The sequence below is a fragment of the Orcinus orca genome, chromosome 11, assembly GCF_937001465.1.
Source record: "Orcinus orca chromosome 11, mOrcOrc1.1, whole genome shotgun sequence".
NCBI classification, from domain to species: Eukaryota; Metazoa; Chordata; class Mammalia; order Artiodactyla; family Delphinidae; genus Orcinus; species Orcinus orca.
In genome coordinates this window covers 98,290,079-98,430,728 of record NC_064569.1, presented here as the reverse complement: position 1 = coordinate 98,430,728, position 140,650 = coordinate 98,290,079, and the positions used below count along the sequence as shown (strand labels likewise).

The window sequence follows — 140,650 nt, the reverse complement described above, 5'->3', positions numbered from 1 at the left end:
TGGAGTGACCAACCATTCACCCCCATCACCTCCCTTCCCTCTGGGTCTACGAGGATTAACGATGTACACTGACTGGTCACCACCGTCCCTTCGCTCCCCAGTCCTGGGTGATACAAGAAGATGGGCACCTGCCACTGAGCAAGTGATATGTGACCTGAGCCTTAGAGGTCGGGAGGAGGAGAAAGGAAGAGGGGTGAGTATCGCAGGATATGCTGGGGAGAAGGTGCAGAGATTCAGGGCCCTACACAGGTGGGCTCGTCACCGGGCGGCGTCTAACCTCGCCACGAGGAGGCCAGCAGCAGCTCAGGCAGCGGTCGACCCAGGCCCTTTGCAACCCGAGCAACTGAGCAGCTCCCATGGGTCACAAGAAGGTCTGAAACCCAGAGCCCCACACAGCCAGCTGCCACTCGGTGCAGCCAGGCTGGAATCAACTTGCTTTTTACTGGAATCTTACGCTGAACAAGCATTCCCGGTCCTTTGCTCTCCCTTCTCCTCTCTCTCGGGGAACTGGCAAAGCAGAGGCCCCTGGGGTGTTTTTATTTTCCTGGAAGCTGAGAGAACTAACGTGTGCTATGTGCTTTAGTGTGTGATCTTCATAAAACCCGTAACTGTGTTAATTTAAAACCAATTTCATTTCCTTTTAAATGTGGCAAAGTCGCTGGTCTTAATTCAAGGACTCAGCACCTGAGGTTTGATGTGGTAGGCAGGTCGCAGGGACAGAAAAGAAAGAAAAAATGCCACTTGGATGTACTGAGACCCCCGGGGAGACCCCCGGCGGGGAGAAGCTCTGGGGGATTTGAGGTTTCCTTTCAGGTTAAGGAAATGTTTCTGATGTTTCCCTTTGAGCAGAGACCCTCACTGGACCAGAGCAGCGGGGTGGTCCAAGCAAAGAGACTTGGAGTTCAGTTCCCTGGGATTTGCTCTGAAGCCCCCCAACGCCCTCAAGCCAGGAAATGCTCTCAGGGGCTCTCCTAATACCACATGGGGTCCCCAGGATGGAGTCTGGGTCACAGCCAGGTGTGTACAGTGATCTGGACTTGTAGAATCTTTGAATCTTAGACTCAGGAGGCAGGGACAGTCCTGTCTCTTGCCTGCTTGAAAACCAGCCTCGGGAATTCCCTGGTGGTCCAGTGGTTGGGACTCTGAGCTTTCACTGCCGAGGACCGGGGTTCAATCCCTGGTCAGGGAACAAAGATCCTGCACGCCATGTGCTGCAAGGCCGATAAGATAAGATAAGATAAGATAGGAAACCAGCCCCTTAGCAGGGCCTCTTGTGCTTGCAGGACCTGGAACCAGACTTGCCCCACACCCCAATCCTCTGACGTTCCAAGTGCTTCTCTTCCTGAACGGGCCAAGCGTCTGTCACCTACAATGACTGTCCATAGCTTTTGGACCAGGGCCCAGGCTCTCCTCTCTCCCAGCCCCACCCTGCCAACTCCACACTCCCGCCACCCCCAATGTCTTTCCCTGCTGAACCCCCATTCTCAATTTCACTTTGGAGCCTTTTCTGTTCTTTTGCTCAGAACGTCTCCCCCAGTCATCTTATATTTCAAATATCAATTTAAATGCCACTCCCTTGGGGAAACCCTCTCTGATCCCTGGAATCTATCGAGGGCTGGGGCCGGGGGCTGCAGACACAGTGCCTGGGCTCCAGGGGCCCGCAGCCTGGTGTGGCTGACAGAGCTGCAATGGGGCAATGACAGGGCAGCAGGAGAGGCCCCGACAGGGAGGCACAGGTGTGTCGAGCCCTGAAAAGGACGGACGTCCCCTCCCTGGGAAGCCACGAAGTTGGCCCGAGGAGACGGATAAGGGACTTGGTGCCAGAAGAATGGCCCTGAAAGTGGAGGACCCAGAAATCGGTGAAAGGGACAGAAGCGCCTCCGAACCCCTGGCCCCATCAGCTTGTGCTTGGGGCCGCCCGATCGCCATTCCAGCAGCTCACTTTGCAGCCCAAGCTCAGGGTGCCTGTCACCTCGGGTGCCAGTCGGTGGGAGACACAGGGCTTGCAAACCGTGTACCTCACGGAGCCTTGTCCTGTGTCTGAAACACGCCGATGTCCCAGGAAGAGGAGATGCTGAGCACAGGTGACTTGGGAGGGCGACGCCGGCACTGCGGGAGCACCCACCCCTGGAGGAGAGCAGTGTTTTCTCCTGACGTCTTTCCCCACCGCAGTCCCTCCCTCCTCCTAACCTGCAGGAAACCTCTAAGCTATTTCCCCCTTTGCAAGCGACCCCACCCCTGCACACCCAGGAGCTAGTTCTTTCTAGGTGAACAGAGAACAATGGCACCTAATTAAGAGTAGACGTGCTGTTGCGGTTCTTTGAAACTTATTTCCCTCTGCAAGTTAATAATCCCTACCGATCACCCCTTTCAGGGCAAGTAATTCACCCTGGGAGACAGTGGCAGTGTGCACTGTACCTGATTCACCTTAAATGGTTTTGAACTTTTAAAGTGCCCCCCCTTTAATGGTGGTGTTGAAATAGCTCAGGATTCTTATAATGATTGTAATTACAGCTGCTGTTTAGTTAGTACCAATGATATACTAGACACTTCACTTCCATTCTCTCAGCTTCCCAGAACACCTGTGCAAGTCAGGAATTATGAGAGAGAGAGAGAGAGAGAGAGAGGGAGGGAGGGAGGGAGGGAGGGAGGGAGGGAGAGAGAGAGAGAGATTAGGGAACTTCCCTTGTGGCACAGTGGTAAAGAATCTGCCTGCCATTGCAGGGGACACGGGTTCAATCCCTGGTCCAGGAAGATCCCACATGCCACGGAGCAACTAAGCCCATGCACCACAACTACTGGGCCTGCGCTCTAGAGCCCACGAGCCACAACTACTGAGCCCGCTAGCCACAACAACTGAAGCCCACGTGCCTAGAGCCCGTGCTCCGCAACAAAGAGAAGCCACCGCAGTGAGAAGCCTGCGCATTGCAACGAAGAGTAGCCCCCGTTCTCCGCAACTAGAGAAAGCCTGCGCACAGCAACAAAGACCCAACGCAGCCAAAAATAAATAATTTTTTCTAAAAAAAGAAAAGGTGGAGAGAGATTAGGGGTGGATATCTCAGAGATATCACACGGCTTAAGGTCACACAGCTGGACAGATTTGAACTAAACCTGCCGGCCATGCTTCCTCCATCCCAGAGTGAGTCTCTGATTCAAGCATCTCAGAGCTAGGAAGGACCTTAATCTCATCCCCACCCTGCCGGTTTTACAGGTGAAGGTGCCCACCATCTGGGGGAGATGAGAACAACTGCGGAATTCAGAGTCGTTGGGGAGGGGGGCCCCAGGGGACCATGCTGGATGAATGAGGATTTGGGGATGTCTGTGCTCGCTGAGTGGGGGCTGGGAGGAGGTGGGGTGATAGCCCGCTGGACCTAGGCCAGCAGAGACCTACATGCTGGGGCTGAAAAGGAACAGGAATGTGCCTGGAAGGGGACAGACTGCTGCCAGGTGGGTCTGCAGAAGGAGCAGGCGGGCCAGGGCCACCAGTATCACCCCCGAAGCTCCCGTCACCGCACCGCGCCCCTTCCGGCCACCTGCTGTCTCACTCGCCTTGATGTCACAGGTGTTTACAGCGCTTCCAACGGGCAGGGTCCATTGTAGATTCCTGTACTGTTGGGTTACCCAGATCTCTGTGCTCTGCAACGAAACCACCACTTAGCCAGAAATCAAATAGTAGCAGCAGCAACCAAGCGGGCGGGGAGGAGGGGGAGGGAGGGGAGAGAGTGCAAAGGCCCAGGGGTGACATGAGTGTGAGCTTGGGGAACATGAGGGACTGCTGGTGTTCTGTGTAGCTGGAGTGACCGGTGAGGCCGGGACGGGAGGGCGCCGGCTCTCAGAAGCTCTCCATCTGGGGGCTGATGACTCTGAGCCGGGGAGGGACGTGTTCCCATGTGGTGACTGAGCTGAAAGGAGGCGGGGATGGGGCAGCAGGGCCACAGGAGGTCTCCAGGTGAGAGAAGCATCTGGGTAGTCGTGGGCACGGGAAGAGCCCCTTTGCCGTGGGACGTGGGGCCTCACTGTCTGGCCCAGGCTACTGAACAGCATGGGTGGGGGGCCATTCACCCAGGTCCCAGATGCAGGGGAGGAGGGGGCTTGGGGAGAGGGGGTGTTCTGTTTTAGACACGTTCTGTTTGCTTCTCCGGGGTGACATCCTCACAGACATACCTGGAAAGTGCACGTGAGGGAGGCCACCTGCACAGAGACGGAGATCTGGTAGCAAATGGTCATTTCCCTTCCCCCGGTTCAGACAAAATCCTAACAGCCAAGCATGACAGCACTGAAAGCAATATTAACAATATTAACTTTAATATATATATCAACATGTAAATATTTATACTTATTTATAAATTTTTGTTTATAAGTACTTAAATTTAATATATTGTCTATTATATATTAATACATATTATAAATTTATAAATATTAAATAATCTTTAAAAATTTTAAACTTAGAGCAAGATTTAAAGAAATTCCTGTACACGATTTAGCTCCCTTGCCCGGAGTCTTGAGTTGGCACTACTCTGCTTAACCCCACACTGTTTGTTTAATCCTAGGCTCGAGGCAAACCATTTCCGATTCACTTTAGTTTGTTTTGTTTTGTTTTTTAAATATGTATTTATTTATTGGCTGTATCGGGTCTTAGTTGGAGCTCTCGGGCTCTTCGTGTGTGGACTTCTCTCTAGTTGCGGCGTGTGGCCTCAGTAGCTGCAGCGTGGGCTTAGTTGCCCCGCGGCATGTGGGATCTTAGTTCCCTGACCAGGGATCAAACTGGCGTCCCCTGCCTTGCAAGACGGATTCTTAACCCCTGGACCACCAGGGAAGTCCCCTGATTCCCTTTAAACTGCTCATCTCGTCCTCGCTCCATCTCAAGGGCCCCTCCCGCTTTGACTCCAGAGCCACTAGGACCGGCTTCCTCCAGGTGATGGAGGTTTGCTCTGCCATCCCTCTGGCTCAGCACTTCGTCTGCTTGTCTCCTGACGCGAAGCAAAATGAAATACTCTGGAAAGCAGGGGCCTCCTGGTGATCCCCCGAGCGCTCTTCACATCAGCTTTGGACAGATATCCCAGAGTGTCCTGGGGTAAGTCCCCCTAGCCTAACCCATCCTTATGGCACACCATACAGGCTTGGCTTTCCTTGTTTCCTCCCCGGCTTTGCCACCCATGGTGGGTAGAATGGTGGCCCCCGAAAGATATGCCCACATCCTAACCCCTGCGTCCTATGAAGGTGACTGAAAGTTCTGGGACCGATTCCGACGTGGAGCGGGGTTCCCACCCCTCCAAGCAGTGCCCCAACACCAGCGGGGCATCCTAAAATTCACCTCAGTTCTGACACTATCTACCCGGAGATGGCAACGGAGGTTAAGGCTCCGTTCCCCAAGGCTGCCCCACTTCAGTGCCAATCTCAAGTCCAAGTTCTTACCTGTGCTTCCAAATCAGAGGTTCCCGTGACCCCCTCCTCGGGTTCAATTAATTTGCTAGAGTGGCTCTCAGTACTCAGGAAACCTGCTTACCCGCTAGATTACCAGTGTATCACAGAGGACATTAACAGATACCAGTCAACAGCCGGATGAGGGGATACACAGAGCGAGGTCCCGAGCAAAGGAGCTTCCGTCCTCATGGAGTTTGGGGCCCTGCATCGTGGAAGCCTTCTGGTTCCCCAACCTGGATGTTCTCTGCACGCTCTCCTTCTGGATTTTTATGCTTTATTTTAAGCTTTATTGCTTTGGCACGGTTGATTACATCATGGCATTGGGCGTTGATTCAACCCTCCAGCCCCTCTGCCTGGTCCAGAAATCCTGGATGTGGGGCTTGAAGTTCCAACCCTCTGACCACGCACAGTTGGACCCCCTGGTAACCAGCCTCAGCCCTGGGTTTCCAAAAGGTGCCTCATTAACATGACAAATTATGCCCTTAGCGATTTTGACGAAGGGGTACGTACCGTCAAGCGCACATCCTGGAAGAAGGTTACCGCTATACTCGAGGAACAGATACCTTAGTTAATGGTTTTAGTGCTTTTCTGAGTATGGGAAGATGCAAGAATCCAGGTTCATAAAAAATTTCTCCTGAAAATATCAAACTCTCTGAGGGCCACTTCCGTCAGTTTTCCCAGAGCACAAAGGGCCTCACCCTGATCTTTGCCCTGAATTCCTTTCAGGGTGTATTGTGGCCACTACAGTGCATAATGCCTTGATTCTTGTAGAACTGCAGGGTGGGCAGCATTCTTTAGTTTATAATCCCTTCCCTTTCGATCTTAATCTCAACCAAAGTTTGGGAGACATTTCTCCACCCGTTTGTCCCACTGGCCTAGGAATGCTCATTCCCAGGTCAGGTGAGGATTTCATTGACGGGCCACTCGATGTGCTATTGGCACAAGCCTCTGAACCACCTGTCTTATGAGTCTGTCAAGGAAATGGTTCCCTCTCGTTGCCTCGTCCCATAGCTAGAGTTCCACTATGACAGTCATTGATCTTATAGGACTATATATTTGGTTAATCATTGCAAGTCGCCTGATCATCGTTAATTTTATCTGAGGCTTGGCCACACATCTGGTGATGCAAGAAACAACAACCGTGCATTTGGTGATGCAAAATAGGCAGAATACAAGTAATACAGCTGGTGACATCAATTAGGTCATAAGGAAGTATTGAAGCTACGAACTTCAGTTAGGTGCAGCCCAGTATCTCCCCAGGTCATCTGACCAGTCTGTTCTGCACCCGTCGTTATCTTTAAGGGAAATGTTATGTTGGCGCTGTATGTAAAGGTCCCCAGAGACATCTGCACGTACAAGGTGAGTGGTGGGTCATCGCGACCCCATCGTGATTGAGAAAGGAACGTTATCTCCTAAGGAGTTACATGGCTGGGGCCAGAGGAAGGAAAATGGCTTTTTGTGGTTGAGCAGGTATTTCTGCCGCTGGGGACGTCTGGCTAACGTAGATGCGCGATGCACACTAGAGGACAGGCAGGAGGCCCAAACGGGCCGAGTAAAATGTTATGTTTAAATATTTCTTGTGTTGCCTTAAAGTATGAATTTTTATTTCATCACCTAACACATCGCCTGTCACAGTTAACCTTCAAAAGAGTTCACTTTGGGGGTGAAGAGTGGGATATGTACATTCTCATTCTTTTGGTATATCTTTAGCCAAACAGACCTTAGACATTTTTTATTAGAATTTGAGGAACACCCTCTTGCGAGCTGGCCTTTCAGCAGGACAGGTGCCCAGATTACTTCTGGATCTAGCTGGGATAAACACCTGCAGGAATCTGCATGTCAAGGAATGAAAGTTTATGCAAAGGCAAGAACAGACCTGTGGAAAGAGCACAGAGTTATTATAATCTCTAACTGAATAAAGAAATAGAATGTAACGCATATGAGTTGTTTTGTGGTGGATAAATAGTGAACAGGGTATAACTAAGATCTATATTGATGAATTTTTTAAAAATCCACAGATAAGTTGTCTCACCAAAAACTTTTTTTTGGGACTTCCCTGGTGGCGCAGTGGTTGAGGGTCCGCCTGCTGATGCAGGGGACATGGGTTCGTGCCCCGGTCCGGGAAGATCCTGCATGCCGCGGAGTGGCTGGGCCCGTGAGCCACGGCCGCTGAGCCTGTGCTCCGCAACGGGAGAGGCCACAGCAGTGAGAGGCTCACGTACCACAAAAAAAAAAAAAAAAACAAAACTTTTTTTTAAGAAAAAAGCTTTCTGTTGTAAATAGAAAAGTTTGAAGTCAGGAAACAAGGGACAGAATAATCAAGCAATTCTCTGGAGAAGCCTCCAAGAAGTATGGCTGTAGGAGGACCCTTCCTAGTGATTAACATTTAATCCAGTCTCTGGAAAAACCTGAGTTCCTGTTGCTCTCTCTTCTGGGAATGACCTGCCAAGCCGAGAGGGAGAAACTCAGTCAGCCTCCTAAGGATGCTGCGGGGTGGAGAGCTGGCAGTGGAGCCCCAGGTCCGCAAGCATCACTTCGTGGCTTGAGGGGAAATAACGCCGTCATGCTGATAAAATAATGACGCTGAGCTATCGGTTATGATTCAACAAAGAGCGTCCAGAACAATGGCATGTGGGGTGATGGAATTCTAGAATTGGAAGAACATGCTGACGGTTGGATCTGATCTCTGTTTAACAGAGAGGAAGCTTTGTCCTAGGGAGGTGAACTGACTGGCCCAAGGTCATCGTGTACCGAAGAATTTGGCCTTGGCCAAAGACGGGTCTGGCTTTTGTCCCCGGCAAAACTTTAGATTTCTTCTAAACCCTAGGAATTTCCCGAGAGTAAAATTTTATTTTTATTTTATTTTACTTTAATTCTTTTATTTCCCTAAAGAAATATAAATTTCTTTCTTATTCCTGGAGTTTCCCTCAGACCACACCTTGCAGTTTCTGCTGATAAGGGAAGCTCACGATGGGCTGCAGAACGGAGCCCCAGTGAAAATCCTGGACACTGAAGCTTGGCTGGGCTTCCCAGGGTGACCGTGCTACGTGCGCATCGTCACACGTGGACGCTGGGCCAGCAATGCATCCTGAGGCCGATGGAAGCTTTGAGTTTGGAACTTTCCTGGACTCCACCCCACACATCTCTTCCTTCGGCTGGGGTCAGTCTATATCCTTCCCCTGATAAACCATAACCATGAGTATAACAGCTTCCAGTGAGCTCTGCGAGGCTTCCAGTGAATTATCGAAACTGGTGGTGATTTGGGGAACCCCTGAACTTGCAGTTGGTGTCAGAGGGGAGGGTGGCCTTGTGTAGAAGATTCTCTCATACTCTGTAGTTGACCTTGACTCCCTGAGGTTGGGATCAGCTGTCCTGGGCAGACAGGGCCAACTCCAGGAATTCATGTAGTGAGTTTTGACTGAGCCAGGGCTGGTGTGCAAAGCAGAAGGGCCCTTTAGATGATGCCAAGGCCAGTGGTGGGACGGGGTGGGCAGAGGTGGAGAGCCTTGTGTGCGCAACTGCGTGGAGTTAGAGGACGAGAAAACAGGAGCCCCTCCCAGAAAACAGTTTCCACGTTTGCAATGCAGAGAGGAGCCAGGCCAGCTCCTCGTGAGTAAGGCTCTCCAGGGTGGTCAGAATTCCAGGGAAAGGCAACCTTGGGACTGAAGGGTGTCCACGGTTTGCAAGGGCAGAGGCTGGTGACTGAGAGGTGAGGGGCTGCCCGAGTGACCCTAAAACCAGGAAGGACACACCTAGTCCACATCCAGTCTGGACCCCAGATCTGTGTTTGTCTCCTATTACAAATTATCCAAAACAGTGGCTTAATTAATACAACATTGTAAATCAACTATGCTTCAGTTAAATAGTGGACAAATATAAATAGCTAAAAACATAATCGAGTCATAGGAGTAGAATCATTAGTTAATTAAAAACACAAACGAACAAACAAAAAACCCCACAGTGGCTTAAAACAGCACGAATATATTCTCTTACAGGCCTGGAGGTCACAGGTCTGAAATCAGTTTCATGGGGTAGAGCCGAGGCGTTGACAAGGCTCCGCTCGGACCCCCTCTCATCTCAGTGCCAATGACATTCATCATCGTCACAGTCTAGTGTTGAGAGCGACACACAGTGCCTCCAGGCAGCTCCCGAGCCGCGGCAGGGCTCCCCTCCGTGGGGTCCTGGGAGAAGGCTCGCTCAAACCTCTTCCCTTCCTGGCCAATCGCCGGCCTCGTGGGTGTGTACCCTGGACAGTTACACAGGGGCTGGCACTCAGAAGGAGTCCATGCTGGATTGAATGCTCTGCTGTCGCTGCCTTGAAATTCTTAATCATTTTTGAACAAGGGGCTTGCGTTTCATTTTGTACCGAGCCCTGTATATTATGCCACTGGTTCTTGCCCAGCCCTAACTCCTTACCTCCAGCAAAGACACCTAGAAATGAACGTCATAGTTTTTTGGACACTTGACATAATTTTGGTTAATATTTCATTGCATTTTTCTGACCTAAGCATTCATAAGTGTTATTACTGTCCCTGGGAATAAAGTTTCTGGCAACAAAGGATGTCCTTGTAAGGCGTTCTTTTCATTAAGAGAGGCAATATTGTCAATGAAGATACAAACACAGGCACTATTTGAATTAGGGAGTGATTATTCCCATTAAGAAGACATTCTCATTTTTAGAAAATGATTCCCTATGGAATTCCTTTAACTAGCCCACTTTCCTAATGCACTTTTAATGTGTTTCAACATATTAAAAATTATTTACACGCAGTCCTCCCAGGTCTGTTCATTTAACCAGCGCGCTGACCCCCACTCGGTGTCGGCCCTGCAGTGTTCTGGAAGGACTGTGGCCGGCAAGGCAGGGGAAGAAGGCGGTCCCTCCCAGAGGAGCTCCGCCTGTTGGGAGAGGCCCGCCCTGCGGTGAGCAAGGGGACAGGGGGGCGTGTGAGCCCAGGGAAGGGTGCAACTACCCAGGGAGCCCGGGACGTTTTCCCAAAGCAGGGGAGATGCAGATGGGACCCCATGGGATGCCCTGGAGTTTGCCAGACGGAAGCGGGCAGGAATGCGAATTCCAGGGACAGAGGAGCTTGTCACAGGGGCTGAGGTTTGAAAGTGGGTGGGGACTCTGGGAAGACCCCAGGCCTGTGTGTGGGGAGGAAGGGGGTCGGCTTGGTTGGCTGCAGATCAAGGGTCCTCGTGGTAGTCTGAGGAGGCAGGCATAGGGCAGTGGGGAGAGAGGAGTGTCACCCCCAGAGCTGTGTTCTAGGAAGAGAACTGCCCATGGGAAGGCAGATCAGAGCCTCAGGATCCTGGAACTGCGGGCAGCTGAGAGGCGCTGTAACGGTCATCGGAGAACGGTGGGGCCCGGGCAGGCGGGCGCCCTGGGGGCTGGCACGTAGGAGGCTGGCAAACAAGACCTGTGGATGGCTGACCCTCAGAGGGTCCTGAGGGTAGAACGCATTGAGGGGAGAAAAGACCTTACCTGCTGCCCGCTCCGTCACATCTCAGGAGCGGGGCAGGAGGGACAGGTGTCAAGGGAAAAGGGGTCCAACGGGCCTGGTCCAAGTCAGGTCTCAGGGGGAGAAACTGTGTCCCCGGTGTCACAGAGAGCCTGCTTTGAGGGCCCCAAGCCAGAAGGCCCTATTCAATGGGTCAGGACAGCACTTGTTTCATTTCCCACAGGTGCTCCTCTCTCCTCCAGCCAGAGTTCCGCGTGACCAGAGCCTCTTGCAGACCAGACGGGGTGGGACCCCCGGACGCCATGGGACAAGCAGGGCCATCTCTTCCCCTGGGTAGGGGAGACCCACATGTGGCTACGGCCAGTCCATCGTCAGAGATGCGGAAGTGCTAGAGCATCACTACCCTCCCTGGTCCTGGGGTACAGGCTGATAGGTGGCATCTCTCCCCTTCTGTTTTTCATTCAGAAAGAGCTACTGTGTGTCCGCGCTGGGCCAGCTCAGGGTGTCCCTTGTCTGCTCCCAAGCTCCGTTTCCCTGTCATTGGCCGGGCAGTGAGAGAAATCCAGGCAGGCCTGTGGGGCTGGGGAGAGGGCAGCCCGTGGTTTTGGGGGAGCAGGCTGGTCTGAGAAAATGAGGCAGGGGTGGCTATGGCCAAGGGGAGGGGTAATGCAGCTTCCCTGGTGGTGGCCAGGCCCCTTCCTGTTACAGACGAGGAGCCTGGCTTGGGGAGAACAGCAGAGCATTTCTAAAGTCTCGCAGCAAGGAGGGTACAGGGACCAGAGGGGAGCCCCCGAGCTCGGGGTCCGCCCCCTCGGTCCCCAGCCGTGGCCTGCAGTGGGAGGTACCGTGGCCTCGTGTTGGCGGAAGTTGGAGGTGCTGCCCCCTGCACCTCTTACCTGCAAGGACCTCGGCAAATGCTTTCATCTCTCGAGCCTCAGCGTTCTCACCTGGACCGCAAGGCTCGGAGGCCCCTCCGGCTCCGAACCCTCACAGGGTCACCTGGGGATAAGACCAAACGGGGCGCCTGGGCGGTCCTCCTTGCAAGTACCAGACCAAAGCTGTCCAGGCCTCCCCCAGGGGCCGGCTAGTGCCCTGGGCCACCCGGACAGAATGCGGGGACAGGCCGCTTCCTCTGGTAGAGGCAGCCAAACAAGAGAGGACACAAAGGGCCGGATGCAAACATTTGTTCCCAAGGGAAATGGGTGTTGCTGGCAAACTGGAGTGTTCTCTTCTGTTTTCAAAGCGCACCAGGTCAAGCAGACCCAGGATGAGCCGCCAGGCGAGTTACTGGTGTGACACGCATCTGTGGCCGCCCAGGAAAACAGCATGTAAATATCACCCAAGATCAAGGCCGTTCACTAGAGGGCCCGGAGCAGGGGTCCGCGTGCACCTGCTGAGGAATGTTCTTCGCGCTGGGACAGGCTGTGGGGCCAATGATCTGGTTTCCTTTGCGGAAATTTGCAGAATGTGGATAGAACTGACTTTCCTTCCGTGGGCTGAACAGAAAGAGCTCCTGACCAAGATGTTCCTGTTCCAAGTGTCTCCGCCTTCCCGGGCAGGTGGGAGACTTGGGCCCCCACGTGAGACCCCACCAGGGGTGGGTAAGATAAGGCCTTACAGATGCTGTGAACACAAGTGCCCTGGGCCGGCCTGGCTCCAGCCCCCTGCTCTCGTTCACCCCTTAGCGGCCGTCAGGAAGTGAATTCAGTGTCTACCCCAGACCTCCAACTGCCATGGGGGTCAGCAGCCCCTCCCCCCCCAAAGGGGCACAGAGAGAACATTTTGATGCGTCCCTCTTATGCAGCAGGCCCCCTGCTCACTGATTTCATTTTGCAGAGTGGACACTGGGGCTGAAAGTTCAGGCAGCTTGCCCAGGCGCCCCACTTCATCGGGGAAGGCTGGTGTGGTAGTCCAAGGGGAGGACGGGGTGTGGGCTCAGGGGAGGCCAGACCCCGGCCCAGGTCCACCATCAGCTCACTTCGAGGACATGTCAGCATCCCGGGGTCTCAGTGCCCTTGGATGGTGGGACAGAAGGAACTCATTCCAGACTCCCCACCTCACAGAGTATTGAGAGTTTCTAGCGAAAATAAGGTCACGGCCGCCTCAGGACTTCTTGGTTCCCAAAGCAGTTTTCATTTCAACCCTCGCTGTAGTCTGTGGGTGGGAGGGGGCAGGAATTATCCTCCCCTTCAGAGGTGCCCCAAGCACCCCGCAAGTCCAGAGACCAGTCCAGCTCACCTGATCCCAAGTGTGGGCCCACGTGTGGGTCCACATGACCCACCGGGCACATCACTGCCCCAGGTCCTTGTCCTACGCACAGCTCAGCCTCTGAAGGCGGTGATGTCCCTGCAGCCCCGAGCTGCAGTCCTGACTCCATCTCTCGTAGCTCTGTGACCTTGGACAATGACCTTTCTGAGCTTCAGTTTCATCACCTATAAAGTGAGGATAAGAACTCTGAGCTGGGGACTTCCCTGGTGGGTCCAGTGGATAAGACTCCGCGCTCCCAATGCAGGGGGCCCGGGTTCGATCCCTGGTTGGGGAACTAGATCCCGCGTGCATTCCGCAACTAAACGTGCCGCAGTGAGGATCCCATGGCCCGCAGCTAAGACCCGGCACAGCTTAAATAAATACTCTTTAAAAAACAATGAATATTCTCTTTCTGACTTACTTCACTCTGTATGACAGTCTCTAGGTCCATCCACGTCTCTGCAAATGACCCAATTTCGTTCCTTTTTATGGCTGAGTAATATTCCACTGTATATATGTACCACATCTTTTTCATCCATTTGTCTGTCGATGGGCATAAGTCAGAAAGAGAAAAACAAATATCGTATATTAATGCTTATATGTGACGCCTAAAAAAATGGTACAGATGATCCGGTTTGCAGGGCAGAAACAGAGACACAGATGTAGAGAACAGACGTATGGACACCAAGGGGGGAAAGTGGCAGCAGCGGGGGTGGTGGTGGGATGAACTGGGAGATTGGGATTGACATGTATACACTGATGTGTATAAAACAGATAACTAAGAAGAACCTGCTGTATAAAAAAGAAAAGAAAATTCAAATAAAACAAACAATGAATGTTAAAAAAAAAAAAGAACTCTGAGGTGGCAGGGTGGTTGTAGGGAGGGGTGATGAGTACAGAGGTCCCAGCCCAGGACCTGGCAGACAGTTGGTGCTCATTTAACAGCTGCTTTGGTTGATGTCTGCAAAGATGACACTTGTCATGAACACGGAGGCTTTCTGACAGCGGCTCGGGGCTGCTCAGAGGGTGCTGCTGCCTTTGCGCGCCCTCCCTCCCTCCCTTCTCCCTCCCCCTTTCTCCCTCCCCCCTCCCTCCCCCTTTCTCCCTCCCCCTTTCTCCCTCCCCCCTTTCTCCCTCCCCCCTTTCTCCCTCCCCCCACACACCTCTCTCCACCTGCCCTGCTTCCTCCCTTTCCTCCTTTCACACATGTATTTGGAGTTCTAACTTGCCAACTTGTAAAAAGGAGTCAAGGTGGCCATTAATAAAACAAAACTAGTATAATCACTACAACGGGGGGAAAAAGAGAAGCCAATGTCCCTGGAGAGGGGCAGTGAGTGACACTGCCTTCAAGATCCTGGTGAGGTGTAGCGTCCACTCCTTTACACGGAAAGTGTTTGAACGCGGGGCTGTCTGCATCTTCTCCATGTAGAACCAGGGTTCCTGGGGCAGGTCTGGAGCTGGGAACCTTTTCAGGCCTTCAGGTCCTCCTGTCACCTTCTATTTCCAGGTGGGAAGGCTGAGTCCCACGGTCAGCGTGAGATGGGACCAAATATCACAGCTCTGGACGGTCTGAAGCACCGTGGGCGTTGGCTGTTCCTGGCTTAGCAGGCAAACACCTGAGACAGGAAGGGAGCACGATTTCCCGTGTGACGGGGCAGCTCTGGGGAATCTGCTTTGGTGAGAATTCAAGTTGCAAAGTCTAGAGAACATGACGTGGAGTTGCAGTTAGTGGGGGTTTGCTGCTCTCGGCCACTCTCTGGGCTGGAATTCTCGCGTCATCCAAGCCCCATCTCCCACATCAGCCATTTAGAATCAGACTTTGGGAAAATCACACTGAACCTGAATCTTGGTGGGGTCTTCCCTGTAAAATAGAAATGATACTTCCTCCATCTGCTCACGGGACTCTTTGTGAAGGAAAGGAGAAGGATGTTGAAGTATTTCTTAAAGCACAACACTGCCGCCAAGGGTAGGATGTCACCAGACTCGCTTGCCTTGTCCGGGCTCCCCTACCCCATCCATCTGTCCATCGCTTGTGACTGAGAATGCCTGGAAGTTCTGGTTCCGCCTTGCACCCTTCCACCCTGGAATCCGTTTGTGATTCTTGCCCCAGGTTTCTCTAAGACTTCCTTACGTGCCTCTACTTGGGAGCCTATCAACATGTCATTTCATTTTTTTTTTTTTTTTAGATTTTTTTTTTGATGTGGAACATTTTTAAAGTCTTTATTGGATTTGTTACAGTATTGCTTCTGTTTTATGTTTTGGTCCTTTGGCCACGAGAAATGTGGGATCCTAGCTCCCTGACCAGAGATCGATCCTGCACCCCTTGTGTTGGAAGGCGAAGTCTTAGCCACTGGACCACAAGGGAAGTCCCGACATGTCCACACTGGCTGCTTGACTTGGACTTGTGTAAATGGACTGACTTCTACATTGTGGTTCTTCTCTGGATACGTGCTGTCACACATCCAATATCATACGGAGAATATTAAGCAGAAGAAAGGCTTTAAATAACGTAAGAACTACCAAATCTCTCTGCCCTCATTTCTTTTAATAAACTAAATTCCTTCCCTCCCTCTTAAATATAGTGCCGACTGTATCCACTCCTGTTCACCTGCAGTTAGGGAAAAACAAACCCTTTGATAACAAGCAAACTCCTGTTAAAATTTCCACCCTGTACTTTGGGGCTACTCCCCAGATTCTGAGCTCAAATCTCAGGGTTCTGAGCTCAAATCTCAGGGGAGTTCGGCTCTGTCAAGTTTAGCAATCTTTGCCCACAAGGCAGGAACCGAGCGTCATAAGCCCCACCCCCTGAAAAAGACCTGCCCCGCCCCCGGCCCGGCTTGGAGAGGAGGCCGCTGCGAGGGAGTGGGCCCTTCCTGTTGGCCCTGGGCAAGGGTTTCAACCTGTGTGTACCTTTGGGGTAATGGTTGTATCTGCCTGGTCCAGTTGGTCTCATCAATAAGTGGGGCTCCCATCTTGGCACTCGAATTCCGTTGCAACACCTGAATTCTTGCTCCAGGGATGCACTAGTTTCCCAGGACTGCCTTTAACAAACTTCGTGGCTTAAAACAAGAGAAATTTACTCTGTCACAGTTCTGGAGGCCAGGAGTCTGAAATCAGGGTGTCTGCAGGGGTGCACTCCCTCCGGAGGCTCTAAAGAAGGATGCTTCTTGCTCCTTCCGGCTCCTGGGGCCCCAGGAGTTCCTTGCCTTTTGGCTCCATCAGGCCAACTTCTGCCTCTGTCTTCACGTGGCCTCCTGCCCTGCTCCTTGTCGTGGGGTAACCCAGGATGGTCTCATCTTGAGACCTGTAAGTTAATTGCATCTGCAAAGACCCTTTCTTCCAAATAAGATCACAGTCACAGGTTCCAGGAGTTGTGATGTGGATACCTTTTTTTTTGAGGCTACCGCTCGACCCACTACGGGTACTATGTCCAAATCTCCTCCTATTGACTGCATGGTATCAACCTGGGCTAGTTTCGGCCAGAAACAATTACTTACCAGCTGTGCTTCCTTAGCTAAGTCATTAGATAAGTTGGCCTAAGTTTCCTCATCTGTATAATGGGGTTGCTAACACCTACCTCAAAGGATCATTGTGAAGGATTAAAATGAGACAACACGGAAAGCCCTTAGCATGATGTCTGGCATTTGACATGCACTTCATTCAATAAGCAGCTTATTCTTATGATAACTTTAAAAGCCTTGGCACACGGTGGGTGCTAACAAGGGCTCTCTAATTTGGAACCTGCGTGCGAGATGAGAAGCAGGGAGACAGGGTGGGTGAGACAGGAAGCAAGGCCCTCTTCTCTTCTTCTGCTTTGGCATTCAGCTAACTGAATGGGTAGAGAATAAAAGAGATTTTTTCGAAAGTCCTTGAAAGTTTTTGATGAACTATGGAAAAAAATGTGTGCGGAATATGTGAAGGAATAATTGAACTCGCCTTCTAGGCCTGCATACGTCAGCCACCGAGGGAAGAGGGGGCGGGATTTGAGGACAGCAGAGTATCCAGGCTGAAGATGGGAGAACGCCCTCATCACGACCAGAGGCAGAATGTTAAACCCAACCCTCTGGAGAGTATGGGAAGCACCACCTGACGAAGCCAGGCCGGGTTGACACTGATTAGGAGAATCAGGTCCAGCCTCAACCCTCCAACCAAGGAGATTTAGGACTTTGATCAGGGTGGCTCCGAGAAGGAGGTGGAATTCTCAGGTAGGGTGAGGGGTGAGCCTTGGTTGAGGAAGGAAAGACGGGGAGTGTATTGGTGCCCTGGGGTGGCCATAACGGAGTCCCACAGTGGGCAGCTTTACTTTAATTTATTTTATTTTTTGACTGAGCTGTGCAGCATGTGGGATCTCCTTTCCCTGACTAGGGATCCAACCCGCGCCCCTGCATTGGAAGCGTAGAGTCTTAACCACTGGACCACCAGGGAAGTCCTCCGGTGGGCAGCTTCAAACAGCGGAAATGTATCCTCCGAAGGTTCTGGCGCCCAGAAGTTTGAGATCAAGGCGTTGGCAGGGCCATGCTCTGTCTGAAGGCCCTAGGAAGGAATCTGCTCCGTGCTTCTCCTTTGGCTTCTGTGTTGCCGGCAGTCCTAGGTCTGATGTCACGTGGCGTTCTCCTCGGTGTCTGTCTCCGTGTCTCTCCTCTTCTTGTAAGGACACCAGTCATACTGGACGAAGGGCCCACCCTACCCCAGGACGACCTCATCTTAACTTGATAACATCTGCAAAGACCCTGTTTCCAAATAAGGTCACCTTCTGAGGTTCTGGGAAGGTTGTGAGTTTTTCGGGGACATATCCGACCCCATGCAGGAAGGAACGTGAAGGAGAGAAGGAACAAGCAGGGCTGACCACAAGTCTTGCTCCCCCCGTGCCTGCCCTGCACCAGGACCTGGCCGTGTGTGGTTCACAAAATGTCCCCCAAACAAGCTTGGGGTAGGGTGGGACCATAGCACCCCAACCTTGTCATCTCCCCAGCCTCCCCTTCCCCACTCACCCAAACCCGCTCCACTGTCCCCTCCCCCAGGTCAGAATCCTGAGGCTGCCCTGGACGCCCTCCTCTCTCTCGCTCCCCTCCCCTCCCCTGTCAACCTGTGTCACTTTCACCCTTCCTACCCCATGGGCCCCACTGCTTCACTCCATCCTGGGTCCCCGTCCCAGCCTCCAGGGTCGGGGGCTGAAACCCCTCCATCCAGTGGTGGCCGAGTGACTGCTGATGACCGGGCAGGTCCTCGCCCCAAACCTTCAAGGCCTGTCCTCTTGGCCTCTGATGCCGGGACCTCCTCCAGGTGGCTGCTTCGCAGGGGTGCCATGTGCGCTTTGGGGATCCAGCTGAACCCAGCACTGGCAGTTCAGGGGTGGGGGCCACCTTGCCTCCCGCCCACTGCAGCCCGGGCACTGGTCCATTCCAGCACCCACTGCACAGCTCACCTAGCAGTGTTGCCCGGGAGGAGGAATTCCATTCGCTTACTTAATGTTCCCCCGGCACGCAGTGCGTATCCTGTAACTGTCTGCAAGGGCATGATCCCCATTTTATACGGAGAGATGGACACTCAGAGCAAACAGCTCACATCATTCAGCCAGTGGGTGTGACAGCCAAGCTTCAGACCCCCCAGCCTCAGCCAGCGGAAAAGACACGCGCAGGATCCCAGAGTGACACCGTGGGGCCCCGTCACCTGCCCCCAGGAGGCTGACGTCTGGGCAGATTTGGGGCAGCACATCAGGGACCAAAGAGGGTTACTGAGCTCTTCTCTCGGTGCTCAGACCAAACTTGCAGCCCCTGCTTGGGATCCCACCCAGGTACCCTAACCATCAGAGTCTCCCTTGGCCGCAAACCCTCCCTGACCTGCCTCTCGGCCCATCAACCTGGTTTGTTCGGGGCAAGATCACCGTCCACTTGGGCTCACAGGTCAGACACGCAGGAGTACTGGGGCGTCCCCTCTGTCCCCGCGGTCTTGCCTGAGGTTGGCCTCAGCTCTAAGCACCCCCTCAACCCACCTGCCTCTCCACCTGGGCAGGGCCAGATCTGGCCCGTCCTCCCAGGGCTGCATCCTAACCTGTCGCCCTGACCCACATCCCCTGACACCTGGAATCTGCAGACAGTGACGCTGTCACGGCACTTTACGTGTCAATGGCTCCCCTCACCTACTGACCACCCCAACTGCTTTGGGAAGCGTCTGGCCTCTGCCTCTGTTCCTGGCATACCTCCTATCCTCTCAATAGGGCAGTTGCCACCCTGCCCTGTCCCTCCCGTGCCCCCTGAGGCTTCTGTGATCACCTGGGACTCTCCAGTCTCCCGAGTGGGCGTGGCCTGTGGGTTCAGAATCAACAAGAGAGAAGTAGCTCAGCTCTCTCCCCTTGAGTAGGACAAGTCGGGAACCCTGGGTCCCATCGCGGGAAACTGCTCCTTAAGTCACCTTGCTTGGACTTCCTTCTTAGACCCCACAGGTGCTTCCTGAGATCACCCCCGGGGATCACCTCCCAGCTAAACTCCTTCAATAGAATCCTAGTTCAGGGCCAGCTTCTGGCTTAAATCCTAGCTAAGCCACCACCTCCTTCCTCTCCCGGCATAGCTGTGTCCACACGCACCTGTGCATTTATTCCTCCACGCCAGGGCTCACGGGGCCCCTTGCCCTGCAAGGCCCTGCCCCACAGCTATACTTTGAAAGCAACGGAGCTCAGACTCAAGCCCAAGCCTACAGGATCTCCATCGTCACCGACATCCACCAACTAGGTGACTTGCAAGTAAACTAACCGCCTAGAGCCTCAGTTTCCCCGTGCAGAGTGGAGGTGACGGCAATCACCCCAGGGCGTCGTGAGGGGTTAGGGAGATCATAGAGTATGAGGCTCACCAGTGGAGATGGGGGCTGCCTTCTCAGCGCTCCCCACCCTGTTTATGCCTCTTGCTGGCATCTATCCTGGGCCCTCTTCTGAGGTGCTGGGTTGGCGGTGTCGTCCCCGTCAGCCTGGGAGCCCCTTGAAGGTACCAATGTCCCCATAGCCTCCAGCGCGACACCTGTCACGTGAAGCAAGAGCACTCTGCTCCCTGATAATCGCTCCCCCGGAAGCACTTCGGCTTAGTCCACGGAGAGGAGAAGCAGGCTTGGGGTGAGACAAGTAAAAAAGAACTTCCTCCCTTGCTCTGCAGAAAGGCTCCAGGCTCAGAATCACGGCTGGGTCATAAGTCTGGAAGTAAAACCATCAGCAAATGAGAGAGGAAACCAGAGAACCAATTCCACTCTCGGCTTCGTTCGGTCTCGCACGTGCAAAGGCAAGAGAGACCGAGGGCTTGTCCCCCTTCCCCTCCCCGCCTGCGTGTTCCCTTCCTCCTTATAAGGGTCATCCTCCACGTATGTGCAACACACGGACACGTTCTTGAACAAGAACTGCACAGCTGAATTAGAGCCTCTGATGATGTGGGTGTGAAAGTACTAATTAGGATGGAGCTCTACTAATAGGAGCTTTGGGACAGAGACAGTGTCAGGTGGGACCGAGGCTCGGCCCCCGTGGGGACTGCACTTGCCTTTGCGGTACCCGCAGTGGGGCGGCAGGCCATCGGGGTGCACCCGGGGGGCACCCATCCTTCTCTGGGCGCTTTCTCCCTTGATGCATGCCAGCCACTTTTACCAGGGGAACCACGCCTTGAAAGCAGTTTCTGACTCCCAAGATGGCCAGGTACCACCTTCCCACTCTGTCCTTCCCAGAGAAGTTTGTGCTGGGAGGTGGTGCGGGGATGCTCCGCTGAGGCTGTGGGCATGGCCGCCGCACCTTGCGTACAGCCCCAGTCTCTCCAGTTCCCCGCGCTCCTCCCGGCGGGGGTCCCGGAGCGTCTTCCTTTGGGGCTACCTCCCCTCGAATTACTGAGAGCTGGCATTCGGGGACCTGGCAGACCCGGGTTCAAATATAGGGCTCCCAACACACAGCTGGGTGGCTGGGTTAGTTCACATCGCTGCACCTCAGTTTTCCCATCTGTAAATGGGGCATCATGTTACTATGTCCCAGGGCTATTATGAGGAGACAATCAAATAACATACGTAACAATACCTAGTCAGTGCTGGTGCTTGAACGTCCTCTGTAAGCGCTAATTCTAGTCTCCTCCCCAGCCCAGCCGCCACCTTCCTGGTTCTACTCCTCTACCTCAGCCCAGCCGACATCCGTTTTGGGGGAACAGAGGTGTCCACTGGGGCCGAGGCAGAGGAACAGATTGGAGGTCTGCTGTAGCACCTATCATTGGCAGTGCTGTATGGAATACTTAAAATTCTGCCAACAGGGTAGATCTGGTGTTATGTGCCCTTACCACAAAAGAAAAAAGTAAGTGAAAAACAAGTTTTTAATAAAGGAGGCGGAGGGAAACTTTTGGATGAATAAGTTCATGGTCTCCATTGTGGCGATGGTCTCATGGGTGTATCCCTATCTCCAAAACTCATCAAGTTGTACATAGGAAATATATACAGCTTTTTGTATTCCAGTCATACCTCAATCATGTGGTTTCTCTGGGTTTTAAATTCTGTCTCTGAAAATCATACTGTTGCTTGCAGCGTAGGTAAGAAAATGCATGTGTAATAGGAAAACAGCCACCCCACCTCTGCAAAGCTTTTGATCCTGAACCTGTAATAACTCCAGGAAGGAGACCCAACTAGAAGGGCAGGTGGCCAGAGGTGGTGGAAACGCCCTGGGTTTGGAATCAGACAGCCCTGAGCTGGAATCTTTTTTTTTAAAATAGACTTATTTATTTTTATTGATTTATTTTTGGCTGCATTGGGTCTTTGTTTCTGCTTGCAGGCTTTCTCTAGTTGCGGCGACCGGGGGCTACTCTTCATTGCGGTGCGCGGGCTTCTCATTGCTGTGGCTTCTCTTGTTGCAGAGCACGGGCTCTAGGTGCGCGGGCTTCAGTAGTTGTGGCACGTGGGCTCAGTAGTTGTGGCTCACGGGCTCTAGAGTGCAGGCTCAGTAGTTGTGGAACATGGGCTTAGTTGCGGCACACGGGCTTAGTTGCTCCGCGGCATGTGGGATCTTCCTGGGCCAGGGAAGATCCTGGACCCGAGTCCCTTGTATCGTCAGGCGGATTCTTAACCACTGTGCCACCAGGGAAGTCCCCTGAGTTGGAATCTTGACTCTAGCCCACTCTGGCCAAGACCTGGGACAAGTTATTAGCTTCCCTGGGCTTCTAAAAAGTCCTTTACAAGAAGCGAGTAATTACATCTGCCGCCCGGGTGCGCAGGAGGCATGAGATTTACTTAGATGATGACGTAGCGAAACAGTGTAGTCGGCCTGGCGGGTGGGCACATATGGTGATGGGTAACCCATCCATGCTGGTTTCCTTTCTCATCTCTCCCTCTTTAAATACCCAGGGAGCCTCAGCCCGGCACCCTCAGGACCTCCATCTCAACCCATCAGAACCTCCCCCATCCTGCCCCTCCAGAGCAGTCTTGTGTGTGTGTGAAGCGACTTGGGATCGCAGGAACAACCTGGTCTGGTTGACTGTCAACCTACAATCCACAACACAGAGGACGCGTCCTTCCTTGTCAGCTGACTTATCAAGAGGTGTATAGTGTAGAAATGCGACTGTGGAGCAACGAAGGTTTTTGCAGGGAAAAGCTTTGAGACTTCTTGGAATAAGTGTATTTGAAACAAAACTTTCAAACTGTAGTCAACCAATGTCTGGCTGCTATCCATGAGGGGAACCCAGGAGGCCGGAGCTCCAGTCCGTCTCCCCCCTGACCTTGAACAAGGTCTTTCCACTGAGTGCTGGGGCAGGAAGGGCCCTTACAGGTCAGAGAGGGGAAGCACCACCCAGGGATCCCTGGTCAGGGAACTAAGATCCCCCGTGCCGTGCGGCGGGGCGTGGTCAAAATAAATGGAAAAAAAAAAAAAAAAGCGTGGGGGGGGGGAGTGGGTGGGATTTGGACACAGGGTGGAGGCCACGCCAAGACCTAGGCAGACGTCGGGGTGACGCGTCTACAAGCGAAGGAGCGCCAAAGACGGTCAGAAAACCTTCAGAAGCCAGGGAGAGGCCTGGAACTGTCTCCCTGGGAGCCCTCGGAAGGAACCTGCCCTGTGCACACCTTGATCTCGGATTCCGGCCTCAGACTATGCGAGAGTATGTGTCTGTTGTTTAAGCCTCCCTGTGCGCGGTGCTTTGTTAAGACGGCCCCAGGAAACTTCCACAGGGGCCCCGTAGTAAGTGTTAATTCCTGCTCTGGACCAATCAGCCACACAGAGTTCCTCAAACTCACTTGAGCCAGGCTGCATCCAGGGTGGTTGGATCCCTCTACTGAGAGGCTGCGGGAGGGATTAAGTGAGCACCAGCAGGGGACAGATGCTCAAGGGAAGAACTTCCTTTCTGGAGATCATTTCCTTTTTTTTTTTGGAAAACAGCACTTTTAGGAAAAAATATATCTATAAGTCTGCGTTCAGAGCAGAGGCCTTGAACACTGCAGGGCGAGTGGGTCCTGTCTGGTGCCTGGAGGAGGGGATGGGCAGCCCTCCCTCCAGTGCGTCAGCGAGGGTCCAAGGCGTGGGGACTGTGCTGTGCTGGACGTGTGTCCAGGGCATTCGTGGCGCCCCAGGTCATGTCCCCGTGACCGTGAGCAGGTCCTGGTAGCTCCTCTGTGCCTGCGTTTCCTCACTCGCTGGGGGGTGGCCATCACTCCTGCCCTCCCAGGCCTCTGCAGCTGCTGCGTTGGTGGCGTCAAGCAGACCCTCCGAGGGCCGGGGCGTGGAGTTGACAAGGGATATCGACGCGTTTCTGGCGAGCCGTCCATGTGCACAGCCCCCCGGGGGGGAATTCTGAGGCCCCAAACGTCCTGAGTTTCCTCCACCACCAAGTGTGATGCTTATTTGGCAGGAAACCCTGCCCTGAGCTGACAGGAGGCTCTTCACTGCTCTCATTGCACTTCTGGTGAGTAGAAGTGCATCTGGCTGTGGAAACACCGAGGTTTGATTATTGAGGAATGAGGTGACCCGCTGGAGAGGTCAGGAATGTTTGGTACACGCTTCGGGTGACTATTAAAATCTGAGAAATTTTGGTCAGTGTGTATCAGAACGTACCTGGCCCCATGCTGGGTGCTTGCTAGACCTCGCGCCGTCTTCTAATGAGGAGACGCAGGAGCGAGGGTCCCAGAAGCCGCCCAAGAGGCCAGAGAGCCGCGGGGCAGTGGGACCTGGGGTAGAGCCTGTGCCTGCTCGTTGGAACTAAACTGTGTGTGGGATTCCTGGGGCCACTGTAACAAGGTACCACCGACTGGGGAGGGGGCGCTTAAAACCACAGAAATGTTTTTGTTCACGGTCTGGAGGCCAGAAGTCCTAGATCAAGGCGTCAGCAGGGCTGGTTCCTTTTGGAGGAGAATCCTTCCCAAGTCTCCTCCAGCTTCCTGTGGTTCCGACAGTCCTCGGCGTTCCTCGGCTTACAGACGCCACCCTCTGTCTCCGTCGTCACAGGGTCTTCTCCCCGTGTGTCTCTCTCCGCTCCCCTACTTATAAGGACACCAGTCACGTTGGATTTAGGGCCCGCCCTGATCCAGTGCAACTTCATCTTAACTAATGAGCAGAAGTGTGTGTGATATGGGGCTGGAGAGAGGAGAGGATGCCTCCAGGAACTGATGGGTGGGGCCGATGCCCTGTGGGGCTGCTGAGCTCACACTGGCATGTGTTGCGTGGAGATGCCCAGCAACCTCCGAGGAGATGCACCGGGGCAGCTGGGGCACAGATCCGAGCCCGCCAGCGTCCGGCAGGTGTCTCCCAGGTACGATATCGTGCAGCCTCTGAGCTGGTAGGCAAGTGACTGGACAGGGTCTGGCCACCCACTTTGCAGGAAGCAGAGTGACAGTCTGTCATGCTGCTGTTGGCTCTATGGCTCGACGCGAGTGAGGCCTGAGTCTTCTGCACCAGCGTCCCAGGCTCTAGACAGCACCGTCCCTGACCTCTAGCCACTGCTCTGGACCAAGGGGAACTGTGCCAGGGTAAGATGAAGTGGAGCATTGGGAAGACAGCAGTCCCTGGAGTCACGAAAACTGGAGGGTGAATCCTGTCTCCATCCCTACAGCTGGCGGACCCTGTAATTCATCACCCAAGCAGGGACACATTTGAGAGTAGAAGGGGGCACTGTTAAATATTACCCAGGGCAATAGGCATAAACGGGACAGTCCTAGGCACCTGACATGTGTGGGTACCCCATCTGCAGCTCAGGGAAGTTACTGAACCACTTTGAGCCTCAGTGTGCTTATCTGTAAAGTGGGCATAGCTGGACTCACCTTCATAGGATCCAATGAAATACAGGATGCCTTCTAGAGCGGGCAGAGGACAGGCTCTTAATAAATGGTGCCTACAACAGTAACACTCATGGAAGTCAAATCTGTACCCTCCCTGAGAACTCACTCACATGCCTGTTCAGACACTCAAGCCCCCCCAGACCCTCACTTCCTCTGAGTCTGTGGTAGCCCCAGGAATCTGCACCTGCCTCCCTGAGCTGCTTGTGAAGTCCTTTTTCAACATTCACCTTGGCCTTTTAGGAATCTTTCCCAGGGGGAAGAAACTGAAGACTCATTCTTTAGTCTGAGAATATTCACGAAGATGTTCGGTTCTTTCCGGTGGACTAAGGGCTTTTGTAGACGGGCTTTCATTAACCCTCCCCAGAGCGCTGCGTTATGAGAGCTACAGCTATTTCCCTTCTGAGTCGGGTCCTTCCAAAGCAGAGGGCAAATCGAGCTTAAAGTCTGTTTCTGAGGTGCAATCCCAGGGCAGCAAGAGTAAGGGAAAGAGAAGGAGAGAAGAACCACGGGGACGGATTATTGGGCTGTCTGCCACTTCCCACGAATGACAGCTGTTTGCTGGGTTCTGTGGGACGTTTAACAGGCCTCCTGGTGGGCCCACTGGGCCCCAGAGCATTCTAACCAGCTAGGGACGGAGCGATGTTGATTTGCTGGCTCCTTCCTGAATCCTGTTTCTAGTTGGTCCAAGTTCATATGATGAAGTAACTCGCTCCCCTGGACTTCTGAGTTGTGTTTTTCAACCCATTGGTCGGTCCACCCCAAGGTGTAGAGCTTCACACAGAAGCCAGAACAGGCGGGAGCAGCAGGGCCCCCAAGGGTCCACAGGGTTGGACACGGTGCTGGAGCCACTGCAGCTCCCCCTGTGGCAGGAGCGTGGCCGAGGCTGTGCTCCGGCCCTCACTTCGAGGCCAGTTAAGCTGGGGGTGGGCAGAGACTGTGATTGGGGCTCTCCACTGAGCAAGCAGCCAAGGTCTGGGGCCGGGAGGCACCGAGTGGGTCTGGGGGTAACTGTGGTTGGGTGGATAATTCCCATTTTACATCCGAAGAAATGGAGGCTAGGAGATGTTCAGTAACTTGTCAAGAGGTGGACCCAAGTCTCGAACCCAGATATCCAGGCTCCAGTCCAGGCCCCCATCCACCTGACCACAATGCAAGTAAGAGAAATGTGGACGCTGGGATGAACTGCAGACACGGCTCATGTCTATGGCCATGATTAACAGCTCACCTTTCCAAAAATGGAACATACCTTCCTTTCAGCCTTCATTCATTCATCCCCTCGCTCACTTATCCATCAGGTAAACACCTACTTGACTCCAGGGCCCTGTGCCTTCCGTCAACACCCGTATACTGTGCTCTGCCCACAAGCCAGACCCAGAGTCGGCTCAGGCTCCAGCGGGGAAGCAGTTACCTTTACTCTGGGGCGGAATGTCCCCCTTGCTAAGTAAGCTCTTCACGGCGAGTCTTCAGAGGGAGGAGTGAAGAATTGATGTGTAGAAATTAGAAGAAGTTCCCAGAAAAGGTGGCATTTGAAGTGACTCTTGGGGGATGAAGAGGATTTTAAAAAGCGGGTTCTGAGAGAAAGGGCATTCCAGATGGACAGCATGGGCCAAGGGAGGGTGTCCCGGCGTGCAGGACGCTTTCAGGGAAAAGTGTGTCTGAAGCAGCAGCACAGGACTCCTTGTAGGTTTTGTTTTTGTTTTCTTTTTTCTCCGCATAACCAGTTCCCTCACTGTCAGAGAGCACCCAGCCCTAGGCCTTTGTCACTTGCTCAGGAATTAGGTAACTGAAAACAACAGAGAAGAGGATCATTGACGGAAACTTGCCAACAGCACCATCCCCCCAGTCAGCGTCTGCCTGAGGCTGTGTAGGTCATGGACAGCTTGAATATCCTCTCTGTTGATTTAATTACATACATGGCCAATGAAATGATTATGAAATTTTACTAAAAAGCCAGTGACATTTACAGAGATTACAATAGGAACCCTCTCGCATGCACTCTCCCTCTGGCCCTGGGAACACTGGTCCCTGCGCAGTCCACTTTCCCTGGCTGGCGTCCAGGCCAGCTCAAGTGCTAAGTAGAGAGGACACCATCCAAGTTGGGCTGAACCTGGAGTGGAAGGAGCCAGAGTCAGACTTTTTGTTTTGCATTTGGTGAGCCCTGCTTCTCCCCAGCTGGCGCTAGACGAAACCGATGACAGCACTTAGCACACGCATTAGTTTTTTGAGTTTTTAACAAAGCTCACAAAGTAATCAGTGATTCCTCACTGAGTGTTTCCCAAAGGCTAGGTGCTGGGGGTGGGGAGAAGACCCTGGTGTTTGGGCGGCCCAAGAAATATAGCAAGTCACTTGTGGCAAATGTCCTGAATAGGAGGTCAGAACAACACTGGGGTCCCGACCTGAAAAAAATTCCAACAACTTCTGCTGACAGTAGAAGCAAGGGGCGGCTCGTTGGCACATGCTGAAAGGGGCCATTTGTTAACTGCCTGTGCCTGGGTATTTTTTGTGCTGCAGAGGAATACGAAGCTATAATGATTTATCGGTGTAAACGTTTAACGTTTACTTTGAGTAATACGGTTGCACCATTTCTCCCCAGCATCTCTCAAACATACCAGGATGCTACCGATACGGCACAAAGCTTTCCGACGTTAATTGGTAAAGATGGTAACTCCACGATGCTTATCGACTCGGAGACATTAACCTCCTGGCTGCGGGGCTGGGAGTTTTGAAATGCGATCTCGGCATCTGTAGTTATAATTGTTTAATGTCACATTGACCGGGCACGTTTACGATTTTTAACAAGTCTTAAAAAGTCCAATGACATCTGTTGAGAGTTTAATTGTGAGTGTAAAGAAAAATCATTAAAGGAACAGTCAAGAGATCAATTTTCATACTGTTTAAATAACACGGTGGCCATCAGGCGGTGGCGGAATCTGGCGACATGAGTAATTTAATCTCCCAAGTCGCAGCGCCAGTGCACTGGAGGCAGTAGGGGAGGGAGGCGGACGGAGAGAGAGAAAGAGGGAGCAGCGGGAAAGAGGGATCGGCGAGAGCCAGAGGAGAACAGAAATGGAAAAGTGGACATTTCCCCTCCCACCGGAAAGTATCTCCAACCCCGGCCTCAAGCTGGGCGTCCAAGGTTTTCCTCGGGTTTGGCTGGGGGCGGGGGCAGAAAAGAGGAGGAGCGGCCGGCGCGAGCGGTCCGGGGGCTGGCGCCCCAAGCCGCGGGCTCGGGAGTTTGCGCCCTTCCGCGCCGCCACTTTTGTTCTGCGCTCCAGGCGCCGGGCCGCGGCGGGGCGGCAGTGCGCACGCGCGGGCGGGGCGGGGGCGGGGCGGGCGGCGGGCTCCGGCACCGCCCCCCGCCGCCCCGGCCCGCTCCATCCGGGCACTGCCGAATTAGCATCGTGCCGAGGCACAACTTTGCCGAGGCCCAGCGAGATCCAGGCGCGCGCTCCGCAGGAAATATAGTCCCTGCTGGCTGGCGGCTCTCGCGGGCGGCGGCGGCGGCGGTGGGGCGGGCGCGCGCGGGGCTGCGCGGGGCTCCCGGCGCCGGGGGGCCATGCGCCGGGCCGCGCCGGCAGCCTGGGGACCCGGCGCAACTTGCCGGGCAGCCTGAGGAGTTGGGGCGGCCGCGGGCTCGGCGCCGCGGCGCCCGGCCGCCTTTCTTCCCCCTCGCCAGAACCCGCCTCCCTTTTGGCCGTGGGGGAGGGGGCTCGTGTCCCCCCCTCCTCGGAGACCCGGTCGGCCCCCGTCCGCTCCAGCCCCCGCGGAGCCGCGCAACTTCCCCGGAGCCGGGGCCAAAGTGAGCGCAAAGTGCTGCCCAAGTTGCCGGGATGGAGCTGCAGAGCCGGCCCGAGGCGCTCGCCGTGGAACTCGCGCGCCACCAGGTAGGCGGTCGGGGGCTGCGGGCCTGGGGTCGGGGCTCCAGGCACCGGAGACCCGCGTCCTCTTCCCCGTCGCAGGGTGTTCAGGGCTGGAGGGGCTCGGAGGGGCCCCTCCTTGAGCCTGCCCCAGGGGCGGGGGGAGTATGTACATGAACGGACCCCGCTTTGGGCTTCCCCTCTGCCCCCTCCTTTCGTACAATCCTGCACAGTTTGGGGGTCGAGGGCCCTTGGGACCCGAGCCTGGAGTTTTCTCTTTCTCGAGCAGGGTCTGCAGGACAGGGGTCCCGGGAGGGGACCCCTTGGTGCGCCTGCCCGGGGTGCGTGTGAGAGTGTGTGCGCCGACCCCCTCCGGCCCCCATCCCCCGGTGCAATCCTGCACAGTTTGCAAAAGTAGTTTTGGCGATTGTTGCTCGGGCGAGCAGCGGCGTGGCGGCCGGAGCCCGAGCGGTATTGCGGCGTGCGCGTGTGTGTGTTGGGGAGATTAGGACGCGACTTGAATATTTATGAGCTTTGCTCGACACGGACTCGCCGTGTTTACTTGGCTCTTTGTTCCTCCCCCCTCCCCCGGCACACACTCACACTCACTCGCACACGTACCCCGGCCTGCAAACTTGCACGGCTCGGGCCGCGCCGCCGGGTGGCCACGGCCCCCGCCCCGCCCCGCGAGCTGCCCAGATGCGGCGGCAGCCACAGGTAAGCGGCCCCGTGCGGCACTGCCCGACCGCCGCGCGTGCGGGACGCGGCCGGGGGAACTTGGGGCGCGCGGCTGGCGGCCCGGGCCGGGGGCTGCGGCCCGCGGGGCTCCGGGCGCACTTGACGCCCGGGGCGGCCGGCCTGAGCCCGCTCCTCCGTGTTTCCGCAGAACGGCGACCTCAAGAAACAGCTCCACGAGAGGCAGCCGCGGATCGCCGCGCTCAGCGACAAACAAGTAAGCGAGCTGGAGCCTGCCCCCCGCCTCCCGCCCGGGGTGGGGAGGAGGGGTCGCCGGGCACTTTGGCAGCACCCTGAAAAGTGCCGGCCTCGGCGCCGCGCGCTCAGACTCCCAAAGGAGTCTCTCCAGCCCTCAAAGTTACCCGCACCCCCTTTTCTGGAAAGAAAGAGCCGGATTCTTGGAGGCCGAGGGGGGAGAGCGCGGCTCCCGCGGTGGCCGAAAGAGAGAAGCTGCACTTAAAAGGCGGCGAGCAGCCCGGCGTCCATTTTGAGTTGGTGGACATGTTTTTGGAATGTGGAAATTCTCCCGGCTCAGTGTCCCCCGCCTCACGCTGTTGTGAGGGTGGGGGGAGAGGGGGCGGTAATTCGGGCCTGGACACCAAACTACTTGGAAGCGATTTCTGGGTTCCGTTGCAAATCTTATTTAAAGAATCGTTCCTCTGGGCCCCCCTCCCCTCCACTTCTCCAGCATCACTTTTATTCTTGGAACCTGACGCCAGCTCCCGGGGAACAAAAGAAAGGCGCCCCCAGGACCCCCCCAGTTCTGCCCCAACTTTGGTCTCCGGGCATCAGGTGTAGACTGGGACACGCAAGAAGCTCATTGCGATGGGGGGCACGGCCGCCGACCCCTCCCGGCCCCTCGGCGAGGAAAAGTTGTCCATTGTGACTTAGTTGCGCTGAGCTCAGCGGTAGGGGTTTCAGCACCACGAACAGATGCCGCCGCCGGAGCGCGGCCGGCCGCGCGCCCCCGCCCCCTCCCTCCCCGCCGCTCGCTCCCCTCCCCCTCCGCCCCTCCCCCTGCGCTCCCTGCCGGCACACGCACTCCCGCCCCTTCCCCGAGCCGCCCCGAGCCGAGAACTTTGAGCGGCACAGCCAATGGCGCTCTCGGGGCTCCGAGGCTGGCGGGGGCGGGGGCGCCGGCGCCCTCCCCGCTGCCCCCTCCCCTTCCTCCGCCCGCCCCGCGGGCCCGCCCCCGCCCCGCCGCGCCCCGGGGCCATCGATCGCGCTTCCTTCGGAATGCCGGCCGCCGCCGTCAGCATCAAACTTGGCCCGCTCTGGCCCCCGACCCCCACCGGCCGCTGAGCTGGCCCCCTTCTTCCTCCCCAAACTCCCGGCGGGGGCGGCCCGTGCAGAAGCCCCCTCCCCGGAGGGATTGGCGGTGCGGGGAGAGACGTGGACGAGACTGGCGGGGGAGAACTCGGAGGCCGGGTGTTCATTTCGAGTCTTTAAAGTTGAAAAGTGGTGGGAGGGGGCGTGCGGGAGAGGAGGGGGCCGGGGGTTGCGGAAAGAAAGATGGCTGTTCCCGCGGGTCCGCGCCTGGTCGGGGGCGCCCGGCTGGACGGGAGGGTTGGGACGAATGCATTAACCCCTTTCTGGCGGTGCCGCGGCCCCCCTCCCCGGCCGCGCGCGCCCGCCCGCCCGGCCCGCGCCCCCGCTCAGGAGTGGAAGCTTCCATTCCCGCCGGAGGGTGGGGGGGCGGCGCGCGGCCCCGGCGAAGTCGGGGAGTTCGCGGGGGGAGGGGACCCAGGCCCGGCATTACCATTTTGATTGCTTTGATGCCATTTTTGGAGGGGGAGGGGTTGGAAGACCCTTCTCCGCTGAGCACAAAGATGTTTAATCACGGTATGGAATCAAATCAAATACTTTCTTTAAAAAAAAAAAATCCACCACCAAATCTGGTACAGTGTGATAGCCGAGGGTTACTAAGCCTTTTTTCCACTGGGTAAAACGGCAAGTTGTTGACTCTTATGCTCGGAGTAGAAGATTTAAAAGAGAGAGAGAGAAAATCCAATAATCCGGCAGCTTTTATCGCAACAATGTCTCTTTATGTGTGCTTCTGCATGGCAGTAGTTTTACTGTTTGGAGTGGCTTTTCGGAGCTTAGGTTTGATCATTTCTGTATTGTAGCCAACTATTTCAAGGCTGTTTAAATTTTTATGATGATAGTAAATGAGTGGCGATTTATTATCTGTAATGCTTGAATTTAGACGAGGCAGAGAGAAACATTTGAAAATCATGTTTGAAGGTTGCGGTGCCGCCCGGCGAAGGAACTGTCCTACTCCAGGCTGCCTTTCCCTTTAAAATTGAACTCGGAGAAGGATGCTTGTGAACGGAATGTACCTCCATCTTTTTGTGTGTGTGTGAGTGTGTGTTTAAAAAGAAAGAAAGAAAAAAACAGAAACTTTTGTTCTCTGGCCTTTTAAAAATATTTCTCTTTTAAATGACTAAAAATAACATCCGGTAAGTATCCGGCGTTTGTCCTGGCCATTGGAACTTGTGTTTGTAACTGTAAGTGTGTTGTTTTTCCTTTTTCCTTTGTGGCATTTTATATAGCAAGGGCTCATAAAAGAGGGAGGGAGGGCCTGGGGCTGTGGTGTAGCATGTTAATAAAGCTGCCTTGTCTCTCCCACGCTCCGCGGTGAAATCCTTCAGAGGTCACCTACGAAATGAGTTGGGCAGACTTAACATTTACTATCTTTCTCTCCTTGGGAGAGTTTGGTGGAGATTGGCAGCTTGGCTGGGGAAAGGTCGATGCATGAGCCCTTGGAGGTGATTGGGGCTGCACCCAGGGCTTCGAAGAGGAGAAGTAGGCTCTGCTTAGTCACCCCAGCGCCTGCCCGGGAGGAGCGGAAATGCCGGATCAGGGATTAAAAAGCCAGTGTTTCAGAGTTTGCTTTTAACGCAACAGAAGAGTAAAGGTAGTGTCCCTTTAGTGATGTGCTTGGGGAAGAGCTCACACCATCTTCCTCTCGGGAGATGTGGTTTTTTTGTCCTGCTCCCGCTTGGAATATGGGATAGAAAGGTTACGTTTCAATTAAAGGTGCACACGAGGAGGATGAGCTTGATAGTAAAACGGACAGATGACCCCATTATCCACATTTGTGAGAGGTACAGTAGCGGCGAGTGATACCTTTTGGTGCCTAGCCACCAATTTCCCATTCATGCCCTTGGCACTGGACTTTACTTAGTTACTTCTAGAAACATGGACAGGTGCTTAAAGATGTTTATCAAGGACTCCTAGAAGAAGATGGGTTGTTTGTTGGTCAGAAGTAGAGAGATACAAAGTCTGTGTAAGTGTCCAACGTTTCTCCCACCATTGGTGGACTAGGGGATAAACAAGAAACCAGCTTCCATAGGACGGTGCTATTTGAAAACAGAGTTCATATTTTTTCCTTAAAAAAATAATGAAGAGAGCTGTGGGGCAGGTGGTCAGATCTGAGCTGTGGGCCAGCCCACTTTGGCCAGGCTGCATTCCCAGGTGTGGCGGCCCCTCACCACTGGGTTGTGATTCCGGTGGAAGATGGACCCCGTCCGTGTCTTTAACAAGATATGATGTGTGAAGACTTCATTAGTTGCTCCAGTGGTTTTATGCCGTGAATTTGCAGCACATGCAGAGAGGCAGTAACATTTTCATCTAAATTGTCAAGCAACAAGCACATCCGTGTAAATAACAGACCCGTCATAAATCCTGGAGGGTTTGTGTTTTTTTCCTCCCTCTTTGGAGTTCTCGGCACAACATGTAGATGCCACGGGAAGCAGGCGTCTTCAGACCTGAACTTCACGCAAGTCCAGCTTCCCCACAGAGTGTGAGAGGAGCCTCCTGTCTCAACTGCAGTCCGAGCTGGCGTGGCAGAGAGAGCACCGGCCTCCGCCCCAGTGAACTTGGGGCCTTGTGTGCCGCTCCATCCGCCGACTTGATGGACTCTGGATTCCGAGGGGATGTCCTCAAGTGCGGCAATAAAAATGTCTTCTTGAAAGGTATTACGTATGTGGCATTCGCCCAGGCGCTGAATCACATCTTCACTGTCATTCACTAGCTATTGTACCTTGGACACCAGAGGGATTCCACAGTGGAAGCGTCCACCAAACAAAATTGCAGGGTGGGTTTATTCTGAAAGCTCCCCAGTTGTTTTCAGTCCTTCAGTAAAAGGATGCGCCATTGTCCAAGTTCTGCCCCCGAGTCTGCTCTCATCCAGGAGGCCAAATTTTAATCTTCCTGATCTAGAGTTCAAGATCGCATTCTTAAACTAGCACCATTACATGTGAAAGAGAAAACTAACGCTGTCTCTCCAAGCTCCGCCTTTCATATTCTGGAAAAGAGCATGGGGTTGAGACAGCAGGGGCCTAGTCCTGGCTTTGCCTGCTGCCACCTGCTTGGCCTTGACCCCTGACTCCCCCTCCCACAGCCAGAGTCTCCCAGACCCACACTTTGATCTGAGCCATATTCCTGGGGCCCCTCTTCCCCTCCATCTGTCCACCCCTCTGGTCCCTCCCGCATCATCTCTTAGCTGGAAGATTACAGTAGCCTCCACACTGCATCCACTTAAAAAAAAAAAGAAAGCTTTATTGAAATATAATTCACGTATCGCATACTTCACCCATTTAAAGTTTACAGTTAAGTATTGTTTTGTACGTGCACAGATATTTGCAGCCGATCACCACCATCGATTTTAGAACATTTTCATCATCTCAGAAAGAAACCCTTTGGGTGTCATCCCCGCTGCACACCCCACCCCCAGGCCCTAAGCAACCGCTAAGCTACTCTCTGTCTTTATAAATCTACTTTTTATCGCTGTAGAGTTACTCATTCTGGACTTCTATGTGAATGGAGTTATATAACGTGTGGTCTTATATGACGCGCTTCTTTCACTGAGCGTACTGTTTCAGGGTTCTTCCAAGTTGTGGCGCGTGTCAGTACTCGATGCTTTCTTATGTCTGAATGATAGTCCATTGTATGGGAGACCGCGTTTTGCATCCGTTCACCAGCTGGTGGGCACTGGGCTTGTTTCCACCTTTAGGCTCCTGTGAACAGTGTACTGCGTTTCCTCATGCCCCCTCTGGTTCATCCTCCACCAGAGTAAGTGTCTTAAAACTTGAACAGGATCACGGCGCTCCCTTGCTCGGGACCTTCCAGTGGTTTCCCCGCTGCTCTCTGCGGGGGCTGACCCTGCCCCCCTGCTCGGCCCCCAGCAGGGCCTCGGGTACCGCAAGCATCTTACCGTCATCCATCCTCACCTTTTCCTGAACATCCGACGTCTCTGCTGGACCGTAAGCTCCCTGAGGAGCAGGGGCCGCGCTGCTCCACTCCTCCCCCTGGGATCTGAGAGCAGTACCCTGTCGGGCTGGATGCTTATGGGGTGAACGAGCAGGTGACCGTAAGAAGATAGGTGTGCGATCGGTGGTGGTGAGCAGCGGGGCCCAACTGGAGTCCCTGGGAGCCGTCCTTTTTAGGCCTGCAGTGAACAGAGTCTTAAAATCATATGTTTGGAACGAGCAGGCAGAGATGGATAAGACTGGAAGCTCCCTGGTCTCGGAAACCTCACAGGAGAGTGAGGTGTAGGTAACCACGTGTCAAGGAAATTCCAGAAAAGTTCTGTGAAAACCACGCCTTGCGGCCCCTGGGGATGGAAGACAGCTTCCTGGGGGAGGGGGGTCCCCAAGGGCGCCTGGGGTCGTGGACAGGAGGAGCCGGTGGCCCAGCTGAGGGCTGATGGCCTGAGGAAACCTACAGGTGCTGGCGAGTTTCTGGCAGTTGAACCATGGGAGAGAGACAGACAGACAGCAGAGAAGGCAGGCTGGGGCCGGAGCCAGGAAGGCACCGAATGCCAGGTGAAGGGCCTGGGTTTTGTGCCAGGGCTGGGAAATGGCCGGGGGCTTTCAGGGCTCTGGTGCTGAGGGGAGATTAGAAGGGGGAAGTGTGAAGGAGGCCTGAACCCAGTCCCAGCTTGGCCCGGCCATGTGAGCTCCCTGATGCCTGTCACCTGCGTAGGAGGCTCTTGCAGGGATGGTGACACCTGCGTGTGACGTGGGAGAGGAGAGGAGGCTGCTGGACCCTGGGTGACCGGCACATAACAGGCTGTGAGGGCAGGGACTTGTGCGGACCCTCCCCCTCCTGCCTTCACCAGAGCTTCTTAAGGCTGAGAAGTTAGTGGGGGGACACTTCTGGAACCCTCTAGAAGATGACTCGGTGGGCATCGCTGCACGGTTGGTTTAAGAGAAAAAAATGTGTGTGTGTATATAACATATTTGCATGTATAGGTTATATTTTTATTGTTGACTTTGGTTTTTTTTTTCTATTTATAAAGTATATAATAACAAATAGTAATTACAGTTGACCCTTGAGCAACGCGGGGGTCAGAGGTGGCGACCTTCTGCACAGACGCTGTGTATATAGTTGGTCCTACATATAAGGCAGGGCCTCCGTATCCGTGGATTCAACCACCCGTGGATCACATAGGACTGCAGTATGCACTGCTGAAAAAACCTGTGTGTAAGTGGACCCGCATAGAAGTGGACCCGCGCAGTTCAAACCCACGTTGTTCAAGGGTCAACTGTGTATTGACTTGTGCCAGTAAATACGCGTGAAGTCTATGCAGTGCATACGACGTCAGTTGACAGTTTGTCCAGGATTATATTACTAAAATGAGAGGAAGGATTTGTTGAAATAAGACAAATAATTACCACGCCCCTGCTAAAGTAAAACCTTGCTGAGGAAGGCGGTGATTCTTGCTATTATTTCTGAAACATTAGGAGCTGAGGAAGAATTCGACTTTTAACAAAGTTTTTATTGTGAAAGCAACACCTGCTCTTTGGGGGAAAATTCGCAGCGCAGATGTGAGAGTCATAAAGCGTGACCCCTCTTCTGCCCCGTCCTATGCGTGGACGAGAGCAGCGCTGGCTCTGAGGTGTGATCGTAGGATGTGCTCTGTGCGCACGCGGCGTCTGTAACATGGATAAACGTGCTTAGTGGATACGCTACTAAGCACGCTATGCCTAAACTTGCTTTTGACCCTTGACATTGTGTTCCGGACATCTCTTGGGACCAACGCAGTTTAATTCCACAAACGTTTAATGATGGGCTCCTGCCTGGCGGAGGATGCGGGGGTGACGGTGGGTGACATGCTGTTGTTAGTAATCGCGGCATCGCATGTTATAAGGCTTTACCCTTGCGAAGTGGTTTCGCTTGGTCTCTGCTTGCAGAAAGTTTCACATGTAGTTGGGGAGGCTGGCGTATCCACCGTTACCCCTCCCGTGAGCTCTCTGCAGGAGAGGTTTAGCTCGGGGGCTCAGCCAGCAGCAGACGGGGTGATGTGCTGTGATGAGGTGCATGGGATTGCTCTCAGGAGGTGACATTTGCACCTGTGGGGAAGCAGAGACATTGCACACCCAGCGCCCTGCTCTCTGCAGCACTGGTATTCTTCGGTGGGTCTGTTCCATCGCGTCTTTTTATTTGATTGTCGTGATCATCTCACAGCTTGGGTCAGGCGGGGCAGGTGAGAGAAGGGCAGCTTCCCAAGGTCAGACGGCTTGGGACCCCGGAGAGGGTGCCCTCTGTTTCAGTCCCTGCCTGGCCTCTAGCCGGCCCCCTGCCTCTAGGGTCTGACAAAGCGTAGCTGGAAGAGCAGAGGCCCGACAGTCAGGACACCAGGGTTCCTATCCCAGCTCTTTGCCTCCGGCTGTGTGGCCTCGAGCGAGTCATTCTGCTTCCTTGAGCTCTGTTTCCTCTCTGTAAAGTGGGTGTAGTAGTTGTAAAAACTACCCCACCGGGTTATAGTGATGAAATCAGATCAAAGATGAGAAAGTGCATCTAAACTCCTGAGCAGAGCAAAGGGGTTGATTTGAAGAGAACTGTGTTGGCTGCATCAGTGACCCCAGGACACTCCTGCCACGCCCTGCCCTGCACCTGGGGGGCTGGAGCCTTTGCACTGTTCGCTGGTCCCTCTTCGGGGCGTATGCTGTTCGTCCCTCCTGGTAGAGGTTGACGGTGACTTTGCCGCCTTCTCTGCCAGTCCAAGGAGTTGGCTCTGATACGTTAGCCTCTTAAAACACCTGCTGTCGGAACTGTACAATTGATTTCAATCAACTTTGAATTTTTTCAAGGCGATGACTCTGATAATAACTTTGGAAATCCCATGATGCCTCATTAGAGCTGCTGGCGATGATGATTAGCCCTGTGATTTAGCAAGTTTTTCCTCCAACGCCTTTGTCTTTTCAGGACCGAATCGCGGGCTTGCCGTCGTTTCTGCTCCACTTGCGCGAGCTGATGCCTAAACGTGGCTGCTGTCCGGTCCGCCAGCGAGCCCGGCTCGGGGCCTGAGCACGTGGGGGGGCCCTGCCCGCGGGGCGGCGTCCCGGGCACACCCTGGTCACGCACGGAGGGCTTGAGGAGGCCCCTTTGCGGGGTGTGTGTCGGCTCGCCCTCCAAGGCCCTTGCCGCAGACACGGGAGGGCTTTGGGGGCAGAGGCGGTTTTCTGGAGGAGGGTGCAGCTGCTGTTCACCTTCTCCACACTGTTGGAATTTACAGCTTTTCAGGAAATAGGACTCTGGGTTTGACTTCACTTGCAGAAGAGTCCCGCTAAGAAGGCTTTTCACTTTTGTCTCCGAGAAGCACGTAAGAAAGAGGTTAAGCACCGGCTTTACAACTGGGTAGACTGGAGTTGTAAACCCCGCTCCGCGCTTCGAAGGCCGTAAAATGGGGTAACAGTGCAGCGCCCGTGAGACAGCCGAGTGCTGGCGTGTGGGGTGCTCGGGAGACGACACGCATGTGGCGCTGGCGGGATTAAATGAGATGAGACGTGACCCTCGGGCCATGGTGAGCCCTCAGCAGGTGGGGTGCGGGCGTCACAAGTCACAGCTTTCCCATCTGATGCTGACCCTGGACCAGGCCCCTTCTAGCTCTCCAGGGACCAAGTCGGTCACTGTTCACGCAGCCCTTTAGGGAAGGCCCGGGGGACGGCTGAAGCCCAGAGAGGTTGAGTGGCTTGTTGACATCACACGGCTGGCAAGGGCAGGAGCTGCAGTCCAGTTCTGGGCCCTTGTGGCCTCACTATCTTAGCGCCTACGCTGGAGCATGTGGCGGAGACATGACAACACTGTGCCCTGCGTATGAAAAGTTTGGTGTGTCATGTAACTCCAGGGCATGTGTTCCAGTCAAAGGAAATGGAGATGGTACGTCAGAGAGAGCCACCAGCAGGCTAGCAGCTGTTCGTGATAACGAGTGGGAATTTTACCCTGAAGTGCAAGGTCGTGGAACTTGGGAGGGGGCCTGGGTCTGCATCCGGTCTCTGCCTCTGGCACCGGGCTGGGGAGCATGGGGCAGGCTGGGTGAAGTGAGGGGTCTCGGCAGTGCAGAAGCTGGGCCGGCGGCAGGCGGGAGGTTTGGACTTGACCCCGAAGCAGATACTCCTCCACCCCCTGCTTTGTCATCCCTGCTGTGGCCTGTGCAGCTCTCTGGCTTGCCTACTTCAGTATTTCCTGTTATCACTGTTGTTGTTGTTTTCTACTTTAAGGTGGAGGCATCTTTCTCATTTGGAAACGGCCTGTATTCTCCAAAGGAACGAACACGCTTCCTTAAGTTTTTTTCCCCCTTTGGGTCCTTACTTATTGTTTGGTAGTAGTTTCCGAGCATGTGATGAGAAACGCTGATGCAGCTTCTTCTGGTGATGACCTCTGACTGCCACCAGCGGGCGTCCCTGAAGCCTCAGATGGGCTGCGCTTTGCTTTTTTTTTTTTTTGGCTAGGCACCTGTGTTGGTCTTGTTAAAGTGCAGCAGAAGGAAGTACATCCATGGGGGATTTTTTTTTTCTTTTTTAGTTCAAGGTTGAGCGGTCCTTAGCCCCCAGGTAAGATAAGGTCAGGTTGTGTGGGTCCTTGTCTCAAAGTGGGGACAGTGCTACTTCCCAAGCAGGGTTGTCGCAAGGGTCAATGAGGACGCGTGTCTCGAGTGCCAGGTGTAATTCCTGGCTGGCCTGCAGCGGGGCAGCTGAGTAATAGGGGAGCTGTTATCAGCATAGTTTATTAACAATCATACGAGAAGCAGCGATCTGGCTGTGCCCCAGAGATGCTACTGCCATGGAGAAGTAGACGGGCAACTGTAGCTTTTTGTTGGGACAGAGACCACTGGGTTGCTTCTTTGTCTCCACGGACGGGTGTGTCCGCAGTTGGGACTGGGCCCTAAATTTGGGATTTGGTCTTTGGACCCGAGACTTGGTCTGACGGCGTAAAACATAGGATGTGCAAGGCCGGGGGGGCCTTTGCGGGGCGCCTCCCCAAGCCCCCTTTTTGCAACTGGAACTACGGCCCTGAGTAGAGGTGGTGATGACACCCGGGGGCCCCGGGGGTCCCAGGGCTCCAGTCTTCCTGACCGCGGCACAGCCACACGAGAAGCCCGTGGTTTTCCTTTAAGCCATTAAGTTCTGTTCGCTGGTGTTTTGTTTCAGAAGCGCCTTGCCCACGAGGGTGGCCGCTGTTTGAGACATGCTGGGGTCCCACACACGATGTTCTCGTGCCGACAGTAGGGCCGCTGGGGGCACAACACGGTGGTTTTCAGAAGGTGGTCGTACTTTCAGAGCAGCTGGCTTCCGGTTGGCAGGACATGGTGCATTCTGGAACTGTCCGTTTCATGAAACTTACTGCATCAAATTGACTGTCGACCTCTAGGTGCAGGTACATTGCAGGAAGATGAGTACCTGCCGAGCCTGCTTGCCGCCCAGACCGCCTGCACGCGCGTCTGCACTGGGGGGTGGAGACTGGTTGTGGCCGTGTGTATGGCCGAGGCCGTAACCTACACGTTCACAAACAGGGAAGCGTCTATCAGATTTTGCAAAGTCACCCTCCAAAGTAGAAAAGGTGATAAAAAACACTAATTTGGGGGGGGTCCCTCTTTAGGGGGAATAATGGCTGCCTTTTGATCTCTTGGGTGGAGGCAGCAGAAAGTTACTTGAAATGGCAGATGGGGGGTTGGCTGTTGGGGCCTCCCTGGGGGACACCGTCATCAGTTTGGGGAGAAGCTTTTTGCCCCAGGAAAGAGAACAAGACAGGGATGGGGCAGGCAGAGAGAGGAAGGGAGAGCGGTGTGTTTCTTTTCGATGTAACTCAGGCAGAAAGCGAATCTGCACATGTAAATGAACTTGAAAATGCAATTAAAAATATATACACATTAGAGACTGTGATCCAGAATTTCCTGCGAGATGCAGGTTAGCAGGTGACAAGCCGCGTTCCTTACAACCGGTGGCGCTAACTCTTCTCCGTGATTAATGCGTCTCAGTGGTGACGAACGCACCCCAGGTGAACGCCGCTTTATTCCTTAAGCTACGGCCCCGCTGAGTGCAGGGTTTTCTGTACCTTCAGCACCAGCGTCCTTCTCCCAGCTGTCACTGCCAAGGGGACACGGGCTCAGGAAGCTTCCTCCAAGGGCCTGTCCTGGCTCGACGAGAGGTGACAAAACAGTCACCCGTGTTGTTGTGGACAGAGGTCAGAGGGGCCCTGGACGCTGTTATGGCTGCAGGCGCTGGGAAGTGGGCACGTGGCAAAGAGTGCCCGGCTGGGTCTTAGAGCAGGATCTGGGGCCTGGGAGGCCAGGGGGGTGCGGCGTCCGGGGCTGGAAGGGGACAGGGTGGCAGAGCCCCTGTGTCTCGTGCTCCTTTGTGTTTCCTCCGGGGTGTGCCCACCAGCGTGTGCAGAAGTGAGCGCTTGGGTGGTGAGGGTGGCAGCCACAGCTCGGTACCGAGTTGGGACGTTTGGCACATGCCACTGGGCGCCCAGTCTGTACTGGGCACTGGGGACACAGCAGTGGACAGAAGAGGCCCTTGAGATATGCTCACAGTCCGAGAGGGGAAACAGGCAACAGGCAGAAACCATCGTAAATGAGTTATGGAGTTGGTGGGAAGGTGACCAGCGCTCTGGCAGAGGTAGAGCGGGCGAGGCGCGCGGGGCTGGGGGCAGGTGGCTATTTTAAATAGTGTGTTCGAGAGGGGCCTCGGGCCTTGGAGCCAAGGCCTGCAGGAGTAGCTGGAGGAGTGAGCCCTGCAGCTCTCTGCAGGAAGAGTGTCCCAGGTAGAAGGAACAGCTCGTGCAAAGGCCCTGAGATGGGTCTTGCCTGGCGTTTCCCACGGCGGCCAGTGCGGCCGGGAGAGTGAGTGACAGGTGAGTGTGAGGGGGGGAGGTCAGAGAGCTGATGGAACAGGGCGGCGACTGGTCTGTCCAGCACGGCTGACCCCCACCTTTAAATCACCGACTGGCCGTGATGAAGAAGCGAAAGCGGCCCTTTCGTGGGGCAGAATTTTGACTAGAAGCTGGAAGGTACTAGAAGGCCAGTTTCAGCTCCAGGTCTGGCGGAATTCCCTTACAGAGGGATCTGCCTGGGGCTAGAATTGGTTGTTCTGAGACCTTTGACCGCCAAGGCAGCACCTCATAGCAAAGGGGCAGCGGCACCAACGCCAGCTGGATGGGAGGCCCGGCTGGCTGGCCCTGTGCTGAGGTTCTGTGGTTCAGAAATGCCCAGGCTCATCAGGGTTCCATCCCTGACCAGTCCCAACCTGAGATGCTCTGACCCTCTCAGGATCACAGACTCTGGCGCTGCGGGCGGGCCGGAGAGCGGTCCTAATGAGGGCTGGGCCTGCTGGGGAGTCATGCCCTGCGGTATGAGGGGACGGGGTCGGGGGCAGGGGTGGGGGCAGCCAGGCTAGCGCCACCCCTGCCATCACTTGGCGTGGGCACCAGGCAGCCTGCTTTTTTGATTTTTTTCAAGAGGAGCCAGAAACCCATGCTTATGAGAAATCTGCAGTTTAGATGTGGGTGGTACGTTACAGCCTTTTCTAGACGCATTGGCCCAAAGGACACTCCGCAGCCCAGACCGAACCTGCATCCTCTGGTCGCCCTTCCGAGTCCCCTCGTCCGGCTCCATCAGGCTGGCCGTGATCTGGTAATTCCCTGCCTCCGTGTCCCCCGCTCACCATCCCGCGTGGTACCTACATTCAGAGCTATGGGGCGAGTTGGAGTCAGATCGTGAGCCCTGAGGTCCAGCGAGCCCGCCGCCCTGGAGCCCCCAGCGCTGTTATGGGGGGAACAGTCGATGATGCTGCGACTAGAGGGCCGCTGAGTTTCTTCAAGAGCCTTCATCTCTCATTTAGATAAAGAAGTGGCGCTCAAATATATTTCTGTAAATAAAACAGTCCCGCCCCCAGCCCGGGCCCAAGTCGGTGGCTTGTTGAAGTTACTTTATTAATGAGCCTGCTGAGTGGGCTTGAATGGGGGCTGCGCTCTCATATCGCGGATCTAATTATAAACACGAGGGACGGTACCAAATAAGCAGGCTTTAAAGGGAGAAGAGTCTGACAGCTTGGTTTAAAGTGTCCTTTAATGAACTTCTTTGGCACTTGTATCTTAGCAACACATTTTATTACGTCCCGGTGCAGCTGGACTCGGGCACGGTAATTTATCCCCCCCCAAGCTCCCCCCACTCTGACTTTCTTTGGTGACTGGAGGGAGGAATGTACTGACCCGATTTTTCATGGCTGGGCTTGCATCCCTTCTGCTTTGTTTAGTTGATGAAAAAGGCAAACAGGGGACCTTGCAGGCCGGCAGGAGGGACGGTGGCCCCAGCCTGGAGGGTGGGCGGCCGCCCAGCTCGGATGCCGGTGTCGCAGGCTGCCTTGTGGACATGCTGAATCTCTCTCCAGCGCACCCTGGGTTTGGGTATTTTTATCTGGACTTCTTTCCTGTTTTGACACTAATTTGGATACGGCGGAAGTAGGGACATTTGCAAATCTTTCCTCGTAATCAGCAAGCCTGTAAGTGGGGGTGGGCAGTGTTCTAGATGAAGTGGACATGGGGGAGGGCAGCACAGGAGCGGGGCTGGGGCACTGGGCTGGGGGGACCTTCCGGCCTGGCTGCTCCTGAGCCCAGGGACCTCGGCCGGTACTTCCCTTCCCTGAGTCTTAACTCCCTCTCGTCTGCTGTGTGAGGCTCCTGCGGCTGCTGTAACAGAGCGCCACGTGCCGGGCAGCCTACGCTTACTCCTTCCTGGTCTAGAGGTCGGAAGCCTGAAATCAAGGTGCCTGCACGGCCGCGCTCCCTCCAGAGCCAAGGGGAGGATCCTTCCTGCCGCTTCCAGCTCCTGCGGGCCGCCGGCGCTGCTGGGCTCGCGGCCGCACCACCCTGGTCTCTGCCTCTGTCTTCACGTGGCCGTCTTCCCTCTGAATCTGTGTCTTCTCTTCTTACAAGGACCCAAATCATTATATTTAGGGCCCCCCAATCCAGTATGATCTCAACTAATTATATCTGCAGAGACCCAATTACCAAATAAGGTCACACTCTGAGGTTTTGGGTGGATGTGAATTCTGGGGGGGACACTGTTTAACCCACTCTATCTACCAGTTGAAGCTAGTCACGCCTGCCTCAGGTTATGGTTGGGGGTCCAAGTAGGTGGAGGCTGCTCCCTGCTGACCCTGCCAGGGCCGCCTTCCCTACAGCCAGGAGCCGAGATGGAGAAACAAAGGTAAACTGCCCCATTGCGGGAGTGGGCTGGCTGTGTCTGCTGAACACATTACCTTCTGTGGGTGGGAGGATGGAGGCTGCACCCCGCTGTGGCAGGTGAGAATGTGCCTTTACTTCTTCCAACAACTTTACTGCCGTCCCCATTTTTCTTACTTTTTTTTTTTTTTTTTTGGGCCGCACCATACAGCCTGCGGGATCCCAGTTCTCTGACCAGGGATCGAACCCAGGCCCCCCTGCGGTGGAAGCGCGGAGTCCCAAACACTGGACCGCCAGGGGATTTCCACCGCCCCCGTTTTTCAGGGGAGGAAACTGAGGCTCAGAGGGGCGCAGTTACTCATCCAGGGGCTTAGCTTGGGCTGACATGAACCAGGGTGGTCTGGGTCCCCGGCCCCTGCACCGACTGTGTATCATACCGGCTGCCACCAAGACAGAACACCCAGCAGGGCCAGCGTGCTGCCAGCCCAGGGACGCCACACGTGTGTACGGCATCTGAGGTTCACCGACGCCCCCCTTCCCCGCATCTGATGCCATGTGGCCCTTGGCACCTCGGGGAGTGGCGGACTGGGGGGATCCCTGTTGCACTGAGGGTGAGGATGCCAAATCCTTGCCACATCCCCAGGGCTGATGGATAAGCTTTGATCTTTCTGAGTCAGTTTCTGCATCTGTAAAATGGGCTAACACTTTACCATCTTCCTCAGAGGGTAATTGTGAGGGTGAGATGAAAAAACACAAGGGAAAGTCCGGCCTGTGGGCTCGGAGGGCTGGGTGTGGGGCCCACAGGATGAGCAAGGGCCCCAAGGGTCACGTGACAAAGGGCGGGATGTCATCCCGCCAAACTGTGTAGCTGGTTGCCCAGCAAGTCGCCTGCCCAAGTGGCTCCTTTGCACATGTGCATCCCATTCCCCTGAAAGGTCCTGGAGTCCAGGCGAGACTCAGGATGAGCTGTGGGAGTTGCCTCCCAGTGGACATACGTGGGTCCACGTCCTGCCTCTGCCTCTGCCGTCTTGGCCGTAGAGACCTCTTCCGCCCTGTGCCCTGGGCCGCGCGCATGTGTGCTCTCCTGGCTCCCAGATCCTGCCAACAGGTCAGGGTTCAACCGTCGTCCTTTAGGCAGCGCCTCCCTGACACCCACTGCCCTGGGCCCCTGTTCTTTGCCTCCAGTACCGCCCCCCCCCCGCCGCCCTGATGCTGCTGCTCCAGTGATTACTAGAGAGTGGGAGCTGCGTGAGGTAGGGCCCCCCCCCGAGGCCTCTCCTGTCCTGCTGGCTCTGGGCACACTGCAGGAGCTGGCCAATGGCCTGGCCCCTGGGGGACTGGCCGTGTGTGCTTTGTAAAGGAATCCTTTTCCCCTGGGCCACTCTTTAATCGGCTGCTTCAGTGTGGACCTGCGGAAGCATTTGTTGAAAGACCATCATTGCTCATTCAGTGGGTCATTCAGCCAGTATTCAGTGAGTGACCATTGTGTCCTCGGCGCCAGGTGACTGTGGCCTGAGAGATAAAGAGGAGGAGGTGGCCTGGGGTCATCGTTACTATCAATATTGGTGTCATCAGTCAAAGTCTGCTTTACCCCATGTAGGTGCTTGTGTGTCCTTTTACCCCACCCCCACCCCGCTCAATCCACCCCTCCTAGTTCCCTAGGTCCTGCCCTGTGGCAGATGTCAGGGACTTGGATGTATACGAGACACAGCCTCTGAGAACAAGAGTGAGAGGGAGATGGGGGGAGAGGGAGGGAGGGAGGGAGGAAATGAGGGAGGGGGAGCGAGCAGGCCGACAGCAGCTGCACCCAGTTGTCACGGGGGCTCCGGTACAAGCCTCTGGGGTGAAGCTGCCGGTGCGGGGGGTGGCGCTCAGTTCTTGCTGGGAAGCATTAGGGTGTGAATCTGCCCATTTGACAGATGAGGAAACCGAAAGGTAGAGAGATAAGGCGACCTGCCCAAGGCCCACAGCGAGTGAGGGGCAGCACCTGGATTCTGGAAGCATCTGCTTGACTGCAGGAGGCCCTCTTATCCCCACTTTGCAGATGAAGAAACTGAGGCCCTGCGAGGCCAAGTAACTTTCCCACGTCACCAGCTCCAGGCCCCCAGCCAGGTCTTCGACCCCAGAGCTTTCCCTTCCCCTGGGCTGTGCTAGAGGAGGAGGCCTGCAGCCGCGGTTGGAGGAGCCCTGCCGTCCTGACCTCGACCTGGCTCGGCCGTGCTCACGCTGCCTGCTCCCTTCCCTTTCTGCTGTCCGCTCCCCTCCCAGCTCAGAGTCCAGTTCAGGCTGCAGCTCATTCGCGTTGCTCTGCGCCCATCACCACCGTGCTCGCGAGCGTCCCCTCTGACCCGGCAGGCAGGGCTGCACTGTCCTTCCATGCCACGTAAGCTTCAAGTGGCTCTGTCCAAACCCTTGCAGAATCCTTCCCTGGAGGGGAAGTTAGTGGTACTTCCTGAGACTGCAGAGGGTGTGGAGGGACGGGAATCGCACGGAGCTGAATTTTGTCCTAACCTCAAGGACTTTCTAAGGAGCAGGGTGTGCATGGAGAGAGCTGGCCACTCCAGGAGGTAACAAGCTTCTGCCACAGTGAGGGATGCTGGGGGTATTTGCACGTGGGGTTAGACGGGGCCAAGTGGGATCCCCTCCGACCAGGAGTTGGCGCAGCAGCCTGTGGCCCCGGCCCCGGCTCCGTTCTCTAGCTACCTCATCGACACGTTACTGAGTGCATTCTGGGAGGCACCAAAGGAAGGGAAGTCCAGGGTTCTTGGCAGCCCCTTCCCTCTCCAAACCCAGCTGACCCCCTGGCCAGCACAGAAAAACCAGTGGGGACGCTGTCCCGTGTCCCTAGGTGAGTCCTCCTGCCATGTGCCTGGATGGAGGCCAGCAGAGCCAAGAGTCAGGCTGGAGGAGGGGCCACATGGGGCACAACTGGGAGGGGGGGGAGGCGGGGGAGGCGAGCGGCAGCACAGAGCCGCCAGCCAGGACACGGCCTCTGGAAAGACCCTTCTTTCTCCAGGCAGGTTTACTCATTCTCATTTCACATCCTTGGTGCACAAAGGCGAAAATTACAAACGTTCATGACTGACTTGTGCCCCAGCTGGAGTAAGGCCCGCTTGCACTGCTCTGGACAGCAGCTGAGGCTGTCCCGTCCCCCGTGACAGCCCCGAGGGGTGGGCAGGCCCAGAAGTAGGCTCAGGAGGGGGACCTGTGTTGACCCCACCGTTGACCGTTGCAGCGTCCCTTCAGAGGTGCACAGAGCTCGCCTCGGACGGGCAGTTAGTGGACTTCTGCCGTTTCTTTTTTTGTTAACACGCCATGGATTTGTTAAGTAACACTGAATATTCCATTGTGGAAAAGTATATAAAACGTAAGGTTTACCATCTCAACCATTTTCAAGGGGACAATTCAGTGGCATTAAGTACATTCACAATGTTATGCACCCCTCACCGTCATCTGTTCCCAAACTGAAACTGTGTCCCCACTCAACACAACTCCCCCCCCCCCAGCTCCTGTCAACCGCCATTCTACGTTCTGTCTCTGAATTTGATGAGTCGGTCCCTCTCCAAGTGGGATCGTGCAGTGTGTGTCCTTCTGTATCTGACTTACTTCACTGAGCGTAATGTCCTCGAGGTCCATCCGTGTTGTAGCCTGTATCAGGGCTTCCTTCCTTTTTAAGGCTGGATGACATTCCACCCTATGTATACACCACCTCTTGTTTATCCGTTCACCTGTTGATGGACGTTTTAGTGCTTTCCACCTTTTGGCTCCTGGGAATAATGCTGCTGTGAACGTGGGGATACAGGTATCTGTTCAAGTCCTCGCTTTCAGTTATTTGGGGTACATACCAGAAGTGTAATTGCTGGGCTGGACTTTCGCTTTTCATCCTAGACAAACCCATGGCAGAGAGAAGCCTGAGCAGTTGCCCGAGTCGTCCCGAGCGTAGACAGTCTAGGGTCAGTCCCCTCCATCAGACCGACGTCCTGTGACCTCGGGATCCCTAGTTTCGACATCATCATCTTCTAGAGAACTTGGGGTGTCCCCGCTGGCTTCCCAGTCCCTGGCCAGTCTCTGCACCGTGGAGGTGGGTGTGGGTCATGTGGGTGCAGCAGAAGCGTCCGTGAAGCCTGTCGGCTCCTTCAGAGCACACTTTACAAAGGGGAGTTCGCGTCTGCAAGGATTTCTCCTGCTGGAGTTTTGTGTTGACATTGAAAACATGGACAATGGGCTTTCCTGGTGGCGCAGTGGTTAAGAATCTGCCTGCCAATGCAGGAGACACGGGTTCGAGCCCTGGTCCCGGAAGATCCCACATGCCGCGGAGCAACTAAGCCCGTGCACCACAGCTACTGAGCCTGCGCTCTGCAGCCCGCGAGCCACAACTGCTGAGCCCGCGAGCCACAACTACTGAAGCTTGTGTGCCTAGAGCCTGTGCGCTCTGCAACAAAGAGTAGCCCCCGCTCGCCGCAACTAGAGAAAGCCCGCGCGCAGCAACGAAGACCCAACGCAGCCAAAAATAAATGAAATTTAAAAAAAAAAAACGGACATTAAACATGTAACCTGCTTGTGGTAGTTTGTGCAAACGTTACAGTATGTGATTTATTTTCCATTTTTTTCTCTTACAATGATTAGTTAATGCAGATATGGGACCGATTCCCTGGAGTCCTCTCACTCATTAACGACTCACATCTATACAGCGGTGTTTCGGTGTATCCAGCACTGCCACATATATTAACCTACTGGAAGGTCACGTTTCACGGGTGAAAAAGCCACGTCCACGGCCCCCATGGGTAAGAACCCAGAGGAGGGAGGCCCGTGGGCTTGGGAGGCCGCTTCCTGGAGCCACTGTCACCACGGCCGAGTCTTGCCCATTCCCTGACCAGGGGTTCAGAGGTGTCATTGTTGAAAGGTTCCCCGAGTCTGCTAATGAAGTGGCTGGCTCTTTGAGGGAACCCTCAGCTGGGTTCCCTCGCTGTGTTGGCCTGGCCTGGCCCAGGGTGAGGTGCGCCCCCGCCAGCTTGTACACAGGCTCCTCCCGACGTGCAGAAGAGAGGAGCATTCACACACTCTTCGCAGTTCAACTTTTTCTGGCGTTAGTGTTGCTTAAACTCTTGTTGTTTGGGCTCTAGCGGAGGACGGAGTGACGTAAGTAGCGGACAAAAACGTACAGTTGGCTGCGATTATTTTGAAGACTCGGAGGATGCCTGTTTTTACGTGTAGATAAATGCAGTTCTGTTTTCTACAGTGAAGTCTTTTCTTGGTGGGATTAGGTGTGTCAGTAGTTCATGGTGTTCTGCAGTACGTTATCTCTAGGCTCTGCTTTCTAGAGAAATTTGACAGATGCTGACCAAGTTCTCCAAGGATTCCCTCTTCATCGTTCCCACTGGTTGAGTCCTTTCTGTGACGGGGAGCTTACTACCTCCTGACAGGTCCACCCAGGCCTGGACAGCTCTGAGTTTCAGGGCAGTCCACCTTGTTTTGAGGCCCATCAGTTCTCATACTTCCCATCCATCCATCTACCCACTGGGGGAGACCTTTATGATCCACGGACTGGTAGGCAATGGAGTGCGTGTGTGTGCGTGTCTGTGTGTGTGTGTGTGTGTGTGTGTGTGTGTGTGTGTGTGTGTTGTGTGTGTTGGGTGCTCCATAGAATTAAGAACCGTAAGCCTCAATGTCTGCTGTCAGGGAGCCACTCATTACCATGGAGGGCAGTTAGGCAGCAGCCTGGGATCAGGATGTGATGACCAGAGATGGCAGCCAGCTGTGCTCCAGGAGGTCAGAAGACGGGGAGACTTCTTGCTCTAAACCTTGACCCTGAACAATTCCGTGTGGTTTCAACTCTCAGGCCCCATCTCTGATTCTTGTTTGTCTTGTGACCTTGAGCAGGTTATTGACTATCCTTCAGCTTCCTTTTACTCACCTGAGAAGTAGAGATAATACGAGCAATTGCCCGTAGAACTCGAAGGATGGGGCAGGGTGATGGGTGGTAGGAGCTTAGCAAAGAGCCTGGTGCACAGTGAGGGCTCCGGAGAAACGAGTTCTCACCCTGTGTCTCCAGGCCAGGCCGTTATCCTCTGCTGCTGAGTTTCGGAGACACCCATCTCTCTGGAGTCCCACTGGCCTCAGCTCTCATCCCTACCACCGTCTTGCCAATTTCACCTCCTAAATATTTCTCTCACTTTTCCCTGCCTCTGCTACTCCAGTTCACCTCTCAGCAGCCTCCTGACTGCTCTCTTTGCCTTCGGGGTCTGTCTTCCACACCACCACTAAGGTTGTCTTTTTAAAGTATAGTCCTTAGGTGACTTCTCTGTGCTTAAAAAGTATGTCCCACACCCCACTGCCCACAGCAAGAGCTTCACATCTTCCTTAACCTCTTGCCCAGGTGAGCTGAGTCAGACAGAGGAGCTGCTGTGTTGAAGCTGGGGCCGGGCCTAGAGCCCCAGCATACAGCCTCAGGTCCAACTCCAGGACCACTGGCAGGTGGAGACACCTGGGGCAGCGGGGAACACAGTCTGTAAGTCAGTAAGTTGAGGAGGAAGGTTCAGAAGTTCTCTGCAGTCAATAGACAGGGCCTTTCATTTTCTGGTTTCACATAACTTCTTCACCCTCATCTCCCAACACGGAATTGTTAACCATTTCCCAGACATAATAAATGCCTGTGGGTCACGGGTCTTAACCTAGGGCAGCGCTCCTGCCTGGACTGCCCTTTTCTCTTGAACAAGATCCTGCCCACCCCCCAAAGCCCAGATTAGCTCCTTACCCTCAAGGAAGGCACCTCTGGATTCATGTGGACTGGGTCCTACTGGTGGTAATGATGGTCACGGTGGTGATGGTGGTTGTGGCGGTGTTGGTGATGGTGGTGGCGGTGTTGATGATGGTGGTAGCGGTGTTGATGATGGTGGGGCCAAAGGGGGTGGCAGGGATGGTGATGCTGGTGGTTATGGTGGTGATAAAGGTGAGGATGGTGATATTGGTGGTAAGGATGGTGAGGGAGGTGATGTAATGATGCTAGTGATGATAAAGGTGATGGTGATGATGGTGATGATGGTGATGGGGATGATGATGATAACATCAGTGATGCTGGTGGAACTACCATGTATTGGCCACTTCCTGTGGTAGGTCTGAGAGTTTCCAGTTTAACTTACTTACCGTCACAACACATCCCTATGAGGAAATGTCGTCTCCACTATACACTGGAGAGAACAGAGACACGTATCGGGTACTAGTGCTGCTCAGTCTTGGCTTTATTACTTCGTGGCGATCAGACTCCTCAGTAAAATGTCTGTGTCTGACACACAGGCTCACGGCAGTTACGTTTGAATTAATGGATAGTGGATGTGCCTTAGAAACTGTAAATGTGATGGAAATGTTGTTGCTGTTATATTATGTCCTAAAGACAAGATGTTTGTGTAAAGAAGAAGGAAAAAGCTTTAAGAGTTCTAAAGTCACTGACGTGGACACCCACGCAACAAAGTCCCTTGTGTCCCACCCGGGAACCCCCTACAGAGTTAAACACAAGATGACATAAAACACGAAATGCTGCCAACATTACTTTTAAAGACTGTGGGGCTCAGATTGCGTGTCTCAATGCAAACGCATCTTTCTTTGCAGTTATTTTTGTGACATTTGATGTCACTCAGGTCTGAACATCCCAGGTCAGCTCCTTGGAAGCTGTCTGTCCCTCTTCTGTCTGAGCCTGCAGCTCTGTTGGCCGCCAGTGGGCACCGCTGAGGTCCTGGAAGGAAATCACAGGCGTGGAAAATGGTGTATGATTTTTCTTGAAAATTAAAACTTTAAGTGAAAATCAACAACAAGATAAGTAATCCTACCACCTTAAAAATGTACTTGATAAATTGTGGAGCAAGATTTAATACAGATGAGTATACTTGACAAGTATTTTCACTGATGTAATTGCTGCTTAACATTTTTTACCTCTCAGGTGACCCTTTCCTCCTGACTAGTGGTTTCAGGCTTGGCAAAGACTCGGGCCCTGCTTGAATCTTTGCTCAGGGTCCCTCGGAGCCTGCCCCTTGGCTGCCTGCATCTGAATCTCCCAGGATTTGCCAGCAGGTGCCTGGTGTCACCCCACACTTGTGGAACCAGGAGCTTCACCACGGGGCCCAAGAGTGTGTGTGACAGGCTCCCCTCAAGATTCTGGAGCCCCTGAAGTGTGAGAACCAGGGCTCAGGGTGAGGATAACCCTTCCCCTGGCCACCTGCCCAAACGGAAAGGTACGGACAGCATGCTTCTTCAGCCCTTATTGGGTCTTTTCCTCTTCTGTGCTGATCATGGTGATTATTGTGGCGGTGGCGGTGTTGATGTGATGGTGGTGATGATGTGATGGTGATGATGATGGTGGTGGTGATGATGATGTGATGGTGGTGATGGTGGTGATGGTGGTGATGGTGATGATGTGATGGTGATGATGTGATGGTGTTGATGGTGATGGTGGTGATGGTGGTGATGGTAGTGGTAGTGGTGGTGATGGTAGTGGTGGTGGTGGTGATGGTGATGGTGATGGCGGTGTTGATGATGGTGGTGATGGTGGTGATGGTGGTGGTGGTGATGATGAGATGGCGGTGATGATGGTGGTGATGTCATCCCTTGCTATAACCTCAGGGAAAGATTGAGGAGATTAGAGCCTGGAAGGAGAGGCCAGCTGAGTCCTCAGATTACTCGTCTCACACACTTGGGTAAGGCGTGGAAACTTCCTGAACCGCATTTGCCCTGCCTGCAAAGTGGAAGTAGCAATATTTTTACTAGCTGTAAGGCTTCTGCAAGTATTAGTGGTTTTGTTATTCAAACTCAGAGGACTGTGCTCGATTCTAATCATGTGACATCTTCGCGTAAAGAGGGAAGAGGTGGAAGGAGGGCCAACGGTTTGTGAACAGCCTGATGTCAGGCTGTTGTCCCTTATATCTGATGTATTTAGACATTTCCGTTCACTTGCATTGGTCCCTCTAGGTTGAATTTTAAAACATATTCCTTTTAAAACTTTAAAAACAAACACAGACAGTGCAAAAGATAATCTAGAGTCGTCGTCACCTGCCTTTTGGCCTGGGTCCCGTGTCCCCTGTCCTGGCTCTTCCAGGCTGGCCGCTGGTACCCGCGGGCCGCCCCTCCTCACAGCCTCGGCTCTGACCTCCTCGCGGGGGCCTTGCCGCTCACGGTGCTGCCACCGCCGCAGCCTCTGCCCGGGTTGGTGAGCTCCCCGGGCCGAGTGGCCTGGGCGGCCGGTCGTCGCCAAGAGTCACCAGCCAAGGCTGAGGAGTGAAAGCAGCCCGGCTCTCTTTTCCCCTTTTAGGTTATTGGAAAGGTTTCCCCCCACTTGGCCTTTGCTCCATCCAAATCAGATTTTGTTTCGTCCACTGGAGCTTCATCCCCTAACTCCGCGGGCTTTGATCTCGCCGTCGCAGTTGAGGCGCCTTCTCTTGCTGGCCTCGCCCCCCGTGCCTCCTTCCTGACACAGAGCACGCTGCTCCCGTAATACATACTCACCCCTGATGGGCTACTTAAAAAATAAGCATTGATTTCCAGATAAAAATCACAATTAGTTTTAAATGTCCTCTGTAAACCTTGTTACAGATAATTGCCAGAAACGCACAGAGTCTGAAATTAATGAAAATCGACGGCCTCATTTGACGCAGGCTGTGCTGCTTATTTTTTCAGTTATGTGTCTGAGCCGTGTGGACATTGCTTGGGTAAAAGCCGTGCCTGCGAGAGGCCGAGCGGGGGCGTTTGCTGGAGGACACCATGCAGGAGTGGGAAGAACATGGGTTTGGGGTTGCCCAGTCGCTGCTGGCAGCCCTGCCTCCTCTTCTGGTGGTTGGATGACCTTCTGAGCCTCAGGCTCCTCCTCTGTGAAATGGGTTTAGGAATAGCAGCCTCCCAGCATCGCTGGCCAGCGATGGCAAGGATGTGCCTGGTCAGAGTCAGTGGTCCGGGCTTGGTCTCACCCATCTCCTTCCCCACTCTCCCTGCAGCAAACCAGCCTTGCAAAGTCTCCGTGGTTTCATTCATTCCCTCCCTCCCTCACTTCTGCTGCCAGATAAACAGAAGCTGACAGGAGGCAGAGAGGACAGGGATGCCAGACAGTTCCTGTCGTCTGGACACAAGCACTGGCCTGGGGGTGGGGGAATGACGTGGTCCAGGCCGGGCCTGCAGACCCATCCGTGAGGACCTGTTCCCACCCGCCCCACTCCTGTGCTCTCGAGGCTGGCGGGGTGGTCGGAGTCGGTGTTTTCCGAGGCAGAGGGAGCCGGCTGAGGGCCGTGGCTGGGAAGCTCTGTGATCACCTGCCCGTCTCTCAGCACTGGGTGGATGTGTAGGGTGAGGAACTTCTTCTGCAGGATCGCTATAGTAACTGGGTGCCTTTATATTAAGTTGCATTCACGGTCAACCCTTTGTCAGTTTCCGTTCCGGAATTCTCAGAATCGCGTGTGTCCTTGGGCAGAGCACCCTGGAGCCTTCACTTCCTCATCGGTCCCTGTGTGGCTACTGTTGAGGCCCACGGAGGGGCCGGCGCCACCTTCCTCCCCCTTCCCCTTCCTGAAGGAGCACAGGTGCGGGGCCGGACCTGCCCAGGACTGACTCTTAGGTCCTGCTCTCTACTGGTCACAAATGCTAGGCGGGTACTTAGCACCTCAGTCTCCTCAATCTGCAGGCAGGTAGAGGGGCGTCTGCCTAGTCGTGAGGCTGTTTGTTCGGTGCTGGGGAAACAGACCAGCAGCACGGGGCCCCTGCCCTCGACGAGCTCACAGCCAGGTCTGGCGACAGATCAGAGCAGCCCCACTGGTGAGTGGCAGTGGGGGGCTCAGAGGTCTGTGGGGTCCTGAGAAGGAGCCACCGGTCCAGCCAGGGGTGCAGGAGACTGCATCCCCGAGAGGGTGAAGGTGACACAGGAAGGGTGCTTAACGGATCATGCAGGCTCCATTGTGACAGTTTCTTGCCTCCCTTCCTTCCCTCCCTCCCTGCCTCCCTCTGTGTCTACTTCCCCCCTTCCCTCCCAGTCCCCAGGTGTGTCTTTCCCTCTGTCTCTTTGGAAGCTCTGGACGGTAAACGCTGGTTCCGCATCAGATTCCTTCTATGCCTTTGGTCCCAGAGACAAATAAATGCCCCCCCCATGTCTCTGCAGACAGTGGCTACAGAAAGGAGAGAACAAAGCTCGGGAGTTACTTATTTATTTCTCGCTCTGCAGAAATGTTTATTGGAAAGCAGCGCGGCAAGGTGGAATGCTTTGATTTGATTAGCAAGTCTAAATGTATTAGCAGCAAGACAGAAACGATATTACAATTAGCGGTAATTAGCTGTGCTGATGACTCTGGGTGGCAGTGTCGGGTGACAGATGTTGCTTCCTGGTCCCGGGTTGGACTGGGAGGGCACTTCCACCCTTGTGAAGGGACTCGGCTCCCCGGAGCGCCTAGGACCCCAGCCCAGTTGTCAGCAAGTCTGAGTAACAGCTAATTAGTCACATCACACAGACATATGCCAGACCTGCTGGTGCTGTGTAAAGTGACTTCGTGATGTTTGGGGGGCAGTGGGCTTGACTTTGGGGGAGTCTGAGCCCCTCCCAGCCTGCCCTGCGTTGGCACCACTGATGACAGCAGCCGTGGATGGTTTCGTTCCTTTCACATTTCTTTATAGGTCCTTTGTCATAACACAGCCCCTCCCAACGCTGTTCATTCAGGTTTACCTGTGGCCTCTCTCCCCGAGACCAGGGCCCGGCCAGGGCTGCAGCGAGGACCTCTGGGGTGCCTTTGCTGATGCGTGGTGCACGCCAGTAGTGCTTTAAGGTGCTGGCATAGACTCAGGAGACACCAGGAGCTATGTAACCGCATGTTTACAAGTTAGTTGACCTCAACTTGTGTTGTCAGTCACCTTGACAAAGATGGAGGATGGGATGGAAATGCCCAAGACTCTACCTGTCCTCCAGGAGTTTCCAGACTTGCGATGGGGACGCCAGAGAAGCAGCCATCCTGCAGAAGCAGCCGAGAGCTTCTTGCTGAGTGATGGAAATGTTGTGGAGCTAGATGGGAGGTAGTGGTTGCCCAGCCTTGTGAATGTACTGAATGCCTCAAAATTGTTCACTTTAACCTTTTTTTTTTTTTTTTTTTGCGGTGCGCGGGCCTCTCACTGTCGCGGCCTCTCCCATTGCGGAGCACAGGCTCCGGACGCACAGGCTCAGAAGCCATGGCTCACGGGCCCAGCCGCTCCGCGGCATGTGGGACCCTCCCGAACCGGGGCACGAACCCACGTGCCCCGCATCGGCAGGCGGACTCTCAACCACTGCACCACCAGGGAAGCCCTAAAATGGTTATTTTTATGTCAGTTTCACCTCAATTTAAAAAAAAAAAAGTGCCAAGAGGTATTTTGGAAGTCCAAACACTAAACTGGGCGCATCTCAGGGGCTTTAGTGAGATAAAGTTTCTGAAAACTCAGCGCTCGTAAGGGGCGATGATCATGGATGCCGAGTCTGCCTCTGAGGTGGGAAAGAGCTGGAAGGGAGAGGAGGGGAGAGGCGTGTCCGTGAGGCCTGGGGTGCAGGGAAGACCCAGGCGCAGAGGTGCGGTGCATCCTTTGGGGGAGAGGTGGAGAGAAAAGCCGGCAGAGTTAAGACCGTGTTTCCTTTCTGCTCCTGGCTGCCTTCCAGGGACTGCAGGAAGGGAGCAGTGTGGGCCATCTTTATGGCTGGGAGGAGGCTGCCCTGATGGCCCCAGGCTGCCTGGGCACATTAGGGACCAGAGCAGCCTCTGGAGTGTGGCCACCCTTTTCCCTGGCATCACGGGTGGACTTGGCCTCAGCAGCTGCATCTGCCAGGGCTGCTCAGAGGGGCGGCCCCCAGACAGCATCTCCCCCCATCCCCACAGCCCCCAAGCCATCAGGAGGGTCCGGACCGAGTGCAGCAGAGAAAGACAGATGTGGTCTGCCCACGGGAGCCGGGCAGGGGCGCTGTTTGTCCAGAGCTGCCCGAGGCCATGTGGTGGGAGTGTCAGGGGAGCTGGAAGGGGTACAGCTTGAGGAAATGCTTTGTGAACTCAAAGTTCAGTTTCAGTTTAAGGGATTATTATGGGGGGCAGCGAAAGGAATGTTCAGCTGTGAACTGGGAACATGAGTTCTCCTGTAAAGCGAGGTCCCTAGGGTGGGTGGGTGGCCTGCCTCGCTAGGGGACTCTGTGCAGAGCCCACACAGAACCCTAGCCTGTACAGTCCCGCAAAGGACACGTGTTTGGTCCCTTGGAATGAAACCGTGGTCCAGAGCTTTCCTACCAGACCTGGGGGATTGGACAGGCCTTCCTAGAAGAGGAAAAGCATAGCTGATCAACATGTGAAAAGCCCCTCGGCCCTACCTGAGTTCAGGAAACGCCGGTGAAAACCACGGTGAGATTCCATTTCCTCCTCATCACGTTAACCTCGGTGGAAAGTGCTGACAGTGTCCAGGGCTGGTGGGCGTGTGGACCACCTGAACTCTATGCAGTGCTTGTGGGCCAGAAACTGGCTCATTTTGAAAACAATTTGGAGTCGTCTAGTAAAGCTGAAGATAGATACACACACCCTGTGACCAGAAATCCTACTTCTAGGTACGTACCTTAGAGAAATTCTAGGTACGTACCTTAGAGAACTTCTTGCACGGTGTACCGGGAGACCCGCACATTCCCAACAAATAAAAGCGGTGAGAACTTGGATGCCCCCTGACGGTAAATTGATACACAGCTACATGCCTGGCTCATGTAGCAGCAGGAAGGGATGAGCCGGGTTACGTGCAGTGACACAGTGAACTTAGGAAAGTGTACTTGAGTCCAAAAAGGAAGTTGCAGAAAAATGCTTTGGTATGAGTCCATTTATAGAAAGTTCAAACCGTGTAAATATATATATGTTTATATATTTATATATATTCATAAACATATTTATAAATATATATGATATATAAAATGTATATATATAAATGTATATTATATTTATAAACATATTTGGTAAACTATAAAGAAAAGTCAGGGAATGATAAATACAAAATAATAGTTATTCATATGTGGGAGGGAGTACGGAGGGCAGGCAGGGGCGTTTCAAAGCTAGTGTTCATTTTCTTTCTTTTTTTTTAAAATTAATTTGTGTATTTTTGGCTGCATTGGGTCTTCATTGCTGTGCGCAGGCTTTCTCTAGTTGCGGCGAGCGGTGGCTACTCTTCATTGCGGTGTGCAGGCTTCTCATTGCAGTGGCTTCTTGTTGTGGAGCGTGGGCTCAGTAGTTGTGGCTCACGGGCTCTAGGGCGCAGGCTCAGTAGTTGTGGCGCACGGGCTTAGTTGCTGCACAGCATGTGGGATCTTCCCAGACCAGAGATCGAACCCATGCCCCCTGCATTGGCAGGCGGATTCTTAACCACTGGACCACCTGGGAAGTCCCTCATTTTCTTTTCTTAAGCTGGTACTTTGTACACAGATGGTATTGTTATTCTTTAAATGTCATGCACTTTATTATCTCTAGGATCTCTTCAGTACTTAATAAAAACCTTAATAAAGTGAACCTGCGGAATGGGGCATCCTGCCTCAAACCCACTGTGAGATTATGTGCTTTAGGCAGGCAGATGGGTCAGGGCTGTCCTTGGCCGTAAAACCTACAGGGACAGGGCACCTCCAGCTTCCTAGAGGAAAAAAGTTGTGTAACTTTTGGAAATAAGGAAGAATGGTCAAAAGTGTGTGAAGCCACCTGCGTATATGGTGAAACATAAGTCATAAATTTGCTTTTTTTCCTAAAGTAGCGTAAAGGCCACATTTTAAAAGTTTTGTTTTTAACCAAGATGTATCTGGAAATGAAGCAGAACTGATTAGCGCCCCCTCCTGGGCAAGGTGAGAAGGAGCCTTGGCTACTCCAGCGGGAGGAGGGCTGTGCCCGCGCTGGTTCAGCACCACGGACAGCGCCCGCGACCCCGCTTCCCTGCTTTGGCGCAGGCGCACCTTGCCGAGTGGGGCAGCTTTGCCAGTGAGGATGCCTGGAGCCTGGAGCCCTGGGTTGGCATCCTGCCTCTTGCGCTTGTTAGCTGTGTGGGCTTGGGCATATTTCTTAGGGCCCTGGAGCCTCAGTTCCCTCCTGCCTTCCTTGGAGGGGAGATAAGCCGGGTCCCCAGCGTGTACTCTGGGAGTGGGCGTCCTGGTTAGAAAACCCTTTGTGCTGTGGGAGGGGAAGAGGCTCCTTTCCCCAACACAGGTGGGTTCAGCACGTGTCTCTGTGAAGTGTCTAATTAGGTGACAGGATGGTTATGGGGGCTAGGGTGAGCAGGTCAGGGTGGGAGAAGCCAGATTCGTCCTGCCTCTGGGAGTCATGTGACATGTGGAGGGCACCATGAGTGGTGACTAGTGTCACCAGGCTCTTCACACACTTCCTAGGCTGCTGGCACAGGGGGCAGGGCGGAGGGGAGCCCTTCTGTCGCTCTGCAAGGTACCTGCCCGTCTGCCACCTGCACTTCCTGCTCAGGACCAGCCTCAGGGTGGCCAGAGGCGGACGAGGCCAGGAGGGTGCCAGCACCGCCTCGGGCTTGTCCCAGGGGTGGGGCAGGTGCAGGGAGCAGAGGTGTCTCGGCCAGGAGCTTGGACCCTTGACCGTCAGTCTCCAGAGAGGGTGGCTTGATGCACATGGCGGCGGTGGTGGCAGCAGCTTCTGGAAAGTTCTCTGCTCTTTTCTCAGTGAAGTGAGAAGCAAGGCCTTCGACCATGCGTGCGGCTGGGGAGCAGGTGGAGGAGGCATGAGGACAGAGGCGAGGGTGGGGAGTCGTCCGTCCAGAAGGGGATTCTCTCAGCTTTAAATTTTGGGGCATCTGCTTCTAGTCACAACAACACCCATCTGTTAATGCACATTTCTTTCTTATTTATTTGTTCAGTGATTGGGTACTGGGAGTATTATATGATCTAGACTCTCAATAGCAAGGAAAACATTCCATCAGTTGAAACAAGTCGGTTGGCATCTTCATCTCCATATCCCACCCTGGCCTTATGAAGTCTAAATCACATTCACACTGGGCAGCTCTGTTTTGAACTCTGAGCCCAGCATGGGTGCAAGGATTCCTGCTGTTTGAAGACCTGTCCTCCTTTCTCCTTGATTTCTGGCCTGACGTGTCATACGCTGTAGTCAGAGCTGGTGAGGTGGTGACACGGGCTGGAAGTGACCAGCTGTGGGCAGTGTTTGTCTAGCGATAAAACTCAACCTAAGTCCAAGGGAGCAGGTGCTGTGTGGCACCAGCACATTTGGGTGTGCAGGTTGTGTCTGTGAGAAGGTAAGCGTGGGTCACGTCAGGGCATGTTCGTGAGACCCCTGTGTCCTTACACATATGCGTGTTTACACCATCGCACACCAACGCTTCAGGGCCAAGAGTGGAACTGATGTTTCACTCCTGTCTGTTGTCATAACTGCTGTGACCCCAGCCCAACGCTGATGGTGCTTTTTGGGCAGGGAGGGGTCAACTTAGTCCAGGGCTCCACGGACACAACTGCCCCTGCCAAGCCATAGATTGGATGATTCATCAAGTGTCCAAAACATATACACCCGGTGCTGTTTCTGCTCATCCTGCCTGTGTTGTCTCTTTCCTGCCTTTTCTGACATACCTGCTAATCCTTTTTTTTTTTTTTAAATTTATTTTTTGGCTACGTTGGGTCTTCGTTGCGGTGTGCGGGCTTCTCATTGCCGTGGCTTCTCTTGTTGCGGAGCACGGGCTCTAGAGCGTGGAGTCAGTAGTTGTGGCGCACGGGCTTAGTTGCTCCGTGGCATGCGGGATCTTCCCCGACCAGGGCTCGATCCCACATCTCCTGCATTGGCAGGCGGATTCTTAACCACTGAGACACCAGGGAAGTCCCCCTGCTAATCCTTTAAAAATTGATTTGGCACCTCCTCTGAGAAGTCTTCCCTGACTGCACGGTGCTGGGCTAGGTCTTCCCCTGCTGGTTTGACCGCTCTGGGAACAGGGGCCACATTCTTTTCCCATGGTGCCCCATCCACCTCTCATGGTGCCTTGCCAAAGCTGGGAACACGGTAGGTGCTCAACATGTGTTCGTTATATTTTGGAATAGTTATTTTCCCCCTCCCCTTGCCAAACGTGAGAGGACTTTTCTTCAGGTTCACTGTGAGAACCTGATGGGATTCCTGGAGGTAAAACCCAAAAATGCGGGCCCCACCCTTAGACTGGCCCCTAGGAGATTTTAGCTCTCAAACTCTTCTCCACTCAGCTTCTAGCAACTTGCTGAAGTTACCTTATCAGTGTTCCTGCCGGTACCCAGTTGCCCAGCTTCTGCTCCTGGTAAGCTGTGATTCTTTGTAGCCACCTGTCTGTCTGTGTGTCCAGGCAGCCTCCTGCCTCCATCCCCTGCCTCCCCTCCTTTGACCTGCCAGGTACCAGGCTGTACTAGGGCCCCAGTTGTCTGGCAGCAAAGACACCATCCCTGCTGAGTAAGGAGCTCCCTGTCTGTCGGGGCAAACACCCACACAGCTCTGGTGGAGCTGGTGCACTGCTTTGGAGAGGGAAAGGACTGGGATCAGATTAGTCCCGGGGGACAGTTCTACCAGGGCCAGGCTCAGAGGAAGTGCTCCTTCAGTGTCTGTTGACTGACTGAGTGAGGGCTTGCCGGCTTGCACATCCCAGCTCTGCACCTGGCTCTGCCCAGAGCACCCCTGAGCTGTGCCCTGTAGAGAGAGGAGTTTGGGCTCAACCCTGTGGGCTGTAAGAGCCCCACCCGTTTCCTCCACCCACTCGGAAAGTCAGCTCAGCCAGGACTAGGTTCCAGACTTGTTTGGCTTTTCAGGGTTCCCCCTCCCTTAACAAAATGATGAAAAGCGTAATAGGTCAAAATGCCTAAATCCACAATTCATTATACATTTTCCCAAAGTAAAAAAAAAGAAATAAAAGAAGAAAGAGGAAAACAAAGAAAAGGAGTTCTCCTTAATCACCTTTCATATTTTCATTAACAACATCAAAGCGATTAGTTCTGGAAACACCAACCTGAGGTCATAGTCATCTCGGAAGAAGTTGGTGAAGAACGCAAAGGCATTTGAATTTCAGAGCCCAGCCTTTATCTCTCATGGATGTTTTCTGCTCTGAGGGCTCCCCCAAGACTCAGCTGTGGTCCGTCAGGGAGCTCACGAGTGTGAACGAAGTGGCATCGGTGCTCACTCTGAAGCATCGGCTGCCGCAGTGTGGGCAGCGCCGTCGTGAGCCCGCGGGAGCCTCTTCCTCACCCCCCCCACCCGCCCTAACCTGGGAGTGCTTAGCCTCGAGGATCCGAGCCGGCTTCCTTTCTGTCTGTCTGCAGCTGTGGGGCGCCTGTCCAGTGCCCAGGGGGGCTGCGAGGCTTGTAGGATGTAGCACCTCTTAGGGCGCCCTCGGTCCAGCGGGGAGACAGACCCGACCCCTGTGTGTGAAGGGTCAGCACAGCCTCAAGTCACGGCACACTGGGACCCAGGGGACAGAGTGTCTACTGGGCACGTGGCGGGGGCATGGGTGGGGTCTGTGTTCTCCAGCGGGCAGGCGGGCGGGACAGTGTGGGGAAACCAGACTGCCCAAAGGCCAGGCCCCCTCTCGGCTGCCCGTCCTGTCCTGCAGGTAATCAGGGCTGCGTTGGGTCCCTCGGGCGTCTGCAGGTACCTGCGGTCAGTGGTGGACACACCGTGGACACGCCCGGGGTGGAAATGTAAAGCCCCTTCTTTCCATCTTCCCGACTCTGGAGGGTGGGTCTGCCTTGCGTGCTGGGTGCCTCGGGCCAGTCCGGCCAGCCCTCATTGACCCCTGCAAGAGGCTGAAATCCTGAATCCAGCTGCAGTGTGTGGAGAAGGACCACGTCCCAGGGACTTGTAACAGGCTTTGTGGGCACGGGGTGAGGGGTGTTGAATGAGGAAATGCCATGAGTGGAAGACCCCCAGGGTGTGTTAGCACCCTCTTCCGTCCCGTCCAGCCCTGGGGGCAAGGAGGGGAACACTTGAAGTGGAGGCCGGACCCGGACGCCAAGGCGTCGTTCCCCAGAGCAGCCGGGGGAGCCTTGACCACACAGGTGCCCAGCCCCACCTTTGCCCGCTGAGCCCACAGCTATAGGGAGGGCGGGTGAGTCCAGCCTGGGAATTGCTGCTGCTGAGGGTGCCAGCGCTGCAGAGGTCACTCCTCTGCGCAGGCAGGGGTGGGGGTCGCCTGCACGTGCCACACTGAGCTGACTCAGGGGTCTGTGTTGGTGCGTCGCCGGCAGTTAGGCAGTGGGTAGTGGCGGGGCTGCCTTCCAGCACACCTGGCCCTGCCCAGCCCTGTCCTCACCTGGCCCAGATGCTGCCTGTGGTGTTGTGCCAGCATCTGCCCAGTAGCCTTGCAGAGTGGACTGGGAATTGCTGGAGTCCATCCTGAGAAAATAGTGTGCAGAAAAGGAGTCCCCCGGCCCTTCTCTGCAGGAGCAGGTCACACGGCCAGCCCAGCTTCCGGGGTGGGGATGCACCAGCAGGTCATGTTGCCCAGGGCCTCGAACATCAGGAGGCTCAGGATTTGCCAACCTTTCTGCCATCTCAGGACCCTTGTAACGTGCCTCCCTAGAAGTGGGCATGCCGAGCGGTGAGGCAGGCAAGCCGTCCTAGCTTTCTGATGAGCAAGCTGTGTGCCCTTGGGCTGGCCGCACAGCCTCTCTGGGCTCTGCTTTTCCCAAGTATCAAATGCTGGGAGGGGGCTGTGGCCTCTGGGCCTTTCCAGAACTCACCTCCTGTGGCTTCATGAGATGACCATGCTGTTGCGGGACATGAGGGTGACAGAACCGTGACCCTGAAGGTTGCCAGAGAAATGAGGCAGGGTTCAAGTCTCAGCTCTGACACTTAGTAGCTGGATGTCCTTGGGCCAATTAATTAACCTCTCTGTGCCTCCGTTTTCTCACCTGTAAAATGACCTCTATAGGATTGTGACAAGGAGCAAAGGTGGCGGTAGAGATTTATCACGTACAGCCTACGTGGCAAACAAATGCTAGACTTTATTATTCTCAAGCTCCACCTGGCTTCTCGGCCTTTCACACACCTGCTCTCCTGTTACCCTCAAGCATCTGTTTGTCGGTTGGTGAGCACAGGTCTGGAGGTCGAACCCGAGGCCTCCTGACTCCACAGGTCGTGTGCTGTGCCGGGCCTCTGACGAGGGCGGGGGCAGGGGGAGGGGGAATCTGAGGGGCAGGAACCCCACAGCTGTTAGATGTTTATGCCGCTACCTGCAGGGTGTCCTTGGTGCTGGAAACGCCCTTTGTCTAGGGATCTCCTGCTACCTGACGGGAGCAGGGCCAGGCCGCACCACCATCGCGTGGAGGCCGTGCTGCTCAGACCCTCGTCAATTGGTTCCATGAAGCCAGGGGTGACCCTGGCCACAAGAAGCGTCCTTGACCCTCCGAGCACCCGCTGACGGTATGCAGGTGATCCTGGCTGGGGCTCCGGCTCCCGTGGGGAGGAAGTGTGTGCAGGGGTTGGGCAGCTGTGGGGTGGGCGAGTCCTTGGTATTCCGCTTGCACCCAGGCTGCCGGGGTGGGCTCGTGCCTGCCGTCACCTGGCACCTGGCTCTGTCTCACGTGTGACTTCCCAGCCGGTGGGTGGCGTGGCCTCAGCCCACAGGGGACCGTGTCCAAGCAGAGCAGGGCCTTGGGGCAGAGGGGTGCCTCACGTGGCTGACCGAGGCCACGCTGCTCCGGGGTCCACCGGCTGCCTCCGCTGCCCAGCTGTGTCTCAGCCGTGCTCGGACAGCGGCTCCAACACCTCCCCTGTCCCCGTGGGCTGGCCATGCCAGGCTCAAGGCCCTGCAGGAGGAGGTGCTGGGCAGACCCTTCCTGAGGCCCTGCCTGCTGGGTCCTGGGTCAGGCTCAGCCCCTCATCTGGAGAAGGGCTGGGTGTGATGGAGGGGATCCCAGTGTGGGGGATCAGCTGGGCCCGCGGGGCTGGGAAAGGAGTCGGGGAGGAGCCACTGGGCAGATCTTGAAGGACAGTTGGGAACTCAGGCTGCAAGTTGTAGGGATGAGGGGGGATGACGATCAGGCCCAGGGCCAGGAAGCGTGGGGAGAGCCTGAAGAGAGGATGCGGGGTGAAGAGGGAGGTTCAGGAGTGGCGAGGCTCCAGCTGGAACGGGATGAGCTCCGATGGGGGCCGAGAGAATCCTGTTTTGCTCCCCTGCCCTTCTCCAGAAGGAAGGCCCAGGTGGAAGTGGCTGGAGGGGTGGGAACGGGCAGTGTGGTAGGGGATGTGCTGTCCAGGGCGGCAGTGCGAGCACAGCTCCCGAAGGACCAGCATCTGGTGGGTGGGGAGGGGCAGGAGGCTGGGGGAGGGGAAGTCCCGGAAAGCCCACCTCCAGGCTGGTGGTTCAGGCAGATCCGCGGCTTCCAAGGCTGAGACTCAGAGCAGCTGGGGCGTCCGCACCAGGCGAGGCAGCCTGGCGGGGAGACCCACCAGCCACAGAGGAGAGGAAGGGTGGTAACGAGCCCTGCGACGCGTCGTTTCCCAGCCGCCTCATCTCCGCTGTACGGACAGGGAGCTGAGATCAGCGAGGGTAAGGCGCTTGCCCGGGCTCACACAGCAGAAAGCAGCGAGAATGGGTTTGAGCCACAGGCTCCGCTCTGAGCACCGTGCAGGGAGGCAGCTCCAGGCTCAGCATTCAGTGAGTCTCCGGGACGCCCAGCGGCGCGTCTCTCCCTTTGGGCTCCGGGTGACTTGGGCCTAAACCGGGGATGGAAGAGCTTTGATCCTCCCACCGCCACATAAATAAATAAGTCGGGGAGACCCGTTTCTTGTCTAAAGCCACATTAGAACCTTTGCTGCAGGCAAGAACTTTCCCCCAGGAAGCTCGCCCTGGGAGGTACCTCCCTTTAAGACGTACTTATTACTCACTGTAGCTGAAATTAGCATAATTGGTTCGTTGGAATGCGGGGCACAGTGACTGGGGCTTTCTCCTGTGGGGTAGGGGGGCTGCTGTCCTGCTGGAGGCGGGGTGGGAAGGGACACCCAGAGGGAGGGGTCAGGGCCAGGGGTGGGCCACACGCCGTCCCCGCCCTCTCAGGGCCGGAGCCCTCCGTCAGCAGAGGGACTCGACTGCAGGGTGTGTCTCGGGGAGTTCTGTGTTTTGAGGGAGATGATGGTAAACACCACGCGGGGAGGACAGGGGCCTGGGACCTGCGTCAGGAATCATGTCATCTGGCAGCAGCCCAGCCAGACGCCTTCGCGTTGGCCTCGTGGTGCTGAAGGGAAGCTGAGACCTCCAGGGCCCTTCCCAACACTCAGCTGGACATGACGGGGCTTGGGTGGGAACGCAGCCGGTGCCCTTTCGGAGAACTCTGAGTGCCCTCTGTCTGCCAGGCTTTTCTCCATCACGAGGGATTCAGGGAGTTGAGCTGAAGGCGGGTCACACACATGTTCACAGAATCGACCTTTGGGGCTGGTCCTTGGTATGTCCCTCCACGTGGAGAGAGAAGCCCTGAGCAGAGGGCTCGGGCTGGGCCCTGACTTTGCAGGTGTTTGCCCTTACAAGAGTTTCCTGGCTCCTGTGGTGTGGACGGTCAGGGAAAGGCCTCGGGGTCTCGGAATTAAAGCGGAGTCTTTGGTTGGCGGTTAGCGTCTGAACTCTGCCGGGCTGTTTAGAAAGCACCGTCCTTCCTCGAGCAGCACTTTGGGCTTGGGATGATGGTAATGATGACAATGATTGCCCCAAAGACTCGGAGAAACAGCAGTTGAGCCATCTTGGGGCCACCGGACCGGCTCCCTGGAGGGGCCTTCGTAGCAGTCGCTCTTTTCTGGGTAAAAACAAACCCGTAGGCACTGGAACAGCAAGAGTCGCTTCATCCCGAGTGCCCTGCATGTCCAGCGTTCCCGTGTGACATTCACCCTGTACTTCTCAGCGGGCCACCGCCCAGGCTCACGGGACCATTCCCTTCTCATCCCCAGATGAAGAGGGGGCCGGGAACCCATTTCACAGCTGGCAGAGGGTCCCTGTGGAGAGAACACTTGGCTTGGGGCAAGACCTGGATTCTGCTACGAGGTGAGGCCTGGGGTGAGCGCTTGCCACCCAGAGAACCCAGTTTCCTCATCTGCAGAATGGACTTAGTGCGGCCTGCTCCCTGGGTTGCCGAGAGAATTAAATGCACATGGAGGAGCCGGTCCTCTGTCAACCACGAGACGCTGCACGACTCGCAGGAATCGTTGCTGGTTTTATCCCCGTGGTCACCTTGGCGCTTGGAAGAACAGCCCTGCAGTGTGTCGATCTGTATCAGGCCAGCAAGGCACTCCTGGGAGACCTCGGTCCTCTGGCCACGTCGTGAATAGGGTCTGCCTTCCTCTGTCCCCCGCCCTGCACCCCAACCCCTGTTCTATGAGGAATGAGAGCAGCTCTCCTTGTATCCACCCAACATGGTGTCCCCTGTGAACGAGACACGGGGGTACAAGCGACTCAGCTTGTGATAGCTTCTCCAGGGAAACAGGACCAGTAGAATGGGGATAGATGAAGTATAGATATAGATGTACAGCTGACCCTTGAACACAACGCAGGGTTAGGGGCGCCGACCCCCTGAGCGGTCAAAAATTCGCTTGTAACATTCCGGCCGGCCCTCTGTTTCTTTGGTTCCCCGTCCACGGACTCTGGCAGCCTCGGGTCGTGTAGTTACTTTGGTCTGTATTTATTGAAAACATCTGCGTATTAGCAGACCGCGCGGTTCAGACCTGTGTTGTTCAAGGGTATGTGACTTACGATGAGGAATTGTCTCAGGCAGTCCTAGAGGCTGAGAATTCCCAGATCTACAGCCGGCCAGCTGGAGTCCCAGGAGGGCTGCTGGTGTGAGTTCCACCCCAGAAGCTGACAGGCTCGAGATCCCAGAAGGGCCCACGTCAGTTCAAGTCCAAAGGCAGGATCAGGCCGATGTCCCAGCTCAAACGGTCGGCAGGAGGGGCTCCCCGTTCCCCAGCCTTTTGTTCTCTTCAGACCCTCAGTGGATTGGGTGAGGCCCACTCTCATCGGGGAGGGCGGTCTGCTGTCCTCAGTCCATGGAGTCAGGTGTGAATCCCAACCAGAAATGCCCTCACAGACACACCCGGAATCAGGCGTGACCCCCTGTCTGCAGCCCCACAGCCCAGTCAAGCTGATATATATTAACCATCACACAGCTTTTGGGGGGACCGGGCCTTCGAAAGAGCCAGCAGCCCCGGGGGTGCAGGACACATCCCCTACTGCAGCCCGGAAGCGTGGCCAGCCACAAGTGACTTCTAACTGGCAGAGGAGAGACGGGGGTTTGGGGGGGGGGGTTGCAGACAGGGGATGGCCTTGGGCCTCGAGGGACGGGAGGGCCCGCCGTGTCTGCACGGTGCCAAACCACATCGCGCACCGAACAGATTTCCTTAATCTTTGAGGCAGAAAAAGAAAGGAAGTCTCGACGTTCTCTCTCAAAGCCAGCGTTTGACATTGAACTTAGGTAGCCGAGGATGGAGGTGGGCGGGGGATCGTCTCTGCAGACCTAGGACAACTGGGAATAATCAGCAGAAATACGTTCGGGAAGTAGTCCCTTGGCTCACGGAGGACTCGGCCTCCGAGGATGTCTCGGGACGGTGGTTTCTTCCAGGTGGGTGTTTGTTTAGCATTTACCCTGTGCCGGGCCTCGTGCTGGACATTGGATGCACGATGGTGAATAAGTGCCCTTGGAAGTGGGCTTTCAGTGAGGGTGGCGTGTGGAGAGAAGCGTGAGGTTGCCTGAGCGCCTTGGGAGGACGTGCTCCCCACTGCACGCTGGCGGCGCGTCCACCCTGCTCCGCTCCCGGGGCTCCCGCCAATTTGGGGAGCTGACCGGGCTCACTTGTGCCTGGCTCGCCCCATGCCCTTGCCCTCGCTCCAGTTGGACTGCATCCCTGCGTATCCCTAAACACACTGGCCTTGTTCCCGCCTCTGGTCTTTACCTAAGCTGTGTCCTCTCCTAGAGCGTCTTCCCTCCTGTTCCCCCGTCTACCATCCGCGCATTTTTCAATTCTCAGCTCTTTCACGTAAAGACCTTCTGGCTCTCCCTTCCCTTGGGTCCTTCCGCTGCACCCACCACGCTGTCCTCCAGAGCCCCTGGGACCTCTCCTGCCTGTCTCTAACACCTGCCCACCTCCCCACCCCTACCCCCTGGCTTCCTCTGGGGGTCCGAGCCACTGCAGCAGGTGTTACAGATGCCTGCTGAGTGAGTGGACACTTCCAGAGGGCTTGGGGTGGGATCCTTCATCTGGAGCACAGTTAGAAGAGGGACCACAGCAGGAGCAAAGGCACTGAGGCACCGAGGGCCCAGGAATTGTGACAAGTTCCGTAGTTGGAACATGAAGCATCCAGTGGGCATGTGAGAAGATGGATCAGGGCAAAGGGCCCTCATTTTGTAGAAAACTTTGATGACCCAGACAGACCCCCAGAAGGCTTTCCAGTCCCTTGTTCTGAAATGGGAACATACAGTCAGTGGTCACCGTGCGTTCAGGGGTGCTTCTAACAAGGAAGAGACCAAGACAGACAGAAAACAGGGTTGAAGAGGATGAGGAGAGGAGCTTCCCTGGTGGCACAGTGGTTAAGAATCCGCCTGCCAATGCAGGGGACACGGGTTCGAGCCCTGGCCCGGGAAGATCCCACACGCCGCAGAGCAACTAAGCCCGTGCGCCACAACTACTGAGCCTGTGCTCCAGAGCCCGCGAGCCACAACTACTGAGCCCACGTGCCACAACTACTGAAGCCCGCGCGCCTAGAGCCTGTGCTCCTCAACGAGAGAAGCCACGACAATGAGAAGCCCGCGCACCACAACTAGAGAAAGCCCGCACGCAGTAACAAAGACCCAGCGCAGCCCAAAATAATAATAATAATAAAAAATAAGTAAATTTATTTATAAAAAAAAAAAAAGAGGATGAGGAGGCCATGCAGGAAGCAGGAGAAGCTCCCCCAAACTTTCAATCAAAATCCTCCAAGAGGGCTTCCCTGGTGGTACAGTGGTTGGGAGTCCGCCTGCCGATGCAGGGGACACGGGTTCGTGCCCCGGTCCGGGAGGGTCCAGCGTGTTGCGGAGCGGCTGGGCCCGTGAGCCATGGCTGCTGAGCCTACGCGTCCGGAGCCTGTGCTCCCCAATGGGAGAGGCCACAGCAGTGAGAGGCCCGTGTACCGCAAAAAAAAGAAAAAAGAAATGGGAACCACTGCCCTGGGAGGGCCCCGCAGTGGCCGTGGGGGCGGGCTCCCCGAGCAGTGAGTGGAGGGTCCCCCAGGGTTCCAGCCCCTGCTCGCCTGGCCAGCGGCTGCCTCGTGGAGAGAGCCCACCAATTCTGAGTCCCGTGATGCGTGATAAATCCCAGGATGTCTGCCATTAAACAATAGCATCACGAGGGCTGCCTTGCCACCCGCAATGAGTAAATTAAATATTGACAATTTCATTGACTGTTAGATTTAATTTGGAGCCATCTTGCTGGGGCTGTAATGGGGCTGGAGGTGACTTATTATTTAATCCTGCTGTCATCCCCGTTAAGAGTTGAGTAATGAGGAAAAGATGTACTTGTGACGGTGACACGGTCCTGACTGTCAGGCACCTGGTCAGGCCTCCACCCCATCGATCTGGTGCCCGGGTGGTTGGGCCTGCTCTCCATCTGGACAGCCCCCGTCTCTGTCATTCCTACTCAGCCCCTGCCCAGGCCGGCTCGCAAAACCTCGTCCTCCTCCTGGGAGATCTCGCCTCACTTTAAAGTGTTTCCCACGGAGGAGCCCAGATCGCTGGCCTTCAGGAACAGCCTGTTGGGACTTAGCATCTGCTCCATCATTTCCTGTATCATGGCAGTTAATGGTCACAACCGCCCTGCGATCGCAGGTCGTGATTACCCAGATGAGGAAACTGAAGCCCAGAGAGGTTCCTGATCTTCCCGAGGTCACACAGCCAAGGAGTAGTGAACGGGATTCTGCACCAGGCTAAGTCCAGAGTCATTGCTTCTGACCAGGAACCGTGCCACCACCTTCTGCCCACTCAGGCCTGAGCCAGCTGGATCGCTGGCCTGTGGTCCGTTCTGCGGTTGCTCTGGGCTTAGCTTGACCATGACTGCTGGGCTGCCTGCCTGCCCACCCCACCCCATGGCACTGCTGTCCTTGTTGGCTCACACCTTGCCTTGGACATCCCTCCTCTTGTTCCTGGAGGGCAGCCCCTGTGCCGTGTGTCAAGATCTGCCCCTTCTTCAAAGCCCGACTGAGGTGCCCCGTCCAGCGCCACCTGGACGGTTGGGTGGGACGGCTCTTCCCCGGGGCACACCCTTGGATGGAGTGGATCTGGTGTCGGAAGACCCAGGTCTAGCCAGATCAGCTACATCTTGCTGCGTGGCCTCGGGCAGGTCACATCACCTCTCTGAATCTATTTCAAAAAATGTTAACAAGGATAAGAATACTTAGCCCACTATGTTGTCTGGGAGCTGAGCTGAGACAGCCTGGTAATAAGAGCAGCAGCTACGATGTCCTGAGCACATGCCCTGCGTCGGCATTTGTCCTTCTGCTTCACGTCCCTTCTCTCTATTCCTTACAGGAGTCCTTCAGAGTAGACAGTGGGGGAGATGAGGCCCAGGGGGCGTGTGCCCTCCCCAGGCCCTCGCAGGTACGGAAGGACAGAGCTGGGAATCAAACCTGAGCCCATGGGATTGCTTAGCCCAGGCCCGGAGCCCCATCCCGTCGTGGTCCAGGCTGCCCTCAACTTGTCACGAGGCCGCCACACTCCTCTGCTGTGGAGGCTTCTCTGTTTCCAGCTTCCTCAGTGCTGTGTAGGTGTTTGCGTTCGAAAAGCACCTCTCACGTCCCTCCCGACACGGGCCGCCTGGCTTCTGAGTAAACTGTGTTTCGTAGTAGCTGTACTGTGGGTGGCCTGTCCCTCTGGCTGTCCTGTCTGGGGCCCTTGGTGCAGTCAAGGCTCTTCCTCCTGAAAGGAGTGGATGGCGAGGCCCAGCCACGAGCTCCAGCCTTGTTTGACCCCCAAGTGTCCCCGGAAGTCACAAGCAGCCCCAGAAAGAAACACATCGTCTGCACGCACATACACACGGTTGGGTCTGGACGTGCCCTTCATCTCGCTTAGCTGGGGTGGTCAGCAGACTTCCTGAAAAGGGCCGGACGGTGCATCTTCTCCGCTCTATGGGCCGCAGGGCCTCTGTCGTAACTACTCAGCCCTGCAGCTAGCTGTCAGGCAGCTGTGGACAGTACGGAGAGAACAGGTGCGGTTGTGTTCCAGTAGGACTTCATTCGTGGACACCGAGTATGTGAATTTCATGTAATTTCCACATGACACAAAATATTCTTTTTTTTTAATTTTCTTTTTGGCTGCGTTGGGTCTTCGTTGCTGCGTGCAGGCTTTCTCTAGTGGCGAGCGGGGGCTACTCTTCGTTGTGGTGCGCGGGCTTCTCATTGCGGTGGCATCTCTCGTGGAGCACGGGCTCTAGGCGCGTGGGCTTTAGTAGTTGCAGCTCTCGGGCTCTAGAGCACAGGCTCAGTAGTTGTGGCGCCCTGGCTTAGTTGCTCCGCGGCACGTGGGATCTTCTCAGACCAGGGCTCGCCCGTGTCCCCTGCATTGGCAGGCGGATTCTTAACCACTGTGCCACCAGGGAAGCCCCTGAAATATTATTCTTTATTTGATTCCCACCCCCGCCCCCGCCACTGCCGCCGCGAACCATTTGACAAATCCTAGCTGTACAGAAACAGGCAATGGGCCTGATTTGACCTGTGAACCGTAGAAGTCTGGTGGCCTTCTGGGGACCCAGGGCCCCCTCGTTAAAGACGGAAGGAGCAGAATCCGAGTCAGGATTCCTCGCTCTCCCACGTGTGTTCTGCAGGTGCGCTGTGGGAGGGTTTGGACCTGATGGGTAGACTCCATGGACTTGCGGGAAGGGATGTTGCCGTTGGTGAAATGATGGTTTTGTGCTTCTCAGTTAATCTGGAGACCCGAATGGCCCCAGAGAGACCAGACAGATGCCTGCGGAGAAACAGGTGTGACGGGCTGGAAGCTGGTAAAGTCGGGGCAGGACCTGACACGGGGATGCATCCCGTGTGGTTCAGGTTGGCTGGGTTGGTCCGAGGGGCCCCTCACCGCGGAGGCTCTGCTGGGGAGGGGGCAGCTTCATTCGCTGAGACCGTATAACCCAAGTCTTCCCAGGACCAGAGAAAAGAATTCGGCAAGATCCCTGTGTGTGCGGGGCTCAGAGGTGAAGAGGAGCCGCTTGCTCACAGGAGAGGCGCAAAGTCCCCCAGCGTCTCTGAGATGAAGGTGCTCGGCCCCAGAGGAGGGAGGGGCCGATGTGTCCTGGTGGCTGCGGACTCTTTCAGGGGCAGGAAGGTGCTGAACGAGTATCTTGCAAGGGGCTTTGGGAAGAGAAAGGAAGAAGCTGTGGCGGATCAGTGCCTTCAGGGAAGGCGTCCTCGACAGCACTGCCTTCACCTCATGGGCTGTGCGGCTTCCCTCGCTCCCTGCAAAAGCAGAGGCCCTGCCAGGGGCCAAGGAAGCTCCTGAAGAAGATGGGCCGAAGCTGGAGGACCGGCCTGAGGCCTGGGAGCAGTGACGGGAGAAGGGCGAGTCCATCCGGGAGAGGAGGCAGATGGGGAGCCCCAGCTGAGGGGGAAGGGGGCACTTTCAGGGCCAAACAAGACAAAGTCGCAGCTTGGAGGCAGCGTAACCCCGGGAAGCCAAACCCGCACACCTGGAAGCTGCGGGTCTTGGGCGGGGTTGGGGCGGGCTCCCCCGGGGAGTCTCCATTGTAGCAGGAAGCCCCCGCTCCGCTCCGCTCTCCTCCCCAGCGCCCTGGAAGAGAAAGCAGTCAGAGGCGTTGGCTGCGTTAGAAGATCCTCTCTGGGGCCAGGATTATGTTGCGAGCAGAGAGACTAATTAATAACTCAGAGCAGGAGACATAAAATGAAAGGGAACATGGGAAACCGAAAAGTGGTCACACCACCAAAGCCCAGTGGTGCCTGTGACTGGTCGGGTCTGCGGAAGGCTTGGGGGCGACTGGAGGGGGCCCTCGGGAGTTTCCAAGGTGGAGCGCCCTCGTGTTACAGTTTCCAGTTAAAACCAAGCAAACGGGGAAGCCACACTGAGACCAGCAAGCGCCTCCTGTCCCGAGGTGCGGGACCAGCGGCCCTTTCCCGGGGCCAGCGTCCCTTCCCCGGGGCCAGCGTCCCTCCCCCGGGACCAGCGTCCCTTCCCCGGGGCCAGCGTCCCTTCCCTGGGACCCTTCCCTGGGGCCAGCGTCCCTTCCCCGGGACCAGCGCCCCTTCCCTGGCAGGGGTCCTCGGTGTCCTGAGGAGGTCACAGTGGGGACTGTCTCCTCTGGCTCCAGTGCTCAGGCCGGGGTCCGGCCTGGAACGTGGGCTCCTGGCACCCAGCCCACCCACTCCCCGCCCTCCCTGGGCTGCTACGGAAGAAACCCCAGGGTCTCCAGAATGGGGAGGAGCTAGGTCAGTAGGCTGAGCGCCCCCTGCTCAGCTTTCCTGAGGGCTGGCCAAGGGGGGCCCTGAGAGTTTTCAGTGCCCCCAAGATTCCAAGCCCACCCCCTCGTGCAGTGAGTAAAGTGGTGACGTAGGCAGAGTGAGGAAAGAGTGATGCGGGCAGAAGGCACAACCGTCAGCCTTCTGTGGAGCCCCAAGATTCAGGTGTGTCCAGGCTGCCCCCCCTTGTGCCTGCCCACAGCTGTCTGCCAAGGTCAAGGTAAGCAGGGACCAATTAGCCCTGCCCCCATCCTGCCATCAGTGTTTGGGGGAGTCTTGTCGGGTGGCAGAAGATGGGGATCCCAGGACCCCCACCACTGTCCCTGCCTCCACTGCAGCCCTCTCAGAGGTGCTTTGCCCTGAGCCCAGGTGCAGGAGCCCCGAGCAGAGCAGAGATCTGGGGCCAGGGCCATGGATGGGAGACAAGCCCAGGCTGCCCGCTGCTGTCCCGGGACCCAGGCCACATTCACTCACGAAGCAGGGGGTTTGTAGAAAGCAGAAGCTTCACGAGCTCTGGGTTCCCTCTCGGGAGTGGAGGAGGTGTGTGTCTGCATGGGAAGCACCAGACCTCACATCATCTGGCCGGAATGAAATCGCCCCATTTCACAGAGGAGGGGGGAGCCGGATCAGACCCCCATCTCCCTCACCCTCTTCCTACCGGCTCCTGCGAAAACCACGTTGCCTATTCTTCCCGGGGAAGCACGGAGCCTACGGGCCTCCCAGGATGCGGGAGAAAGATGAAAGAATTTACTCGTGAATGAGAGCTGGAGCCCTCCCCCTGCAGCCCTTTCTGCGCACTAAGGGCTTTTCTACTCGTCGTGTTATTCAAGCGTCGTCACCGGCAGTTGACAGGAAATTAAGGCAGGAGGAGGTAGGAGCGGGCCATTAGTAAGCACGTTCTAGACACACAGTCTAACCTTTATGCAGAAATCTCGTGTGATCCTATGAGGAAAGCATCTTGCTCCGGCTTACAGGGGAGGAAACTGAGGCTCAGAGAGGCGGATGCCCGACAAGGCGAGAACGAGTGAGCGAGAGAGGGTCCCTCTCTGCCTGACCCCGAGCCTGACGTGTTCTTCCCCGTGTCCTTCTTTGCACGTCCACGGCTTTATTTTTGGCTTCAGAACACGTCGTTCCTGGGTACTTCCTGGTGGCACAGTGGATAAGACTCTGCGCTCCCAATGCAGGGGACCTGGGTTCGATCCCTGGTCAGGGAACTAGATCCCACATGCATGCCGCAACTAAGAGTTTGCATGCCACAACTAAGGAGCCCATGTGCTGCAACTACAGAGCAGGCCTGCCACAACTAAGGAACTTGCGAGTCGCAGCTAAGACCTGGTGCCACCAAATACATAAATAAATAGATATGAAAAAAAGAAAAGAATGCGTCTTTCCTCAAGTCACTCACTCACTCTGAGGAGCCCTGCCCACTTCCTCCTCCCCTGCCCTGAGGACCTTCTCCGCAAGGGGACACCCCACCCACAGGCCTGGCGTCCGACACCCATATCCACCGATGCGGAACCAGGGTGTGCCGGCCTAACCCAGGGTCGGGTCAGCTCGCTGGTTGGCAGGCTGGCTTTGGAGCAGGCAGGGGCCGGGTGTGGCTGGGCATCCTGTGTGGCTGTCAGTACATCTTCCAGCTCTGCTCATGCCTGTCTGGGTCCCCGGTTTGTCCCTGTACTGAGGCAATAATGCATTCGTGTTCCTGATGGCCAGGCCCTTGTCAGGGCCTCCTGGTGGCCGTCATTAAGTCATGATCATTCCCAGAATCCAGAGGGCCTTTAAGTGACTGGGGGAGGAAGAACAGCTTGAAATGGGTTTTAGAGGCAAATATATGGTCTGGAGGCACGCCCCCCGCCCCCCCCCCCCCGGCCCAGGACGCCATCCCTGATGCCACCAAGGCATGAAATGAGATGCACGTGGGAATGAGATGCACGTGGAAACGAAGCTTATTTCCTCCCTGAATTTTCCTCGAAGGGATGTGGTTTCAGAGCACATTCATTGTCAGAGTGTACACAGCCCGATGATGTGAGTGGTAGGTCAAACTGCCTAGGTTCAGAGCCCTTCACAGCCTACAGAACGTCCTCCACATCCCACTTGATTCTTACCAGTGGGTGGTGGTGTCATTCCCACATCACAGATGGGAAAACTGAGGCTTGAAGGGGGCTCAGCCTGTTACCGAAGGTGAAATTGTCCGTAGGGGACAGAGGATGGACGGTGAGCCCTGCACACCCTCTTCCTGCATTGACCCTTCACGTTGGACCTCAGGGCCCATCATACAAATGGGGAAACTGAGGTCCAGCCAAGACGAGGACTTTGCTAGAAGTGAACCGGGTCCCTGAACACCCACCTCCTTCCCCGGCTGGTCTCCAAAAACGTACTTGTGTGTCCCTGGCAGCTCGGGCGGTCCTGCCCCCCACGCGGTTTCCCAGCTGCTGCCCTGGGTCTCAGCTCAGACGCCAGGCTGTGCCCGAGCTGCAGGCGCACAGCTGTGAGAGCGGTTAGAGCAGCGGTCAGAGCACAGGCCCTGCGGCCAGGCGCCCGGTTCAGACTCAGCCCCCTACCCCTCCCAGCTTGGGCAAGTCACTAAGCTCAGTTTCCCATATGTTGAGTGGGGAGGAGACCGGTGCTTTTTCAAAGGGCTGTCGGGGGAGATCAGCTGCGCCCGTGACGGGCCTGGACCAGGGCCGTTGTGCCCCGTGTCCCTGTGGCTGTTCTGCCCCAGGTTCTGTGTTCCGTGGGGCCCGGGGCACTGCCCTGTGAGTGGTGCTGGCGCTGTGTTACCAGGCCCCACCTCCAGGTTTCAGGTGAATGTCAGTCTCTTTTGTGAGTCCAGCTGAGAAAAGGGAGTGAACCCTCGGGCAGTGCCAGCACGAGTGTGGCCCCTGAGCCTGGCCTCCGAGGCCCTTCTGGCCCCAAACTTGCTGCCTGGTGTAGGCTCCTCCCCGTCCCCAAGGGTCCCTGCTTCTGGCCAGGCTTTTGCTCAGCTGTGCCCTTTCCTTTTGTGGTCTGGTTCACTGTCGCCTCCTCTGGGAAGGTGACATGCTTCCTCTGCCTCCCATGAACAGAGCAGACGGTCTGTCCACACTGAACCGCAAGCCCTTGAGGATGGGCTGCACGGAACAGGATGCTGCAAAGGAGGGGAGGCAGGAGGAAATCGATGAAGGAGTGAGTGCAGCTCCGAAGGCTGGGCAGGGCCTCCCCACTTCCTCTGATACGGCCCCCAGTGCCCTGACCTTGGCCTGTCACCACGGACTGGACCAAAGGCCTGCCCACAGCCCCCGTGCCTGGCACACAGTAGGTGCACAGCTCAGGTCTTTGAATGGGGGAGAGGCTCTGAGAGTCCAGGTTGAGGTCCCCCCACCGTTAGTGTGGCTGGTGGAGTTGGCCGAGTTTCACCAGTCTATACTCCGTGTCCAGCAGCAGGTCAGAGAATCAGGACATTCTCGGCTTCCATGGGACCTGTAATCTCTGGTCTTTCTGCGCCCCCAGCCTCCTGTGCCTGCTGTTGTTCTGAGCAATTGAGATGAAAAGCAGGGCTGCAGGAGAGGAGGGGGCGAGCCTGCAGGTGCAGGACCTGAGCCACAAAGGGGCAGGCTGGCCTGACCCACTCGGGCAGACCGCCACACCTGGCCCTTGCTGTGAGCCCAGTGCCATGCAGCTCGCGGGGAGGCCTGGTGCCGGGGACATGGGGAGGGGCTGGGAGGCAATCCTGCAGCCGGGACCTGGTGGTCCTTGCTGCCCCCCGACCCGGGGTCTCTGGGATTTCCCTCGAGTGGATCGCGGGCTCAAAGCCGAGTGACCTTGGGCAAGTCACTCAGCCCCTCTGGTCCTCCGTGTCCTCCTGTGTGAAAGGGAAGAGTCGTTGTGAGTGCTCTCCGGGGTCCTGAAGTAGTAAATAAATTCCGGGCTGCGTGACACACGGCAGGGGCTTGGTAAAGATGCTGGAATTATCATTCTCTAATTCCTCTTCTCATTCAGCAAATATTTGTTGAGCTTTTAAAAATTGGAACAAGTTGGAGTGTTTAGAAGTTGGCATACTAACACGAAATTAAATTCCACGAAATGGCGGTAAGCTGGCCAGTCCCCCTTTGCAGGTCAGGTGGACGCCCCCCTCCCAGCCATGCCCTGCAGCCCTGCCCCCGCCCATCGCTTCTCTTCCCCCTGGACCGCAAGTCCGCCTCCCTGGAGGCCTCGGGCCCTGGTGTGTCCCACCCCACACCACCCCCGCCCCCCGGCCTGGCTGGAGCGAGGGGGCGGGAAGCAGAGGTCCCAGTGGTGGGAGAGCCCCCGTGTGTCTGCCGCGCCACTGCCCAGCCGACTCCTCAGCAGGGCGATTCGGGGATCAGGTGTCCCAGGTGCACAGAGGCCTCGCGAGGGAGTTGTCTGTTGGTGTCTGTTCGCGCCCTGGCCTCCCGTCTGGTCCTCTCCTTCCTCGAGGGCTGCTCGTTCACTGTTTTCACCCTCGGCACTTTGGGGGACTCCAGGGCACCCACCGTCTGCACCGGGGACAGGTGTGGGTGCACTTGGAGGGCTCCCTGGCCAAGGGCGGGGGTCATGGCTGAGAGCGACCCTCCTTTTCCCCCTGAGTGAGGGCCGATGAGATGGGCTCCCTCTGAGCCGTGCCCCCTTTTGTGTCCTGGCCCCCCGGGTGTGCAGGGACAGACCCAGGCAGGGGTGCTGCGAGGGGCCCACACATCTGTGCAGCTTGAACAGAAAGCCCCCCCACCCCCACCCCGAGAGCCCAGCCTGGTCCACGACGTCCTCCGAGAGCCTGCCTGACCCGGGCAGTATCTCGGCCTCCTGCTCTGGCCCCCTGGGGTCGTGCCTGCTGCTACCTCTGGTTGTCCCTCATAACTCGAGACCCCAGACGTGAAATTAAAATATCTTTCTATCCGGTGAGGCTTGGCGCTCCGCACGGCCTCGTTATGCCGGCTTATTAACACGAGGATGGGTAGGATGCGGTGCTGGCCCACGGCCACCTAGGAAGTCGCTCGCGGCAGGAGGGCGGCAGATCAGCAGCGCTAACGCCGATAATTAGAACCGCGCCGAGGACGCAGGCTCCCGCGGAACCTAAGGACCGGGTTTCCCGTTTGGAGTGTGGGAATAATTAAGTGGACTGGAGGGTTTGGAGCAGGCCTGCCCAGAGACCGCAGGATCAGGCCCTCTTGCCGTGAGGAGGCGTCCGTTTCCTTGTGATCTCACCGCATGGTGCCTGGTGCAGGATGGTCATGTTTTGGGCACGTCCGCATTTTACCTTGACGGTTCCCTTTTACAGATGGGGAAATCGAGGCTCAGAGAGGCAGTAGTTTGTCCACGCGCTGTACTCCCCCAAGCCCTGGTTGTGCGTTTCTTGAAGACGGGGACTTCACCTTTTTCATAGCTGTGTCCCGACCAATGAGCTCTGGGCTCTCGCTGGGTTTTTCATGACTTGTGTCACGTCCTGCTTGAAACACCCCCAGGTCTCCATGCTGCCTTGTCCGTCGTATCATGTGGCCTCCCTGGGGCCCCCTGCACCTCCTCCCTGGCCTCCCTGCCTCCACTTGTGCAGCCTCTGGTCCCTGTTGCACCTCCGAGCTGTCCCTTCACTGCGGTGCTGCCGTTGACTGGTGCCGCTCTGCGCGTTTGCTGCAGGCATCGCGTGCCCGGCCCAGGAGCCTGAGTGAGGTTTGGGACGTCCTCCGTCCGTCTTAGTCCTCAACCGGCGCCCCTTCCCTGCTGTTTCAGGTGCTTTTGATGCTGTTCAGAGACATGAGAACAAAAGTATGTAACAGGACAGTAACGTCCTGTCCACGATTGTGAGGCCCGTCCGCATTTTATTTCCATAAATGGCCCACGTCCATTCCGGTGCTTTCCTCAGCGCTCCCCAGAAATCATACCGATCCGATTCCAGTCCCGGGTTCCCTCCCGGAGACGGGACCTTGCTGTCCAGGCCCTCATTGACAGAAGTAGGACTGCGGGTTCCTATCCAAGTGCAGCAGGGTGCCTGTGAAGCCTCTGAAAGGTGGCAGGCGGATGAGTGTGGTGATCTGGTGATCCCAGATCCATGGGCGTGGGGGGGTCTGCACTGGCCTCCGCGGGCACCGCCCCTTTTCCTTTCTTCCCACGAGTGCTGGAGGTACAGCTCTCGCTGTTTTTTTCTTAAATATATAATTTTTTTCTTTAAGATATAATTTACAAACTTTGAAATGTACAGGTCTTCACTGTACCGTTTGATGAATTTTGACAGTTGTATACGCCCGAGTAACTTACACCGCGATGGGGATGGAGATGCAGACGTTCCCATCTCCTCTGGAAGTTCTCTCAGGCACCTGCCCCATCAGCTCTCCCCCAGGGCAGCTGCTCCTCTCACCTCAATGAACTCCGTGTGGATGCACCTGTCAGTAAATGGCCCTCCTGTCCCCCTGCGTGCTCTCAGGCCCCTCCCTGATGCTGGCGTACCCACCATCCATTGCTGTGCGTCCCGCGGCCCTGCTGTGTCACCACGCTTGTCCACTCTCCAGTTGATGGACATTTGGGTTGTTTCCACTTTGGGGCAATTATGAATGTGGCTGCTCTGAGCATTGGTGCACACGTTGTTTTGAGGACACTTTTTCATTTCTCTGTGTCAGTACCTAGGAGTGAAATTGCCGGGTCCGAGGGCACAGGGTGTGTTGAATTTGCTAAGAAAACTACCGAATTCTTTTCCAAAGTGTTGCACCTTCTCCCACTCCCCAGCAGTTTGTGAGGGCCCCAGCTCCCACCTGGCCCGGGGAGACGGAGAAGGCTTCCAGGACAGGAAGAGGGGCAGGGATGAGCCCAGGTGTGACACGGGCAGAGAGGGGCAGTGAGGGGACCCCTTCCTGCCGTGGGAACCCAGGAGGAAGAGATGGCTTGAGAGGAAGGGGAGGGTCTGGAGCTCAGAGGAGAGGGGTTTGGGAATGGGTGCGTGCACAGTGAGAAGATGAGGGCTGTCGGCCAGGGGCCGGCGTTTCTGCCAGGTCACGGGGAGAGCGTGTGGCCTTGTGGTTGGGTGCCCACAGAGGCCTCTGCAAGGCGACGCTTTGAACTGGTCTGTTTGCTAGTGGCTTCCCGTCCCTGTCCCCGCCGCCCCGGCAGCCCTGCCCCAAATGGTGCTGCTGGGAGGAGCCCTCCAAGGCCGCCTGTGAGTGGGGGCAACGGAACAGGCCCAGCCCCGTTGCCGTAGCGCTCGCCATTCATCCCAGGAGCGAAGACAGCAGCGCTGCCTTCCTCAGGACTCTCCCACTGTTTTCCACTACATTTAGCCTATGAGGATTTGTCCCTCCCTCTTCCCCACTCCCCAGCACATCTACCTCAAATTCTAGAGCTTACTTTTAACACTTCACTCATTTCCAGCCGGAAGTACTGTTCCCTTCTAAAAAAGACCTCAGCGGAGAGGACAGAGTGTCGAGTGTCCTCCGAGGGCAGCGGGCTGGGGGCGCCCCATCCGCAGGCACGGCACAGCTCAGCAGGTCACTGGGTCCAGCTCGGCGGGCTCTGCGGGAAGCCTGGGCGTCCTGACGGGGCAGGACCACCTCTTGGCGAGCTGGACTCCTTACGTTCGTGATCTCACTGACTCTCCACCACCCTGTGGAGCTGCTTTCCACACACCCATTTTACAGGTGAAGAAACTGAGGTTCGGAAGCGTAGGGAGCCTAATCAAAGTCCCGGCTGCCCGAGGACGTGTCGTCCTCCCTCTCAGGGTAGCTACCGTTTTTTCTGGGACTCCTGGGCTCCAGGTGTGTGCCACACACTTCTCTGTTACCTGTCACAGCAAACCTGTGTGCACGTTACGTGTCGCTGCTTTGCAGATGAGAAAAGCAGGGGCTTTTAACCGGGTGTCAAGATTTCAGAGGCCCCAGGAATTTCCCCTTGGGCGAAGCAGGCACTGCTCTCATTTCTAAAGCATAGTGTCGCCTGTACGGGGCTCCCATCCTGTGTTCTCCCCTCTACTCAGTGTGAACCAGCCCAGTGGGGATGCTCTGGGGCCCCAGGGCTTGGGGGACAACCTCCGGTCCCTGAGCAAGGAGGACGGCTTCTCTCTCTGTGTCGGAGAATCACTCCCAGGGAGGGATTCTGATTGGCTCTGCTGGGTCACATGCCCGCCCACTAGCCCATTAATGGTTCCCAGATAATCCATTGCTGTGATTGCCCAGGCTGGGTCTGGCACGGAACCGTGCACTGTTGCACCCCAGCCTGTGTGTCTGAGATGACCGCGCTGAGCCCCGCAGGGACCCCGAGCTCCTCTCCATGTGTCCTTCTTTCTCCTCTGGCCTGGTCTCATCCTGCGGGACAGGGCTAGGAGGAAGCGTATAGGAAGGGCAAGGTTGACGTAGTGGAAGGACCATCCACTTTGAGGGCCAGGGCCCCCCTCAGGTCCCCTCCCACGTGCATCTCAGCAGCCTGTTGCCTGGGGCAGGTCACTTTGCCTCCTTCCGCTTTCCTTGTCTGCACGCCGGGGTCCTGAACTCACCTCCCAGAAGCGAGGAGGCCACCTAGACACAGAGCTGCTTTGTCAACGGCGGTCAGCACCCTACCACCCCTGCCTTCCTGGCGGGACCTCCATCCACCTGCATCTCCACTGGCCGAGCACTTGCCTGGAGCTTGTTTCCCGCAGGCAGGGCGGCCACCTTGCCTTGCTCCCTTCTGTCCACATGGGGCCCGGCGCAGGGTAGCTGCTCAATAAACGGTGCCAATTAGCGCCAACAGGTTGAGAAAGTAGTGGCGATTTAATCCTGTTTTTCTGTTGGCTGTTGGGTCAGGCAATCAAACCAGGAGCCGGTTGCCAAGGGCAGGACGTTGCTCCCCCAGCCAGACCCTCTTTGCAGGGCTCTTGGGAGCCTCCAGGGTTGCTAGTGTGTCCTGGATCTTGGTCTAGGTGGTGGTGACTTGGCTGTAGGCATTTGTCAAAATCCTTCGAGCCATACACTCAGTTCTCCGGTTCACGGTGAGTAAACTGTCTCAGTCTTACCTGTGGGCCCCCCCTTTGGAGAGCCAGGCGCCTCTGGGGGACCGGTGCTCCCCCACGCCCCGACTGCCCACCTGAGGCTCGCCACAGGGGCCCTCTCCCGATAGGGGAGCGAGTCGTGGCCGTTAGCGGGCTCCCCGGTGCGCCGTGCAGATGTGCGTCCCCTGAATTAGATTCTGGGCCGTCGGAGGCGGCAGGATGATGAAGCCGGGGCTGGTGGGGGCGGGCGCCAGCCGATCACACGTGGAAATTAGGTTTCCTAAATGACTGTTTTCCGGACGTCCAGGGTCGGTGGGGGGCGGGCCGGGGCAGGCCGTTAGGACGCTCCTGTGGATTGCATTTCGCCGTCACTGTGATTCATGTTGAGGACGTGTGGTGGGCGGTGGCTGCCCGGGGCCCCCAGGGCCTGGGGAGCAGCTCCGGAGCCTCCTGGCGAGGAGCAGACACGACTGCTCCCAAGTCTGGGGTAGCGGGTAGCGTGAGGCCAGGGGGCCAGGCGGTCCGTGGGGCCCAGGGGACGGAGAGGGGCCGGCACCCGCCACTCGGTGCCTTCGTTCGCCCCAGGCCCCGGGGGCAGCCCCTCTCCTCCGGGGGAGGGAGCAGCCCCGGTGACCCCTCTGCTGAAGCCCTGGACAGGAGCCCACGCCCTTCCGGTGTCGGATTTTGCTGCGTCGTTCCAGGGGACGGACAGAGTAAGGAGAGCCGCCCCCAGGGTCTTCCCAGGGTCCCCGTGAGGCTGCAGCCCCAGCCCCTGGGTCCTCTCTGGGTGACACCACCTCGCCCCTCCTGCCTCAGGGCTGAGAGGCTGGCCTCCTCCCCAAGAGGCAGCCCCTTCAGTGGGGACGGGGGAGCTTCCAGCCAGGGGCTGCCATCCAGGACTGTCCGCCCCCCATCCCTGTGACTTTGGACGTGCCCCACAGGCGGAGCCGGGCAGCAAGGCGGGTACCTCGCCCTCGGGATACAGGGACCCAGGGGGCCCGAGTAGGGGGATTCGACAGGGGGTCCTGACCGGCTCCAGCCTCCCCCAAGTTCAGTTCTCTTTCAGACCCGGCGTTTGCTTCCCATCTGAGTTGATGGGACGCGGCCACGTAGCTGGCCCTGTGGACACCTCCACCCCAGATCCCGCGTGGCTTCAGAGACTGCCGTCTGTGGGGGGGCTTTCCGGCGTGCACCCACCCCACACCTGTGGTTGCCAGGGGCTCGTGGCTCTTTTTTTCTCCGCACTCTCAAGATCACAGCCCCCAATACTTAGTCCACGATGCCATTTAGAGTGTGTGTCTCCTACTAAATAGCATAAAATTACACCCTTTCAAGTTAATTAAACCACTTTGCCACACTGGGGGCTGCTGAAAGCGTGTTTTAAATGTCAGCGCCGGGTAGCCACTTGTGTTTTCTGGGGCTTTCTGATTAAGAACGGCCTCCCCTGTAAAGACCTCTGCATTGGTTAAGTGGCCCCGGGCAGCCTGCCTCGGCTGGCCCCGCTCGGTCGGGGTCACCGGGACCCAGCCTGGCTGGAGCCACCTGTGCCAGCAGCTGGTTCCCCCAGGCGCACTCAGTAAAACTCAGTTGGCAGCAACCCTGGGATCCGAGCTGCAGAAAATGACTCCCCTCGTGAGGCTTGAAGAAGCGGGTTTTGGACGAGGGTTCTTGTTTTAAAGACCCAGTGTTATGGTCTCCCGAGGGTCCCCTGGGTATAGCTCCCTTCCCCCAGGAGCTGCAGTATACTGGGGACCACTCCGCAAACCCCGGGAGAGAGCAGGATGCCCAGGGTGTGGGCGCCCATGGGCAGGAGCCTCACGACCATGGCCAGCACCAGGAGGGGACATCTAAACCGGCCTCTGCAGCACTGTTGGCCACTTTGACCCCTTGCCCCTCCAGGGAGGCGGCTGGCATGTCCCAACAGGTGAAGATGCGCCCCAGCCCCCCGCTCCCCCAGCCCCAGAGGGCTCCGCCCTGGGCCACAGTTGGCACGTCACACCTGGCCTCGGGTCCTGCCTCCGTTGCAGCAGCCCCGCTCGGCCCCCTACACCGGCCAAGAGCCTGTGTTGGCTCCCCGTCACCCTCGGGGAACGGCCCGAGCTCCAGGCGCGGCATCCAAGGCCCCTGCTCACCAGGAGACGCACGTGGTTCATTCACTGTGGCGGCTGGGCGGCTTCCCGTCCTGAGAACGTTCCCGTCGATCGGCCCCCTGCTCACCAGGAGACGCACGTGGTTCATTCACTGTGGCGGCTGGGCGGCTTCCCGTCCTGAGAACGTTCCCGTCGATCGGCCCCCTGCTCACCAGGAGACGCACGTGGTTCATTCACTGTGGCGGCTGGGCGGCTTCCCGTCCTGAGAACGTTCCCGTCGATCGGCCCCCTGCTCACCAGGAGACGCACGTGGTTCATTCACTGTGGCGGCTGGGCGGCTTCCCGTCCTGAGAACGTTCCCGTGGATCCGCCCCCTGCAGATGGGCCAACGGCTCTGTTCCCAGTCTTGTCCGTCGCAGGTGCTGTCGTGAGGCTGCTCCCGTGTGGTCCCTGTGCACGTGGGCGCGGGTGGCCCCGGGTGTGCCCAGAAGGGGAGCCGCAGGCTTGGGCGTGCTGGTCTTCACCTCATCAGGAGACCCCACTGCCCTCTGGGGCCAGTGCTGTCCCCCTCGAGTCCTTCCCTCCCCCTCCCTTGTCACCAGGACACCTGGTCCCTGATGTGCATGTGGGAATCGAGGACCCATTGAAGGACTCACGCCAGTGGCTCGGTGCCCGGTGACCCCCACCTCTGGTCCTGGGCACAGGGAAAGGGGTTGGTTTTGGGTTTTTTTTAATATTTATTAATTTTTTTGCCTGCTCCGGGTCTTAGTCGCGTCATGCGGGATCTTTAGTTGCAGCATGCGGGATCTAGTTCCGTGACCAAGGATCGAACCTGGGCCCCCTGCATTGGGAGCATGGTGCCCTAACCACTGGACCACCAGGGAAGTCCTGGGAAAGTGGTTCTTGATCCTCTTGCTTCGGAGGTGAGGACAGGGGTGCTTGGTGTGACCCAGGCCAACAGGGGAGTGGAATTCAAGTGCAGGTTGGTTGGTCCCCAGCCGGGTATGTGCTGGGTCCCAGCTGTGGACCCAGGCGTGGGCCGGGAGGAGACATGGGGCAGCAGAGGCAGACGTGCCTTTCCCTGGGTTTTCACATGAACCCCCAGAGGCCTCTGAAGGTCCCATGTGGACGAGCTCGGGGCCAGTGGAGGCGGAGAGCAGGCATGGGGCCGAGGAGCTGGGGCCCGCAGCACAGGGAACGTCTCAGTTCCCGACAGTGATAAAGGCGGCAGTCGGATTTCATCTGAGAATAATAAACTGGTTTCACACAACAGTGAAAGTGGTGCTTACGTTATATTAATACTTGCGGATGTCGCAGCTTCGTTGTTACCATTGCCCCACATCAGAGTGATTCCATAAAGATACGAGGAAAATTGCAGCTCGACAAGCTGCCCAGTCGCTCAGTGGGCGCAGGGCGGGAAGCAGGCCGCCTTCTCCTGGGGCGCCCGGCGTGGTTCCTGGACGTCTGGGGCTACTGCCCCACTTTCCTCACCCAGCCGGACAGAGGCAGGAGCCTCGTGGGTGTGGAGAGCAGGGGCCCCTCTCTGGTCAGCTCAGCACACACTTTCCCAGACGGCGGAGGGGCTGGAGAAGCGGCCCCTACCGTCCTTGAAGGCCCGCAGACCTGACGGCGAGCGTCCGGGGCCCCAGCTGCCCTGACCTGACCCCAGGGCCCACTGTGGGACACCAGCCTCCCAGAAGAGGTTAATCGAGGTCACGGGCACTGTGCCCGGATACAGGACGCTCAGGACACGGGGCATTACTCCTCCTGCCGGGAGCCAGGTTCCCGAGGGACTCCTGCTCTGTCCACGCTGCTGGCTGGATCCCGGCCACCCAGGTCAGACGAGGAGACAGAGGAGCGTGTGCTGTAGAAACGTTCGTCCCTGTGTGGTTAGCGTCGTTCCTCGGGGACCACCGCTCCAGTGATGAACTCTGAGCCCCTTAAGGGTCAGACTGTGACCCGGCCTCAGCTCTCCCTGCCCAGCCCGGAAACCCTCCACCGGCTGATCGGGCCACAGGCTCCCGGCTCCCGGGCCGCGCCCGCTGGCTCTCCTCCCCACCAAGCTTCGAGTCCCGAATCCTCTCCTCCGACGCAGCGTCCCAGCCCAGGGTTCACCTTGCACCACGAGGATGTTTGTGGGCATCTGAGCAGGGTGTGATGCCAGGGAGGGGCTGGCAGCCCACCTGGGATGAAACCAGGGGACAGATCTGCAGGGACATTTAGGGACTGAGGACACGGGGGCCCCAGGAACTCCCCCCAAAATTGTCTGGGGTTCCCACGTGGTGGCCAAGGGCTCAGGCTCTGGCGAGAGCCGGGCCCTACCACAGGCTGGCCGTGGGGCACAGGCCCCCTTTCTCGACATCTCTCGGTGGGGAAGGAGGCGTGGCAGAGGTAAATGGGAAGGGAATCGGCAGTACCTGGCTGGCTGCCTTTAGCGGAACTCAGCTTCTGCTGTTTCTTTCTTGGTGGGCGACGAAGAGACACAGAAGCCCTGGTCGAGCTCCTGCCCGGTCCAGGCATGGCGCGAACCCCCTGCTGTTTACACACAGCAGCAAGTCGCCCCTGTGCAGACGACCGTATCCCCAACCACTCAGGATGCAGCCCTTTCCCGTGAACTGATCTGGGCTGTGCTTCCGGAAGTGGGCGGGGTGGGTGGCTGAAGGTGACCAGCTGGACAGCTGCTTTCCCTGCTCTTTTTTCTTTTTTTTAAATATTTATTTATTTAGGCTGTGCCAGGTCTTAGTTGAGGCATGCATGTGGGATCTAGTTCCCTGACCAGGGATCGAACCCGGGCCTCCTGCATTGGGAGCACGGAGTCTTGCCCACTGGACCACCAGGGAAGTCCCTGCTTTCCCTGCTCTTGAGTGATGGCTTCCCCTCCCCCCCAACCCCCCCCACCCCCCCCCACACCGGGAAGGAACCAGGAAGCATATTCTGGGGTGGGCCCCGGGGGCACAGACGACCTTCTCTTACACCTCGGCAGAGGGCAAAGGCTTAAGCCTCTGGGTCAAGAGCGTGGCCTCCAGACGTCTCTCTCCAGCCCCAGGGCCTCAGTTGACAAAGACTGCCCCGCTGGCTGCCCTGTGGTAGCAGGTGAGCCCTCTTGGGAGCCTTGCCCACCGTGTTCAACCAGTCTCGACAGGAAACACATCGTGTGATGTCATTTCTTTAGGACGGCTTCCCTGTCGGTTTTTGTAGAGTTTTATCTGCATATCTGTGTTGACATAGACACTGGGCTTCATACAGACGAGGAGAAACCCAACCCTCCTGAATGTCCCACAGCAGCGGCCTGGTGCGGAGGGGGCTGAAGACCAGAGACACCGAGCTGTGGCCACCTGACCAGCGCGTTCCCTCCCCAGGGCGGTGGTGCCAGTTTCTGGGGCTTAATCCCAACGTCCGTGGCTAGTGCCGCCCTCCCCTTGAGGGGCCGGGGACCCGCTTGGAGCTCCACGAATATCACTGCCGAGTCTTCAGAAGCCCTGTGAGAGGGGAAGGCTGAGCTCCCATGTCTCAGATGGGGAGACTGAGTCCCAGCTCACACGGGCAGCACTGTGCGTGGGAGATGGGAGTGAAGGCTGCACCCTCTCCCCGGGAGGCCTTCAGGAAGGACCTGGCTTAGCCAGAGACTGATGTCCAGGGCCACCGGGAGTGTCCTGTGGGAGCTGGCCCTGCACAACCTTCTTCAGCTCCCACCTTCCACCGCCCGCTGGCCCGGCACCTCCTTGGATGGATGGACTCTTGACGTCTGAGTCGTCCATGGCTCGGCCAGTCATCCTAACCTCCTGACGGCCTTTCTTCCTGTGTCCGCTGGTGCTCCGGGCTCCAAGCGAGGTTAGCGGACGACGAGCCGTCGTGGCTTCCTGTGTGTCCCGTGTGTCCTGCACCACGGCGTGGCCTGTTCGGGACGGGGCGGGGCAGGGTCCAGCCTTTCTCCAGCTGCACATTCCTTCTCTTCTCGCGGCTGCCTGCTCTTAGCTGAGAAGAGACCTGAGCTTTCAGCCGAGAGTCCCGTGGCCTTAGGAAAACGCCTTCAGCCTCTGGGCCTGAGTTCCTCCACCTGTAAACCGAGGGGGGGACTGCGTGGTGCCCACCAGACACTCGCTTCGCGTCGTTTGGTTTCTCTGAAGGGAAAGCAGGGCTCCCTTGGCAAGTCCACTGAGCACCGATTGAGAAGTTTCTGTCCTCTGGGTTCTGAGATTTTAAAATAGAAAACTTTTCCCTGGGTCCATATCTCGCAGCCTCTGAGCGGCGGTCTGTGGCCCTTTCTGCCCAGCGATGGGGTCATGGTACGTGGACGGGAGTTCAGAGGGCAGGATGTGTCTCTCTGGTGACTGTCGGTGAGGACAGTCACTGCTGTTGGAGCTCACGGGGTCAAGGCGCTCCGCCCCCTCCACGTGGGGACAGAAGCCCGGGCCCCCGGGAGCGTGAGAGCCAAGTGTCCCCCACAAGGTAGTGCGAGACCACACGGCCACTACCCGCCCCAACTGCATTCCCAGGTGGCTCTTGCCATGGCAACCCCCCTCTGTGCGGCCAGCTCTGCCAGTGCTGCACGGAAATAAGTTTTTTAAATAGCTTCTGGTGTCCCGGGTGCAACCGGAAGCAGGGTTGGGTCTCCTCTGCGGGCACGTGTCTGAGGGTCGGTGGTTTGGTTCGGTGGGTCAGGCTGGGGAAGAGGCGTGGGGAAGCCCTCAGTGTCTGTACATGCCCCCACTGCACCAGCCGCCCAAGCTCACACCCCAGGGAAGCCCTCTGTGCCGCCAGCGTTAAATCGAAACTGCGAACGTGGCCAGTGTGGGGATGGGCGCTCGCTCCGAGCGTCCGGAGGGGCTGCGTGTGGCCTGTGTTTGGCCCAGGGCTGGGCTTGGTCTGCCTCGTGCTCTCCCGCCCGCTGCGACAGTTCACGCTGACAGCCGTCCTCAGAGGTTGGCGTGAGGTTGTGTGTGGTTGACAGCTGTGGAAACTGAGGGACGGAGAGGCTAGGGAACAGCCCCCCAGGGCATGCAGCTGGTCAGGGTCGGAGGTTGGGTTCAGGGTCAGGAGAAGACGCATGGTGTGTCCAGGGACAGGCCGGATTAGAGCAGGCGTCAGCCCTGAATTGTGAGTCCCGTGAGTGGAGAAAGTTCTGGAAAAGGGCGTCCAGGTGGGGCATTGCCCTGCGTCTCTGCCTCCCCAGCTGTGAGGCTTGGGGAACTCTCTCTCCTCTCAGCCCTGCCCACGTGGCCTGGGGGGGGGGGCCATGAGGCCACGTGGAGCGTGGGGCAGGGCTCAGTGTGGCCCCCATCCCACTGCTGCCCTCCTCTCCTCCTGCAACCAGGAGAGAGGACTGAGTTCACCGACCTGCTGCGTGTCGCAGTGCCAGGGCGCGTGGGAGACACAGCCGGCCGCGCGGCTCTGGCGCTTCTCGTGCCGCGGGCTGTGACTGCCGCTCTCCCTGCTGCCAGCATGCAAGGCCCTTGGACTCAGCTTAACAGGCCCATCTGGAAAGCCCGGGCAGGAGGCCTGCTCACGGATGGTGCCCGAGATGTGGCAGACGAAGGCCAGGGTGGACCCTGGCTTGGGGTGCCGCGTGGGGTTGTCCTGTCCAGTCCTGGAGAGGGGCCGGTCCCCAAGACTGGCTTTCTGCCTGCTTTGGGAACACGTTCACATAGACAGGACCGGGCCACTTCAAAACCCATTCACACACGCCAGGGGTCCCGCTGGGAGGGGGGCTCTGTGAGGTCTGGGGTCTCGCTGGGCGCAGGAACTGGAGCCAAACCCAGGGGGTCGGGGGCAGGCTTGCCTCGTGGAGTGGGGCTCTGGGTGACCGTGTGTGCAGGGTTCAAGGAGTCCTGCTCCCCTGGCCCTCAGCCGTTCCCTGAGCATCTCCTGCCGGGGTCCCGGAGTTGGACCCTGGGGGTCCGCGGCCCTCCTTGTCTGACGACATCCATCAGTCACTTCACCAAGCTCCTGCTCGGGCCGGTACCTGGGCTGGACTCCAGGATCCGCCATCCAGCAGGGCAGCAGAGATGAGAAAGGCCAGTTCTGAGCCAGCCATCGGGTCGGGGTCTGGGATGAGAGCAGCCTTTGTGAGGCCGGGCACTGCCCGTCCTGTTCACCACCCTGTTCCCCTTCCTGAGCCACACAGCCTGGCTGCAGGCTGGCTCCGGGGTCTGTCCCCTGACGAGGGAGAGAGCTGTTGAACCGCGCACAGCAGGAAGCCTGGGACACCCGTTTCCTGTTCTTACTTCTTCACGCTTCCTCACGTTCGTGTACTTTACTCCGGTCGTTGCGCGGGAGGTGAGCACGTATGCCCCGTGTTAGAGACGGGGAGGTAGGAGCTGGCGAGCAGAGGGGGCTTCCCCATCAGGAGAGGGGCCACTCCAGGACTGGCACCTGGACAGGCTGACCCCGAGGCGGTCCCTGCCGGGACGCCAGGGTTGTACGTCCCTCCCAGGCACCCGCTCAGTGCCCCAGTTCCGGGCACAGCCGGGTCTCACCCGCTTCCTCTCCACCCGGGTCTCACGGAGCCAGACGTGCACCAGGCTTTGTGGTCATCCTTGAGGCCCATCCCTTTAGCCCCCTCCCGCCCCTGCAGCGGGAACTCTTTCTCTCGTGGACGAGGAGACTGGGGACAGAGAGCAAGGGTGCCACACATGGCTGGTGTTAGAGCCAGAACCCGAGCCCAGCCCCAAGCCCAGTCCGTCCCCACCCCGTGTACAGACACCTGTCTCCTGGGCACCTCCCACCTGCCTCGGCCACGACCGAGCTTCTCCAGGGTTTCCCAGGCTGCCCCAGGGACTCCACTGATGCAGGAAAAATGTGAAGTTATCTTTGACTTTCTTGCCCCTTTTTGTCCCCCTTAAAATGCTTAGAGCTGTAACCGCAGTTATAAGGAGCTCGTTTGTTTTTTTTTGTTTTTTTTTGTTTTTTTGCGGTACGCGGGCCTCTCACCGCTGCGGCCCCTCCCGCTGCAGAGCACAGGCTCAGCGGCTATGGCTCACGGGCCCAGCCGCTCCGCGGCATGTGGGATCTTCCCGGACCGGGGCACGAACCCGTGTCCCCTGCATCGGCAGGCGGACCCTCAACCACTGCGCCACCGGGGAAGCCCAGGAGCTCGTGTATCTCGACAAAAGTGTGGCTGTAAGCTATCCGGTGCTTGTGAAATAGTCTCTGAGATGATCGTTTCTGCTGGTATCGATAAATTCCAACACGGAGCAGAAAGGTCAGGCCCTGCCAGATAAAATGTCTCTTCGACTTGTTAATTAAAGGTTTATAAGGATGTGGAAAAACGCGCTCTGGGGTAAGCCTTGGAGCGAAGAGAAGCAAATAGACGGCGATCACAGGATGGACAGGGGCTGGAAGGGGGCTTCGGTGTTCCCGGAAGGAACCCACGGTTCCCAGAAGCGGGGCGGCGGAGGGACCCTGCTCAGCGGCCTCTTTGTAGCAAACTCCTCCCCAAAGCCTGGGACTTCGGCCTTTGACCCAGGGAGTCATCCCTTCTTCCGTGTTCTTCCTGCTGCTGTGGCACAGAGGGCGCCCCACACACGGTAAGGTGCTCCTTAAAGAGCCGTCGGCCACCCCGCGTCCCTGGCAGTAGTATAAATGCCAGCCGTCGGGTTGGAGTCGGCAAGTGAACCATCTTTGTGCTGTGAACATCCCGCAGGCGTTCGGTATTTCCCCCGTGGCGGGTCCTGTTTCTTTCTTGGTAACTGAGTATTTGAGAACAAGGTCAAAGTAAAGCTCCCCCCATCTTCCCCCCTACCCACTCTGACCTCGGGGGCTCTGCCCCCTCCAGCAGCCTCCACCCACCCCTCCCTCTCGTGGTCCCCTCCCTCCCCCTCCCTGATTGCAAATTTCTAAGGTGTGTAGATAGATGTCCCCCGTGTCCCAAGTCAGGAGAGAGGACTGAGTGCCGACCTGCAATGAAGGCTTAGAACCACAGACGGTGGCATCCGCAAGACACACGGACCAGAGCAAAAGAGGTACCCAGAGAAGAATCCATATGGAAACACACAGGACACAGGCGCCCACGTGGATGCCAGAGAATGGAGTAGCTGGTACGAAAACACACCCGGAAACAGACACACAGCAACCCTCACGCCTTTCCGTGCAGAGACACACGGACTGGAAAAACACACAGACGGCACACACCCCTCGTCTGGAGGGCTTGACTGGGCATCTTAGCCAGAACGGAGTCCCCAGGGAAAGCAGCTTTGCGCCTGTTCCCTGGCTCCTGTAGGTGTTGGGCATGGATTTGCCCTTGTGTTCCCGGGGCCCTGGAATCTTCTGGCTACCCGTCACCCGCGCAGGAACCCCTGCACCCAGGGGACCACACAGCTCCGCTCACTGATGGAGTGAAGTGCCCGTGTGGGCCTTTCATCACAGAACCTGCTGGACGGACAGGCCAGCTTCTTCTCATCCTGTGGTCCCCAGGTTGATGGAATCGTCTGGAAGCTTGTCAGTCAAATGGTGCTCCCTTCGTGCCTGCCTCTCACCTGCCCAGGTCTGGGCCGGGGCCCAGGGGCTGTGAGGCCGATGAGACCGCAGGTCCAGGGGAGGGAGAGGGCACAGCCTTCTACGCGCATCCCTTTGCAGAAGGCGGGCATTGGGCAGGGCTCCCAAGCGGTGCTGGAGAGCGACTGAAAGCGGCGCTGTGGATTGAGACGCTTCCTCTTAAAGTGACCGCGTCTGTTTGGGTGCTCGTTGCATTGCATTTAAGCTCTGTTCCGGCAAATGTCCACAGGGACTTTCCAGTTAAATGTGGATAATTTGGCTTCATGCAGAGGCAAGCAGCTGGCCGGAAGGACGGGAGCCTCAGAGCTTCGCCCACTTTAGGGCAGGTGGAAAATTCCAGAGGAGGGAGGAGCCACCCCATCATAATCCGGAGAAGCAGCTCTGTGGGTTGTGGGGCTCTGCTGTGTCATTTGGAGAAGGATGACGCTCATTCCAGGGACAGAGAGCTACAAGGGGGGAAGTAGGGGTGTGCAAGATGTTCGACATAGGTCTACACCTGTGAAACCATCACCGGAATCAAGATAGTAAACACACCCTTGACCCTCAAAAATTTCCCTGTGTCTTTGATCCCTTCCTCCGATCTCCTCATCTCCACACAACCTCTGATCCCTTTAGATGAGTTTGCATTTTCTGGAATTTCATATAACTGGCATCATACAATAATAAGTCCTTTTTTTTTGTCCTGCTCCATTGAGCAAGATTACTTTGAGATTCATCCCCGTTGTGTGTATCAATTGCTTATTCCTTTTTTATTTCTGAGTCATATTCCATTGGGCGGATTTGCCACAGTTCGTTCATCTGTGGACCTGTTGATGAACATCTGGGCTGTTTCCAGTTGGGGCGATCGCAAGTAGAGGTGCTGCGAACTGCTCTGGAACAAGCCTCTGTGTGGGCGTGTGCTTTCATTTCTCTTGGGTAACGCCTAGGGCTAGAATGTTTTAGCTGGGACTGCTATAACAAAACACCACCCATTGGGGGTGGGGCGGGGCTTCAACAACAGACATTCATTTCTCACAGTTCTGGAAGCTGGGAGGTCCAGGATCAAGGTGCTGGCTGATTTGGTTTGCGGTGCAAACCCTCTTCCTGATTTGCAGATGGATGCTGTCTTTGCCCATTCGGGCTGCTGTAACAAAATACCACAGACCGGGTGATTACTGTAAACAGAAGTTTATTGCTCACAGTTCTGGAGGCCAGAAGTTGGAGATCAGGGTTGCCAGCATGGTCAGATGAGGGCTCTCTTTCCGGCTGCAGACTTCTTGGTGTATTCTTGCCTGGGGGAAGGAGCTAAGATTCTCTGCAGGGCTTCCCTGGTGGCGCAGTGGTTGAGAATCTGCCTGCTAATGCAGGGGACACGGGTTCACATGCCGCGGAGCAACTGGGCCCGTGGGCCACAACTACTGAGCCTGCGCGTCTGGAGCCTGTGCTCCGCAACAAGAGAGGCCACGACAGTGAGAGGCCTGCGCACCGCGATGAAGAGTGGCCCCCGCTTGCCACAACTAGAGAAAGCCCTCACACAGAGACGAAGACCCAACGCGGCCACAAATAAAAATAAATAAATTAAAAGAAGGCTCAACATTAAAAAAAAAAAAAGTCTCTGCAGCCTTTTTTATAGGCACGAGTCCCATTCATATCATCAGGATTCCCCCCTCCTGGCTTAAGCACCTCCCAAAGGCCCTGCCTTCTAACACCATCACATTGAGAGTGAGGATTCCAACAAGCGAATCTTAGGGGGACACAAACATTTAAACCATGGCAGACTCCTTGCTGTGTCCTCACGTGGCAGAGAGAGAGGGGAAGCAAGCTCTCTTAGGTTTGTCCTCATGAAGACACTAATCCCATCGTGAGGACCCCACCCTCATGACCTGATCACCCGCAGAGGCTCCGTCTCCAAAAGCATCACCCTGGGGATTAGCGTTTCAACATACACGTTCTGGGGGGACGGACATCAGCGTTCAGTCCATAGCAGTAAATGTATGTTTCACTTCCTACGAAACCGTCAGACTGTTCCAGTGCAATTGCACTGCTTTACGTTCCCAAGAGTAGTGCGTGCACCTCACCAGCTCTGGACTCGGTCAGCCTGTTTTATTGTAGCCGTCTGAACGGGTGCATGGTGGTGTCTTACTGTGGTTTAATTCGCATTTCTCTAACGAATGATGTTTAGTATCTCTTCATTTGCTTATTTGTCATCAGCATATCTTCTTTAGTGAGGTGTTCTGTTCAAATCAGTTTTTAATTGGGTTGTTTGTTTTCCAGTTATTGGGTTTTGACAGTTGTTCTATACATTCTGGATACAAGTCTTTTATCAGATAGGTAATTTGCACATGTTTTTTTCCCAGTCTGTGGCTCGTTTTTTCATTCTTTTAACACTGTCTCTCCAGCTCGGGAGTTTTTAATTTTTCGAAGTCTAGTGTATTAATTTGTCCTTATGGATCATGCTTTTGGTGTTGTATCCAAGACACTGTGCCTAACCTGCAGCCCCAAGATTTTCTCCTGTGTTTTCTCCCAGAAATTTTACAGTTTTAGGCTTTACATTTAGGTCTCTGATCCATTTGGGTTTTTTAAAAATACGTGAGACGTATGGATTCGTTACGTCTCGTTTGTTTTTAATGTACGAGTATCTACTTGTTCCAACACCATTTGTGAAACTATTGTCCTTTCTCCACTATGTTAATGGAGTTTGCAGCCTTTGCTGAAAAATCAATTGACCATATATGTTTGAGTCTATTTTTGGACCGTATTCAGTTCCATTGATCTATTATTTGCATAACTTAACACCTATACCACACTGTCTCGATTGCTGTAGCTTTATAATAGGTCTTAACGTTGGGAAATATAAGTCCTTCGCTTTGTTTGTTTGATGTTGTTTTTTGTTTGTTTCAAGTTGTTTTGGCTATTCTGGGTCCTTTGCATTTCCACATGCATTTAAAAAGGACCTTGTCATTTTCTACCCTTTTTGGGGTGAATTTTGATGGAGGCTGTATTGAAGCCATAGGTCGATTTGGGGAGCATTTACATCTTAATAATACTGGCCTCTGATCCATGGTTATGGTGTGTCTCTCTCTTTATGCAGGTATTTTTAAAATTTCTCTCATCAGTGTTCGAAAGTTCTCAGTGTATAGCTCTTATACAGCTATTGTTGTATTTATCCCTAAGTATTCCTCATTTCTTGATGCTGTTGCAAATGGCAGGTAAACATTTTTTAAATTTCTAAGAGTTCGTGCTAGTATATAGAAATACAGTTGCTTTTTGTATGTTGAACTTGTATCCTACAACCTCACTAAGCTCAATTATTAGTTCTAACAACCTTTTTTTGTACATTCTGTCAGATTTTCTCCATAGTTGCTACTGCTATCTGCAGAGACAGTTTTATTTCTTCTTCCTAATCTGAAGGCCTTTTATTTCTTTTTCTTACCTTATTGCACTGGCTAGGACTTCTAGTCCAATGGGAACAGGAGTGGTAAGAGAACATCCCTACCTCATCGCTGATCTCCGTGGAAAAACATTCATCATTAAGTATGATGGTAGCTGTTCATTTTTTATAGATGCCTTTTATCAGGTTAAGAAGTTACTTTCTCTTCCTAGTTTGCTGAAATTTTTTATCATGAATAGATGTTGAATTTTGTTCAATGCTTTCTCTGCATACATTGAGATAAACATATCATTTTTTTCTGACTGATTTTCACATGGTGATGCAGCCTTGCATTCCTGGGATGAGTTCAACTTATTCAAGATGTATTATCCTTCATATTATTGCTGGGGTTGACTTGCTGACACTTTGTTAAGAATTTTGGCTTCTGAGTTCAAGAGAGAACCTCTCTGGTCACTGGTGGTTTGGCTGGCCCCAAGTGAGAGATGCCTCTCCCCATCAGGCAGGCTCATGGGGTACAAACGTGGCCATGTGGAACCTCCCCTTCATCAGCTGTAGGTAGTGTTGATTCCTAGAAAAGGGACCTTAGGCAAACGGGCACCCCAAAACACATCCTCTGTATTTGTGTGGGCCTGGAGTCCCTGGGAGTGTGTCATCTCCCATCTCCACACCCTGAATATCCACCCTGCTGCAGGTGTGGCCATCCCATCATGCATTGGCAAGAGCCCTGACTCGGAGGCTGAGATTTGAGGGTGTGTTGGGGTGAGCCCTGGTCATGGCCCCTCCTGAGTTAGCACAGTGGGGACATATATCAAGGGCCCAAAATAGTCCTACCTTTTAAAATTTCTACCCATTGATGGACTTCCCTGGTGGTGCAGTGGTTAAGAATCTGCCTGCCAGTGCAGGGGACATGGGTTCAATCCCTGGTCTGGGAAGATCCCACATGCTGCGGAGCAGCTAAGCCCATGTGCCACAACTACTAAGCCTGTGCTCTAGAGCTCGTGAGCCACAACTACTGAGCCCAAGTGCCACAACTACTGAAGCCTGCGCACCCTAGAGCCTGTGAGCTGAAACTACTGGGCCCACGTGCTGCAACTACTGAGGCCCACACACCCAGAGCCCGTGCTCCGCAACAAGAGAAGCCACCGCAATGAGAAGCCCCCGCTCACTGCAACTAGAAAGAAGCCCACGTGCAGCAGCAAAGACCCAATGCAGACTAAATAACTAACTAAATAAATAAATAAAATCCCTACCCATTGATTCCTGTTTTCAGACCCTGTGCTACAGAAATACTTTGTGACGTGGAAATGGCTTTATCCATAGAGATGTATATTACACCACTGTTTATTAATCAGAAAAGGATGGGAATAAAACCCAAATTCCTAGGAGGATGGGATTGGCTGAGGAAATAGCATTGATGTCTGCTGAATGAAAGACTCTATAACCATTAAAGGGTGATTTATGGAGATTGTAACAACTTCAGGAAACCTTACATGTGTCCTTAAGTACAAGTAGAAAAACAGGTTACACATCACATTCTGTTTGGTGTGAGTGGTGCTGTGTCTTTGGGTACAATGAGAGTGGATTCCACTCTGGGGAAATGAGAAAAGACAAGTCCAAGGAAACTGGGAAGGAAGGAAGCTCCAAGTTTAGCATGATTTTTTTTCTTAATTAACCTTCGCTGGTTCTTATTAGTAGCCTCCTTTATTTTGTCAAGATATACATCATGTTTACTAAATAACCTGTCCTGAAATTTGACAGGATTATTGAGGTCACAACTATAGGCAAATTGAGCTGTGTGTGCTTAAGGTGATTTTTATAAATCTAATAAACTCCTTATTCTCTCTTCTCTGTCTTTCCTGCTCTATTCTCTCTCCCTCTTCTCTGTCTCTCAGACTCTCTCCTTCCTTCATTTTCTTTCTGCCCCTTCCTCCCTCCTTTTCACTTTGCATGTTTGTACGTTCATAGGTCAAATAAAATAACAAAAAATGTTTGCAGGGAATCAGTATGAAAACAAACAAACAAACAGGTTACAGAATTCCATGTACAGCTATAGAGAAAACGTACTTAAAAGGAAGCTAATGTGAGACAGTGATAGTTTTCCGGGGATGCCATTCTCTTTCTGGTTTCCAAAATTTCTTGCATGTTACATATTACTTTTGTGATTTAAAAGCTTACCATTAGGGCTTCCCTGGTGGCACAGTGGTTGAGAGTCCGCCTGCCGATGCAGGGGACACGGGTTTGTGCCCCGGTCCGGGAGGATCCCACATGCCGCGGAGCGGCTGGGCCCGTGAGCCATGGCCGCTGAGCCTGCGCGTCCGGAGCCTGTGCTCCGCGACGGGAGAGGCCACAACAGTGAGAGGCCCGCGTACCGCCAAAAAAAAAAAAAAAAGCTTACCATTAAGAGAGAGGAGAGCAGAGCAGAGTTCGCTGTCTCCAAGGCACCCCTGTGCCGCCAGGCTGGGGAGAGTCGCCGGGTGCCGGCCGGGTGGGGTCGCATGAGTCCCAGTGCCGTGTCCTGTCTCAGTGCCACCCTCCTCTTGTCTTCCAGGCTTTGGGAACCATCACTGCAGTGCCTGTCACAGGTCCTCAGGTGAGCTCCTTGCAGAGGTTGGCCGGGCAAGGAGCGGCAGTGCTACCTCAGGTAAGCAGCCTGCGGGTGGGCCCCGGGCTGTCTGTCTGTCTGTCCACAGCCCCTCAGCAGTGAGGTTTAGGTGAGCCCTGAGCTGGGTGTGACGTCGTGGGAGCCCCTTTCCTCTCCTGCCTCCTCTGCCTGCCCTTCAGAGGAGATGTTTGGACCAGACCCAGTTTTTCACACAGTGAGGAATTGAGAAATCAATTTAGTGGGTCATGACCAGGATTTTTTTTAATGGAATAAACTAGGCTGGACTAGAAGACAGCAGAAAATACCGAGACACGTCATAAGCATTTTTTTGTGAAAAATTTGTTTCTGGACTGGATCACGACGTAATGGAGATTTTTTTAATATAAATTTATTTATTGATTGGTTATTTTTGGCTGCATTGGGTCTTCGTTGCTGCACGCGGGCTTTCTCTAGTTGTGATGAACAGGAGCTACTCTGCGTTGCGGTGCGCGGGCTTCTCGTTGCGGTGGCTTCTCTTGTTGCGGAGCACAGGCTCTAGGCATGCAGGCTCAGTAGTTGTGGAACGTGGGCTCAGTAGTTGTGGCTCGCGGGCTCAGTAGTTGTGGCTCGCAGGCTCTAGAGCACAGACTCGGTAGTTGTGGTGCACGGGCTTAGTTGCTCCGCAGCACGTGGGGTCCTCCCAGTCCAGGGCTCGAACCCGTGTCCCCTGCATAGCAGGCAGATTCTTAACCACTGCGCCACCAGGGAAGTCCTAATGGAGATCTTTGAATATGGGTCACAGTCAAAAAAGTGTTAGAAGCTTTGGACAAAAGGGTGCATTTCAGGAGACGGCGCAGACGCCAGGCCTTGGGCCTGGGTTCCAGCCGGGGTCCCCGGCCGGGCTCTGCACTTTGGGCAAGTCACCTGGGCTGCGTCTCCTCGTCTGCAGAGAGGGTGGTGCCAGTGCCTCCCTGGCGGCCGTGAGGACTGAATCGGGGCACAAAGCCTTTGTAGCCGGGCCTGGTCTGGAGCAGAAGCCTGCTGGGTACCGCCCGGCACGCAGCTTTGCGGGGCACCTGCTGCTGAGCTGCGAGGGGCTGCCGGCTGCACAGGCGACAACGGCTCCTGCCTGTCCTGGGGCCGCAGGCCTGGGCCGATGCCCCCAGCTCGAGGACAGTGAGCGGCGGCTGCCCTGGGCCCGCTGGTCCTTGTGGCAGCCTCGCTGAATGCCCACCTGTGCTGAATCAGACAGGATCCTGTCTCCAAGAGGCTCAGATTCCAGGAGGGGGACAGACAAGGAGCCAGACGATTTGAACCCAGAGTGATTGGCCTGAGTCAGAAGGAGTCACGGGGGCTATGGGAGCCTCGAGGAGGCTCATAGCCTGCCTGGGGGTCAGGGAGGGCTTCCTGGAGGAGATGGTGCTAGAAGCAGGGCTCCGAGGGTAGGAAGTCTTGGTAGTCCAAGGTGGAGGCAGGCCTCAGGGGACGAGCACCCCAGAAGGATACTGGAGCATGCGGACACGGGGGTGAGAAAAGGGGGCAGGTGGCAGTGGGGAGACCAGAACCGCAGGCCTGGCGGCACTGGAAGGGGAAGTGGGAGCAGGCATAGCTCTGGAGACGTCAGCAGAGGCCTTCTGGGGGCCTTGGATGTGGAGTAATGGAGCTGCGCTTTGCCTGTCCGTGACTTAATGGCCGTGGGGAGCTACGGAAGGCTTTTGAGCAAGGGAGGGTCAGGACTGGGGCTCCAAGGAAAGGCTTCTGCTCAAGGCCAGTGCTGTCTTCCTAGGAGTTTTCACTCCCACGTACACCCCTCAACTGTAAAAGTCCAAGGGCCACCTCTCCCTCTGCCCCAATATATGCGCGCGCGCGCACACAAACACACACACGCACACACGCGCACACACCCGCGACCAGAGCCCCCAGGCCAGTCAGTGCACGCCCAGGACCCGGGCAGCCTTGGCAGGTCCATGGTTTCTCCGCTGCCGTCTCCTCACCTCTAACGTGGGAGTCCCTGACCAGGTCATGTCTGTGCCCCTGTCATCTGCCATGGCTGTCATCACCCCATCTGTGTGTCTGTCTGACCGTGCCACTGTCCCTCCCTCCCCAGGTTAGGCCAAAGACTCTGATTCCAGACAGCCTCCCCGTCACCCCGGGCCGGGACCGGCCACCCAAGCAGCCCCCAACCTTCCAGAAGGCCACCGTGGTCAGTATCAAGAACCCCAGCCCAGCCCTCCCCACTGCCAACAACACCGTGAGCCATGTGCCAACGCCCGGCAGCCAGCCCCGTGCCCTCGCCGAGCCTGCCACCGTCACCTCTCCTCTGAGCAGTGCCGGGGTGGCCTACGCCCTCATCTCCACCGCCCCCAGCAATGCCACCGCCATGGCCCCCAGCACCGCCGTGTCCGTGGTCAGCGACAGCGTCAAAGTCCAGCCCCTCCTCATCAGTGCCGACAACCAGGTGAGGGCGCCCGCGGGCAGGCTCCCCAAGGGGCCAGGTGAAGGGGGCCCGGGCAGAATGAATGACCGGATGGCGGAACGATTAGGTGGCCAAAGGAATGGATGGAGTGTGAACAGAGGACTGAATGAACAGCGTGGGAATGAACAATAAGTGAATGAATCAGTGCATAAATGGGGGGTGGGGGTGGGGCGTGTACAAATGAATGAATGAGTCAGTGGTAGAATGAACGGTGTGTGAATGAGGGTGTGGATGAATGAATGAATTGGCGTGGGAATAATGGGGGTACAAGGGAATGAATATGTGGACGAAAGACTGTGTGGCTGAATGAATTAATACCAGTAGGAAAAGAATGATTGGTCGATGGATGAATTACTTCACTTGTTGGAATAATTAATTAATAAAACGTGTGGCCAAGTGGACCACTGGAAGAGTCTCTGCCAATGGAGGGAGATAGTCAAGGACTTTTTGGACCCCGGGTGCCTGAACGGAATATCTATGATTTGTTGCCAAGATTTAAAACTAAAACTAAGATCCTCTTCCTGTTCCCGTCTGAGCTCCTTGATGATTGTGTGAGGTGTTTGGGGCTGCATAGGAGGTTCCATTTCCTCTCTTTGGTCTCTTTTCCTCTGTTTCCAATTCAGGGTCCACCAGGCTGCCCCTCTCTTGCTTATGGCCCGTGTCCCCTATTTCCCAGCCCTAGTGTCAGCCACTTTCCTGCAGCCGTATGTTATTGCACTCAGTATATTTCTGGGTATGTTTTTGAGCTCTCCCACTTATGGACAGTATCCCCAAGGATTCTCCAAGCCTAAAGAGTTATCGCCAGCCAGGGTCGGATGGCAAGTTCCAGTGAGGAAACGCGCACCCCAGGATGGGACCTGGTCCAGAGGGGGAGCTTAGCAGACGTTTGTTGGTTGAGTGTGCTTGTTTCACTGCAACCTCACTAGCATCCAGTGTTGTCATTTTTAAATGCTTTTTGCTCCTTTAGTTGATGCAGACACATGCTGGTCGTTGAAAGCGGAATTCCTTTGGTTAGTATTGAACTTGAAGGTTTCCCTGTACTTTTCAAGAATCCTGTCTCCTTCCGTGTGACTCATCTGAGGGTATTCTTTGCCCCTTTTTCTGGGGGGATCTTACTGTTTTCTTCCCATGGATATAAAAAGGGAGCATTTTTTTCCATCCAGAGAATTCTGGGATTTGAAAATTATGTTACAAAGAAGAACAAAGTCCTTTCCCTTAAGCCAGCAGAAAAATGGGATGCATTTTCTCTTCATGTGTAAGAGGTTCAAATTCACAAGTCACAGAAAAAGAAAAAAAGAAAAAAAAAAAGTCTGCTGCAAGTATCCGAGGAAACAATTCACAAGTCACTACGTGTTCTTAGGAGGGAAACAGTTCGAGTCACTCCTGGTTGAGGCCAGACCCAGGGCTGCTGGTAGATTCTTTCTCCTAGATCCATGAAAAGATAACGATTCTTTCCCAGTTCAATGTCCAAAAACATAAATAAGCTAGGTGATTCACAGGTGAAGGCGATTGTGGCCTAGGGAGAGGCCAGGCAGCAGAAGTCAATCTCCGACTTCTCAGCTCCAGGCACCTCACCCCAACCAATGAGCCCTGAGCCCCATGAGGACCGCTGGATCGGGGCTGCTCTGCCTGATGCTGAGTGGGGTCTAGACTCCCCTCCCCCTCTCCATCCCCCCAGGATTGGCAGGGCCCCTCAGAGTGAGCAAAACGGGACCTCCTTTCTCCCACCTGCCCGAACCCCCAGGCCAGGTTTGAGCACCTCGGAAACAGTGGCCTGGGGAGGGGGGAGCAGGGCAGGCAGCCAGACAGACCCGGGAAGGGTCCCAGCCCCTCTGCTACCTAACCTGATGAGCTCAGGCAGGGAGCAGTTCTGAGCCCTCTCAGCCTCAGTTTTCCTGCATGTGAACTGGGGAGAAAGAAACCAACCTGCCTTGAGTGTTCCTTCCGCCTGAATCTTCACAGCCTGCCTGGAAGTAGGTATTGCGAAGGTGTTACTGATAAGGAAGCTGAGGCTCAGAGATGTGAAGTGACCTCCCCGAGGCCACACAGCCGGGAGCCAGTAGCACAGGATTGGACCCAGGCCTTCTGGTTCCTAAACCAGGACCGTTTCTCGTGCAGACTCTCCTTAGGGTGCAGGCACCCCGTGGACTGGAGAGGTGGGTGCAAGCCTCCTCGTTCCTCTGTGATACCGCCGTTCGAGGCCCCGTGCCCGTCTGGGGCGGACACACCTGGCCCTGGGCTCTGTGGGCCTGCCCTCCCTGGGCCCTCCCGTTCCCCCCTCACCCCTCTGCCCCGTCCCCAGGTCATCATCATTCAGCCTCAAGTGCAGACGCAGCCCGAGAGCACGGCGGAGTCGCGGCCGCCCACAGAGGAGCCATCTCAGGGAGCTCAGGCCACCAAAAAGAAGAAGGAAGACCGGCCCCCGAGCCAGGAGAACCCCGAGGTGGGTGGCTGTGGTCTGGGGGCCGCTGTAGGACACGGCTGCCCAGGGAGTGGGGACGGGCCTCACCCCGACAAGCCCAGAGCACAGCCGCCCTGGGCCGTGGGAGCTCCAGGCAGCACTGGCCCAGTGAGCTGAGGTCTCAGCCGTTGTGTGTCCGGGATTTGCTGGCAGAGCGGCAGCGTGGGGCAGTGGTTAGCACCAGCCGTAGACCAGACCGCCTGGATTTGCATCGCAGCGCAGGTGTGGCGGGGTGCGCGGGGGTGGGGAGCAGATCGCGTCCGTTTCCTCATCTGTGAGGACGGCACGGATGAGTCTGCCTTCCTGGCGGCGTTTTTGGGAGGATCTCGTGAGTCAGTGTCTGCCGAGGCCCCAGAACAGTGCCTGGGCACTGCTGGCTGTGACCCACCACCCCAAGCCCCCGCTGTCCCCACCCGTCCCCCTGTCCTCAGGACCCTCCGTCCAGGGGACAGCGCTGCTCTTGGCACACGTGGCCCTAAAGCAGCCCTGCCCCTCCCTCCACCCCACTGTTCACTGAATGTCTGAAGGTGGCACGGCAGGACCCTGAAGGCCTTAAACATCAGCTCTTTGTGGGATTTTTTGGTCACAGCAAGCGACATCCTTGTGTTCCTGCTTGCATCCTCAGCCGTCCTGGGCCCAGATCACCACCCCCTGGGCCCTTCTCCATGTGACTGCCCCTGCTTAGCCCCCATTTCTCTCCCTATTGACTGCTTTATCTTACAGGATTCCCTTCAGAAACCATCTCCTCCAGGCAGCCTTCCCTGACCACCCATCCCCAGCAGGCAGAAGAGATCCCTCTGGGCTCCTCCCGTTCCTTCTGATTCTTTTTAGCAAAGTGCTGTCATCCAGAGAAGTCATTCATCCATTCATTTATTTGTCAATCATGTCTTAGCCTTTGCTGCAGGCCAGGCTCTGGGCTGAGGGTGGGGACACTGAGACGGGGCAGATGTAGTTTGTCCCGGCTCTAGGGAAACTCACTCCTACTGGCAGACACAGGCACGGCCACTAGGACTTGAACTTGGGTTAAAAAATTGTCAGGTGTCATCAGAGAGTTACAGATTCTGAGCTGTGGGAGATCCAGGGAGAGGGAGAGAGCCGTGTTTCCATCTGGAAGGACTGCGGAAGGCCTTGCAGGGGAGGGGCACAATCGAAGGGACATGGGGAACAGGTAGGGTTTCAGTAAAAGAGCAAGAGGCAGGGGGAGGGCACTGCCCGGGCAGAAGGGAAAGGACTCAGCACTCCCAGGAAAGTCAGCTGGTCTGTTTGGACCGTGGGTAGCATGTGTGCCTGAGAATTTCTAGACATGGGGTTACAGACGGACATCGGAGCCCAGTCCTGGAAGACCCGATGCACGCTACTCAGGTGGGACTTGATTGCGTGGGTAGTGGGGAGCCATGGACTATCTTTGAGCAGGAGAGTGACTTGGCTATTGTCCTTTGACATGTCTAGAAAGCCTGCTGGGAGTTCATAGAGTCGACCACTCACGGAGGCTGAGATGGAGCCAGTCTCCTCTGTGGCCTGAGGCCCAGTTTTGTCTCAAGAGAGACAACCCATTCCATTTGGTGGCAATGTATGAGCTCCTACCGTGTGCGGGGTGAGGCCCGGGCCAGCTCGCAGCTCAGGCTCCCATGAGCACGCTTCTGTCCTCCCATGAGGTTTGCTGCACCCTTAATTTTCGGGAAGGTTTTCTGGGTACATTCTCTTTGTTCTTTCAAAGTATATCTTAGTCAATTATTGTGCATTTATACAATTAGTATAATTACAGCTAATTACATAATTAGTGTAAATACGTGTAATGACTTAAATAGAACTTGCAATTACAACACGTCCTGGTGTAAAAATCCTTATTAAAGTTGCTTTCAGAAGAGGGCTGGGAGCAGTCGTGCTGCACAGACACGGGTTTCGTGGCGGCCTTTGAACCTGTTCGTGAAGGATCTGAGTCAGGAGCACTTGAGGCCAGAGCAGCAGCTGCCCCAGGAACTTCACCAGCTGAGCCAGGCGCGGGCTCAGGGCCCTGGGGTGGGGCGTGGATTTGGGGTAGAGACACTGACGGTTGTCTGTAAGGCTCAGCTGTACGGTGGCTTCTGGGGTAGCGGCTGTCGAGGTCCCAGTGTCCATACATCCCACACGCACAGCATCTCTGAGCCCGCAGGCGCCTGTGAGATGAGATGAGATGACAGTGCCCACCCGAGACATCGAAGGGACCCGCGCAGTGAGCCCACCTCTCTGCCGAGTGAGCCTGCGTAGCTAACTGTGCTTCCTCCCCTTTTCTCCCGCATCCTCCCAGCAGCTCTGTGAAGCAGGTGGGGCAGGAATTACAGTGTTCATCGTACAAACGAGGAGGCGGGCTGAGAGAGGCCAGCGTGTCCGCCCCTCGACCCAGACAGAACCAGGGCTCCAGACTCCTGCCCCAGGCCCCGTAGTCTCCTTCCTGTCCCAAGTCCTCTGCCTTCTTTAGGACAGAGCCTGGCCTTTTCTGTGCTACTCATTATTCTGGCCTCGGGCAGCATCTGTCCAAGCTGGTCACCCTCAGATTAGCACGTGCCCTGTGGAATGACAGCCAGAGCAGGAGTTCCAGCCCTGTTCCAGCCCTGCCACACGCCAGCCCCGGCCGCCTCTCTGGGCAAGACCCATGCACACAGATGCTCCCTCCTTCCACGCCATCCCTGCTGCCACAGCCCCGGTTCCTGCCCTGGCCCTGCCCAGGCTCCGAACCCCTAGATGGGTTCTTCCCTGCAGCTAGATCAGAAATAACCAAGTCACCCGTCTTCTTTTTAAAAACATTCTTCCATTTAGAATTTATTGAGATGTAATTGGCATATTACATGGTATAAGTTCAAGGTGTGTAACGTAATGATTTGATATATGTATATATTGCAAAATGATCACCAGGGTAATTGTAGTTAACATATCTATCACCTCACATGGTTATTTATTTTTTATGTGATGAGCACTTTTAAAATCTACTCTCCTAGCAACTTTCAAATTTACAAGACAGTATTGTTAACTTCAGTTCAGTGCTGTACGGTACTTATTTATCATATAGCTGGAAATTTGTAGCTTTTGACTTACCTTCACCCATTTCCCCCAAGCTCCACCCCCTGTCACTGGCAGCCACCAATTTGTTCTCTGTTGCCAAGAGTTGATTTTTTTTAAGATTCCATGTATAGGTGAAATCATAGAGCATTTGTGTTTCTCTGTTTGCCTTATTTCTTTCAGCGTAATGCCTTCAAGTTTCATCCACATCATCAAAAATGGCAGGGTCTCCTCAATTTTGTATTGGTCACCCCCTTTCTTGAAAGCCATCAGAGCACAGCCCCCATTAGTATGGCTTTGAGTTCTCGCTTGGACCATACCTCTCTGCTGCAAACCCTCAGCAACAACAGACAGCATGCAGGAAGAGCCAGTAGTAAAGATGTGACTGTGCATCGCTGTGTCCCAGAAACACAGGCAGTGAGCACGACAGATGCCCCAGACCGTGGCCCCCAGGTTCAGAATCAGATGAGGGTGACCAGGCGGCTCCCAAGGGGCAGTGGGTCCCCTGAATTCTTCTGGCAAGAGAGGAGCAGAACCAGGCTTCCCTGCTAGTCCAGGAGCCAGCCTGTGCCTGGGGCCACCCCTGGGCTGGGCAAGGCCAGAGTGACTGCAAACTTGCTATAAGGCGAGGGTAAGCAGTAGGGAGAGAAAATGAAACATAAAACAGAGAAGAAAAGAAGCAGCGCCCGAGGTGAGTCTGCGGACAGAATTGTAAAACACACGATGCGATCTAATGCTAAGAAGGACACTCAATAAAATCAACTTTTGGAACGTGAATTTATTCAAGATGAAGCTAATTTTGTGGCGTATTCGTAGCAGTGACTTTTAAATATGTTTAGGATACTCAAAGAAGTTAAAAATAAAGGAATAACATTCACTTGAAATAAATAAGGAATAATGAAGCCAAAAAATCATGAAAATAAAACATCAGACAGTTACAAAAATTATTTGAACATCTGGTAATGAAAAACACGGTGATTGAGATAAAAAAAAATTACTAGACAGGATGAACAGAGGTAATTAGTGCTTTGGAATATGGTACCACAGAGATAGCACAGAGATGCAAAGAAGCATAAAAAATTATATATATGTAATTTTATATATAAAATTATATATGTATAAATTATATATTCACATATATATATGAAGCAGCAGAACTGAGTGGTGTGGGCGGGGCCTTGCTGACGGCCAGGGAGCTGCAGGTTGCAGAACGACTCATCCGTGCTGAGGATCACAAGTCTGCATTCAAGTGCAAAAGGACAGGCAGTGTCTGTGAGCCGCACTTAGGGTAGACAGGGCTGGGACCACACAAAGGGATATGGAAAGAAAACCTCCGTAAGGCCTCCGGGAGCAGAGAAGGTGCCACAGACCCTCCTTGACCTTGTTGGGCAGCAAGGAGGCGTGATAAAACAGAATCCCACTGAGGCACCGTATTTGAAGAGTGAAGTTGGTACAAAGCCACCGTAAGGAGAAATATAGAAAGAGAAGCAATTTCTACCGTAAATAAAAAACACTACCCCCAAAGTCCAGTATTCTACTATGAATTAAAAGAAAGAAATCAATACAGTAATCACTACTAAGAAGGAAGCTGCAGTGCTGAAAGACAAGGGCTGAGGGAAGAGATGGCCACTTAGACCGAAGTACTGGAGAGAGGGAAACGTGAGCTGGAAATTTTCAGGAAAAAATAGGAAGACCATCACATAACTACATAACTGGGGGAGCACAGGGCACCATAGTCACAGCAGAAGACAGAGGAAGACCTAGCAGGCAGGAGCGAGAGAAGTATACAAAACAGAAAAGAAAGAATGGATTTTTAAATATTAGGAAGTGGTACCTAGAGAAGACAAGCAAAGAAGGTACAACAGGTGGATAATTGGAGGCTTTAAAGAAGAAAACCGGGATGACGGGGCAGAAGGGCTACAGTAAAACTTTCCCACGGTTCCCTGCGATATGAATTTGGCTATAACGTGGTAGGCAGTTTGCTCCTGTTATGTCGGTGATGGTGGGCTGAAGTTGTTTTCTGCGGAGGAAGGGCTGGAGGGAAGGGAAGGCCGAGTGGGGAACCAGGAGGCAGAGCATGGGCTCTGCTAGTATTGGCCCAGCCCAGCCTTCCCAGTTCAGGCCAGTGAAGGGGGTGCCAGGACTGGCAGATTCCTAGAGGCCACTGTCCATTCAGCCACAGGACCCTGGAAGTGACACTGCAACCAGGTGGCACCAAACTGCAGCCTGCACTGGCATCGACTGGCTGGAGACTTGCTGGACCTCAGAACCCCTGTTTGAGCAGGTCTGCGGCCACCTCAGTCGTCTTTCGTAGTCTTGTGTTGACGTGAGCACACGTCTTCCAGGACTGAATCTGATGGGCCTGAGTTTTCACGGTGTGGTGTTGCTTCACTGTTTTTAGAAGGCAATTCAAGGGGCTTCCCCAGTGGCACAGTGGTTGAGAATCTGCCTGCCAGTGCAGGGGATGTGGGTTCGAGCCCTGGTCCGGGAAGATCCCACATGCCACTGAGCAACTAAGCCCGTGCGCCACAACTACTGAGCCCATGTGCCACAACTACTGAAGCCCACGCGCCTAGAGTCCGTGCTCCGCAACAAGAGAAGCCACCGCGATGAGAAGCCCGTGCACTGCAGGAAGAGTAGCCCCTGCTCACCACAACTAGAGAAAGCCAGCGTGCAGTAAAGAAGACCCAAAGCAGCCCAAATAATAATAATTTTAAAAACTTTAATTAAAAAGTAATTCAAGAAAATTTACTGAAATGAAAGGAGATTTTAATTTCTATACTGCAAGGACACAGTAGGTTCCAGGGGAAGTTGACGTGTGTGCTGGGTTAACGTTGGGTCACAGCCCAGTAAAGTCATTGGCTTTTTTTTTTTTTTTTTTTGCGGTACGCAGGCCTCTCACTGTTGTGGCCTCTCCCGTTGCGGAGCACAGGCTCCGGACGCGCAGGCTCAGCGGCCATGGCTCACGGGCCCAGCCGCTCCGCGGCATGTGGGATCTTCCCGGACCGGGGCATGAACCCGTGTCCCCTGGCATCGGCAGGTGGACTCTCAACCACCGTGCCACCAGGGAAGCCCAGTCACTGACTTTTAATGGAAACAAGAGGATCCGTAGGCATCCAGGCAAAAGCAATCAAGTCGCTTTAGAGGGAGAACAACTGGGCCGGCTTCTAACTTTTCCACGGCAACATTCAGTCCAGAACACAGGAGAGCGGGAAGAGAGAAGGGGACCCAAGGCGCTTAGGTGCAGCCAAGATGTCCTTCACGTTGAAAGGCCACAGACTAAAGGTTCTAAATCTGCCAAGAACTCAGGAAATGTTGTTCCCATGAGCCATTCGTGAGAAACTACTAGAAACTCAACCCCCATCGACCACGAGACGCTTGGGAAAGCTTGGCACCAACGCTGGTTGAGCGTCGTGCATATTTAACTACGGAGTAAAACAAACAGGATAAGGGTGCTGGCACAGAATGTAAATATTACATGTACGAGATGACACATAAATATTAATGTGTAAGATTCACCTAAGTGAGCAGAGAGCGAGGGAGAGAAGGGAGAGAGGAGGAATGAGCTCTCAGATTGTCGCGTTTGTGGAGTTGGAACTGTCAGTGGATCGAAGAATATGATTTAAAGGTGACAGATTGAGGCAAACTATTTTCAACAGCATTGAAGTAACTGGAAAGAAGGAGTAAACAGTCGCTATTTGAGATGCTGTAGAAAACCCAGGAGACTCTCACCGGAAAAACTGCTGCAGACAATGAGAGAATTCAGCGTGGCGGCCGGTGTGGTAACTTACAAACGTCAGTAGTCTTTAGAGAAACGCACAGCAACCTGTTAGAAGCTTTCTAGAGAACTGCATTTGCGATCGCAACAGAAGGATGAAATGCCAAGGAATAAACACGATGATCGATACCTGTTTGAGGAAAAGTTTGAAACTCCTGAAGACAAAGAACAGAAGCACCTTGTGGCTTTGGAGAGCAAAATGTAATATTATTAGGTTGTCATTATGTCCTAAGTTAATTTATAATTTTAGCCTCATCCCAGGAAATATACCAACTGATTCCCTCGTTCTCAGAACTACCGAAGATGGTTTCTAAATTTCACATGAAAAAATAAACGAGAAGAGCCGAGGAAGCTCGGAACAGGAAAAAACAGGGACGGGATTCTAATGCCGTCAGATTACTGTAAAGCCTTGAGAACTACAAGTGAGGTGGTAGCTTATGAATAGATGGGAAGATTTAAGGAACGGAATAGAGGGCCGTGTGTGTGTGTGTGTGTATGATTCACTCCTCAAATCAGTGAAAAGCGGAGAGATGGAATTTTCAATCAATGGTATTGGAAAAAACGAGTGGCCACGTGGAATAAAATGAATCCATATATACCGTATACAACGGGATGAATGCCAAATAGATCAAAAATTTAAATGGAAAAAGTGAAACTCTAGGTACTAAGATAAAACGTAAGCAACTTGCTTTCTAAACTCAGAGTCTCTAGCTAAGATGCAAAACTCCAGACACTGCAAAGGAAAATACTGATAAATTCTACTATGTACAATTTTTTAATGGTCTATATGGCCAAAAAAAAAAGCACCAGTGGGACCTAATCCCCACCTCCCTAGATGTGGGCCGTGCGTCGTGACCTCCTCCAAAGGTGACAGTGTGGACGGTGGGTGGGGTAAAGAGGAACTTCGCAGAGCAGACGCCTGACAACCGCACCTCAGCCAGGTGACCAAGGTCAACATCACAGTGATCGGCCATGTTGACGGCGCGTGCAGCGCGCCGAGGGGATGGGACGAGGGCCCTTCACCTCTGTGGTCTCCCTGCAAAACCCAGGACCCCAGTCTAATCCTGAGAAAAACACCAGGCAAATCCCAGACAAGGGTCTGCCTACAAAATTCCTGGTCAGTCCTCCTCAGACGGCCAAGGTCATCCAAAAGAAGGCAGTCTGAGAAACCGTCGCAGCCCAGAGGAGCTGAGGAGACAGGATGACTGACGTCATATGGGGTCCTGGGTGGGGTCCCGGGACGGAGAAAGAGCATGAAATGAAAACTAAGGAAACCCAAAACAGAAAAGCTGCGTTAACCCTTCTCTGTTTCCTTCCCTCAGAAAATCGCCTTCATGGTAGCGCTGGGCCTGGTGACGACGGAGCATCTGGAAGGTGAGGACCCTTGTGGCGGAGCTGGGCCTGGCCCACGGGATGGGGCGGGGGGTTGCTGAATTGGCATCAGACAGAAGCAGTGGGTCTCGGATTCCCGGTCAGATGGCAGCCCCCGGGTGTGACCCACCTTCTGCGCGGTGGGTGCCAAGTGCCAGGTGGTCATCACGAAGACCAGGGTGCCTGCCCGCTCTCCCAGCTTGTGACTGTGCACGAAACCCACTGTGTCTATTGAAGGGACCTTGGGCATTCCCGGCCCCCAAGTTGGAGGCAGCACAGTGAAGTGATAAGAGCAAGGTGCCCAGCTCGGCCGTTACTAACTACTCAGGCTTGGGCAAGTCCCCCAGCTCCTCTGGGCCTCAGTTTCTCTGTCTGTGTAATGGGATAACAACCCACCCTTCCTCCTGGGATTGTTGTAAAGAACCAAGAGGAATGCCCAGCACCACCTCCCCTGCTGTTGAACTGGTCCATGGGTCCCGTCTGCCCCCAAACCCATCGGTGGAAATCAGAACATTATTTGAGCAGACAGGTCAGTGTAACACTACAGATGCTGTTTGACTTTACCGATGGGATCAATCTGTGCATCGTCATAGAATCTAAGGGCCTGGAAAGCATGGAAACCAACCTTCTGGTTGCACTTGTGGGGAAGCTGAGGCCAGAGAAGTTGATTCTCTTGCTCGAGGTCCCACAGCCAGTCAGTATCAGGCCCAGGCTGGAATCCAGGTCTCCTGACTCCCAGCTCAGGGTGTTCTCCACGATTCTGACCTCACCGCTAAAGATATTTTATAAAGTGAAAACATGCCTACACCCCAAGTAAATCTGGATTTAGGAAGGAAACTTCACTTGCTTTTCCTCCTTAAAATCGAGGAAAGGAAAGGAATGAACTGAATCCCCCAGTGCCCGAGGCACTTACAGGCTTTAATCTCAGGTGGAGGTTCTCTCCATTACAGCAGGTGAGTAACTGAAGCCTGGGGAAGGGAAGGGACCTGGGGAGCCCACACAGCTCGCCCGGGCCTCCTGTGCACAACTGAGTCAAACGTGCCCAGGAGGTGGGTCCAGGCCTTTCCACGGCCACCTGCATTTGCGTTCCCTGGGTCTGACTCGCTCTCTGGCGGCAGCTGGGGTGTAGATCTGGGTGGAGAGGGACAGGGGTGTGGCCCAGCCCCCCAGCCCCCCAGGCTCCACTGACCTGGCCCCAGTGGGCAAGTCTCATCTGAGCAGCCCCTGCTTGCGGCCCCCTTCCTTCTGCTGTGCGGGGCCGGAAGGGGTTCTCTGAGCTTTCCATCTGAAGGTCTGAATACTCCTGCTTGAACTTGGGTGTAAGGAATCCAGCTGTGCTTGGTAGCCTTTGAGAGCTGTTTATGCTCTGCCTTTGGGGTCATGGAGGCAGCCTGGGGCCGTGGGACTGGCCTGCACATCCACGTCAGTAGTCCCGTGTTCAAGTCCTGGCCGTGCTGCTTACAGCTGGGTGACCTTGGGCAGGCTCCTTCCCCACTCTGAACCTCAGTCTCTTCATCTACAACGTGAGGAAAACCACATTTTCAGACTTTTCAGGGGTGTCGTGGCAACTGAGATAAAAACACTCTGCGAATACATTTGGGAATGTTATTATTTTTATAAATCATCCTCATTGTGAAAACTCTCCTCCCTCTCACCCATGATACCCTAAATACTTATTTATTTGGACCCTGTCTTTTCCCAAAGAGGGTCTGAGGTGCCTTACAGGAAACACACGACTAATATTGAAACAGTTTCAAAGAAGAAATCAGGTCCAAGAGACAGAGATTCGGAAATAATGTCAAAACAGCTACACGCAGAGACAGGGCCCACCTGGCAGTCAAAGCAAAGGAAGAAAATGAAAACGAGAAGGGGGAGAGAAAACCCAGTTCTCGAGCTGCATGAGGCCCACCACGCCGGCCCCCATCAGGAGGACTCGTGCCTGGCGTCCTGGGGGTCAGGCTGCCGAACAGAGGCTGCCCCTGCCCTTCCCAGGAGCCCGGAGTCCCACCCTGCAGCTCAGCCAGGCCAGCGTCTGACCAGTGGGCATCTGCTGTCCCCAGGGTCCCATGAGAGACATCCCCGGGCCGGAGGATGGCACACGGGGCCTTGCTGAGAGCAGGCGCCTGGATTCTGGGTACCTCCCACCAGTCAGTCCTTCAGCCTGGGGCCAGCAGGTCTGTCCTGCCTCAGAGTGAGCGATTCCGGGGGCACCCACCCGCCCTGGGCCACTCTGGGGCGCGCATGCTGGGCAGAGAGGCTGCAGGACAGGAGGGGATGGTGGCGCCCGGGGTTTGCAGAGGAGGCATCCAGGGTCCTGGGGCAGGAAGTTGCCAGTAACTGCTGTGTCTGTGCCTTTCCAGAAATCCAGAGCAAGCGCCAGGAGCGGAAGAGAAGAAGCACAGCGAACCCCGCCTACAGCGGCCTCCTGGAGACAGAGGTGAGGGACCCCCCGTCTCCACACCAGCGAATGGGGAGGCTCCCCTGGGCTGGCCTCCTCACCTGCCCCTCCAGGGATTAGAGTTCGGGGAGTGCTATCAATAATTCTTTCTTTACCTCCTGGGCTCAGAGGCAATTGAGAGACAGATGCAGAGGCTCGGGTGTCAGTGGGGCACCTCACCTAGGCTGCCCTGGGGGGTGTGGTGGGAATGCCGGTTGCAAATTATCCGGCACGAGGTCTGGTCGCAGGCAGTGCTGGCCGCCTGGGCCTCCGGGGACCACTCAGGCCCAACTTTGGAGCCCGGCCGGCTCGGCGGAGCTCATGACTTGGAGAGCCGAGAATGTGAGGCCATGGAGAGAAAGGCCCGGAAGGGGCCGGGCTGAGTGAGGGTGGTTCCTTGTCTCCCCCGGGGAGGAGGGAAGGGAGCGGCCGTGACTCCAGCTGACTTCCCTCCGCGTGGAGGCGCGAGACCAGGAACAAGAGATGTGGCCTGGCATGCCCGGCTTCCCCTCCTCCCGACGCACTGAGCCCAGCTCCCCTTCACACGGCGGTACCCCGGCTCCAAGACTGCTTCCTCATGGTGGGCAGCGTGCACTTTCCCCGGGTAGCCGAAACTGGTAAAATAGGGCATTAAAGTGAACTCCAAGGCAGGGAATTCCCTCCCCATCCAAATCCCGTCCAGACTGCCCGCCCGGGGCCCGCTGCGGCCCCGTAAGGAGATGATGAGAGTAACCAAACACCAGCCAGCGATGCAGTGTCAGGACTTAAGGATGCTTCCAGGGAGCGCCTTGGCCCCCTCCCATCAGCACATTCCCAGGGAGGAACTGAATCCAGAATGAGATCTTCTTGCCTTTGCAAATTAAAGTCCACAATTCTAGGCTAAAATCCAGATGTCATCTCCCAGAAGCCGGCTCTGCAGAGACTGCCAGCGGCCTGGGCTTTCCTAGGGAAAACTCCCTGGAATCTTCCCCTAGGATGGAAGCCGTTGCCTGAAGGCCCCGAAGTCGGGCAGCCCCCTGACGTGGAGCCATGTCTGCAGAGGCCAGGGCCTGGCACATTCCAGAGGGCCCGGACGAGGGCCACCGAAATGCTGTGCTCGCGTCCCCGGGGGTGTTCGTCAGCCTGGGCCAGTGGTCCCAAATCTATGGCTCACAAACTGGCCCTCACTGGGAGGGGGGCTCCCGTGGGTGACCCTGTGGGGAGAGCCCACCTGTGTCTGCGTCGCCTGCCTCCCCGGCCCGCCCGCCTGTCCTTGCTTGTACTGTCCCCCGACTCCTGCTCGGAGAACACACGTGTTTATACCCTCTCACTTCCTCCCCCATTTTCTGAGCAAGCCATGTCCTGAGACAGGGCCCCAAGCGCTGGGCCCCATTTGTGAGAGTCACGGAGCCGTTTCCGCATCTCCACCCAAGGAGACGGTGTGTCCTCTGTGCTCACTGATGGAAGCATCCCCTGCTCTGTGGGCATGGCCGTGACCTCTTCTCCGAAGCCTGTGGCCACGGCCAGAGATGACCTGATGAGCGAATCAAGAGCCGATGCAAAGCCCTGTGACCTTGAGCCCTGGACACATACGTAGCCCAGGAGCAGCCCTTCCGTGGGTCCCTCCCCTGGCCCTGAACACGGCCCAATCACGTTGAGAGAGATGGCTTTACAGCCCGTCACCCAAGTCTAGAACCATCTTCTTGCCACAGCCAAAGCCGTGTCGAACCACCAAAGTCTGAAGCCACGTGGCCTGTGGTTGCTAAAGCCCAGGACTAAAGCCACCTTCTGGAACACACCAGGAGCTTCCATCTACCCGTGATGTTTTGGGCACTGGGGGCCACTCTTTGTCGTCAGGGTTCCTGGAACTCATGCCGAGAAGTGGGGTTTAGCGAGCCAGTCCATAATACACCTCATTTCCCCACCTGACCCCAGAACCAGCTGAGAAAGAAAATACAGGAGGAACACAGAGGGACAGCCACGTGTCAGCTTTGTTACTGATTTGCCCCCATCGGAGAGCCCTGACTGCCCTTCCTGAATGAGGCAGATGTGCCCACGGGGAGCAGGGACGGACCTGTTGGGCAGAGCCTTGGCTGGCTTTTGCCCTGGCCGACCTGTCTCTCCCCCTCCCCACGGCCCTGTGTCTGTACCCGTTTCTGCCTCTGGCCATGGGTGTCCGGCTGGAGGCCGGAGCCCAGGATGGGGAGCCTGTCCTGGGTGAGCCCTGGGCGGGGTCAGTGTCGCCAAGGAGGGCTCCCCATGATCTGGTGGTTTGGTTTGGTTTTCTGTTCCTGCAGAGGAAGCGGCTGGCGTCCAACTATCTCAACACCCCCCTGTTCCTCACAGCAAGAGGTAAGCACTTCTCCTGCAGGGTAGCTGTGGGCTGGGCTGGGCCGTACCTCCCTCCACTGGCAGCGGCCCGGCTACCCAGCCTGCCCTGTCCACAGCAGCGGCCACATGGCTGCTGACCGGTGGATGGCGCATCACAGCCCACCAGGCCCTCTGCGCCGTGGCCACGCTTGTCCTCACGTACCACGTTACCTCCCTGGGCCTTGGTTTGCTGATCTATAGAAAACGGGCCCATAATAGTCCCGGCCTCTCAGCTGGGACAGTGACAGGAGGGGTGAACATGACAGCACTTCGTAAACCGTCGAGTGCTGTGTACACGCAGGAGCTGTTTTTGCCACTGGATGGTATGATTTCCAGAAATTAAAAAGAAAACTGTTTTTTGTGATCATTAAAATATGTGGTTTGGCATCACTCACTAGAATGGAAGTGCTTTATGGCTGAAGACGAGTTGACAGTAAGTCACTCTGAGGGATCCCTGGAGCAATGTTTCCTCCGCAGGACAGCTCACTGCTGCCATGTGCCTCAGGGAGCTCAGGGGCCACGGTGAACCTACCTCTGGGTGGGTCCTGGCCATGACTGGGGCAGAGACCTTTACTTCCATGGTGCCCTGGATGAGAACCCAGGTGTCACTGGGGCCTGTGATACTCCCATCAGGCCCTGGGTGAGGACCCAGGAGTCACTGGGGCCTGTGACACTCCTATCAGGCCGTGGGTGAGAACCCAGGTGTCACTGGGGCCTGTGACACTCCCATCAGGCCCTGGGTGAAGACCCAGGAGTCACTGGGGCCTGTGATACTCCCATCAGGCTGACCCAAGAGTCACTGGGGCCTGTGACACTCCCATCAGGCCCTGGGGGAGGACCCAGGAGTCACTGGGGCCTGTGACACTCCCATCAGGCTCCTTTCACACTGGGCCTCGTGGACTCCAGTCCTGACTGGTGCCCCTCCCATGCCCTCTAACATGCTCTCCACCCTTCTTCCCTGTGCTAGCCAATGAGGACCCCTGCTGGAAGGTACGTGTCCCCTGGTCTTCACGCCTGGTTGGGGGGGTGGCGGGCATGCTTTCCATACAGTTCAGGTAGGGTCACTCCTGGCAAGGGGCGCGGGACCCCAGCATCCTGCTGCCCTGGAGTGGAGCTGAGGGCCTCGGCCTCCGTCCTCGGTGCTGAGGGCTTCGTACACCACCAGTCCACTTTTCAGCCTGCCCGGCAGAGTTGGACATCACCACAGGGCTCAGCCCGCAGGTTCAAGCAGGAGCCCTCCAGACGCAGGGACACCAGGAGCCACGAAGGCCTGAATGGAAGCAGCTGATGCTGGGTGCCAGTGTGTTCTGTCTGGCCTTGCTGTGTGACCCTGGGCAGAGCTGGTCCTCTCTGGTCCTCATTCCCTACCTCATAAGGGACTGGACTTGGGTCTCAGGGTCTCACCCCACATGCCCACATTTCAATGATCGTGTGAGACCCCAGCCCACCACGCATGCACCACGTCCCCGCTTCCCAGGATGCTGGCTGGTCATGACCTCATTTGTGGGCGCGGCTTCAGAGTTGATTTTCAGTGTCTTTCTTTACTAAGTTTCACATCTGATTGTAAAAGGCATTTCCAGTCCCTACACGCCTGTAACAGTCAAACCACTGGAAAGCGCCACGTGCTGAAACTCCGTCAGGCCGCGTTGTTTGCAGCCGTAACCCTGCGGTGTCGCAGATCGCAGCCGTGGCGGGCAGGCGTTGTCTGCAGCCTCCCTGTAGCTGTAGGCCGGCCCGGGCGTGGGGACAGCAGGTGCCTTGAGCCCGAGGCCTGCTGCGCGGAGCCCACACACCTGCAGGGGTGCTGGCTTTGAGGCAGGAGACCCGCATGCTGCTGGTTTCCAGGCCTGTGTCCCCTTGGTCATCACCCCTTCTCCTCCCCTCCCGAGCTGCTGAGAACCTGGCGGAAGAGCTGGGCCCCAGGCAGGTCCTGCACCCCACCCCCCAATTCCCAGCCCGGCTGACCCGCCCCCCACCCTCCCGTCTCTTCCAGAACGAGATCACCCACGATGAGCACTGTACTGCCTGCAAGCGAGGGGCCAACCTGCAGCCCTGCGGTACCTGCCCAGGGGCCTACCACCTCAGCTGCCTGGACCCGCCCCTCAAGACAGCACCCAAGGGCGTGTGGGTGTGCCCCAAGTGCCAGCAGAAGGTACAGGAGGCCGTGCTCCTGCGGAGCGGCCGCACCCTCACCCTCACCATCTCCCGGAACCGCGGGGCCCTCCCTCACCCGGCACAGTGTCTGAGGCCACTCACCGTCTCTGCTTCCTGGGTCGTCCCCGCCGTGAGCAGAGACGGGGAAGGCCGTGGAGGGCTGAGGAAGGAGCTGGGTGAAGAGCAGGCTTTTGCAACTTGGCCACAATTGCCGTTTGGCCCAGGATAATCCATTTTGGGGGCCGTCCTGTGCACTGCAGGGTGTTCAGCAGTGTCCCTGACCTCCACCCACCGGATGCCAACGGCAGCCCCCATCGTGGCCGTCTCAGACACTGCCGGTGAGGACCACGGGTGCGGAGTGAGCAGAGGTTCCCTCTGCTGCTGTCTGACTTGGTGACTCCAGATTTCCCAGGGAAGAACCGAACTAACGACACAAACCACAAAAAACAGTGCCAGTTAGCACGTTTGATCTCACTGATGACAACATGCAAATGAAAAGCTATCAAATTAGCAAAAACGACAGCACTCCCTTCTGGCGATGGTGCGGTGAAGCGGGCACTCGTACATGTTGCCTTAAAGACGTGTACACTTTTTAAACCCGGCGTCTTGCTTTGGGGAATAGAGTCTAAGGAAATAGTTCTATACAGGTAAAGTTCTGTGCAAAAAGAAGCCCCTCAGCCTTTCTTTATAAAAGGGAGAGAAGGAACCAGCCTGGCTTCCCCCCAGGAGTTGGTGGAGTAGATTCCAGCGCTTTACTCAGTGAGATGTGGTCACTGAAAATGATTTTTTACAAGGATTTTGCGGTTCTTTGGGATGTGTTCATTATGTGGGATTACGTTTAAAAAAAAAATAAAAATAGGACTTCCCTGGTGGTCCAGTGGTTAAGACTTCACGCTTCCAGTGCAGGGGGGAGCGCGGGTTCGATCCCTCGTTGGGAAAGATCCCACGTGCCATGTGGTGCGGCCAAAAATAAATAAATAAAACACAGGTTTTATAGCTGCTGTATAGTTTGATCATCAGCTGTCTGAGAAAAAACAGTGTGCGGAATAACAGAAACCTGGGAGAAAATAGCTGTGTTTGGCTGGGTGGTGGGGAAGTTATCAGTGTTTTTAAAAGTAGGCTTTTCTACAGAATGTATTACTTGTAAAATCATTGGGGAGTCATCTTTTTTTCAAAAAACATAACTCTCGGGGCTTCCCTGGTGGCGCAGTGGTTGAGAGTCCGCCTGCCAACGCAGGGGACACAGGTTCGTGCCCCGGTCCAGGAAGACCCCACATGCCGTGGAGCGGCTGGGCCCGTGAGCCATGGCCGCTGAGCCTGCGCGTCCGGAGCCTGTGCTCTGCAACAGGAGAGGCCACAACAGTCAGAGGCCCGCGTACCACAAAAAAAAACAAAGAAAAAACAAAAATCAAACATAACTCTTGTGATTGCCTGTCACTCTGGGTTTTGTGGGGACCTAGGGAGAGGGTGGCTATGACAGCCCAGGGAGCTCTTCCCCCACCCTGGCCCCTCCCGCCAGCCTGGGTTACACAGCCAGGGCGTGGCGGGCCCCCAGGCTGTCCGCTGGCTCAGTTCCCCGTCTGCCCTCCAGGCCTTAAAGAAAGACGAAGGTGTGCCCTGGACCGGGATGCTGGCTATTGTGCACTCCTACGTCACCCATAAGACAGGTAAGAAAGACACCCTTGGGAGCTGGGAAAGGGCACCAATTCCCTTTTGTCCAACCCCGCCCCTAGACCGCTGGACTCACTTTGGGCCCAGCAGAGGCTGTTCTGGGCCAAAGACCCCTGGGACTAGTTCTGTGTGCAGGGCAGTTACTGCGGGGATGGAATTCCAGTCCCCGTGCATCCAGCGAGAGCCACCGGCCCCTGCAGGAGGATGTGGCCAGGATGACCTATAGGCACAGGCCTAGGATTCTTTCTACCTCTCCTGCTCAGCCACGGCCCAGCCCCTGCTGGCCTGCAGTTCCCTGTGGGGCCTGGTCTTCTCTTTCACAGTCAAAGAAGAGGAGAAGCGGAAGCTGCTGCAGAGGGGCAGCGAGCTACAGAGCGAGCGCCGGCAGCTGGAGGAGCGGGACCGGCTCCTGGCCTCGGCAGTGAAGGTGCGTGGGGTGGGGGTGCGGCGTCTGCCCTTAGAACCACAGGGTGTAGAGCCAAAGCGTCGCTGTCTGCTTACTGAGGCCCCAGGAGAAGACAGACTCACCACCATCCCTTAGCGAGTCAGCAGGTGGATCACCACCATCACTTAGCGAGTCAGCAGGTGGAGAAGGCAGCTGTGTGACTCATTCCACAGCTAGTTGTCGAGCAGTTGAGCATCTGGCTCTGTTCCTTCTCAGCTCTGTGACCTCAGCAAGGCCCTGACCATCTCTGAACCTCAGTTTCTTCTTGTATAAAGTGAACACAGTGATTTCTTCTCTGTAGAGTGGTGATAAACAAGATGATGATAATGGTGGTGGTGATGATGGCGATGATGATGGAGGTGGTGGTGGTGATGGTGATGATGGAGGTGATGTGGTGATGGTGATGGAGGTGATGGTGGTGATGGTGATGATGGAGGTGATGGTGGTGATGGAGGTGATGGTGGTGATGGAGGTGATGGTGGTGATGGAGATGATGGAGGTGATGGTGATGATGGAGGTGATGGTGATGGTGATAGAGATGATGGAGGTGATGGTGATGGTGATGATGGAGGTGATGGTGGTGATGGAGATGATGGAGGTGATGGTGGTGATGGAGGTGATGGTAATGATGGAGGTGGTGGTGATGGAAGTGATGGTGATGATGGAGGTGGTGGTGGTGGTGGTGGTGGTGGTGGTGGTGGTGATGGTGGTGATGGTGATGATGGAGGTGATGGTGATGATGGTGATGGTGATGATGGAGGTGGTGGTGGTGATGGAAGTGATGGTGGTGGTGGTGGTGGTGGTGATGGAGGTGATGGTGATGATGGTGGTGGTGGTGATGGAGGTGATGGTGGTGGTGGTGGTGGTGATGTGATGATGGTGATGATGGAGGTGATAGTGATGGTGCTGATGGTGGTGGTGGTGATGGAAGTGATGATGGTGGCGGTGGTGGTGGTGGTGATGGAGGTGATGGTGGTGGTGATGGAGGTGATGGTGGTGGTGGTGGTGGTGATGGTGCTGATGGTGGTGGTGGAGGTGATAGTGATGGTGCTGATGGTGGTGGTGATGTTGGTAACAGCAACTGATAAAACCCTTTAAATGTAGTATCCCATTTAATCCTCTCCATACCTCTATGAAGAGGCTCTGTGATTATTCTTAGAGTTTGGGACTCAGACTCAAGGAGTTTATTTGCCCAGGCAGCAAATAATTAAAACTCTAACTCGAGGCGTCAGTCCTTAACCACTTCACTGTGTCGCTATGATATATAAAAGGCTAGAAAAACCCATGAATACAGCAGGCAAGAGGAAGAGCAGAAAACTGGCCAGCGGCCTGGAGGTCTGCAGGGCTGCACTTGAGCCAGAACAGGCTCGGAGCTTCCTCCGGCAGCAGAGGTCGATGTGGTCGGCTAGGCAGCCTCACAGCCACGAGGCAGGACGTTCCCGCACTCCTGCACGAGCACATCGTTTCCAGCCTGAATGTTTAGAACAGGCTTCTCCTGCGGGCCTGGCTGCCGTTTAGTTCCATTTCTCGCTTCTGCCTGGTGTGCGCGAGGCCCTCTTCCTGGTTTCTTTCAGCCTCTGCGGTGGAAGGGAGGGGCTTTCCGAGAAAGCGCTGAGGGGTGGCTGCCCCAGGTGGCTTGTGTCACTGAATTCTGAGACCCTTCTCTCTGACACCCTCCCCCCTGACAGAAATGCCTGGAGCTTAAGACGAGCCTGCTGGCCCAGCAGAGGGGCACCCAGTCGTCCCTGGACCGCCTGAGGGCCCTCCTGAGACTGATACAGGGCGAGCAGATGCTCCAGGTCACCATGACGACCACCAGCCCCGCCCCGCTGCTGGCCGGGCCCTGGACCAAGCCCTCAGCAGCGGCCATGCACTCTGCCCTCCAGCACCCCCCGGGGCACAACTGACCCCAAGGGACCCGTCTTCACACCCACGGAAAGTCACTGGGACCCTGTTCGCAAGACCTGAGGGTTCTGTCAGCCTTAATTCATACACACTATGAATTTCAGACAAAAATAAAACCAGACAGAGACAGGAAAGAAGGGAGAAGAAGCTGAGTGAGAGTCCTAGAGCCAGGATGGGTGGGGATGGAGTCCTGCGCCCTCCAGGTCAGATGGGACGCCCGGAAGCCAGGTCGGGGCACAGAGTCAACTCCCTGCTGTTGGGGGGCTGCCCGGGCCTCCGGCTTCTGGACACAGCTGTCTCCTGGGCCTCGTGCCACCCCCGCGGGAGAGAGAAGGGCCGAGGTGCCCTGTGGGAGGGGAGCTGAGGACACGACGTAGCCAAGTAGTAGAGCTAGTTGGGGCGAGAGGCGGGTAGCAAATCTAGGTAGACTCAGCCGCCCGCCCCCACGGGGCCGTCGGGCTCACGCCAGGCCTTCCAGAACGCCCATCCCTGTTGTCAGTGTTATTAGCGTTCAGAATCGCAGCTGTTTAACTTGAAGGACGCTCCCCAGGGGACGCTGCTGTGGCCTGGCCAGGCCTCCGTCTGCCCCCCGGTCTTGGGGGCGCCCTCGCCGTGCGCCTCCCTCCTCCGCTGACTTTTTGGACTCCTCTTGCCCTCGATGTCTTTTTCTCGTGGAGTTTCTGGGCGAGAGATGGAGCTGCAGCCACGCCAGGGAGGCGTTTGGCAGGTTTTCTATTTTGGGTTGAATCGTTCAACTTAACGACTGAAGCCTTTTCTTTCCTCCTTTTGAAGAGCCGATATAGTATTCCATTCCTCTTTTCTTGCCAGTACAGACACTATGCCAAAAAATAACTTTACATTTTTGTATGGCGTTTTTATTGTGAGATATTTAATGTGAAGGGGACACTTGGTGACTTCTATTCCTGTTCACAGTGGTCTCTGCTGCCAGGATGAACGGAAAACCCCTCGGGCGGGGGAGCTGCCAAACTGGAGGGACCCAGAGGGTTTTTTAAGAAGTGGGGGGAGGGGGAGGAAGAGAGGGCAGTGGCCTCGGGAGACTAAAGGGTCCCTCTTGCTGTCTCCATGAGAGCGAAGGGTGCCCGCCGCCCTGCATCCGGGATGGGCCGTGCGGGCTCGTCACGCCCACTGGCTTCTCCAGTCCCGAGGGACTTAGCACAACAAGATGAGCGTCCGGGAGCCACAGGACTCCCACCCCCAGCACATCACACGGTGCCGAATTGCATTGAACATACGTGTGCGTGTGCACACGTGGCCCCAGACACGCATGCACGCACGCTGCCAGGTGCAGAGCAAGGAGGCTGGCCGGAATCCCGCAGACTGCCATGGTCCCTCCTGTCATTTTCACGACTCCGGGAGAAACTGTGCTGTACGATACAGATCTATTTTAATACACTTAACACTGGGTTGAACAAGATTTTTATATTCTTTTATTGATGAACAAAGTGAACTGTAAGACACACGTCTTATATATTGGTTACCCTAGATGCCAATTACGCATTACCGCGTGGCTTGCGATGTAAATGTCTTCAGGTTCCTTCTTTTGTTGGTTGGTTTTTCTTCTTGGATGGATTGAATTAAATTTTTTTAAAAATGTAATGGGAAGATATGAAAGGTTGGACCCGGGAGGGGTAGCTGCCAATGTGTCTTGAGACTTAGTTTTTTGGACCAGGGAGGACCGTCCGATGGATAGCGGGACTAGAGAAAAAGTGTTTGTCTTAAATATGCCGATGTAGTTTTCCTCTGTACGATGCATTAAACTCGATGGATGGTTTCAAAGCCCTGTGGTTTGTTTCCCTGCCTTCAACAGAGAGGCCTCTGGGAGCCCATGGGGCAGGGAGGTGGGAGTTGGAGAGGTTGAAAATCAGGGTCCTGCCTCCTGGTCAGGTCCCCACCCCAAGGGAGGGAGGGAGAGAGGAGAGAGCTCTGGGGCGCCCTCCACGCACAGATCCCCCCGCCCCGGGAGGTGCAGGCGCACCTGTTAGGGCCAGGATTGATGGTTGCGAGGACCAGAACCCAGGCCAGGTATTGTGTGGAGCCCAGGGGCCGTGTCCACACTGGCCCCTCTCAGCATCAATGTGACCGCTTTCTCTGCCTCCCGGGCAGTACCAAGCTCCCACAACCGCCCTGGGGCTTAGCCAAACTGGAAACAGCCCAACTGGGAAGCCGGACCCTCTGCATCCTTGCTCCAGACATTGTGCAGACGCCTCTGGTTGGCCCAGCGGGGAGAGGAGCCCACCGCTGGACCAGCTGTGGCCAGAGAATGGGACTGGATACAAAGTGACTGCCCCCTGGAGCCCCCAGTGGGGGTCCTGTCCCCCCCGGGCCCAGGTAACAGAGTCGGACTGCTCCAGCTTTTCTGCCTGATCACTGAACGCTGTGGACCCCGGGTCTGTGCTCCCTCCAGTCCTGAATTCTCACTGGCCTTGTCCAGCCTCCTGGCTTTCTGTCTCTGTGCCAGTGGCTCCCCGGTCTTCATCTCCAGCCCTGACCTCTGCCATGGACTCGAGCTGCCCACGGCCAGCCCCACTGATGTCAGCAGACATCTCAAACGGCTCGGTCTCCACCAGGCCAACCCCTCCCTCACCTACCCCATCCTGGGGGGATTCAGCCTTCCTAAGATGTGGGCTGGACCTCCACCCCTGGCCACTGGCCATCTGTCAGCTGTGCCCTCAGAATATTAGCAGGATGTGCCCATGTCTCACCACCCACACCACCACCTGGGTCTCAGCCATCCTCTCCCCTGGATCACCGCATGGTCACCTTCCCCTTCCCCCGGCAGCCAGTGTGACGGCACCTCTGTTAAACCCCTGCTACCCATCCTTGCTCAGCAGAAGCTGAAGTGCCCAAGGCCACAGGACCTGCCTCCTCTGACCCCTTCAGCTTCCCTTCCTGCTCTGCTCCACTTACATGGCTCTGTTCCAGCCACGTGGCCTCCGGGTGCTACTGGGAACCCACTGGGACTGCTCCCACCACAGGGCCTTTGCACATGCTGTGTCCTCACCCGCCTGCTCCTCCCCAGCTGTCTCCGTCACTTGTTTGGGGACATGACCACAGCCCCCTCCCAGTGCAGCTGTCCCCAGGCTCCCTCAACAAGACCTGGCGTTTTCTCTCCTTCCCTGCTCTGATTCCTGAGACTTCCATAACCTACTATGAGTCACCTTTGTATGGTTTTGGCCACTTCATGAAGGCAGGCAGTTTGGAGACTGGAGGTCCGAGATCAAGGGGTAGCAGCAGGGCTGGTTCCTTCTGAGGCTGTGGGACAGAATCTGTTTCTGGCTTCTGTAGACTCATCACTCCGTCTCTGCTCCACCTGACATGGCCTTCTCCCTGTGTGCACGTCTGTGTTCAAATGTCCCTTTTTCATAAGAACAAGTCGGATAAGGACCCACCTTAATGATCTCACTTAAACTTAGTCATCCTATTTCCAAATCAGGTCACATTCACAAACACTGGGGGGTGAGGACTTCAACTTCTTTTCAGGGGGACACAATTCAACCCATAACAGACACCTTTCCGTAGGGTGTCTGTAAGCAGCTTCCCTGTGGCTTCTGCCCCCCGGGACCACCCAGGGCTGCCCCCCTTGCCTTGTCCGTCCCCACAGAGCCCGCAGAGTGGAGAGGCCATGATGTCATCCTGCAGAGGAGCCTGTTCCCTGACGACCTGCCGTGTGCCCACCCCACCTGGCTTCTTCCTCGGACCTGCTCTGACACATCAGCCCCTCCCAGGGAAGCTGAAGCACAGGGACCTAAAGGGACACACCCAGGTCACACGGCCAGCAGGTGACTTTATCCCAGGTGGTGGTTCCCGGCCACTCTGCCTCTCTGGACACTGGACGCTGGGCACATCGTGGGGCCTTCGTGGCTGGCTGGAGGCCACCCCAACCAAGCTGCATGCATGCGCATTCCTGACCTGGCTAGCGGGCCAGTCTGGGGCTGCAGATGGCGACCTGGCCTCTGGGTGACTCCACCGAGGCGTGAGGGGACAGATGAGGGAGCACAGGCTAGCCAAGTGCTACTGACACACACTGCCCTTCCCCACCCTTTCAGCCCAGACTGCGTGTCCCACAGTGGGGGGGGGGGGGGGGGGCAGGGCTTCTTAACTAAACTCTGCTCTGCCCCCAACCCATCTCTCAGACTCCCCCATGGCTCCCCGAGAACAGTGCCTGCAGTTTCTGGGGATGCTGCTGGGTGGTTTCTGGTCCCCACCTCGATGACCCGCCCTCCCCTGAGCAGCAGCTCTGACTGTGACTGGGGGCTCCCCCAGGGACTCCCAGGGCGTCCTGGGGAGAAGTCTGAGCAGGTGGCTGCCATCTGAGAGTGGTGTGAGACCACCTTCCAGGCCACAGCGTCCACACCCTGTCCTGCCTGCTCCGTCCCCTGGGAGGACCCACAGAGCGCTGGGTGCTGGCCGTAGCTGCTGCTACACCCACTGGCCACCTTCTGCATGACGAGGCCCCAGCACCCACCCCCAAGGATCCCTGGTTTCCAAACAGAACGGAAGGACTCCCACCTACCGGCGGGGCAGCTCCGAACGCGTCCCTATTGTTGTCAGGTGACAGAGATCCACTGGTGCTAGTAGCAGCCCGCAGGTCCCTGCAGGGTGAGAAAACCAGGCTGAGGAAGGCTGGCTCCAGAGGGTGTGTGCAGATGTGCTTCTACCCCTAGTTTCTCCCACACCTGGAGTTAGCTCAGCAGGAGAAGCTGTCCCCACGGCCTCCACTGCTGAGGCTCTGGTGCCGCGGAGGCACTGCCCGAAAGTGGAGGGGAGGCCCAGCCAGGAACGGGCCACCTCTGGAAGTATGGCTCATGCCAGCCCCAGAGAATCACTGTGTGCGTCTCTTCCAAATCCTCATTCACTGACTTCATGGTTTTTTTTTTTTTTTTGGCCTCACTGTGTAGTAGGCAGGATCCTAGTTCCCCAACCAGGGATCGACCTGTGGCGCCTGCAGTGGAAGGGCAGAGTCCCAACCACTGGACCACCAGGGAAGTCCATGACTTCATGTTGATAGTTCATAATTGGCCATGGTGGGAGTATTTACACCATGGAAATTGCAAATGCCACAAATCGGGGCTTTACATTCCTGGAGAGCCAGTGGTTAAACATTTAGAAGCAGACTGCTCTCTGTATGCATGCGTGTACACGTGTGCAGATGAGAGAGAAGTCGAGGACGGTGGGTCCAAAGTAAACTTGTGTCCAGCATTAGCCAAAGTTGATGGGTTTGAAAATGCAACCCTAGATTCCTTACAAAACTTCCAGACAGAAGGAAATTCTCTGGCCTTAGCAGTTCACCAAAAACGTATGTCTCTAAACTGCAACAGTTTCACAAGGAGGCCGATATGTGTTAATTAACACATTTTCCGGCACTGATGTGAATGAGTTTGGCCAAATACTACCAAAATGTAATTTGACCAGTTTTGGGGGGGATCAAGAAAAATTATCCAAAACTTGGAGATAAGGTATGCCTTTAATGTAATTCTAGGGGAGCAGTTCTCAAACCTGAGTGGGAATCAGAATCATCTGAGGGGCTGGTTGAAACTCAGATTGCCGGGGCCACCCCAGCTATGCTGTTTTGTTAAAGGATGGGCCACACGACCCAAGCCATGCAGGGAGAGAGCTCCCCAGGAATTTCACTGACACCATCAGGAAAGAAGCATCTGGCACACAAGGTCCACGTAAGCTGGAGTACCTGGGAGCCATCTCTCTTCTTTTTTTTAAACTTACAGAAGTATTTAAAGCCCCAGTTCCCTCTGTATGAGCACCCACCAGCTTCAGCTTACCTGCAACCCTTGGGGTGTTTCCAGTATATCCAGTGACGGTGGATCAGCTCTGCCCAGGCAACACAGCAAACTTCAGCCTCCAGAGGGCTGCAACCACACTTTTCCAAAGGGGTCTGAATCCTAGCCTTGGGGAGGGGTGTTTTCCTTCCAGGTGTCCCTTCCTTGGGTACACTCTCTTGCACTGTTCTTTAGGGATCACTTTATACCTTCATAGCTACTTCCCTGTTACATTTAGTGATTGTTTATACCAAACTTTTCCTTTTAAAATTATTGTGTGGTTTCTGTTTCCTGGTTGAACACCTTATACCCTGAAACCATGTTAAATCACTTATTAGTTATCATGGCTCTTTGGTAGATCCCTCGTGGCTTCCTACATAAACAATTATGTCACCTGCAAATAGAGACAGTTTTACTTCTCTCTTTTCAATCTTTATGCCTATTATTTTTCTTGCCTTATTGCAATAGCTAGGACCTCCAATATAATTTGAATGGAAGTGGTGGGCGTAAGCATCCTTGTCTTCTTTCTGATTTTAGGGAAGAAGTTTCAACAGTTTGACCATTACGTATGTTATTTAATAGAAAGAGGAAGTTCTCTTCTATTCTTAGTTTGCTTACATTTTTTTTTTAAATCATGAATGGTGAGTAAATTTTGTCAAGTGCTTATACTACATTTATTTAAAAACGTGGATTTTCTCCATTGTTCTCTATATACAGTGAGTTATATCAATTTTCAATGTTTAACCAACCTTGAATTCTTGGGGTAAACTCTATGTAGTCATGATGTAGTATCTGTTTTATATTGCTTTATTTGATTTACTAATATTTGTTAAGTATTTTTGTATTTTTGTTTGTGAGGGATATTGACTACAGATTGCTTTGCAGTGTCTGTCAAATTATGTTATTAAACCAGTGGAAAGTATTCTATTTTCTGAAAGAGCATCTTTATATTTGTTAGAATTCACCAGTGAAGCCATCTGGGCCAGGAATTTCATTGTGGGAAGACTTTATTTTTAATTTCAACATATTTAATATACAAGACTATTCAGATGTTATGTTTCATTTTGTGTCATTTTCAGTTAAGTTGAATTATTCAAGGAATTTTTCATCTCACCTATTTTGAATTTTTGGTATAAAGTTTCTCATAATATTTTAATTATCATTTTACCTTCTGTAGACTCTAAAGTGATCATTGCTTTCTCATTCTTAATTTGTGGTTTATTTTATCTTAATATATCTGGCTAGGGGTTCATGAATTTTATTTATCTTTTCAAAGAAGTAAAGTTTGGCTTTGTTAATTTTCTCTGTAGTTGTCTATTTTTTGTTATTATTTCATTCTTTATCATTTTCTTCCTTCTACTGATTTGTGTATATATATATGTGTGTGTGTGTGTATACACACACACACATATATATATAATAGGCCCAGTAGGTTGAGGACCCCAGGCCTGGATAATCAGCTGTGTCCAAAGGGTGGCATCAAATATATATACAGGCAGACCTTGCCTTATTGCAGTTTGCTTTATTGCACTTCACAGATATTGCATTTTTTTTTACAAATTGAAGGTTTGTGGCAACCCTGCATCGAGCAAGTCTATCAGCACCATTTTTCCAACAGCATTTGCTCACTTCGTGTCTCTGTGTCACATTTGGTAGTTTTCACAATATTTCAAACTTTTCATTATTATTATATTTGTTATGGTGATCTGTGATCAGTGATCTTTGATGTTACTACTATGACTCACTGAAGGCTCAGATGATGGTTAACACTTTTTAGCAATGAAGTATTTTTTAAATTAAGGTATGTACATTGTTTCATTAGCCATAATGCTATTGCACGCTTAATATACTATAGTACAGCGCAAACACAACTTTTATATGCACTGGGAAACCAAAAAGTTCATGTGACTCACTTTATCGCAGTATTCACTTTTTTGCAGTGGTCTGGAACCAAACCTACAATATTTCCGAAGTCTGCCTGTATGTATAGTTTCTTAAGGTAGAACATTAGTCATTGATTTTAGACTGTTCTTTTTTATTTTTATTTATTTCTAAAATAAGCATTTAGATTTCTCTCTAGGTATTGCTTTATCTCTGTTTCCCAATTGTCGATATTTTGCATTACTGCTCAGTTCAAATTATTTTCTCTCTTCCATTATGATTTCTTCTTTGACACGTGGATTCTTCAGAAATGTGGCTCCTTTTTCTTCCCAAAATTTTTTTTCACACATTTAGGTTTTTCCTAGATATGCTTTTTATTACTAATTTGATTTCATTGTTGTCTTCACATGATTTCAGTTCTTTTAAATTTATTGGGACTTGTTTTACGTCCCAGAATCTGGTCTATATTGGTGATTATATCACGTGCAATTGACAAGATTGTATATTCTTCTGTTGGTGAGTGTAGCACTTTATAAATGTCCATTAGGCCAAGGTGGTGGTAGTGTTGTTCAGACTATCTGTGACTTTACCAACTTTTTATCTAGTTCATCTTTCAGTTGATGCAATATAGTACTAAAATCTCCAACTACAATTACGGAAATCCCTTAAATCTGTTGTGGGCTTTTTGCTTTATGTGTTTAACTTATGTTATTAGGTACATTCATATTTATGATAGTTACGTCTTCTAAATAAATTGACCATTTTATCATTATAAAAGGTCACCCATGTTTAGTAATATTCTTTGTCTTAAAGCCTATTTATTATTAATATAGACACCCCAGACTTCTGACGCTCACTGTGTGCGTGGTATATATTTTTGCATCCCTTTACTTTTGACCTATCTTTAAAGTGCATGTAGTTATGCCCTTTTTTTTTTTTTCTATCCATTTGGACAATATCTGCCCCTTAACTGTAGAGTCTAGTACATTAACACTAGAGATAATTTTATCAGCACAGATGGATTTAGGTTTACCGTTTATATTATTTTTTTTTCCTTTTGTCCCCTGTGGTTTTTTTCCTCCTGTTTATCCTTTCTTGCCTTATTTAAGCTTTTCTGAGTATTTTTAAGAAGTCACTTTTAACTTAGCTATTTTTAAAGCTATATCTCTTTGCATTATTTTTTAGTAGTTGTTCTAGGGATTGTAATATACATCCTTACCTTTTCAGTTTACTTAGGATTAATATTGTACCACTTCATGTAAAAGGTAGAAACCTTGAAATAATATAAGTCCCTTGCTGCTGTACTCAGTGCTACAGCTGTCATATGTATTACGCCTACATATATTATAAATCCTATCAGACAATATTATATATATTTGCTTCAAACAATCCTGTTTACTTCTTTTAAATTAAGAGGGGAAAGTACTCTTTTATTTAACCCAGATATTTATTGTTTCCAACATTCTTTTTTACATCTTTATTGGAGTATAATTGCTTTACAATGGTGTGTTAGTTTCTACTTCACAACAAAATGAATCAGTTATATATATATATATATATACATATGTTCCCATATCTCTTCCCGCTTGCGTCTCCCTCCCTCCCACCCTCCCTATCCCACCCCTCCAGGCGGTCACAAAGCACCGAGCTGATCTCCCTGTGCTATGCGGCTGCTTCCCACTAGCTATCTACCTTACGTTTGTTAGTGTATATATGTCCATGCCTCTCTCTCGCTTTGTCACACCTTACCCTTCCCCCTCCCCATATCCTCAAGTCCATTCTCTAGTAGGTCTGTGTCTTTATTCCTGTCTTACCCCTAGGTTCTTCATGACATTTTGTTTTTCTTAAATTCCATATATATGTGTTAGCATACGATATTTGTCTCTCTCTTTCTGACTTACTTCACTCTCTATGACAGACTCTAGGTCTATCCACCTCATTACAAATAGCTCAATTTCATTTCTTTTTATGGCTGAGTAATATTCCATTGTATATATGTGCCACATCTTCTTTATTTATTGTTTCCAACATTCTTTATTACCTCCTAAACATCCCGGTTTCAATGTGTTGTCATTTCCATCACCTTGAAGAAATTCCTGCGGCATTTGTTTGTGATGCAGATCTGCCAGTGAAAGAAGTTCCTTGGTTTCCTTTTTTTTTTTTTTTGCGGTACGCGGACCTCTCACTGTTGTTGTGGCCTCTCCCGTTGCAGAGCACAGGCTCCGGGCACGCAGGCTCAGCGATCATGGCTCACGGGCCCAGCCACTCCGCGGCATGTGGGATCTTCCCGGACTGGAGCACGAACCCGTGTCTCCTGCATTGGCAGGCGGACTCCCAACCACTGCGCCACCAGGGAAGCCCCCTTGGTTTTCTTTTACTTAAAAGGAGTTTTTATTTAACATTCATTCTTGAAGAGTATTTTTGGCTGATATAGAATTCTATTTTGAAACCTCTCCCCTCCTTTGTCCTTTTTTTTTTTTTTTTTTCTTTTACGGTACGCGGGCCTCTCACTGTTGTGGCCTCTCCCGTTGCGGAGCACAGGCTCCGGACACGCAGGCTTAGCGGCCATGGCTCACGGGCCCAGCCGCTCCGCGGCATGTGGGATCTTCCCGGACCGGGGCACGAACCCGTGTCCCCTGCATCGGCAGGCGGACTCTCAACCACTGCGCCACCAGGGAAGCCCTCCTTTGGCCTTTTATTGTGCCTTTGTTGTATTGGAACAAGATGTTGTTTTACTGTCTTTCGGCCTTAGAGTTTCTGCTGATAGGTCAGCTGACTTCCATCCTTGGTCCTCTGTATGCAATGTCTCCTTGTTCTCTGCATAATTCCCAGAAGTCTCTATATAGTGTGTTTAGGTGTATTGTTCTTTGATTTTTGTCTATCTTGGGGTTTGTTGAGATTATTGAATCTGAAAATTTATGTCTTTCACCAAATTGTGGATTTTTTTGGCCATTAATTTTCAAAATTTTTTTGTGCCTTATTCTCTCCCTCCTCTGCCTCTGGAGCTCCAATTATGTGTGCGTGTGAGACATTCTGATATTGTCACACAGGTCCCTAAGGCTCTGATCAGATTCTTTCAATCCTTTTACTTTTTGTTATTCAGACTGGGTAATTTCCATTAGTCTAGATTCCAGATAACTCTATACTATAAACTCCATTCTCCTATTGTATACAAGCAATGGGTTTCTTTTTCTTTTCTTTTTAAAATAATTTTAGATACTGTATTTTGCTCTTATAGAATTTCCCTGTGTTTTTAATGATTTTTATTTTTCACTGAGATTTCCTATCTTTTCATTTACTTTAATCATATTTTCCCTTATATACTTGAGGATGTGTGTAATAGCTACTGTAACATCCTTGACTGCAATTTCTAACACCGGCATCATTTTAAGATTGAGCTCCGTTGCGTGCTTTAGAGTGGGTTGCATTTTCCTATTTCTTTGTATGATGAAAACTTTTTAATTGTATCTTGGATGTTGTGAATTATATTGTAGAGACCCTGGGTTCTGTTATATTTCTCTGAAGAGTGCTGGTTTTTGTTTGCTTTAGCAGGCATTGAACTTGGATGAACTCAAACTGCAAGCTCTGGCAGTCGGTAGCTCAAACCTCAGTTTATGGTTAGCTGGTGTCTGTCCTGCTTGTGTGGCTCTGGGATCAGGCAGAACTCTGAGCAGAGTTTATGCACAAAGTGTAGGCTCTCCCTGTCTGCCTCTCGCCTGTCTGGAATCCTCTATCCACCTTCTAGGGACTCTGGTTGTCCCAAATTCTGTCCTCTGTTCTTCAAGCCGAAAAGACTGTCATTTTCTCCTGTTGACGTAGCCATTCTATCCGAATTGAAGCTTTGGCCTGGCTTGGGTTGAAAGCCGCATAATGGAACCTTAGCCCCTGCCACTCTACGAGTGTGGACTTCCCTCCAGAATCTGTCCTCGTTCATTCTCCAGTGCCTTTCAGTCATTGTTGGTTTCCTCTTTGTTTACTTTTGTTCTTTTGTATTTTGTCTGGAGTTTATAGATGTTGTCTGTGGGAAAGTCAAATCCCAACAGAGTTACTCAGCCATACTGGAAGCAGAACACTTAGATATAGTAAGAATCCTTAGAAAAACTTAGATAGAATGAAACAAACGTTAAAGACCCTTTTGTTCTTCTCCTCCATGAGGAATTTGGTATGTCTCCTTCCTACTCACTTTTAAAAAATTCCTTCTGTATGTTGTTCCAAAAGTGCAATATTTTCAATTCAAAACCTATATATAGGATTGGGGAGTTTTAAAACTTTACATAAGTGATAGCGCCCTGTATTTATCATTCTGCAACTTTTTCCCCTCTCAGCGTAATAGTTGGAGGTCTAGCCATGTGGAAACATAGAGATCCAGTTTATCCGTTTCACCTGCAGGACACGATTCAATCACGTGGATGTAACTTTCATTCCTCTGCTATTCCTTCTCCTGATGGACACTCAGGCTGCCCCTAATTATCTGCTCTGACGACAATGCTGCGGAAACGCTCTGTACCTACGTTTTTGGTTATTTCCCTCGACTTACAATTGCCAGATCCGCTTTAACGTCAACAGCTTGCTAAATTGTGATTGTACCAATTTACATCTCTACGAGCAGTGTAGGAAAGTGCCCGTGCCTCCAAATATTAACAATGCTTCTCGCTGGGTGGTAAAATGTTAAAGGATGCTCACTTTGTTTGCACTTTCTGTCAGGGAATTTTTTTCCCTGAGCAATTATTTTTCCGATAACAAAACAGTAAAGCTTTTTGTTATCAAACCAACAGCAGGGTTCGCCCTGCCTCTTCCATCCCATCCACCCCACCCTCAGGGGCCCACATAGCTCAAGCCTGGGAGCTGCCCGGGACTCTCCTCTATCTCCCATCTTTCTCCCCGCACCTGCCTGAGTCCTGTGCATACTGCAGTAGCTCTAAAAAGACGTAGTTTGTGCATTTATTTGCTTTTCTTCCCAAGTATTCTGCAAGCCCCTTGAAGGCAGGAAGTGTATCCCCCTCACTTCTATAATTGTGAGACTGGCACTGCCTGGCACAAAGCAGAGGCTGAAAGCACACAGGGAACCGCAGAGTGGAGGCTGCCCTACCATTACACAAACAAGAAAAAGCTCAAAGAGCTTACCCCGGCCTCACTCCCACCGTGGAGGACAGAAACCCAAGCTGAGCCTTCCGACTCTGAACTCCCCGCGCTAGGTGACATGACTTGCCTAGGGTCACACAGCTGTGAGTTTGAGCTGTACCGGAAGCGGGGAGCCCACTGCCTGCTCCCCCAGTGACGGCAGGCTGGATCCCTTCAGGGTAGACTGGCCACTTGCTTTGCCTACAGACGTTTCTGTTCTGGGCAGGATTCATTCATTCCTGGGAGATGTCAGCTACAAGTTCTGGGCAGCCAGTCTAATCTCCCAAATCACTTAAAATCTCCGTCATTTCTGCAAAAGTGAATGTTTGGACAATTTCTTTCACACGTCCTGTCAATAGAGACACCCTGGAGCCCTCATTTCTGCATCATGTTTCATTGTTTTAGGCTGATACGCACCGCATGTGTCTCCAACACGTTATCACCGTAATCGCTTTCTTTGGCTGTGGAAATTGTGCTTTGACACAAGGGAAGGGTGACAGGGCCACGCCTGCTGGAGCTAGGATTCCACAATTATCTTTTGTGAAAGGGAGACTGTTATCAAAGCAGCCACAGAACGTCTTGGGGCCACCTCTCGGAGTCAGAAAATTTGAAACATATATTTCACAAATGTGCTTCGCACTGTAAGCCTTTCTGCATAATGCATGAGATTTGATTTAATGTCGTTGTTAATTCTGGTGTTCACAGTGCTGTGCTCTTAGGGGAGCCGTCATTTTTATTTCAGATTTCTTTTTCCTGGCAACAGAACTCTGAGTCTGTTTCAGGGTTGTTCTGAATTGTATGAGAACAAGACACCTTCCTGGGGGCAGGGGAGCAGATGCCAGGCAGGTTTTCCAGAGGCTGGGGCCAGGGGGGACAGGCGGTGGGTTTGCCTCGGGCTCCAAACTGAACCCCTCTGGGCTGGGGGCTGGGCCCCTAGGGCCTGGCTGTGGTTGGCTGGAGCTGGAGGGTGTTTTAAAAAAAGAAAAAAGAATGAAAGAGGAAAAAAAAAAAACGCTTTGTAGCAGAATAGAAAAGAAAGGAAACAATCATCACTTTTCAAGTTGTACAAGAGGATGGTTCTGGCCGGCTTAGTGGTGAGAGAGGAAGAGCTGGAAGGAACAGCAAAGACAGATAAAGAAGATGAACGGAGGGGGAGGGCAGCAGAACCAGAACCAGGAAGCGGGGGGTGCGGAGAGACCGGTGAGGGAGAGGGAGCTGGGAGGAGACGGGCAATACCACTCAGACCAGCAGACAGACCCTGGGTGCCCCCCAGATGCCCAGGACACGGGGCTGAAGAGTTGTGGAGGGAGCGGGGCACACGGAGGGAGGCGTGTGGACAGCCATCCGGGCAACCAAGACATATTTTAAACCCAAAGGTGGGGGCTCCCCTGGAGGCGCAGTGGTTAAGAATCCGCCTGCCAATGCAGGAGACACGGGTTCGAGCCCTGGTCTGGGAAGATCCCACACGCCACGGAGCAGCTAAGCCCGTACACCACAACTACTGAACCTGAGCTCTACAGCCCGTGAGCCACAACTGCTGAGCCCGCGAGCCACAACCACTGAAGCCTGTGCGCCTAGAGCCCGTGCTCCGCAACAAGAGAAGCCACAGCAATGAAGAGTAGCCCCTGCTCGCTACAACTAGAGAAAGCCCACGCGGCAACGAAGACCCAAGGCAGCCAAAAATAAATAATTAATTAATTTAAATAAATAAATAAATAATTAACCCAAAGATGTAGATGGTTCTAGAACAACCAGGAAATGCCCAAAATATAGTGTGGCAGCAGACAAATCTTTTTTCCCAATTTTATGGAGAAATAATTGACATAAACCACTGTGTAAGTTTAAGGCATACAGCACGATGGTCTGATTTACGTATATTGTGAAATGACTATCGTCATAGGTTCAGTCAGCAGCCATCAGCTCAGACAGAATAAAAAGAAAAAAATCTTCTCGTGATGAGAACTCCTAGGATCTACTTTCTCAGCAACTTTCTTATGTATCATGCAGCCAGGTTAGCTACAGTCCTCGTGTTGTGCGTTACATCCCTAGTATTATTTATCTTATAACTGAAGTTTGTAACTTCTGACCACTGTCTTCCAGTTCCTATTCCCCCCACCTCTTGTCTCTGGTAACCACAAATCTGATCTCTTTTTCTATGAGTTTGGTGTTTTTTGTTTGTTTTTGTTCCACATATTAAATGAGAACGTATGGTATTTGTCTTTTTCTGCCTGATTTATTTCACTTAGCGTAACATCCTCTAGTCCATCCATGTGGTCAAAGATGGTAGGGTTTCCTCATTTTTTATGTCTGAATAATATTCCATTGCATGTATAATCACATCTTCTTTGTCCATTCATCCATCGAGAAACACTTAGGTTGTTTCCCAGTCTCGGCTGTTGTAAACACTGGGCAGACAAACCCCTCCGTCCAGCCTCTAGTTGGCTCCATGCTCCTTCCTACCTTCAGCCTTTGCACGTGCCGTTCACTCTCCCTGAGGGTGGAGGGGCTGGTCCCTCTCTTTTTTGCTGAGTGACTGCAGTAGGCAGAATTCTGAGATTCCCAGACCCTGGGGTCCCAGGTATTCACTCAAACACTAATCCAGATACTGCAGTGAAGGGACTTTGCAGATGGAATTCAGTTCCAATGCAGTTGACCTCAAGATATGGAGATTATCTCGGGTGGGCCTGACCTAGTCAGGTGAGCTTCTTTAAAGGGACTGGGGTCTTCCTGGCAACAGAGATTCACAGCATGGGGGCAGGGATTCCAGGCGTGGGAATTTCTCCAGGGAGGGGTCACACGGCAAGGAAAGCAAGCGGCCTTTAGGAACAGAAATAGGCCCCTGGCTGACAGCCAGCAAGGAAACAGGCATCTTGGAACTACAACCACAAAGAACTGAATTTGGCCAACGATATGAATGAGCAAGGAAGTGGGTTCTTGCCCAGAGCCTCCAGAAAGGAACACAGCCTGGTCAACACCTTGAGTTTAGCCCTGTGAGACCCTGAGCAGAAAATCCAACCCCCGTGCGCCCGAACTTCTGACCTCCAGACACTTTAGAAATAATAAATTCATGCTGTTTTAAGCTCCTAAGTTTGTGTCTATTTGTTACGCAGCACAGGAAACTAATACAGGGACCTCCAGCCCAGGCATCAGAGCTCAGGTTCCCCTGACGTCTATGACCAGCTCATCCCTGTGCTTGTGAGTTTGTGGTTGTCACAGTTACAGGCCCCTGGAAGGCAGAGGTTATGTGTTGCGGTCACCATGGCAACCCCAGTGCCTAGACCCGGGCTGGATACAGCTGAGTGCCCAATGAATATGTGTTTAATTCACATATTCATCCAACAAATATATAGTGAGTTCCTACTATGGGCTGTTTTTTTGTTTTGTTAAATTTTTTTT

The 140,650-nt window shown here is 54.6% G+C and overlaps 1 protein-coding gene across 3 annotated transcripts; it reads left to right on the top strand.

The window, feature by feature from the left end:
- Positions 1–28,794: 28,794 nt before the first annotated feature.
- Positions 28,795–126,254, top strand: PHF21B (PHD finger protein 21B). Of its 3 annotated transcripts, none has more exons than XM_004279579.3 (13): positions 28,796–29,278; positions 30,138–30,203; positions 100,342–100,434; positions 102,482–102,832; positions 105,153–105,293; positions 113,448–113,499; positions 115,857–115,933; positions 118,210–118,264; positions 119,250–119,272; positions 120,276–120,434; positions 122,028–122,103; positions 122,431–122,534; positions 124,241–126,254. In XM_004279579.3, the coding sequence occupies exons 1-13, from the start codon at positions 29,225–29,227 to the stop codon at positions 124,457–124,459; spliced, it is 1,470 nt and encodes a 489-aa protein (XP_004279627.1). In that variant the 5' UTR covers positions 28,796–29,224; the 3' UTR covers positions 124,460–126,254. The 3 variants fall into 3 exon arrangements, with proteins under 3 accessions (XP_049550296.1, XP_004279627.1, XP_049550295.1); XM_049694338.1 differs by lacking the exon at positions 28,796–29,278 and adding an exon at positions 29,858–29,968; XM_049694339.1 differs by lacking the exon at positions 105,153–105,293 and having other exon boundaries at positions 28,795–29,278.
- The last annotated feature ends 14,396 nt before the right edge of the window (positions 126,255–140,650 follow it).

Bases quoted from the DNA above. Each gene is read 5' to 3' on its own strand.
- PHF21B (XM_004279579.3), top strand. From the start codon at position 29,225: ATGGAGCTGCAGAGCCGGCCCGAGGCGCTCGCCGTGGAACTCGCGCGC. The intron at 29,279-30,137 runs GTAGGCGGTCGG...GTGTTTCCGCAG, and splicing joins TGGAACTCGCGCGCCACCAG to AACGGCGACCTCAAGAAACA. The intron at 30,204-100,341 runs GTAAGCGAGCTG...CTTGTCTTCCAG, and splicing joins CCGCGCTCAGCGACAAACAA to GCTTTGGGAACCATCACTGC.